The sequence below is a fragment of the Podarcis erhardii genome (genome assembly GCF_964252035.2).
Source record: "Podarcis erhardii genome assembly, chromosome: 2".
Classification (NCBI taxonomy): Eukaryota; Metazoa; Chordata; class Lepidosauria; order Squamata; family Lacertidae; genus Podarcis; species Podarcis erhardii.
The window spans coordinates 81,922,303-82,056,987 of record NC_138498.1 but is presented as its reverse complement, the minus strand read 5'-3'; the positions used below and the strand labels follow the sequence as shown (position 1 = coordinate 82,056,987).

General features: G+C 43.4%; 2 protein-coding genes across 4 annotated transcripts; one reads left to right on the top strand and one right to left on the bottom strand.

The window, feature by feature from the left end:
* Window positions 1–16,679: 16,679 nt before the first annotated feature.
* BICD2 (BICD cargo adaptor 2) lies at window positions 16,680–106,604 on the top strand. Of its 3 annotated transcripts, none has more exons than XM_081848862.1 (8): window positions 16,681–17,348; window positions 75,661–75,873; window positions 94,920–95,072; window positions 95,420–95,872; window positions 96,474–97,493; window positions 97,792–97,943; window positions 100,496–100,661; window positions 104,271–106,604. In XM_081848862.1, exons 1-8 carry the CDS (start codon window positions 17,109–17,111, stop codon window positions 104,274–104,276), a joined length of 2,403 nt encoding a protein of 800 aa, XP_081704988.1. In that variant the 5' UTR covers window positions 16,681–17,108; the 3' UTR covers window positions 104,277–106,604. The 3 variants fall into 3 exon arrangements, with proteins under 3 accessions (XP_081704986.1, XP_081704988.1, XP_081704987.1); XM_081848861.1 differs by having other exon boundaries at window positions 16,682–17,348; window positions 100,496–100,706; XM_081848860.1 differs by having other exon boundaries at window positions 16,680–17,348; window positions 100,496–106,604.
* On the bottom strand, window positions 105,749–120,414 carry LOC309334531 (uncharacterized protein). Its single transcript, XM_081848914.1, has 5 exons — window positions 120,372–120,414; window positions 115,653–115,760; window positions 111,973–112,047; window positions 110,056–110,163; window positions 105,749–108,360 (listed from the first exon to the last, which is right to left on the bottom strand). Exons 2-5 carry the CDS (start codon window positions 115,655–115,657, stop codon window positions 108,048–108,050), a joined length of 501 nt encoding a protein of 166 aa, XP_081705040.1. The 5' UTR covers window positions 115,658–115,760; window positions 120,372–120,414; the 3' UTR covers window positions 105,749–108,047.
* Window positions 120,415–134,685: the final 14,271 nt, after the last annotated feature.

Genomic DNA, 134,685 nt, shown 5'->3' with positions numbered 1-134,685 from the left:
GATGTTACCTTATTTAATTCATATTATTAATCACGCATAATCCTCATAGCTGTCAAGCGTCCCTTATTTGGAGGGACAGTCCCTTATCCCAGTGCCATGTCCCGCTGCTGTCCCTTATTGATGGATGTCCCTTAAATTTCCCGGGTTTCAAAGGAAGCAGCTCCTCTCCCTCCCTGCCTGCCGGCCAGGGAGGAGGGAGGCTCCAACTGTGTTGCTTGGCTGCCCGGCCCGCACTCCCTCCCTCTGGCCTCCTCTCACCAGCCTTGGCCCCCGGGAACCCCTCCTCGCCGGGACTGGCGGGAGCCTCAGGCCCTTCTGCCACCATCCTCCTCGCGGCCACCAAACTGAGCTTCTCTGCCTGGGGCCTCCCCTCTGCCCGTCACTGTCGCTCCCGCTCCCACTAGGCCTTACTGCGACTGTGCCACCGAAGGACCCGAATGAGATGGGCAGCCTGGCGCAGCCTATGAATTGATGAGGAGCCTTGAGAGGAGAGCGAGGGCAACCATAGAGAAAGCAATTCAGAGAGAGGAGGAAGAGGAGGAGGCGAAGGCACGGGTAGGTGTTCCAAGGGCTACAAGGGAAGGACCACAAGCGCTTCTCCCATAGATTTGTAGTGGTAGACTAGCATAGATGGTCTGATCTGTGGGTTTACTTTGGGCGCTATTTCCCCCCCTCCTCCCGCCCCACCTGATGGAATTGAGAGCTGCAGATGGAGCACGAGAGAAAAGATACAGAACTGCAGCAGCATCTTCGTAGCTTGGACTTCATTTTGTGCAAAAAGTGGTTGCTGCTTGTAGTTATTTAATTGCAGTGTTTCATCGGCTGGTGTCTTGAGCAGCAACCTCTGGAAACGAAGGGCTAAAAACCGGCGCTGCTCTCCAAAATTATCTGGTCCCTTTTAACTGGTTGACTAAAATCCCTTATTTTGGCTGCTGGTCCCTTATTTTCAAATCTGTAAATTGACAGCTATGATAATCCTGCCAAGATACTGATACATACTGTTAGCATGCCTTTACCTGCTTTTACTAAATTCCATAATTAGCATTAATCAGCAGAGTCAAAACTTGTCAGCCCAAAATGTAAGTAGCTGCATATTCCTTGGACTAACATGAAGCAAAAAGAAAGTTTACCAGATAATGACTAGATGAAGAGATTATACATTTGCATTGCACTTTATAAAAGATCTTGAAAGCGATAGTAATCAAATTATGCATTTTCTTCAAAGCCTGGAAGAAATACTTTAGACTGTTTATTCTAGGAAGGAAACATGTGGCTATAGCTGTACAACAACGCACTCTTCCTCCTTTAAAAATAAAATAAAAATAAAATGGGTTTTATCCAGTGATGCCTGTGTGCTAACAGAAAACACTGTTGTGCAAGCTGCAATGGTGATTTTTTGTGAGTCCTCCTACAAAAGGTTGCAGAAACACTCAAATTACATTATTGAGTCCCTGAGGAAAATTTCCACTGAAACACGTTTTTTTTAATCATTTTCTTAAAATTCTCCTTATATTTTTCCATACTATTTAAGAAGTGGGATGGGGCCCCTCCAGTCTCAAAAACTCCTATCAGCCCAAGCTAGCTTGGGCAATGGTCAGGGATTATGGGAGTTATCATCTCTGGAAAAAGAGGGAAGGTTTAAAAAGAAGAGAAAGATTAAACATGTATGTAGAGTATAACCAGGTGCTGAGTACAAGCATCCCTTCCTCTCAGCTTCTCAGAGGCATCTGACCTGTTGCTGTTGATAACAGGATGCGGGACTCGGCAGATCTTGGTAGTAGCGGACCAAGACATTTTGCTGCCAGAGGCAGAGCATCAAATAGCACCAGGGGCGTAGGGGCGGGCGAGCGGAGCGGTGCTTTGCCCCAGGTGTCATACCTAAGGGGGGGTGATGACATTGCCTCCCATGGATTGCTGATGCAACAATCCTCCCAGGGGGTGGGGCGATCCACCCCCTGGGAGGATCTCCCTGCCCTTATATGCACTGTTCCGGGTGCACGACTGCCTGGCTCCGCCACTGAATAGCACCTTCCCCCACAAGTGAAAGTGGATAGTACCCAAGTCCCCTAGAGGCACTAGCAGTCATAAAAAAGATGCAACAACTAACAACTTGCTCTCCTTTCATGACACCCAAAGGCGGATGCTTGAGGTGGCCATCTTGCTTTGCCTAATGGAACGGCTGGCCCTGCTGGAGTTCGAACTGATCTACTAATAAGTTCCTGCACCTTTATATTCTAAACCTCACTTAACAAAAACTGATAGATTTTGAATCAGTCTGGGTATATGTGGACATATTGCAAATGCAAGTCTTGGGCTACAGGGAACCAGGCAGAGGGCCTTCTCGGTAGTGGCACCCGCCCTGTGGAACGCCCTCCCATCAGATGTCAAAGCGATAAACAAATACGTGACATTCAGAAGACATCTTAAGGCAGCCCTGTTCAGGGAAGTTTTTAATGTGTGATATTTTAGTGCATTTTTGGTTTCTATGGAAGCCGCCCAGAGTGGCTGGAGAAACCCAGCCAGATGGGTGGGGTACAAATAAATTATTATTATTGTTGTTGTTGTTGTTGTCGTCGTTATAAAGGTATATCTTGAAGCTGCACCCCATCCCAGAATAGGTTCAGTCATGCAAAGGGCATTGTGCGTCATAGATGTGTTTTTAAGTAATAGACGAGAGCCGGCTCATTTTTCTGCTCTTACCAGCACAACATGCATGTTTTCACTTAATGGTAATCATCACCTTGACTGTGAGCGTCTTTTGTGTAGTACAATGGACCATAATTTCCATACAGTTTGCTGTCATTAGCAGAGACATATTCTGCACTTCCAGGCAGAAATACTCTTTCTGGGAATGCCGTAAATCTGAAGGACAGCAGCTTGTGGCGATATGGTTATGGCAAACAGGGAGTATGAAACAGAGAACTGGATTTGTGTGTGTGTAGTTTTCATATGAGCACCGTGGAATGTGTTCTACTCCTTTGCTACAGAGCAATATTCTTACCTCTTAAGTAAAAAGGAATTTCTTCTTACTCATGACGTATCTATACACACCTCTTTTTTAACATTTAAGAAATGTGTATTTGTTTGCCAGTTTAGTATTTGTTTTGTACATTTACCGTATATCCCACCTGTTTATAAAATGACACTCTAAGTGGGCATTAACAACCATGTACCTTAAAAAAAAAATGTTTTCAGTCTTGTGTCCTGTTATGTACTGAAATTCTCACCCTGGGCCAGCAGGGGGATACTGTAGATAGTTTTCACTCAGGACCACATATGCAAATAAGGGATTGAAAGTGATGTTCAGTGATTGGATAGTTACAGAAAGTTGTTACAGTTGCATTGTACTGGAGCTCTATATAAGCAGGCTGGCTGTACCCTTCAGTTCAGTTCAGTTCTGGCCTGTGAATAAACAAGAGCTGTTTGAAGAATCGCAGTGTCGTCTGATATGTTCACCCACAACTTAACATGTCCAATCCACATTGTCTCAGTGTTGTGCTTTTGATAGCCCTTAAAAACACACACACACAATACTTTGCAATATTTTCTACCTGAAATAATGAGCTGTTTACTTCAAACAGGACATCACAGACATTGCATGGAAAGTTGTGAGGTAGGGGTGTGGGTGTGTCAGTACACACATGTGTGCAATGGACATCTAATTGCAGTGTGCAGTATGTATTTATTTATATAATGGGAACTTAAGTCATACAGTTTGTGTCGTAATTAGTGGTCAGTGATACTAGTCCAAACCTTCATTCCAGGATCATTTTGCGAACATTTTGTTTTAGTTCTTTTCTTTGAGGGATTTTGTTTCCCATGCCAGATTTTTTAAATGTGATTTTTGTCAGTTGTATACTCTCCTGCTAATTCAGCTTCTGCCTAGAAACACAGTTAAAATTGTTGAATAGTAGAGGGGGCAGGCACCTACACTATATTCCACTGTTAATATGATTTATTCTTTTTTTTGTTTGTTTTAAGATTTAAAAAATTATTTGGGGGCTGAGCATTCTCTCACTATATGTCTCCTGTGCAGAAGTTCACATCTTCTCTCATTTTTGTAAGCTGTGTCTCTCTGTGTGTCTCTTGTTAGTGGGAAGAAGAAGAAGAAGAGGAGGAGGAAGAGGTGATTATTAAAATAATTCAAAATCCCAGAGTTCAGTTGCCCGTAGAACTTAAAAATGAATACTTTAAGAGTAACTCTTGCTTTTCATATCACATTCTCAGCCCACTTCAAGTCAATCCCAGGAAGGGGCATAATGGGTCAAGAAAGTCTGCCTGGTGTCTGCCTGGCTTCTCAGACCTGACCCAAGGTTTAGAACTTTCCAGAGGCAGGTCTGTCTGTGTAGACCTCTCCACACAGCAGCTTTCTGTGCAAGTTTGGACCTGGATCATGTTGGGTTCTGCATGTGATGCACACAATTCACACATGAAGTGAGCTCTAGTTACAGTTAAGTTGATGTTTCTGGTAAGAGCCAAGGGATGATTAATGCGAGCACGGAAGCGAGTGATTCTGGAAACAGTAGCGGACAAAAGGAAAAGAACCATTTGAAAAATTGTAGGCAGGAAGAGAACTGGAGACAAAAGGATTCCAAAGATAACGTAGGCTATATATATTTGCTTCACACGCACAGCAGTAGACTCTACAGTCTGAATAAAACTAATGAACGCAAGAAAAACTCAGTCGTGCTGTTAACAACTTATTCATTTCTCTTCCATTTTCCTTTTTCACTCTCATGCGCTGTCTATCTCCAGGTGATTTTTTAAAGCTTTCCTTTCACTCAGAAAGGAGCCCTTGAAATCTGCAACTATTTGCTGGTGAGTTTTGAGCTGTCAATGGCATGTAAAATACTACAGGAAAATACATCAGTCAGCCATCAGGAGCAATGTACTCTCCCAATGAAAATACCTATGTCTTTTCTTGAAATCCTCCAGCCGGGAGCCTTGAGCCTATGAAGTTTTCTGCTGTACATTTCTCCTTCTGCATCAGCTGCTGAATAAAATCTCCCATGGCTTCTGAGGAACAATTCTGCTTATTATTTATAATTTTAAAAATAACAACAGCATACTTTCCTTTCCCTTCCTTCCTTCCCTCCCTACCCTATTGTGTCTGTCAAGTTTATATTATGAGCCTGTGGGCAAGGAATAGACTTTGTAAAATAAATTGTGTGCAGCACCTAGTAATTATTGGTGACTGAATAAATAAGATTATGATGGTGGTGAGGATGGTGCTAAAGGCAAGGTGGAAGGTCTGTGGCCCAGTGGTAGAGCTCATGCTTTACATACAAGAGGTCCCAGGTTTAATCCACCCTTAATTCCTTCTAACTTTAAACTTGTTAGGGAGTGTTATCAGTTTGAAGTCCATGAGATAGAACACTGGACCATTTTTGGAAAGGAGTTAAAAATATGTGCTAATATCTGAAATACAGCAGGGCACTGAAAGTTAGATGCTTTCGTTGTCTGTTAAAAATGCATTTATTCACCCAGGCATTTCCTGGCCACTGATACTCAGCTGTAGATATTTCTCTGTATTTGGATATTGTTGTCTTGTTTTAATGTAGTCTTACTGTATTTATTTATTTTTTACATTGAAAGGAGTCACAAAGCATGCTGGTCAGCAAATCACCCACAGTTCCAAGTCTGAGGTAACTCTTCATTAGCAAAACCAGGACCTCCACAGACTGGGTTAAGTTTCAGGCCTAATAAGCTCATTCCCTGTGGGTCATCCTCCATGAAATCAGTTGCTGAAAGTCCCTGCCTCTCCACAGCTGTCTAAGTCACTTCCTCTCCAGGGCATTTCCCAAGCAATCGGAGACTGCACCTGCATACAGTTTGTCTCTGCTCTGTCAATTTCAGCCCTCTTCTGGTTCTGGGAGATGGGAGGGGGAGCTTGTCGCAGCAGGAGGGGGAGACACCCGTGACTCTGCACCAGCCTGACTCATCTCTGTCTCTTGGCCTCCCTCCCTCCTTCCATCCTCCTGCTTTAGCTTCTGCTTCCAATTCTGGACTTCTCTCTGCCACAGACTCTCCCAGCTCACTAAGCCTTGTTACCTCTACAGCTCGTGACACCACCTCTTCCCAGTCTTCTCCCTCTGACCACTCATCATTGTCCCACCACCACTCCCTAGGCTCTGAGCCTCCTTCCCTTGATGGTTCCCCCAGCTAGTTCCTCCCACTATTTTTCTGCATCCACCCAGAGCATGGCAATAGGGTACACCACCTTGGAATTTTATTTTTAAAAAGTAAACATCATTTGAAAGTAATTTTGAATAAGTAAATGTCAGATTAGATGTAGCTTTATACTGATCTATTTTGTTACCACACTTGGAATACCACGTACAGTTCTGGTTCCTGGGAGCTCAAAAGAATGAAATCAGACTGGGTGTGCATAGTTTAGCAAAAGAACCTTTCTAATTAATAGGATGACCTCTACTAATTCTGCCTTAATCTGATCAAGAAAGCTAGCAGTAGGAAACAGTCTCCCTTTAAACAGCTGGAGCAAAACCAAGACAGTATCTGTTTCACGCCTCCTCCAAGCACCATACAGGTTCATAGGCACCAAATAATTTCAGCCAGGAAGGCCCATTGGAATGCAAGGTTTGTACAAGGTGGAGGTCTGCTTTAAAGCTGCAATCTAAGTAAACCCCACTGAATGCAATAGGACTGACTTCTGAATAGGCATGGTTAGGCTTGCACTGCCACCCAGGAATGATTAATCCCTGTGGTGTGTGATGAGCAAATGTGTATCAGTAACCTCATGGGGGCTTGGAATATAAACCATACATTTAAAGCACTCTGACACCACTTTAATAGCTATGATGAATCCTGGGAACTGCAGTTTGTGAAGGGTGCTGCAAAAACTAGGTCTTTGGAGTCAGCACACATCACATGCTACAGTTCCCAAATTCAGATGTGATGCTAGTATCCAGATATTAGTTCAATTCTGAATTTGAAGCTTTTCAAAATAATTCTTAGAGAGCGATAATTTTCAGAAATAAATAATCTCGTACAGTTTCTCTCTCCACTAAAAGTCAGAGGCAATACAAAGTAACCAATGCAAGGGAAGAAAATAAATACATAAATGAAGATTAGGAGCGGGATTTGGAAGGAAGGATAATTACCAGTCCCTGAGTGGTGCCTTAGCAGGCTTTAAACAAAGGGGCTGTGTGTTGCTCTAGGTGAACAGCTGAAGATTAAATATTTCCCTCCTCCTACACACAACCATTCCTGCCTTGCCTGGATTTGTAGTTTCTTGCTGAGTGAGCACACCCAGTATCCAGTTTGCAATACACACTGGCAGATGGCATGCCAGACATCCCAGAATTTGGGCTCTGCTCATCTGCCCCCCTGTGTCTCTCCCCTCTGCAATGAGCCAAGACAAAGCTGTCAGCGAAAGATAGGCAGTCCCCCTCCCCTCCCCATTTAGAGCTACTTTCTTGAAATTCAGTCAAACCAGTCTGCTTGGATTTTGGATTAAAATAACTTAATTCTCTGTCTGCTGCTATTTCAGCTTTTTTCTCTTTTTTTTCTTCTTTTTTAGACACACATCCCATTTCTAGTACATATTGTTATATCTGTATTTACATACCACATTTCCCACAATTAATACATGGTGTTCAACAGAGGAAAGCAAATTGCTCTGTTTATTTATGGCATTCATAGACAACATTAATACATGGATTAGCACACATAAAATTATAATGTTACAATGTAACATTGTAATATAAATAGTACCACCAGTACAATGCAATACTGTATTAACAAATGTCTTTTTATATTGGGAACCAGTGTGGGGCATTGATTAGAATGTTGTACTAGGACATAGGAGGTTAGGGTTCAAATAATTCCCACTCAGCCATGAAGCTCAGTGCAATCCTATATGAATCTAGTCAAAAGTAACTCCCATTGAGTTCAGTTGTGCTTACTCGCAGGTAAGTGGGTGGAGCTTTGCAGCCTAAGAGTGTGAAATATAGGGTTGCCACCCATCCCTAGAAAAACATGATCAGCCTTTTTTAAGGAGATCAGCCAAAGTTGTTGGGCTTTTTTGGGGAACATTTTGGTGGCAGCAGGAGTGGGGTGAACAGTGAGAGAGGCGGTTTGCATAACCTGGGGGGGGGGAGAGTTTTTGTGTGGGCAGAGGCAGGTGGGTTGAAAACAGAGACTCTGAGTCAAAGAGCAGGAGAGAGGGGGTTTGCAGGGCCTTCTCAACCTGTCCTGTATTTTGCTTGACCTGTCCTGTCGTTTATTTTGCCTGACAAAAGGTGGCAATCTAGTGAAATGTCACTTTGGCAGCCTTCCACCCCCCGACCCCCCAAAATCCTACCGTTGCAACAAACTAACTGAACAACTTTAGGCAAGCCACATTTATTTATTATCTTCCTCAGCCTTCATCATATGCAATGCAAAAATAGTTCTACCAACAAAGGCTGTTGGAAGGCCTGATGATATAATGCACACAAACTCTGAATACAGTGGTACCTTGGGTTAAGAACTTAATTCATTCTGGACATCCGTTCTTAACCTGAAACAGTTCTTAACCTGAGGTACCACTTTAGCTAATGGGGCCTCCTGCTGCTGCCGCGCGATTTCTGTTCTCATCCTGAAGCAAAGTTCTTAACCCGAGGTACTATTTTTGGGTTAGCAGAGTCTGTAAGCTGAAGCGTCTGTAACCTGAGGTACCACTGTATTTGAAATACACAATACAAATGATGCTAAGCATGATTGTGTCTCTCATCATGACTTCCATAATGTAGTCAGTAGGTTAAAAGGGAAAAGTGGGCGGATTGCAGAGGCCAGCCATTTCCTGCCTAGCAGAGACAGAATTCCCAAAAGCAGTGTTAAGATAATTATGCCTTGATGCAGGTGTGGTGGTCCTGGACTCATGCCAGTCTGGACATAACAGTCATTACAAGCTTTTATTATGCTAATCACATAGCCTCATCCTCCCGCACGAGCTCTGTCCTTGGCAATCTGCCATTTCTGAAAAGCAACCAGATGTGCCTGTGAAATAGAGGCTCCTGCTTGCTGCTGAACATTGTCTGTCATGTTTTGGGATGATAGTGCTATCAAAAGAGATTTTGGAAGGCAAATGCATATGTGAAAACACACAGATTCACTGATCATCCATAGCAAAAAAACGTTTTGTTCACATATGGAAATTCATCTTCTCTGTTCTATGGAGGTTGGCTGGCTCTGATGTATGGATGGTTCTATAGCTTTCTGGGATGCGGGTGGCGCTGTGGGTAAAACCTCAGTGCCTAGGACTTGCCGATCGTATGGTTGGCGGTTCGAATCCCCGCGGCGGGGTGAGCTCCCGTCGTTCGGTCCCAGCTCCTGCCCACCTAGCAGTTCGAAAGCACTCTTAAGTGCAAGTAGATAAATAGGTATCACTTTATAATAATAATAATAATAATAATAATAATAATAATAATAATAAATTTTATTTATATCCCGCCCTCCCCAGCTGAAGCCGGGCTCAGGGCGGCTAACAACAATAAAAAAGTACAAAAGTACAGCACAAACAACACTCTAAAATCATTCATTATAAAATTAATTAAATTCAAGCCACTGGCCACCATTGGGCCAGAGCTCTGCGAAGATTGCCGAGGGAGGGAGTCAGGCTGTGCCCTGGCCAAAGGCCTGGCGGAACAGCTCTGTCTTGCAGGCCCTGCGGAAAGATGTCAAGTCCCGCAGGGCCCTAGTCTCTTGTGACAGAGTGCTCCTGCCCACCTAGCAGTTCGAAAGCACTCTTAAGTGCAAGTAGATAAATAGGCACCGCTTTATAGTGGGAAGGTAAACGGCGTTTCCGTGTGCAGCGCTGGGGCCGGCTCACCAGCTGCAGCTTCGTCACGCTGGCCACATGACCCGGAAGTGTCGTCGGACGGCGCCGGCTCACGGCCTCTAGAGCGAGATGAGTACGCAACCCTAGAGTCGGACACGACTGGCCCGTACGGGCAGGGGTACCTTTACCTTTACCTATAGCTTTCTGAAGTATAGTACCATACTGCTTAGTGCTCCAATACTCTGCATAAATGTTTCTTGCTTACTTGCCTGACTGGTTGCACCTCAGTGGGCATTCAGTGTGCTCATGCTGTTTACAGGGTTCATAGGAAATCAATCAATATTTTGCATACCAAAATATTCTGCGAATTTTCTGGAAAGGCTTCTCTCCATAGGACTTTGGATCCTGGTTAACAAATAATAGATATAGATATATATATATGTCCAGTAGCACCTTAGAGACCAACTAAGTTTGTTCTTGGTATAAACTTTCATGTGCATGCACACTTCTTCAGACCAACGTCAGACCAACACAGCTACCTACCTAAATCTAGAACAATGGAGAAATTGTTCACATTAAAGTCCGAACATCTGAATTATTGGAGAAAATAGAAGCAATACCTTGCATTTCAGAGAACATCTTGGGCTGTGTGTCCTGGAAGGCCTGCTCCCTGCCTTGCAGGCCTTTTACCTGCTAAATACATGTTGGAATAGGCATGGAGCAGGGAGAAAGAGGCATACTTAAAAGTTATTATACTCAGTAGCCTGTAAACAAGGGCTATTTTCAGAAAGGCACAATAAAAAAATTGACATCTGCTGGTGTAACAAAACGTGGGGCTTTTGATGCCCAGAGCAATGAATGTCATTACTTTTCTTCTGTCACATGGCAGAGCTTCTTATGTTAATTTGCTTAATGCAGCTTCTGAGAATACTCGGAAGTTCTTTGTGTGCATGTACTGAATGGGTGGAAGATGCTGTGAAACATTTTCTTCCTCAGCCTTTTCAAATAAAGCTGTGGTTCTTTCTGAACTAAATGAAGAGAGGCTGGAGTAGAGGCTGTGAGGCAGAGGGAAGAACATGAAAGGAGAGAGAAAATAGATCAAAACATGATTGTCTCCACCGAATTTAGGAATGTTAGTAAATGGATGCCTCTTCAGTGCTTTGTTGGAACTGGGAATTTGGTTTCAACCACAGGCACTGCTCGCTCTTTCAAAGCCCTTGTTTGGATGCAACCCGAAGGGGAGATTTATTGCCTGGCTTGTCCCTGCATGAATGCACAAGTCAGGAGTCAGAATGCAATGTACCCATGGCTGTGCCAATGCAACATGGAAAAACATGATGTTGTTTCCAGAGTTGCAGGCATATATGCCCCTGTTTTGGTGCAAGTAAGGCTTAATTTGTGCCAAGGCTACTGACACAGCTCTTCATTGAGTGACAGGCAACAGCGCTGGTACATGATAAGGTAAAGGTACCCCTGCCCGTATGGGCCAGTCTTGACAGACTCTAGGGTTGTGCGCTCATCTCACTCTAGAGGCCGGGAGCCAGCACTGTCCGCAGACACTTCCGGGTCACATGGCCAGCGTGACGAAGCTGCTCCGGCGAACTGGCACCAGAGCAGCACACGGAACGCTGTTTACCTTCCCGCTATAAAGCGGTCCCTATTTATCTACTTGCACCCAGGGGTGCTTTTGAACTGCTAGGTTGGCAGGCGCTGGGACCGAGCAACGGGAGCGCACCCCGCCGCGGAGATTCGAACCACCGACCATGCGATCGGCAAGTCCTAGGCGCTGCGGTTTAACCCACAGCGCCACCCGCGTATCATGGTACATGATACATCCATACAAAAGATGACAGTCAGCACAGAGTCTTTTGTTGTACCACCAAGAAGCTGAACCCAGCTGGGTAATGCAGCTGTGGCTAGCTGTGTACTTGATGGCTTCCAGTGAATTCTATGGGACAAGATAATCAGCTTCAATGTAGGGCAGGTGAGAAGGGGCAGAAGCCACCTCTTACCACAGAGATTGAAGTGGCTAGAGGGAGGTGCCTGAAGCATTCCTTAGCTTTCCACAATTGTGACTTACTGCACCTTAGTATGGGACACGGGTGGCACTGTGGGTTAAACCACAGAGCCTAGGACTTGCCAATCAGAAGGTCGGCGGTTCAAATCCCTGCAACGGGGTGAGCTCCCGTTCCTCTGTCCCTGCTCCTGCCAATCTAGCAGTTCGAAAGCATGTCAAAGTACAAGTAGATAAATAGGTACCACTCTGGCGGGAAGGTAAACGGCGTTTCCATGCGCTGCTCTGGTTTGCCAGAAGCGGCTTAGTCATGCTGGCCACATGACCCAGAAGCTGTATGCCGGCTCCCTCGGCCAAAAAGAGAGATGAGCGCCACAACTCTAGAGTCGGCCATGACTGGACCTAATGGTCAGGGGTCCCTTTACCTTTTCCTTTACACCTTAGTATATTTCCTACTTGACTCATCAGCTCGAGAGTTACCATGCTGCAGTTTACACAGGCTCCTTTAAGCTATTTGTTTTCAGTTAGAGGCAGTCAGGGGATCACCTTTACAGCTGCTTATCAACACAACAAATTTCAACCATGGTATTTCAACGTCTAATCATAAAGTGCTGGATTTGTTATAAATTTATGCTTTAATAAAGCCCGCTTTGGGGTATAAAACTGCAGCTGTAATCTCTGCAGCATATTTACTGCAGGGAAAGTAGGCTAGGTCCCAGATTGCTCACGAAACTTGAACGTGTCCCCCTTGACAGTAATGTTCTCTCTCTTTCTCTCTCCTACAATGTAGCTTCACTGAGTCAGTGGGACATGAAGAGTTTAAACTGCAGATTAGAATCCAGACGATTCAGGGAAACAGGAAGGAAGCAGAAGATGCAGCAGATAGGCATGGCTGCTGGTGGTGAGGGTACCAACTTGCAGAGGTAGCTCTTCTGTTGATCTTTTGTCTTTTGGCTCCTTAGAGTTCTCAGGTGGGTTCTTGATGGCTTCCAGTGAATTCTATGGGACAAGATAATCAGCTTCAATGCGGGGCAGGTGAGAAGGGGCAGAACCCATCTTGTACTAAGGAGACGGCCTCTGCGATCATGGTGCCCTGCTTATGGAATGTCCTAGTCTTTTAGGTGCTAGGTGAAGAAACCTTCTTGGTTTCCCAGACCTTTTAATGACAATCTATAGGGTGCTTTAGTTTTGGGATCATTCCCTCTTCCTAGGTTTTATGCTGAGTTTAGCTGCACTTGAAGCTTTTTTCCTCATGGGCTTTTTGCTTATTTATTTTTGTTTCAGTATTTTTTTGTGAATTGTATTGTACTGTCTCTGTAAGCTGCTCAGAAAACATGGTTGCATGGGCAGTATCCAAATAAAAGAAGAACAACATTATTTGGTGTAGTGTGGTGCTCAGAGTGTTGGAGGAGGAGCTGGGAAATCAGCATTCAGATTCCTTGGACCAGTCACCATCTCTCACTCTAACCAACTTCACAGGGTTGTTGTGAGGTTAAAACAGGGAGGGGGAGAACCATGAGCTCCTTGGATGGAAAGTGGGGTGTAAATGCAAAAATAAATTCTGCAGCATTGCATGCTTCTTGTTGCTCACTTCCATTAAGCTCATGAGACGTTAAAACGAAAGCCATTAAGAGTATAATTCATTCCTGGGCACATGGACCTAACATGAACAGATGGAATACTGAACTGAATACATGCTAGAGTGTCCAAGGACATGTGAGAATTTTCATGTTTGAGCCAATTAACAAAGAAGAATGAGGGCTGAAGAGAAAGAAAACAAACGTTCATTAGCTCCATCAGAACGGATTACGTCAAACCATTAATATTTTGCTTTCAGGCAAGTTTTATAACAAAGCAGCAAAGGAGGGTGTTGCCTCCGCTTTTTTTCACATGATAAATCCAGCCTCGCTATATGCACCATGTGAATTACTGAGTTTGCATAAAAATCCATAATAAAAAAATTAACCAGGATTCCACGTGATTCTGCTGATAAACTTGTGCTGATGAGTCCCTTTATTAAAAGGGCGATGTTTTATATGTGCCAAAGAGGATTAAAATAATTGAAAGGAGGATGATTAAAGCATTTTATAAAGCCCCTGGCAGTAGGTGGGGCAAATGATGAGTGATCTAATTTTCAGGTGTGTTCAGAATGGATAATTGTTTTTTTTTTTTCTTTTGTTTTGGTTGGCACTTTTCTGTTCACTGCCCATTATTCCTGATGAGAAGAAAAATGGTGAGTTGCATTTGCTTCAGTAAATTATTTTGCCAGTTCAATGCCCATTCATGCTGTTTGGAGAGGTAAGAACATTAGAATAGCCCCAACAGATCTGACCAGTTGCCCATGTACTTTTGTTATGTTGTAGTTTTGCAAAAAAAAAAAATTATGCTGTAAGCTGCTTTGAGCATGGTTTGAACTGTGGAAAGGCTGCATACATACAAATGTATGTATGTATGTAGTCCAGTGGCCAACCATATGCCCATGGGAAGGCAGGAACTAAATTCAACAGCACTCTCCCCTCTTGTGGTTTCCAGTAACTGGTATTGAGAAGCATACTGCTTTTGACAGTATGCTTTATCCAATTTTATACCAAAGCCATCCAAGTTGGTGGCCATTGCTACCTCGTGGGAATGAATTCCAAAAATCCTGTTGGAGTTCTTCACAATCTTTTTAGCGGTTTCACTATCCTGGTGTTGTAAGCAAACCTAGCCTCCTTACCACTGACCCCTAACTCTAGAACATTTATGAACAAGTTAAAAAGCATCATCAGGGAACCTTACTTCCTATGTTCCTCCACTGGCAGAATAGCTCCTATGTTCCTACTCCCTGCTTCCTGTTCTTTAACAAGTTACCAATCCTCTTATGAAGACCTGTCTTCTTATCCCACGGTGAGGGACTTTGTCAAACAATATTTGAAAGTCTAAGAATACAATACATGCCAAGTAGCACTTGGAAAGGCAGTGAGCAGAATATAGGGTTTTGTGGGAAACACTGATTAAAAGCTCTGTTCCTCTGTGAGGCCCACTGGGTTGCCAAGAGCTTTCTCACTCAGCCTGACCCCTCTCACAAAGTTTTTGTGGGGTTGCAATGCTGCTGCTCCAAGCTTCTTGGAGGGAATTTGGGATACAACTGACAAATAACTTTACTCCCACAGATCTGACATCAGCACCAGTTTTATGATAGAAAAGTTTATGTATTTATTTATATTAAAAACCTATAAGCCACTCCATATCAATGTGGTGTACAATCCCCCCCCAAAGCAAGTATAATAATAATATACTATGACCAAAACATCATTAGCAGATAACTTTTTTTTTCCATTCAAAAAAACTCATGGGTAATTTGAAAGGTCTTATGTGTAAACCAGAGCCTAGGACTTGCTGATCAGAAGGTCGGCGGTTAGAATCCCCGTGACGGGGTGAGCTCCCGTTGTTCGGTCCCAGCTCTTGCCAACCTAGCAGTCCGAAAGCACGTCAAAGTGCAAGTAGATAAATAGGTACCGCTCCGGCGGGAAGGTAAATGGCGTTTCTGTGCGCTGCTCTGGTTTCTGCTGGCCCGGAAGCTGTCTGCAGACAAACGTCAGCTCCCTCGGCCAGTAAAGCGAGATGAGTGCCGCAACCCCAGAGTCCTTCGCAAGAGTAGATTGCTGGAGTCACTGAGGTTGCTTTTTCTTCTTTTTACTAAAGTGGAGGGGTGGTGGTGCACAAGCCAACATTATGGAGCTGTGGGAAAGCCTGACAGCCCCTGCCACCTCCATTTCCTCAGAATGCCTCTGGCCCCCAGTGTAGTGCGATGCCAATGTGATTATGCCATTTACTTCCATTTGGCCTGATGTAGCAGAACCCAGAGGCATTCTTGGGGAAATGAAGGCCGCAAGCTGCTGCCACCTCTCCTGGTGGGATGGTTTGCATCATTTCACAATGCCAAGCTGAGCTCTGCCTCCCCAGCAAAAATGTTGAAAAGGGGAAGCCTGTCCTGTCCCAGCTGCCTGATAAACTGGGGGTGGGGGAAGGAAGGCAGGATATCATGGTGTGGCTAGGGAGGGGAGTCCAGGAGGCACCTTGCTCAGGGCCCAATTAAATCCAGGCTTCAGCCCTGCCCAGGGGTGGAGTGAGGCATTTTTGCACCTGAATCCCACTGCCACCCCTGAAATGGTGTGTTGGGGGGGGCATGAGCCTTTGCAAATGCTTCAAGGAAAAGTGCTTGCAAAGCCTTGCCAGGGGACAAACTCCACCAGGGCATCCAGAATGGAAACTCAGTGAGAGAGGGTGTTCCAGACAGCTTTGGCACTGGCCTCTCTGTCCCTAGGGGCAGTGGGAGAGCAGCGGCAAAGCGGAACGCCAGAATACCTTCCTCTCACCGGGTTTCCCTCTTGCCAAGCTTCTCTGGCTACGCGGGAAGCTGCCTCTTGTGTTACAGTTGCCTGAGACAACTGCTTCACCCTGCCTCATTTGTGGGCAGCTCTGGCCCTGCCGCCTAGCTCTGGCCCAGCTATGCTCTGCAACCGGGCTAGGCAAAAAGCCCACGGGCAACGCCCGTAGGATTTCAGTGTGATTGTGCCATGAACAATGCCGGTAGCCACTGTGGGGAAGGAAGGAAGGATGTCTAAATAGAAGACAGTATGTATTTGCTGCAAGACAAGAGGCCATCCGCCAGCAATGTAGCCCAAACGCCAGGCAGTTCTGGGCACGGCCTGCAGGAGGCAGCGCTCAAGCGGCTTCCAGCGCAGCCGATGACGAACAACAGCGCTCGCTGCCAGGTTCTTCCCCTTCTCCAAGAATTCCTTCAAGAGGGCAGGGCCAGGCTTCCATCTGGGGCTCTCCTCCCTATGCATTGTGGGACTCGTAGTCTTTGGGGCCTAGCGATCGGCTCGGCCTCGGTGGAGCCGGGACTACAAGCCCTACAATGCCTCGGGGCGACTGACTGGCCGTTCCTTTTGAATGATTTCACTGCGGTTTCCCCACATTCCCTAAGCTAGACGAGCAGCAGCAGCAGCAGCAGGAGGAGGAGGGCGCAGGAATCATGGTGTAAAGGAGCCGCCGGTTCACTGGCGCGGGGGACCAGGGGCGCAAGGAGCCTGCCCGTTTCATGGCAGCCAGGACTAGGGGCGCTGGAGAAGAGGGGGGCATGGCAGCTCGGGGGGTCGCCTGGTCTTAAAGGCTGCAGGGAGCGAGCGGGGCGGCGTTGCTGCTGCTGCCGCCGCCGCCGGATCCATCCTGCTGCTCTCGCGCTCTGCCGCCTTTCCTCCCTTCTCCTCACTCCCGTCTGGAGCCGCACCAGCCCCCCGCACTCTGAGCAGCCTCGCCCCCGCCAAGATGTCTCTGGCCGTCGAAGAAGAGGACTACGCCAAGCTGGTGATGGAGTCGGGGCCCGAGTGGCTCCGCACCGAGATCAAGCGGCTCTTCCAGGAGCTGGGCGAAACCACCCGCGAGAAGATCCAGGCTGCCGAGTACGGGCTGGCGGTGCTGGAGGAGAAGCAGCAGCTCAAGCAGCAGTATGAGGAGCTGGAGCTGGAGTACGAGACCATCCGCACCGAGATGGAGCAGCTGAAGGAGGTGAGGGCGGCGCTTTCTTCATTTTGCGGGGGGCGTGCGGCAGCAACAGCTGCGGCGGCGGCGGCGGCGGATCTAATGGGCTTTAGCGGGCGCGAGGAGGCGGTGCGCGATGCAGGGGAGAGGGGGGCTGTGCTGAACGCCGGCTGCTTTTTGCAGGAATAAATATAGCAGGCAGGCAGGCAGGCAGCATGGGCTAATGGTTAGCTCACAATCGAGACTCCAGCGCACAAGGCTCCCCTGCCTGCCTGCCTGCCTGCCTGCCTGCCTGCCTGCCTGCTAGCTTGTGGAGACGTGTGCATTCTGTGGATTAACGTTTTCAGGGGGCGGTGGTGGGTGTTACGGGGAGCGCGCGCGCGCCTAGGCGTGAAGGCTTCCCGAGCAGCCCCGTTCCCACGATCGCAAAGGCCAGCTGGGCCTGGCTCGCCAGTGCGTGCCGGGCGCGTGGCGAATGCAGCGCCTTGCAAACCCTCCCCCTGGCTTGGGAAGCTCTGCGGGTGCGCAGCTCTCCGCGCAAGGCAGCCTCGCCTTTTGGATTCGCCCAGCTCGCGGGAGGCGCACCAGCCTTCTCTCTCTCCGGCCCCCGCGATGCAGTGTCACGGAAAGAAGCCGATCCAGAACCTTTGGCCCTCCCCTTTTGCTGGCGTCACGCCTTGCAGCCCCCTTAAAGGGGCAGCTCGGCAATGTCTGCGCCTCTCTAATGCACCGTGTCCTTCCCGTGACATCTGCCGTATCTTCTTGCACTGCCGTGAAATGTGCCGGACAGAGGATACTATGAGATTAATACTCTTGGGCTCGGGTGACATCTGTCCACCAGAGACCGTCGTTTTCTCTCCTTCCCGCCCCTTGCAGGGATCTCTCGTGCCTGCCTTCTTGGTGAAGATTCCCTGTCTCCTTCTGCCATATAATGGGAGGGAACCTAGGATAGGCCTCTGCCAGACCTGGAGGGAATTAAATTATTTCTGCCCACGTCAACTGGCTGATGTAGAGTTTTGATGTTTTGGAAGCATGAATAACGATATTGCTTGACATTTGTGCAGAAACGAATCTGAATCTTAAATGGCTCAGTTAAGAGTTCATTAGATAAGTTTTCTTTGCTCAGAGGTTGTAACGTTAATATTTGAATAATTAATATTAGGCCTATTGCATGTGCCAGCATAAACTGATCAGAGATCACTGAGTAAATTCAGAAGGCGCCAGAAAGCCTGCTATCTTGATTGCTTGGGCACTTCGAGAATCAGCCTACAATTTTGAAATACTGTTTGGCTCTGTGCAAGCCTGGCCCCTAAGAATCTGAAATATTGTTTTTCTAGTGCTGGCCCATTGTATGCTTCTAGTTATATAATACATGCTTTTTACTAAATGTCTGTTTCACAGACGCAGTTAAGGCCTCTCGTGCAGCTCCTTGCCTCTCCACTGTTCTCAGTTCATTTTTGTAATCGCAAACTGTAATGGAAGAGTGGGTGCCTATGGGTTATAGTGTTTTGTGTGTAGTTTTATTAGGTGCTAGGTTTTCAACTCCGGGACATCAGTTGTTTAACTTTTTAGTTGTGCTTTGACATTTTTTGTGCGACCAAATGTAGTTCTTCCTCCCATCCTGTTGGGGACACTGTGGTTGGGGCTGATGAATAAAAGTAGCTTCATTTTTCTCTGTTCCACTCAACAACATGATAGGAAGGAGGAAAGATTAGGGGAAAGACTGCAAAGATTCATATTGGGATGGCATGATACACAAATTCTGACTGTTTTCTTTGTCATCTCAGTTGTGTGGAGTGGTGAATCAGGAAGGGGGAGACTTATCTCTTGGATGTGGTTTGGAAGTGGCCAACTAGAAAAAACTTAGAGGGGTGTATTTGAGGGATTCAGAGAACAGACCTTTTTGCTCTGGCACAACATGCTTTCAGTAAGTTAGTTGTGCTTTGACATTTTTTGTGCGACCAAATGTAGTTCTTCCTCCTTGCTAGGTATCAGTTGGGCCCTGTGCCAATGGCGACCACATGGAGATCTCTGGATGCCAAGTTAGCGACTGACATTTCTATCTGGCTGGCTCCTCCAGCTTTCTTGAGAAGATAAGCAGAAGGGATTGTTTATTACATTTTTTATCCCACCTTTTCATCCAAGGAATACATGGTTCTCCCCCTTCTCATTTAATCTCTACAACAACCCTCTGAGGTACGTTAGGAGGCTGTGACTGGCCCATGTGAGCTTCATGAGTGGGGATTTGAACCCTGATCTTCCAGGCTCTAGTCTGATACTGTAACCACTACACCACACTGGCTTCCTAGAGTATTTCTGCTGTGGGACAGCTCAGTAAATTAAGTAGGTAAATAAATATGGGAAAATCAAAATGTCCCTTAGAGAAGGTTCTGAAATATTTTCCTTGAAGCTTGAATTCGTTTCTTCTGAATTGTTTTATTTGATGTTTTAATATGTTGTCAACCACTTTGATATACAGTGGTACCTCGGGATGTGAACGGGATCTATTCTGGAGCCCCGTTTGCATCCTGAATAGAACGTAAGATGTGATGGCGCGTCGGTGCGTGCGCGGGTCATGTTTTGCCACTTCCACGCATGCATGTGACGTCATTTTAAGTGTCTGCGCATGCGCTCCGTTACTTCCGGGTTGCCGCGGAGCGCAACCTGAAAGCGCTCAACCTGAAGCACATTCAACCCGAGGTATGACTATTGGTATAGAAAGGAAATGAATGACAACAACAATAACAACATCATATTTCACTGGAAAAGAAAGGTACCTACACATTCAATTGTGGTGACTGTGACCCAGTTTTAAAGTGCCATTTGGTGTTTAGCTTATATATCTGAGTTTCTAACACTGGTACCAGCTGAGAGCCATAGAAACCTTGAAACTCTTCTCACCAACTTCATGCTGCCACTAAATGCATTTTAGTGGCGGACAGACAGTGCTGATTTTGAATGGGAGCAATGCTGAACCCCCATTGGTGGTGGCCACCTACAGTCTTGATTTACCCTAACGTGCAATGCTCCTGCTGATGTGGCAGCAGAAAAAAAACACCCCGCTCTATGCTTGTGGTCATGTGGCCCCATACCAAAGATTCCCTGAAATCTGGCAGTAGTGAGGGCAGCAATGCAGGGCCAACTTAAATGTCTCCTTAAGAGAGCAAAATTAGTGTTGATTTAATTAGATACTGCAAATCCCTGTGCTGATGCAGTTTCGTAATGAAACCTGATTTATAGCAATGTGCTTAATATTGTCCACATTAATTAAAGCAGGGTGTCTTTCAGGACGCATTTAAAGCTGTACATGTTTTCAAATATTTTTACATTGCTGGAAATGCATGTCTGTGGACTCATGGGTATGTCTGGAAATGCTAATATAGAATCATGGGGAAAGTTATTATACAGGGAATGCGTTTGTATGTGTCAAAACAGTTTAATCTCTCTTTGCTCTCTGTTCTCCACCCCTTCTATTCTGTACCTTGTGCTAATGGAGCATCTGCATCCATTAACATGAGCACAGATGTGAGGACTTTTTGTGGCTTGATAGGAGGAGGGGAAGAGGTATTTCAGTGATCAAAGCATAGGAATACAGCATCCCTTTCTTAGCTCTTTGCCCTTTCATCTGACTACTAGAACTGGAATATGTTACACAAAAATAAGCAGATTATAAGCACATGCTCTCAATTTGCATGATTGACAGAATTCAGTTTTTGTTTGTGCAGCATTTTTAAAAACCTGAAGTATATACAGTACACAGTATTGGACTGATTGTCTATGGGCTGATATAGGGAAAATTATAGTACTTTAGACCTTTATGATGTTATGGAGGAATCTGGATCTCATTAGAGATTGACTAAATCTTTAACAGATGTGTGCTGAATAGACTTTTGGGGTGGGTGGGAGGAAACCTATTTAATGGCCATGCCCCCCACCCCCAAACCTTTTTTGTGTGTGTAAGTTTACATAGAATATTTTTAGTCTTATATCTTTACACAGAGGTAAGTTTGCCTGATCATAGTGGGGATTGATAAGCTACAGTTCTGTGCTGTGTATTCAGGTTGCTCCACAGGAATGTTGGCTGTAGAAGTTGCAAATATTCCACCATAGAAGTTGCTGAGGGTATGAGGTAGAGAACCTTATTCACTTTGGTTTCCAAACTCAACCTGAATGACAGTATTTAGGTTGTCCTCACAACACATGGCATGGTGATGTAGTCATACAGTGAAATCTGATCACTCTGTCCTCATTTTCACACAATGCTAAGTGAAACCATGGTTTACCACAAACATGCAGCCTCTTGGAGAGAAGATCACAGACACTTTGCTCCTCCCTCATTGTTCTGATGCTGCACTAAGTCATGGTTTGGCTTAGCATGTCATCTGAACCCAAGCTCATGGTTTAACTCTCTCTAACAATCCATGAGCTGTAAAACAATGGACAAGCTTGTGGTTGTTTTGGAGAGTTCTAAACCACAAACCTAGGTTCAGGCTATAAACCAAACCATGCTTAGTTCAGCACAGCACAACAGCAGAATGTCTGGAGGAGGAGCAAAACACAGTCACAGTCTCCTCCAGAAGCCGGAATGGTTGCTTGTTTATGCTAAGCCATGGTTTGGTTTAGTATTATGTGAGAACCAGACCTCTGAAGGCATCAATACCCTACACTGAAAACTGATGGCTGTGGAACTTCTGTAGGATGGAGCCAATATAATTAGGAGTATCCCTTCTTTTTTAAAAAGAAAAAGTGGGTCCTGCAGCCATTCATCTCAGCATTTTTTGTAGAAACAAGCAGACCATTTATGGAGATTGTCAGATCCAATAACTCTGCTAATTTGAGATTGTCATACAAATCAGGTTCTTCAGACTTTGGCAGCCAAGTACATTTTAAAAAGAAGTACAGGGTCATTAAACAAAATGAAGCAGACCTTTTGTGAAGACATCCATGTTAGTTTTGTTATTCTATCTATTTATTATGCTCCAGCATGAGTGTCATTGCTTATGTGGCCAAGAAAGTACCACCCACGCACAAGATGGGGGAGGGGGTTTATCAGCAGGCTTGGAGAAGTACTAAATTTTTAAAGAAGAAAACTTAGGATGGGAATCCCCACCCCAACTCCAACAGTCAGTGACTATAGTATGCTGACTGAATGTTGAGGGAGGAAAAACAGAAAACCCAGTGAGAGAAGGAATGGAGAATTGTGGATGAGGGCCTGGCTGACTAGCACAGTGAACAGGATCACTCCACGCTGCAACACTTTGTTGTTCTCATCCACTTACATAATAATGCTTATGCTGAAATGATCATTGACCTTACTAGGGATGGAAGCATCTGTCCATTCTGGTTGCCTCCATTTCTCATTTTTCCAGTCTTAAAATCAATTCTCTTCATTTATTTATTTAAATCATTAGTTGCCCTTTTTTACAAAAGCAACTCAAAGCCACTTGCAACAATAATCAAATGACATTCAGGTTAAAAGCCAAATCAAATAAAACAGAAAAATCTAAAATACATCTATATTTTTAGAAAGCAGGATTGAAACATCCCACCCACTAAAAGACGTCATGGATAGTTAAAAGCCAAAGGTCTGTTGGGAAACAAAGTATGTTTGTGTGATGCCTAAAAATATGTAAGAATGGTACCAGGTGAGCCTCTATGGGGAGAGCATTCCACAAGTGGGGAGACTGAAAATACCCGTTCTTGTGTTGTCTCCCTCCAGAACTCGTATGGAGGGGGCACACGGAGAACAGCCTAGATTCTGGTCAGGGTTGGTGAGGAGGTCTTTGAAGTCTTGGGCTCCTGAGCTGCATAAGGCTTTATAGTTAAAACCAGTACGTTGAATTGGGCTCAGAAACTCATTGGTAGCCAGTGCAATCTGGCCAAGATTGGTGTTTTGTGCTTTGACTATCTTGTCTCAGTGAACAACCTGGCCACTGAATTCTGGGCCAACTGTAATTTACAAACAATCTTCAAAGGCAGCCCCACATATAACTCATTGCAGTAATTTAACCTAGAGGTTACCAGAGTGTTGACAACAGAAGTTAGGCTATCCCTGTCCAGAAAGGAGCCAGAGTTGATGAAAAGCCTGCCATGCCACTTAAGACTCAAGCAACAGTGATGGATCCAGAAGTCCTCCCATGTATCTGCTCTTTCAGAAGTAGTGTAACCACATCAAGAATAGGCCACCTCCCATCCATCTGGTCTAGGGAACCAGACACTAACAGTGTCTCATTTTTATCTGGATTGAGCTTCAGTATACTGACACACATCCATTTCATTACCAAAGCAAGACATTGGTCCAGCTCATCCACTGCCACTCCTGTAGACGTAAAGGAGAAGCAGAGCTGTGCATCATCAGCATATTGTTGACAATGTACTCAGAGACTTCAGATGATCCCAGCCAGCATTTTCATGTAGATGTTAAACAACATCACATGTTCTTTTAATTAATATTTTCATTTTTGTGCATGCTTTCCCTTAATATATGCATTTTTGTAAACCTCAGTTGGAGAACTTCATCACAAAATATGACTGAGTATAGAAGGATAGCTGTGTTTCAGAAAGAGCGAATTTGATAGATTTGGCTTTAAATGTGTACTGAATCAAATTCCTCCTCTATTCCATGTCCTCATGTTATTTAATGGTTGAAAGGTAGGTCTGTACAGTGGTACCTCCGGTTACAAACTTAATTCGTTCCAGAGGTCCGTTCTTAACCTGAAACCGTTCTTAACATGAGGCACGCTTTCGCTAATAGGGCCTCCTGCTGCCGCCGTGCGACTTCCACTCACATCCCAGAGCAAAGTTCGCAACCAGGAGCATATACTTCCGGGTTAGCGAAGCTCGTTACCCAAAGCGTACGTAAGGAGGACTGTACGTAACCCGAGGTTCCACTGTAATGTAATTTCTTTCTTTCTTTCTTTGTCTCTCTCTTTGCCTCTGCTTTACATCCTGAAATTTTATGTGCCCTCATCCAGTTATTAGTAGAGATGGAAACATCCTGTGAAAATGTGTATTATTTCCTCTGAGGAAGAAAATATGTAGCTAGAACTTGTACAGTCATCACGTTCTCTTTGTACAGGGTAAAAAATTTCTGCAGCTAGTGGCTTAACTAGATCCATGTGCACATTCCCCGACATTAGGTTTAACGGAATCTATACCCTATCTTAGAGACTTTTGACAGCACAGACCATCTGTTTTGCCATGTGCATGCTGGGCTAGGTTTGCATGCAAAAACATGTTTGGTGCAGAAGCTTGCTACAGTGCATGAAGATCTGTAAATGGCGTCCATCACTTCCATGGAGGAATGATAAAGTGTGAAATGCTTCCAGCTAGCTTTTAGGTGAATCATCTTACTTCCAGAGCCGTTCTCGAGATAAGATAATTCTGTGCTTATCCTCATCTGATCTTTGTAGAAGGACTGCCTCTATTTCCACACAAAGAATCTCTCACTTACTTGTGGAAATGTATTCTTCAATTGATGTAGTTTCTCATTTTTCTCACTTAAAGGGATTCTGCTTTAGATTCAGGAATTTTTTGCTTACCTCATCTTATAATTAGCAGCAATGCGAATATTGTGTGAAACAAAACGTAACATTTGCAGGAAAAATGTCAGGTGTGGACTTGCTGTCTAATAAGATTTGACTCATTTGCCATATTGATTTGTTTGGATAAAAGGAAAAGGTAAAGATACCCTTGACCGTTAGGTCTAGTCGCGGACTACTTTGGGGTTGCAGCACTCATCTCGCTCTACAGGCCGAGGAGCCGGCATTTGTCTGCAGACAGCTTCCGGGTTATGTGGCCAGCATGACTAAGCCGCTTCTGGTGAACCAGAGCAGCACACGGAAACGCTGTTTACCTTCCCGCCGGAGTGGTACCTATTTATCTACTTTCACTTTGATGTGCTTTCGAACTGCTAGGTTGGCAGGAGCAGGGACCAAGCAATGGGCGCTCACCCTGTCGCGGGGATTCGAACCGCCAACCTTCTGATCAGCCAGCCCTAGGCTCTGTGGTTTAGACCACAGTGCCACCCGCGTCCAGATCCAAATTCTGCGCTTTAAATGCCCCCAACCCATTTTCTGTGAATGTAAATTGCAAAACAGGAGAACAAGTAGGCATTTGCAATAAATGTTGAACTAGATTGGCAGAGAGCAAGGAAGAAAGAAGATATTATTGGGGGGGGGGACAGTTAGGGCCAGCAGTGGAGTTGGGAGCACTGGAGAGGTTCTGCAAGACCCATGTGCTATTTTTCCTGATAAGTGAACGTTTGTCCTAGCCTCTTCTGTCCTTGATTCTTTGGGTGGGATTCCACTAAGTTGTTGCGTGCATGGTGTGAGGTCCACTCATGCAACCCTAAGTCTGCTCTGGCTGGTTGGTGGAACCTCTAGAACAAGTTTAGGGGCACACAGTGGGGAGAGGGGAAAAAAGTTTTGTTGCATGAGTGGAACCTCGTTCTGCACTTACTAGAGCTATGTGGTACTCCCCTCTTTAGCCTGTGCCTTGTTGGTACAACCATGAAAGTTAGTAACACTAAGAGCAACCAAGTAAATCCAGGATTTAGCTGCACCTTTTAACCTTTGCTTTTGGTTGGAGGGAAAAAAGCATCCAGTCCAGTGTGAGATAGCTACATACAAAACAGGGTTACTTCTCTGAGGTTTTGCAAGAGTCAACTTTGACTTGAAAGAGGGATTGTATGCAGAGCCTAATCATCTGCAGTCTTGACAATTCATTTGGTGGGGACTGGGGGCAGCAAAGGCTTACAATCCCCGACTTCAAAAGAGGTTATCACCTTTGCCTAGGGCTTTGATCTGTATTAAGTGATGTCTGCAAGATTTATAGCTTGCTGGAAACTGAAACTGAAACTGGTTCCTCCTGTTTGGAACTGCTTTCTGATTAGCCAGTGGTGAGGCCAGTGGATGTAATCCTCATGATTTGACTCCTTAGCTCTCACAGACCTGATAATACTTTGAATTATTTATTTCTCTAATACAAGGGATATGCAATAGGAAGACATACATATATATGAGATTGAGTGGTTGCCTTAAAAGATGAGGCTAGAGCCTTTTAAAGCTTTTGCAGAAATGACCTATTGCTAATTCAAAACCCACATTCCTCTTTACATTTGAGGTGGTTATTGGGAAAAGGCGAGGATAAAGAGCTCATCGTGGCTAAATATTTTTAGGTTTGCTGATTTTAGTGTGGGGGCGTGGGGGGGAGAGAATAAGCCATTTTCATTCCAGCTGGCCGCATAGCAAAGAACTTCATGTTCAGCAAAATGATGTGATAAAAAGCTTTCTTAAGTTAAGGAAAGTACAAATTTGTTTTTTAATGCTCTGCTGTGTAACAAACATGTGAGACCAAATACCTCTGTTGTAGAAAGCAACCCCTTTTAAGGAAAATGATTCTAGACTAGCTCAATAGTTTACTAAAAGCCAAAGTCTTGGTTCATGTGTTGGGCAGGAAATCCAGGTAGCTCCCCTTAAGCTTAGATCATGTCCAAAGGGTCTTAAGTGGTGTATGGTGACTGTGGAAGGGGACTAGCTGGTGGTGGCACCCAGCTTGCAGTGTTGCCTCATGCTGTGTTAGGCATTAGTGCCTAGACTGGAGTGTTTGGTGCCATGCCAATAGTTTTCCCCTCCCTCCCTGGCCCAACTTTTATCTTTTTTAACCAACAGTAAATTTGTTGGTTCTGTTTTCGATCTTATTTAATGCTGGCGCTGTTTTTCTGTTGCTGATGTTCCACTGGATTGTATTTTATGTGAATCATGTTAATCTTAGTTTGTTCCTAGAATTTATTTGCAAGCTGTTTTTGAAAATCTTTAAAATTGTAAGGCAGGGTTGTATTTTATTGCAAGCACATGCTGAATGTGGCATGGGGCCCAATCCACCAGGGATTTTGTTTGTTTCAGCTCTTGAAAAGCTGTTGTTTATTCCATTTAGGGCACAATCTAATTCTCCTGAGCAAACCTGTGGGCTGGATCTGTCAGTCTCCTCCTCTTCTGTATGAAGTGCCTGCCTCATTTTGGCAAACAAATAAAAATATTTCTGTGTCCCCCCCCCCCAATAATAAAGAACAGTAGAGAGGCTGAGGCAAACTGATACGTTTTTATTTTCTAAAAACTTTGTTTACAATAGAAGGAGCTGATTTGCTTCACGTATTCCAGTTTTTCTTGCGCAGGATGTCTAGAAGAACCAGTTAGCCTGCATATTGTGGACATTTTCTTTTATTTATGCACAGGTAGCATTCTCTTAGGCTGCAATCCTATACCCACTTATCTGGAGCTAAGCTGTATTGAATTCAGTTAGACTTATCTTCTGAGTATATAGGATTCTGCAGTTAAATGTGTAAAATAAGAATGTTTTTGGCCTTTCTCTGCCCCTATCCACTTTGCCCTTTTACTCTACATACAGTGGGGTCAGTTGCTCAGAGCCTGGACTGGATGATGGAGAGTCGCCAAGAAGCAGAATGGTTTCTTGGAAGAGAATTGTTATTGCAACCTGAGCATAACCAAGAAGAAATATCAAGAAGCCCCAAATAATTTTGCAGATGACCTGAAACTGAGCTTTAAGACCCAACTTTTTTACTCATCCCCAATGTGTTGGGATACTCTCACCAGCATCTGCACAACTTGCCCTAGACACTCTGCTCGTTTTTTTGATATGACCCACCTAATTGGAGACTGGAAAACTGTGTTGTCTGAAACAACTTTGTGTCTTAAAGTGACTATGCCTTTAATATTTATTGAACACATTTATACCAAGGTGCTAGACATTACAATAAAGCAATCCAATGCAAAACAAAAAATGGAGTATGCAATTAATACGATCCAGTAAAAGCAACCTATGACAATTACTGTAAAGTAACTGGGAATCATTCAACTGGATTTGGAGGCCATGGAAAGTTTAAATAATTAGATGATGTTTTGAAGAGCAATTAGAAGCTCATTACAGTACGTGTCTGCTGTCTTTCAGTGGGAAGTTTATTTCATAGGCTGGGGACCACCATGCGAAAGGCCATCCACCCCAGGTGTAGATTATCTGAAATAACACTTTCTCCCATATAGACCTTCCTGTACATGTAAGATTTTCAGGGGAAACCCCATTAGTTATGCAACGGCTTGCAGAGGTTCATTTTGTGGCAGCTTGGAGGACAGCCTTCTCCATGTCCATGTTGGCCCGTAGTCTGTAGAGGGAACTCATCTCCGAAATACACCAAGCACCAGCTGTGGTGAGCTTGCATTTGCTCTATTCACTCACTATTTACTCATTGTTTACCTGATCAGTACACAAAGCCTTAAAACCTTGTCCTGGGTGCAGATTGGCACCCAGGCCAGTGCCAACCTTTGCTTTCAGGCATATCGCACAATAGCTGAATTTCCCTGAAAGCCTGTATTTGAAGGCTGACATTTTTGTGAGCTCATAGAATCATAGAGTTGGAAGAGACCACAAGGGCCACCGAGTCCAACCCCCTGCCAAGCAGGAAACACCATCAGAGCACTACTGACATATGGTTGTCAAGCCTCTGCTTAAAGACCTCCAAAGAAGGAGACTCCACCACACTCCTTGGCAGCAAATTCCACTGTCGAACAGCTCTTACTGTTCTTCCTAATGTTCTTCTAACAGTTCTTCCTAATGTTTAGGTGGAATCTTCTTTCTTGTAGTTTGAATCTTGTAGAGCTGAATCCATGTGATGTGAAAATAGCCTCCTTCTGAGCAGTGGGCGGCAAGGAGCAGCTGGGGGCGGGGTGCAGTGAATAGCTTCACCATTTTCTGTTCCCATTCTACTGTATGTGAGGTTATGACTAATCGGTTACACTGCAGGGGCATAAGGCGACTTCCAGTGGGTGATTCATTCTCCAGGCATTTGTCTGGGCTCTCTCTCTCTGTTTTTCTCTGCCTCTCCACTCCTGGCAGAATGCAGAGATGTATTTGTTCAGAGTCGGTAGCTGAGCAACAGGGAAGAATATAGCATGGATTTGGAATATGATCTATGAAAACTTTAACACAAGGAAGGGACACAAATAAACTTTGGCATCTAAGTAATTCTCACAGCGAAGAACAAAAAAGAAAGAATTAGACTCTGACTGGATCCTTGGTAGCGAGAAACTGCCGATCTTGCAAGAAATAAACAGGCTGATGTGGGAGGAGAATTCCACCCCACCCCCAGGACATTATTCCTGCCAGCTATTTTGTTTTTATTTATTTATTGCAGACTTTTTTTTTGCCATAGGCTGATTCATTGAATTTGAACTTTGCTAGTAGGAAAGTGGGGCAGGGGAGAATAAAATGATGTCTACGTTTCCTTGGGGCATAATTAAATCAATACGCCCATGCTAGTTGTGGTAGCTTGCTGTATGAGATTATAATTCTTTATCGGGGGTGGGGTGGGGATGTTTAAAAATAGAAAATAAAATAAAATGCATTGTTAGATAATGGCTAGGGGAAAGTTTCCATGTAATCGTGTATATACTGTTTTAAACGAGCCCTTCCTTTACCTTCATGTTGCATTGGTATAAACAAGAACAGTCGTACCTTGGAAGTCAAACTGAATCTTTTCCTGAAGTCCGTTCGACTTCCAAAACATTCGAAAACCAAATTGCGGCCTCTGATTGGCTGCAGGAAGCTCTTGCAGCCAATCAGAAGCTGCGGAATCCCCGTCAGATGTTCGGGTTCCAAAAGAACGTTCGCAAACCGGAGCAATCACTTCCGGGCTTGCGGTGTTTGGGGGCCAAAACGTCTGAGTTCCAGGGCATTTGACAACCAAACTCTAGTCCCCTTCCTTGGCCGAGCGTCCAAACAGGAGACCCCTCCTTAACCTACACTGGACATTTGTTGGCACCCCTTCTATGGAGGATGGAAGCAAGGAGAGGAAAGGGACGTGTCTAACTTCCCCACCCCACCCCAATTTCAAGACTCCCTGGTCTGGCAGTTTGAAAATGGATCTGAACAACCTTCTCACTTGCCTGCTGCTGCTGTTCCTGGGTGCAAGCCATGCTACCACCGATGAAGCCCCCAGCACACCCCTTTTCTCCTCTCCTTCCCCTCTCCCCACCACCTGGTCCTCCAGGCCACAAACATCCCCCGAATCCACGCAAGGTCCCACATCAGACGCCACTGACGCGACATCTTCGCCCAAACCTTCTCTGACGCAGCAGGACCAGGACCACAAGGAGCCCTCGGTCTCCAGCCCACAGACAGAGAAACCCAGACTTCCCCAAGAGAAGATGGAGGCTGCTCCTTTCAAGTTTCCTGAGGTTGACATCGAGGAGTCTGGCGGAAGTCAGCAATGGGAGACTGCAGCTCAGGGAGTGGCGATTATGCTGATGAAACCCAAAGGGCAACTGTCAGCTGGGGAAGCCCACACCGCAGCTAGCCACGCCATGGGGCTGTTTCTTGCTGGCTGCGGCCTGCTGCTCTGCCTCTTCATCGGGGTCTATTGTGCCTACAGTCAAGGATCCAAGAAAGAGCCCTTTTCCCACCATCGCTTGTATGAGGACGGATTTGATGACCCTGCCCTCTTCCTGGACAGCCCAAAGGATTACGACTGGTTCTTCTATGAGACTGACGGTTACGTCTACCCAACGGCCTCCCAAGCCCAGCCTCAGCCAGTCCAGACCCTCTCGATCCAAGCTCTCAAGCAACCCCCCTCTGCTCTCGATGGGTCGCCAGGGAAACTGGCGTCTTCCGAGGCAGGGCAGGACTCCAAGCAGACCCAAGCCAGCGCTGTGAAGCTGGAGTGCCTGTCCCCAGCCAACCTGCGCACTGGGAACTTCATCTGAGGCTCTGGACCCTTTCCAGAAAAAAATATGGGCTACGTGCAAATCCCTCTCCCCACTCCTGCAGACTGAATTCTCTAGGCCAGGGTTAGGCAGAAGGTAGGACAGCCTATTTACTGATAGGCTGCTGCTGGAGAATTTGCGGTAGATTGGCTCCTCAAAAAAGTAATGAGAAAAAATCCACCCCTTTCCCAAATATAGATTTTTTTTTTTAGAAGTCCTGATCTGTAGAAATGCAGATGCTGTTTGGAATTTTTGATACATTCTTCCCCTCCATCTCCACCCCACATCCCAAGTCACCACTTTGTTCCTTGCTCTGATTGGTGGAGCTCAGCTTCCCAGTAAAAGCAAACACAAAGCAGATCTTGCAATCCTGACGTTTGCCCACATGTGCTATAGAGCACAGCCTATCTCCAGGTGCCCCCACTTTTGGAAGTGAGGTAGGCATTCTCACAGTAGTGGATCCTCGTCTGCATAGCTGGTTTTTAATGCTGCCAGTTCTATTTCATTGCATTTTTTTAAAAATTATGTGATACGTGTTTTTAATGCAAGGTGTTGTAAGTCAATTTGAGAATATGTATGGAAAGGTGGACAACCAAAGTATGACTTTTATATTTTTACTGCAGTTTTCTGAATAACTAGAATAAGCAAAGTTCACTTAGCTGAAGTGAATTTTTATTTTAAAAAATGATTGTATAATCTGAGGCAGGGGTGGAACAATGCCTCTATAGGCCTTAGGATTCTCCCCAGACTATGCTTGCCACCCTTCCAAGCAATTTTCATTGCTTTGCTGGGTCGAATATGTCCTTCAACTTTGACAATGCCTCTTGCTTGCCTCAACGGAGGTTACAGAGATGTGTGTGCACCTTCCGCTTTCGTATGGCTGGAATGTAGCTTCCTGTACAAAAGGTGAGAATCACATCCTTTGCTCTGGCCGCTCTTGAGGTGTTGCCTATAAAGGAATGCAGCCCTTGGACTGAGGAGAGGTTCCCTGCCTTTGTGGAGATCTGGCTGCAGAATACTTGCAGGCATGATGTACCTGTGCTTGTTTACTGAGTTCCCTGAGACTTGCTCCCTAGTCAATAAGTTCAGGATTGCAGCCATACTCCCATTTTCTGCTTGTGTGTTCCTGGTGGATTATGCAAACTGTTTGAACCAGCAGATAGGAACATAGGAAGCTGCCTTATACTCTAGCTCAGTTCTGCCTACTCTGACTGGCAGCAGTTCTCCAGGATTTCAGGCAGGGGTCTCTGCCTTCCCTACCTGGAGATTAAACCTGGGATCTTCTGCATGCAAGACAGATGCTGTGCATTAAACTACATGGCCCTTTCCTGATGCTGGAGTGGCTCTTGGCAAACAATAGTAGATGTTACCTGCACTGTGGTGTTAAATCCTCTGGCAGCTATGAAATGCCTTAATATATTGTTGACTGATACATGTATGCTTTAACAGTGGTTTTGTTTTAATATGTTGTTGTTTTTATGCCCTGGGGCTCAACAAAGAAGCTTAATTAACTTTGAGGCTATATAATAATAATTAACCACCATTACGTAACTGGCAGTGGCAGCAACTGACAAGCCTGTGCCTAAAAGAGTTTGCAGTCTTAGGGTTAGAGTGGCGGTGAAGGACTGAACATATTTGGAAAGGAGGAATGTGAGCACAAGGCAAGAAATTGGGCATAGAGAACCTGCACACCCACCCACCCATCCCGCAGATGTAAGACTCCCAACCCCAGTCTAGGGGTGATTTTCTAGACCTACTACACTGTTTCATCCCTACAGAACAACCATACTTCAAGAAGGCCTTCGAATTTCAGGAAATATAGGTGGCATTAAATGCTCAGGAAAGAGGAAGCCATACCCATGTCTAGCATGTGGCTCTTGGGGGATTGACGAGCCCTTTGAACCTGAAAAATGGTCAGCCACTTCTGATGTTAACAAGGGGTTAGCTTGCAATAGTGCAGTTTGTAAGCAGTGGGAACTGGGATAGGACTAATGTTTCAAAGCTGAGTGTGAACTCTGGCTAAACCTTTGGTATAGATGGGAACATCAGTGCAGGCAGTGTGGCTCTCACCTCCCACAGAATTCAAAAGAAGAAGGAAAAAAGGCATTGTGCTCCAATTACCCACAAAATCAAGAGACTTAATGGGAGCACAGACTCTGAAATCTAATGACTTGGATGGATAGATTTTGGCAAATGCAGTATTCTGCCCCAGCACTTTTTGCATTCACTAAGCAAGATCACCATGCTTTCATCTGTTTTTCACAAAATGCTACTTTATTTTTCAGGATCAGCTTTAGTCTGCTGTTAAAGCAGAAGCTGGTTCGTCATATGGCCCTCCCCATGTTTCCCCTCTGCATTTCGAATCATTTAGCAATGTTTTATGGACAGGAAATAGGAACTTCTGGTTCATACACACAGCTGGTTTAAATAAATCTCAAACCAAAGGGAACATGTGGAACTCCCCCACCCCCAGATTGTATCCAAGGGATCTCTACAAACTCAGATCAGAACTTGTGTAGTTCCAATGGAGTGTTTGTTAAGACTACAATCTTTGTAAGGGGCATTTTAAAGACTTTTAGTCCAACTTTCAGCTTGTTAAAGTGACCAAATAAAGGGCTTCCAAATCAATGCAATGTCCTGAATTTAATCTGAATCTGTTGCTTTTATACAATTACAATATGCTAGCGAAAGAGAATTTAACCATAATCCACAGCGATATGGTATGCAAATATTTCTGGACGTTTTAAATATTATTTTATTTTTCATTGTATTGCTTCAGCATTTTGGCATTTGCCACCCTAAACCTCTTTGGGTGGAAGGGTGGAAGAGAACTTTTAATAATAATAATAATAATAATAATAATAATAATAATAATAATAATAATAGATCAAACAGGGCATTCTTAAGCCTTAAAATGGGGTTACTTAATTAAGCAGCCCCCTTATGCTGGTGAGATTGTAAGGGACGAGGAACATATTGGCATATGTGGTAGGGATGTAACTATGTACACAAGTTCTGGAAGCAGGTTGTAATGGAATTTGGTATTATTGTTGGCATGCAGGTCACCCTAGATGCTAAGCCATGTATCCTATACCTTTTTGTTGCTGCCAGTGAAGTCTTACTTTGCAACAATTAATTCTATATCTGTTATTGCTGCTCATCTTGTGATCTCTCACGGTGGAAAGACGCACCTTGTTACAGTATCTATGGATGTATGGTTTTAAAAATTCATGTTTATTGCCATTTCTGAAAACTGACTCATAAAATACGTGCTGCCAGGGGTGTTGCGCGAGCCCTCCAACTTTGCTTCTGCTTGAGAGCCAAACAGTCTCATGGTCGTCAAATTCACACTAAATATGAGTTTATTTGCCAACAGTCATGAATATTTGGTATGTTTGGTACAGATATGAACCACTATGTAATTTATTTTATGCCAGTCATTCTTTTTATGCTTTCTATGCTTATTAGGCTTATTATTTTATTATCTTGTGATTTTATTTTTTCTGTTTTTATGACTGCTTTTAAGTACAGATGGGGTGAACCTACAGCATAAGCAGCTGGCCACAGTCAACCTTTGGGAATGTTATTCTCTATTAGGTAGAACTTTTAAAAGAAGGGCTGGTTCTGTGATGTTTTTATTGTATCAAGCTGTACATGTTTATATATATATATATATATATATATATATACCGTCTTTTTTCGCCCTATAGGGTGCACCGGCCCATGGGCGCACTTATCTTTTTTGGGGGGGGGGGAAATAAAGAAAAAAAATCCCCCCCCTGCGCCCCAAAGAGCAAAGAAGCCATGACAGCGAGCGGGATGGATCCCGCTCGCTGTCTTGGCTTCGTTTTTAGCCTTGGGTCTGGGGGTCTGGGAGCGAAGGCGAGGTTGCGCTGAACCTCACCATCGCTCCTGGAGCTTGCGGGATAGCTTCAGCGAAAGCCTGCATTCGCCCCATAGGACGCACACACATTTCCCCTTCATTTTTGGAGGGGAAAAGTGCGTCCTATAGGGTGAAAAATACGGTATATTTTAATTCTATTGCTTAATTTATTAGAGTTAAAAAACAACAGCCGAGGATGGGTTTTTTCTTAGTAAAAACTGCCCCATTAAGTTCCAGCTCAATCTCAGAATAAGGCCTGGAAACAATTGCATGGGTATGATAACAGGGCCTTAGTGGCATGGCAAGACTTACAAATTTCTCATAGCTGCGCAGAGAGAGTAGTTTTGCATATAAAGAGCTCCAAGCATCAGTCCAAACACAAACAAGGAATTCTGGACAGGCCACGAGAGGAACAAACCAAAACCAAAACCTAGCAGCCCCAAATCAGTTTGATAATCCACATATTCTTTTCCTTGAAGTACATCTCTGGTATGTTTCCTAAGCAACACAAGGGACATCAGGGATCAGAAATGGCCCATGCAGTTTAGAATCCTGGAGGCAAAGAAGGCTGTGAGAGTCCCTGTGTCCTAGCAGCTACTGTTTATTTGCATTTAAATCATGCACGTCTTCCAAGGTGGGGGAGTGTTACCATTCCCATATTGCAGATATGGGACTGAGGCAGAGCTCATGGCTGTGATGAGGTCTGACCAGCAGATTGCCTGTTTCAGAGCTTATACTCTTAGGCATTGCCCTCGTCCTCAACTCAATAAGCTTCATGTTAGGAATTACATATTGGCAATACATGATCCTGAAAGGTATCATGGGCTTCAGAGGTTGTTTTACTGACTTATCAAAGGAGTGCAGTTTGTATTTCAGTAGGTAGTGATTCAACAACCACACTAGAGATGTAATAGTTCCTTTCTGTAAATGTGTTGTTGTTTTTTAATGTTATGTTTCTGGGGTTGAGACCATAGCTTATAGCTGGAGCTCATACTTTGCATTCAAGAATTCCAACGTTCAGCCACTGGCATCTCCAGTTAGGAAGTAGGGATTGATTGGAAATATAACTGCTAGGCAAGGTAGGCAGCACTGGCCTAGATAGACAAATATGCCTGAGTTTGGACAATTGCACCCAAGCTTTCCAGTCTGAGATATAAATGAGCTTTGTTACCCACACATACATACACTAGAGTGACTAGTGGGGTGCCACAGGGTTCTGTCTTGCGCCCGGTCTTATTCAACATCTTTATCAACGACTTGGATGTTGGACTCAAGGGCATCCTGATCAAATTTGCAGATGACACCAAACTGGGAGGGGTGGCTAACACCCCAGAGGACAGGATCACACTTCAAAATGACCTTGACAGATTAGAGAACTGGGCCAAAACAAACAAGATGAATTTTAACAGGGAGAAATGTAAAGTATTGCACTTGGGCAAAAAAAATGAGAGGCACAAATACAAGATGGGTGACACCTGGCTTGAGAGCAGTACATGTGAAAAGGATCTAGGAGTCTTGGTTGACCACAAACTTGACATGAGCCAACAGTGTGACGCGGCAGCTAAAAAAGCCAATGCAATTCTGGGCTGCATCAATAGGAGTATAGCATCTAGATCAAGGGAAGTAATAGTGCCACTGTATTCTGCTCTGGTCAGACCTCACCTGGAGTACTGTGTCCAGTTCTGGGCACCACAGTTCAAGAAGGACACTGACAAACTGGAACGTGTCCAGAGGAGGGCAACCAAAATGGTCAAAGGCCTGGAAACGATGCCTTATGAGGAACGGCTAAGGGAGCTGGGCATGTTTAGCCTGGAGAAGAGGAGGTTAAGGGGTGATATGATAGCCATGTTCAAATATATAAAAGGATGTCACAGAGGAGGGAGAAAGGTTGTTTTCTGCTGCTCCAGAGAAGCGGACACGGAGCAATGGATCCAAACTACAAGAAAGAAGATTCCACCTAAACATTAGGAAGAACTTCCTGACAGTAAGAGCTGTTTGACAGTGGAATTTGCTGCCAAGGAGTGTGGTGGAGTCTCCTTCTTTGGAGGTCTTTAAGCAGAGACTTGACAGCCATATGTCAGGAGTGCTCTGATGGTGTTTCCTGCTTGGCAGGGGGTTGGACTCGATGGCCCTTGTGGTCTCTTCCAACTCTATGATTCTATGATCTCCTTCTGTCCTCTCTTTGTGGGAGTTAGTCATTATATCCAGAAGTCTCCAATTAGCCATAGTTTCCCATTTTGTCTGAATTAGGAAACTGTGGTTAGCAGGTTTGGAACAGGCCAGGCTGATGGTTTTAAGATTCTGGCTTGTTCTGAATCTGTTAACCATAGTTTCCTAGTTCAGACAAATGAAAAGCTGCAGTTAATTGGAGAATTGTTGGTTTAATTACTGCATGACACACAGAGAAGAGGCTGCATGTGACGGCACAAAGCTGTGGTTCCTATCTTGGCTTATTAAGTCAAGATGTGATTGTCCAAACCAGGCCATTGTCTGACCTGTTATAAGGCAGCTGACTCTGTTCCAGAGCATCATATTGGGCAATACTGTGTGTATCAGCTGGGCAGAAACACTTAATGTGGCCTCCTCCGAATTGTCGCTCTTGGTAAATACGTTCTTAATCAAGGAAGAGCCTTGATTCATATAAACTAGGACACATGCCCACTTCACTGGGAACAGAGGGCTAGATTCTAATGTTCTCTATCTGTGTTAACATACTTTTGCTATGAAGTCAATGACTGTGCGAAGGATGTTCTTTCCCCTCATTAAATTTGCAAGAGTGCAAATTAGAGGAAAGTGATTTTGGTGCATGCACGGCTCAGTTCTGGGGTTTAATCTGAGATTTCAGCCTGTTAGCTGAGCTTTGTTCAGAGATTATAATATTTAGAGTGATGGAATATGCAAGGAGAGGCGTGTGTGCTTGGCAGTTGCGAGAGCCCTCATTCAGAGCAGAACATGAATCAAGAATTGCATAAACTGTGCTCCCTAATTCCCTAAACCAAAGTCTATTAGATCAGCTCTGGTGTGTGGAAATTCCTCCCCCATACCCACTTTGCATCTGAGGAACAGTGCAGGCAATTAAACCCTGAGTGGATGGGCTTAGCTAATTTAATGTGACCTTGATGTGAACTACATTAAGAAATCTCTTTGGAGCACAACATGAAACCTAATCATTTTAAAAGCATCTGTCCCCGTGACACACAACTGGAAGAGGATGTCACTTTAAATTCTATGGGATGCTGCTGGGGCACATGATTATACAAATTACTGGGAGTGTTACAGCTGGGGAAATAACTGCTTATTTGTTTGGGATTGTTGTTTTGTTGCTGTTTTGGCAAAATTCCTAGGATTGTGAGCTCACCCGTTAGATGTGGATTCGCATTGAATTTTCTTTTGTCTTTAGCACATTATGTGTGGGTGGGGCTGGGGGAATGATAATGCAAACCATAACAGTTTGTATGTAAGAGAGTTACTTTGTATTTTGAAACCACCCCCCCCCCTGCATAATTACATTTCATAGGGCTGTAAATTAGCGTTTTTTTGTAGCCTTTGGGGGAGGATGCATGAGAATAAAATCCCTTTGGAGAGGGGCAGTGTAAAAGCAAATAGTATTTGGCAGTTTTTATCCAAATTTCAAGGGGAATCAACCTACTGAAATGGCTGGTGACTTTCATTTAATTTTAAAGTAGTAATTGAATACTTCTTACTATTGAGAGCAGAATGGAACAAAGATAATATATTGAAGGCTCAGAAGAATGCAGAATGTATGTTTTTTTAATGCAGTTTTCTGTGTCTGCATGGGAACATTCAGTCACTGCACTTACACTTCTGCTTACCATAAAAAATATATATGCTGTTTTCCGCTGTTTTTCAGAGGGGCAAAGCAGCTATCATTGAGGGCTTGGGCTTGGGATATTTCACTGCCATTGATGACCAAGGTAGACATTATGTGAGAGATCCATGATCAGGATCTCCTGTGAGTTAGGAGATCCAAGTTGTTGGTTTGAAGACCGGAGAAGTGCAACTATTTGAGCCTCCCCCACCCCTTTCTCAATCCAAACTAAATGTGTTGGCTCTAAGTGGAGAAAACTTAAAGGTACAAAGCTAAGTGAGGCTGCTAATGAGAGAGAGAGAGAGAGAGAGAGAGAGAGAGAGAGAGAGAGAGAGAGAGAGAGATATCAATGATTCCTTGTAACATCACAAATTCCCTGTAGCACATGGGTAGGTAAACTAAAGCCCAGTGGCCGGATCTGGCCCAGTCTCCTTCTAAATCCTAAAAAGCGTGTTTTTACATGAGTAGAATGTGTCCTTTTATTTAAAATGCATCTCTGGGTTATTTGTGGGGCCTCCCTGGTGTTTTTACATGAGTAGAATGTGTGCTTTTATTTAAAATGCATCTTTGGGTTATTTGTGTGGCATAGGAATTTATTCATTACCCCCCCCCCAAAAAAAAATATAGTCTGGCCTCCCACAAGGTCTGAGGGACAGTGGACTGGCCCCCTGCTGAAAAAGTTTGCTGACCCCTGCTGTAGCATGTCTAGTTTGGCCTAGGGACCGTAACTCCCATTCCAGTGGGTTGATACTAAGAGGGAGAGTCCATAGCTGTTCTTATATTGCTCTCCTATTTAAGGGGGGGGGGGATATGCAACTGTGTAATCTTTGGGTGATGAAGCAATCTGCCACATGGAATTTAGACAATAATGTAATTGTGCTAATAAGCTTTCCAGCTGCTTGTGTTAACCCAAACATAGTTAGCTGTATACATTCTTTGTATCTTCCCACACGTAATTAGCTGAATAAAAATAGCTGGGGAGTGTGTGATAATGGTAGGAGATAGAAGAGCTGAATCTGCCTGCAGGGAAAGTCTTTCCATTCATTGTAAGGCAGCCTTGCAAATTAGGCTGCCGTCCAAATCCTGCTTACCTGGGAGTAAGCCCTGCTGAACTTGAATTTGCTTCCGCATATGCTTAGGAGTGCAGTCTTAGTCTACAGTAATCACTGGCTTCAGATATTTGCATTCCTGCATTTAACATGTGGCCTAGCAGAAAGAAGAAAGCCATCTTTCCTTGCATATAGAAATCTGGAGTTGATTCTCTCTGGCCACAGGTGAGCTGCTTTTTGCACACCTGTTCTTAGTCTGATGTGTTTCATAGAATCATAGAATCATAGAGTTGGAAGAGACCACAAGGGCCATCGAGTCCAACCCCCTGCCAAGCAGGAAACACTATCAGAGCACTCCTGACATAAGGTTGTCAAGCCTCTGCTTAAAGACCTCCAAAGAAGGAGACTCCACCACACTCCTTGGCAGCAAATTCCACTGTCGAACAGCTCTTACTGTCAGGAAGTTCTTCCTAATGTTTAGGTGGAATCTTTTTTCTTGTAGTTTGGAACCATTGCTCCGTGTCCGCTTCTCTGGAGCAGCAGAAAACAACCTTTCTCCCTCCTCTATGTGACATCCTTTTATATATTTGAACATGGCTATCATATCACCCCTTAACCTCCTCTTCTCCAGGCTAAACATGCCCAGCTCCCTTAGCCGTTCCTCATAAGGCATTGTTTCCAGGCCTTTGACCATTTTGGTTGCCCTCCTCTGGACACGTTCCAGTTTGTCAGTGTCCTTCTTGAACTGTGGTGCCCAGAACTGGACACAGTACTCCAGGTGAGGTCTGACCAGAGCAGAATACAGTGGCACTATTACTTCCCTTGATCTAGATGCTATACTCCTATTGATGCAGCCCAGAATTGCATTGGCTTTTTTAGCTGCCGCGTCACACTGTTGGCTCATGTCAAGTTTGTGGTCAACCAAGACTCCTAGATCCTTTTCACATGTACTGCTCTCAAGCCAGGTGTCATCCATCTTGTATTTGTGCCTCTCAATTTTTTTGCCCAAGTGCAATACTTTACATTTCTCCCAGTTAAAATTCATCTTGTTTGTTTTGGCCCAGTTATCTAATCTGTCAAGGTCGTTTTGAAGTGTGATCCTGTCCTCTGGGGTGTTAGCCACCCCTCCCAGTTTGGTGTCATCTGCAAATTTGATCAGGATGCCCCTGAGTCCATCATCCAAGTCGTTGATAAAGATGTTGAATAAGACTGGGCGCAAGACAGAACCCTGTGGCACCCCACTAGTCACTCTTCTCCAGGATGAAGAGGAACCATTGATGAGCACCCTTTGGGTTCGGTCAGTCAGCCAGTTACAAATCCACTGAGTGGTAGCATAGTCAAGTCCGCATTTTACCACCTTCTTTACAAGAATATCATGGGGCACCTTGTCAAATGCCTTGCTGAAATCAAGGTAGGCTACATCCACTGCGTTCCCTTCATCTACCAGGCTTGTAATTCTGTCAAAAAACGAGATCAGGTTAGTCTGACATGACTTATTTTTCAGAAATCCATGCTGACTATTGGTGATCACAGTATTCCTTTCTAGGTGCTCACAGACTGTTTGCTTAATGATCTGCTCCAGAATCTTCCCTGGTATTGATGTCAGACTGACTGGGCGGTAATTATTTGGGTCCTCTCTTTCCCCCTTTTTGAAAATAGGGACAACATTTGCCCTCCTCCAGTCTGCCAGGACTTCGCCTGTTCTCCAGGAATTCTCAAAGATGACTGCCAGTGGTTCTGAGATCACATCTGCCAGTTCTTTTAATACTCTTGGATGCAGTTGATCTGGCCCTGGAGACTTGAATACATCTAAACTAGCCAAGTATTCTTGTACTATCATCTTAGTTATTCTGGGCTGTGTTTCCTCTGCTGAATCATTTGCTCCAAATTCTTCAGGTCGGGCATTGTTTTCTTTATTGGAGAAGACTGAGGCAAAGAAGGCATTGAGGAGTTCAGCCCTTTCTGTGTCCCCTGTTTGCATTTCACCATCTTCTCCTCTGAGTGACCCCACTGTTTCTTTGTTCTTCCTTTTGCTACGAACATACCCATAAAAGCCTTTTTTTGTTGCTTTTAACCTCTCTAGCAAGCCTAAGTTCATTCTGTGCTTTAGCTTTTCTGACTTTGTGTCTACACGTGCTGGCTATTTGTTTGCATTCCTCTTTGGTGGTTTCCCCCCTTTTCCATTTTTTGTACACATCCTTTTTTAATCTTAACTCAGTTAAAAGTTCTTTAGATAGCCACCCTGGCTTCTTTAGGCACCTTCCATGTTTCCGTCTCATTGGTATTGCCTGAAGTAGTGCTTTTACTATCTCCCTCTTAACAAACTCCCAGCCATCATGAACTCCCTTTCCTTTTAGTATTACTGTCCATGGGATCTCACCCAGCACTTCCCTAAGTTTTATGAAGTCGGCTTTCTTAAAGTCAAGAAATTGAGTCCTAGTATGCTTGGCTGCTCCTTTCCGCTGTATAGTAAACTTCAGAAGAGCATGATCACTCGCGCCTAATGATCCTTCCACTTCTACCCCACTAACCAGGTCATCAACATTGGTTAGGACCAGATCTAAAATGGCTGTTCCTCTTGTTGCTTCTCCCACTTTCTGGACAACGAAGTTGTCTGCAAGGCCAGTGAGGAATCTGTTTGACCTTATGCTCTTGGCTGAGTTTGACATCCAGCAAATATCCGGGTAATTGAAGTCCCCCATTACTACTATCTCCCTTCCTTTTGCATGCTTGGCCATCTGTTCCAGGAAGGCATCATCTATGTCCTCCGTTTGGCTTGAGGATCTATAGTAAACTCCCACAATGAGGTCACTGTTATTCTTCTCTCCCTTAATTTTGACCCAGATGCTCTCACTTTGGCTTTGAGGTTCTAAATCTTGGATCTCTTCACAGGTATACACATCCCTGACATATAACGCCACTCCTCCTCCTTTCTTATCTGGTCTGTTTCTCTGAAATAGATTGTATCCCTCCATTATTACATTCCAGTCGTGGGACTTATCCCACCAGGTTTCAGTGATGCCTATTATGTCATATTTAGTTTGCTGTACCAAGAGCTCAAGCTCATCTTGTTTATTACCCATGCTTTGCGCATTAGTGTACAGACATTGAAGTCCATTAATCATTCCCCCGTGTCTCTTATTTAAGGATTTTTTCCTCCCACCACTAGGTCTGCGTGCTGTTTGCTCCATTTGGTCTATGACATTTGTATGATCATCTTCATCAATTGATAGACTCCTACCTTCAGGAGCACTGTCTCCCTCCCCCACATTAGTCAGTTTAAAGCCCTCCTGATGAGGTTTCTGAGATTTTTGGCAAAAACATTCCTCCCAACCGTTGTGAGGTGCAGCCCATCGCTTGCCAGAAGTCCATCTTCCAGAAACTGCAGTCCATGATCTAAGAATCTAAACCGTTCCTGTTTACACCATTTGCGAAGCCAGCTGTTCACTTCTACTATTTTTCCCTCTCTCCCTGGGCCACGTCATTCAACTGGGAGGACAGATGAGATGAGATGACAATTTGTGCATTTAATTGCTTCAATTTCCTGCCCAGAGCCTCATAGTCTCTTTTGATCTTCTGGAGGCTATTGCTTGCAGTGTCATTGGTTCCCACCAAGAGGAAGGGATATTTGTCAGTGGGTTTTATGATTCCTTGCAGTCGTTCAGTTACATCTTGGATCTTAGCCCCGGGGAGACAGCACACTTTCCGAGACATCTTGTCAGGCCCACAGATCACTGCTTCTGTTCCCCTCAGTAGGGAATCCCCTATCACCACTACACGCCTCCTCTTAGGTTTGGTCGGGGTTCTTCCGTGATCTGTCCGTTCCAAGGTCGCCTGCACATTCCCTGAGGACTGACTTTGCTGCTCGTCTTCATATACCTGATCGACTGTAATGAGGGACAGATCCTCAAATGGAGTCTGCTCTTCGTCTTCCATGCTACAGGAGAGGACCTCAAAGCGATTGTGTATTTCTAAACAATCAGAGTGAACCCTGGGCCTCCTACTTCTTTGAGTCACGTTTCTCCATATATCTGGCTCCTCTGTTGGTGAACTAGCCTCCTTCTCAGGGGAGTCCCCTGTCTCCTCCTTGGTGGAGACAGTGTGCTCTGTTGCTTCCAAGAAGAGCTCCAGCTCTCTAATTCTTTGGAGCGTAGCTACACGTTCCTCCAGTTGCTGGACTTTGTCTTTTAAGAGGGCAATCAACATGCAATTGCTGCAGGTAAAGCTGCCTGCAACCTTTGGCAAGATGGCAAACATTGCGCAGGAACCGCAGGCAACTGCAGCTGTTCCCTCGCTCTCCATCTTGAGAACGTGTCATTGGGGGTGGCTACAGCGGTCCTCCATCATAAGAAGCGTGCAGACAGGACAAATAACTCCCCCCCAAAAAACCCTAGGTCTCCCCCAACAAACGTTTGAGACTAGCTCCCCTAAATCTAAAAGATGGATCAAACTGCGCGCGCCGCTAGGTGCGCGCCGCTGCCCTGCAAGCTCTGATAAGCTCCTCCCACAGCTAATCACCCGCCTCAACAGAAACCCTGCCCCATCTGACCTTTGCACAGGGAGAGCAGCTAATCAGCCACAAAGAAACACACACACCAGAAAACCCTTTTTGCTCCTTCTTCAGCTGCTGCCCTGCAAGCTCTCAAGTTTCCATATTTGCATTGCTGTTTGGTGCCATCAGTGAAGCAATAGAAGACAGGTCCCTGTCCTTAGGAGCATACCATCTAAAATTCAGTGTGGGGGAGAGAGGAGGAAACAGGGAAGTTAGCTTAAGCTTTGCTGCGGGGTGTGTTATCAGAGGGTGTGGGAACTAGCGGGTCTTGTGCCAAAGGCTTCATGGAAGAGATGGATTTTGAGGAGGTGTGGCATCCCTTAGGAGGTCTAGAAGGCAAACAAGAGAAGCGAGAGGAGGTTATAAGAGCAGAAAAGGAAGACAGAATTAGTGTGGTACCTTAAATTCTACTTGAACGTGACACCTGTAATTGAAACCCTTACATTACTACTCATAAGTATGTTGAGGAGTATAAGTCTAAACATGGAAAAATACTGATTTGTGGGTTTTGCTTCTCACTGGGGATCCCTACAGTTCTATGATTCTGTGATTCTACGAAGTAATAGAGTTGATGTTTACATGTTATGAAATGCCTCCCTGACCTTGCATTGTCTCTTATTTATTTGAGGAAAAACTATAAAAGACTGGGAATATTCCTCCTAGCCATTCTTATTATTCTGAACAGTGTTTGGTCTTGTCCATATGTTCACGTCAGTAACAATTAATCACCTTGAAATGTGCAAAGGATCTCCAAAAGGGTTGTCTGTGGACAGGATTTGTGGGTTGCTACGAAACTCTGAGGGTGATGAAAGGTTGTGTGTGTGGCCACTGTTGGTGCTTCTGCAAGTTGCGAAACTAGCCTACAGCCATTGACCAACAGAAAATCGTTAGAATCTGCAACTACATACATGTGAACACCACATTTCCCTGCTATTCCTAACTGGCAGGTTGACAAATCCCAAATTGTCTGTTATGTGAGATTTGTAGTGAAATGGAAGAATTGTACAACATTTAATTGTCTTCCAAAATATTCTATAGCAGTCTTGCAAGTTCAGCTAGAAAAGATACTAGCCTGCAAGGGAGACGCAGAGATCTAAACAGAGACAATTGTCTGTGGCGCCACACCCCTTTTACTTGTATTTCTTTTTGATTCAGATTTGTTATGGCCAGTGGCTAGTACAATAAAGTTATTTGGATTGGGTTGGATACTAGCCTGCAACCAATTTTACTAGACTGCTTGTCCATACATACAGATACAAGTCATTTGCAGTACATAAGTGTCCACTCTCCTCCAGTTTGCTTTCTGGAGCCATTTCTTGTAAAATGTCCAAAGGTAAAGGACCCCTCTGGATGGTTAAGTCCAGTCAAAGGCGACTATGGGGTGTGGCGCTCATCTCACTCTCAGGCCGATGGAGCCAGCATTTGTCCGCAGACAGCTTTCCGGGTCATGTGGCCAGTTTGACTAAACCGCTTCTGGCGCAACGGGACACCGTGATGGAAGCCAGAGCACACGGAAACACTGTTTACCTTACCGCCATAGCAGTACCTATTTTCCTCCTTGCACTGGTATGCTTTTGAACTGCTAGGTTGGCAGGAGCTGGGACAGAGCAACGGGAGCTCACCCCATCACGTGGATTTGAACTGCCGACCTTCCAATCAGCAAGCCCAAGACATTCAGTGGTTTTAGACCACTGCGCCACCCTCTCCCCGCACTTCTTGTAACAGGTATGCAGGTGGGTGGCTATAAAACAAGCCTGTTTCAGGGTGTCCTTAATTGGCTCAGTGAGAAACCCACACATAAAACAAATTGTGTACTGGTTGCTTTGTATTTGCACAAGCATCTATGGTAGTTCATTTTGCAATTGTTTTTGCTTTGTTTAACCTTGCATGGCCAGATGCTCTGAGATACAAATGGATTATAACTGATCTGAACAAAATGTGGCTTCGTTTTTCTTTTTCTTTTTAAGACTGGCAGTAAGTCTGCTAGCATAAAAATTGGTCTGGTGTTGCCTCTGACCTTCCCATTGTTGTGACTTGCAGAAACATAGCGAAGTATTTGTTCTTTTCTTTCTTTCTTTTTCCTGCCAGTGTGCTGGACTGCAGCTGGAGTCTGTGTTGTAGAATCTCCTTTTCCTCTAGTATGTCTCTGGCAAAGCTGTCATAATAGAATATGGGATTCTTAGCAAGGATTGGAGAAGATACATTGACCCTTCAGCCTCGTCTGCTTATTTTGCTGTAGAGTGGTTCTTTATCCCTCTTGTTTCACACCATTTCGGTCATATGGCCCCAGCCACATGAAGTCATGGGATACTGTTAAGTCTTGCATTGTGTTTTAAGTGTACTTCATAAAGGAATGCCCTTTTCCACATTCTGTTTTCATTGTTCCTTCTTGCAATGGGGGTCAGCCATTGCCTGTGGCGGCTCACTCTCATTCCCTTTTGCCTCTGGCTTCAGGACTTGCTGAGTGGAGCCACGCTGTCTTAGTTTTGTCATTGCTTTTGTGGGTACTGTACATAATGTTAGCTTTTGTTTGTCAGATACGGGCCTTGCACTTCAGTAAGCACTGAAAGCTTCCATTCACTCAAAGGCATGGAAGGCAATCCAGTGTTTGGGTGATTTCCCTCCCCCCACTGCATTATAGCACTGCTGAAAGGAGTTGGAGAGCTTTCCATTTGGTGGCGAAGCTTGCCTGAAGAGGCCCAAAGCTAATTGTTTGTCTGTTTAACGAAGACTCCCTCTTTGTTAGCAGCAATCAAAATTCTCAAGCCTTCCCGTTGTTGTAAGGTAGCTTGGCCTTCCTGTACGCACATTGCGAACTGCCCTTATAACACTGGACTGCCCAGGATAGTAATAATCGAAATTCTACGTCATTTTTATGGCGTCATTCCGAGGCTGTTGCAGAAATGCTCCGGTGCTTCTGTGGCTTTAAAGACACAATCTGCAAATTGATGGGAATAATCGGAAGGGAGGCAATGTTGTGAGGCAATGTCTTCACTTGTGAGGTGAAACAGAAATGTGTTTATTGCAAATGAAAAGCTTTCCCTTCTCGACACCATTCCATGACGTTATTGGTGCACAGTGCGCTGAAAAAAAGGGCTGTCATTGTATCTGCAATTGCTGTAATAACTCTTGTGCTACCTATAGCTTTCCCCCCTCATATTCCATCTCTGACTGCAGAGTTTCACTCTTCTGCAGGCACAAAGCAATGTTTCCACATAATAGAATTTTCCCTAGTTGTCTGCTTTCAGTCTCCATTTTATATTTTTCTGTTGCCTTTTGGGGATCTGCAGCTGTGATTTGTTCCTCATTGTGATTTGACACCCCTAGAGCCTTTGAAAGGGGCGGGGCTGTGTATAAATGTATTTCTATTGTTACACTTTGCATGGGAAAAAGTGACTTTGTTTTGTTCCTCCTTACACTTGAGGAACAATGGGTCTTGACTTAAAAGTGCTGCAGAATCCTTTATGGATTGCCTTTAAAAGACACACATGCTGGCCTGAGGTGTGTTTTCTTCCCATACTATATAGAGAACAAGTTAAGTTCAGATGTATACTCAGGAAGCTGCCCTTTCCCCCACTGGATCTACAGTGGTGCCTCGCAAGACGAAAAGAATCTGTTCCGCAATTCTCTTCGTCTAGCGGTTTTTTCGTCTTGCGAAGCAAGCCCATTGATGGCTTAGCGGATTAGCGCTATTAGAGGCTTAGCGGCTTTTAGCGGCTTATCAGCTTAGCGGATCAGCTGATAAGCGGCTTAGCGGCTTAGAAAAAGGGGGGGGAGGAAAAAAAAGTCTGAAAAACTCGCAAGACATTTCGTCTTGCGAAGCAAGCCCATAGAGAAATTCGTTTTGCGAAGCGCCTCCAAAACGGAAAACCCTTTCATCTAGCGGGTTTTTCGTCTTGCGAGGCGTTCGTCTTGCGGGGCACCACTGTACCAGAAATTCTCACTCAATGTTGTGTGTCTCTTCTGAGGCAAATACAGTGGTACCTCGGGTTACAGACACTTCATGGTACAGACGCTTCAGGTTACAGACTCCGCTAACCCAGAAAGAGTACCTCAGGTTAAAAACTTTACCTCAGGATGAGAACAGAAATCGCGCAGCGGAAGTGGGAGACCCCATTAGCTAAAGTGGTACCGCAGGTTAAGAACAGTTTCAGGTTAAGAACGGACCTCCAGAACGAATTAAGATCTTAACCCAAGGTACCACTGTACATTGCCAGCTTTGCTACTGAAATGACGGGATGGAACCTCCTGGGGCTTCTGTACATGGAGTATGTATCGCTCTACCACTGAGTGATGGCCCTGCCCTAGTGATTTTTTTCCTGCTCCTTCTCTGTATTACTAGTGGGCACTGGCTGTGGTGATGTGGCAAATCTTGCTGTGTGACAAATGGAATAAATACAAGAGAGAGACATTACACATACTTCTGTAAATCAAGAAAATCTTTAATAAAAATACAAAAAAAGCAACAACAAACCTCTGGTTCACGCAGATGAGTGTTGCTATAGTTGCAAGGGTGGATCTCATAATGAGAAAAGCCAGCATGTGAGAAGAACTTTCAGCTAGCCACTTCTCTGATGCAAAATGAGAATGTATCCTTGATATACTCCCAGTGAGCTAGGTTCAAGAGTTTGACTTGCCAGTCGGCCACTTAAGGGGGGGGGGGACACAGCTGCCAGTGTGGTTTAGCAGTTGGAGTGTTGGACTAGGACCCAGGAGACCAGGGTTCAAACTCTCACTGTGCCATGAAGCTCCACTGGATGATGTTGGGTCAGTCACTGCCTGTCAGCATAATCTAGCCCACAGGGTTGTAGTGGGGGTTATATGAGGAGGAGGGGGAACCATGTACACCATCTTGAACTCCTTGGAGAAAAATATGGATTACAAATGTGATAAATGATTAGGACCTTTGCTCTCTGCAGAAGTGATTTTTTGTATATAGCTGTTCCTTTAACTTAAGAGACTTTGCTCGTGCGTGTGTGTGTGTGTGTGTGTGTGTGTGTGTGCATGTTGCCAAATATCAGTGCTGTTTCATGTCTCTAATTTTGAAAGTTTGTGTAGAAGTGGTGTTTAGGCCTGATAACAATGCCTTGCTGCTTATGGGTGGCCCCCAAGTGCTGCTGAGCATGCCCCAAAACGACACACACTGCTAAAGGGGCCATGTTAAAATTCAAGCGCAGCTACGATTTAGAAGCCACAGCGTCCGATTCATTTCCATCTTTACAAGGCCCTAGAACAGAGATTTGATTCAAATCAGGTATTTTTCTGTTTGACGACAGTGTTTGCCACTGCGGTATGTGGAAATCCATTGTCTGCTATCCCTTGCTTTTACTGAGTGAAAATCCTGCTATGTTTAGTTCCAGTAAGGCATCTGCTTTGTTTTGCTTTCTTTTCTCTTACACCTCAAGCCTCCAGCAGCCTGGGAGTTGTTCCCTGTACAATTTGACAACTTCTCGTGTGTGTGTGTGTGTGTGTGTGTGTCTGTCTGTCTGTCTGTCTGTCTTCTCCCCCCACTTTTCCCTTGATTTGCATGCTGATGAATGAGTGGTTTGTGCCTGAAGTGAAATGGGGATGTATATGCAAAACAGCCAGCAGCTGTTCCTAAAGAATCCGAGTTTATTTTCCTCCCTGTGGTGTGTGTCTCCTTGCCTTGTGGACAAGGACTCCATGCTGAATGAGAAATTCAAGTTCTGATAGCAAGAGAGGCTTTATGGATATAGTTCACTCAGTTACTCTTCTTTCCTGGCTCTGTAGTTTAGCCAGCACACAAAGATTCGCTGGATAATAGCTCTTCATTGTTGCTGCTGCCTGCCAGCTTCTGTTGCAATTAAGGGGTAATCTTTTCTAAATGGTGCTAAATTAAGCTTAAATCCCTCTCTCATGCCACATTAAGAGGATGAATCCCTGGTTTTCTAAAAAGAGCTTATTGTTTCGGACAGTGACCAATCCAGTAGTACAACAGTGGTCTTCAATAACTTGTGGTAGAATTCTCAAAACACACACACACACATACACACACACACACTAATTCAAGGAAGAATTGCATAGGCAGTCACAGTCAAAAGACTCCACTATCACAAGAGAAATATCTCATTTGTGTCTTGTTTTCAAACTTGGGGGAGGGTAGTTTCTATACAATGATCAACTTGCTATTTAGAATAATAAACTTATCTTCTTGGGTGACATAGATGTGAACTTCTGTGTAATACATGCCTCATCACGTCTAATTTTAACTGAGGGGTTCATTTACCTCGTTCATTTGTAAATGTTGACGACTTGTAGCGTTTGCTGTGTATAGTGTCCTTGGGTGGTATGTAGCTAAGTTTTACTCAGAATAGACTCATTGAAACTAATGACTGTGACTAAATTAGGTCCAGGAATTTCAGTAGGTTTGCTCTGAGCAAAGCTTAGTTGAATACCACGAATCCTTGCCATCTTGCTCAAAGCTCATCTGGCCACCCCTCTTGGTCAGTCTGCTGGAATCCACTCCCTCTTACCTGTGGATGAGTGATAATGGTGGTGGTGGTGGGGTCTTGGTCAACCCTAAGTTGGCCTGCGAACCTACTTACTTTTCCTAATGGCACATACAGTGGTAAATGGGAGAGCGGTTACATTAAGGATTGGTCAGTAAATGAATGGTCACCTTGTTGGTTAGGAATAAAGCTGCTAGCAGTGGCGTAGCGTGGGGGGTGCAGGGGGGGCCGGGCGCAACATCTGGGGTTAGGGCAAATCCACGGGTTAGGGGGCGCAAATCCACGGGTTAGGGGGCGCAAATCCACGGGTTAGGGGGCGCAAATTACTTGCCTTGCCCCGGGTGCTGACAACCCACGCTACGCCACTGGCTGCTAGTGTACAATTTCTGTGCACTTTGATTTGTTCTAATGGATATGACACACAAGCAGCTAATCTCAACCAAGGCTAATAATATTTTATTTGGACGCATTTTGACAAGTTCCAAAAGAAGGCAACTGGACTACTGTTCCTAATGCAAGTCTGAAGGCCCCTGCCATTCAAGTATTGCAGCGTTAATGTTGCTAATGTTTGAGCCAGAACTGTTTTAGGATAGGCTCCAGTTGGCAGCAGAAACAGCCTTTCCAAACTGCTGAGCATTCATCAAGGGTAGTTAATGTAGTACCCTCCAGTTGTTGGACTACAACTCCCATCACCCCTAACCACTGATCATGCTGACTGAGGCTGCTGGGAGTTGTAGTGCAACACCTGCAGGCCGCTATGTTGGCTAGGTATACACAAATGAGATATTGTAGTGAGCAGAAAAGGAGGGACGCTTGGAAAAGTGCCCCATTGGCAATGTGAGGGTGCTATGAAAGGATCAGCTTACAGAGTACTTGTAATGCAGATCCAGGGAGCGTCACTTAGTCTCAACAGACGTTGTGATATTGTTATGTAGCAAAATCAGATTGGAAATTGTGATCGCATCCTTTCCAATGCATGGTCTTTGATTTATTGTGATCTCTTTCCAGAAACGAGAAGTCCTGGTTTTCAAAAAACAAAAAAAAAAGCAACACACACATACACACACACACACACACACACACACACACACACACACACACACTTGTGCCAAATCAACTGCCAGTTTGGTGGAGCACAGCCAGAACAAATTTTAATTGAGAGGGGAATATTTCAACAACACCCGGCATCAACACACACTACTCTCCTACAGACAAGGGAGAACATTGGCTCAGCTTTGCTACTACAAAGCAAAATACGGTTAATGCTGGGAAGCGAGGTGGAATTACAATGGAAAAGGGGCATGAGCATAGCCAGGATTTATTTTAGAGGGGAGGCAGGCTTTATGTGTATGAGGGGGGTGGGCAGAACCGAGAGATCTGTGATGCTTTTGGTCAGTTAAGTATTTCTGTTTATTTACTTGATTCAGGGGGGCAGCTGTTCCCTTGACCCCCCCCACGACTACACCCATGAAGAGGGGAGAAGCATGGTGGATGGGATGCATTTCTGAGATTGGCTTCCAAGTTGCAGAATGTAGTTTACAGGGAGCTGTCTTATGGTTGTACCCGCCAAAATTATTGGATACTGACACAGAAACTCTCTGGACACTCAGCATTCAGATATAGATAATATCAAGCTGTCTTTCGGTCTTAATTTTTAGCATTTACGAGTTATGCAGCTATATCTTGATAACACTTACTGTCTGGCCTAACTGGAAAATAAAATGCTTTCTGAGACGGTGGCAGGAGGTGTGTTGGAATCAATAACCCCCGGGCTGTGTTTGTGTGTGTGTGTAATCGGTCTAGTGCTCCTATAGTCAATTAAAACAAAATAGACACAGGCTTTTTATTAGATGTGCAGACCAGCAGGCAATGAGGTCCTTGGCTGAATGCTGGGGGTCCTGGGTAAATTTAATTATAAGAAGTTTTCAATTAGTTGCTGCCATCTGTGACAAAAACCTAGTTGAACTGCTTGTAGCTGGAGATAATACATTAGCAATCTCTCACCAATATGCTCTGCAGCCCATTCTGAAGAACCAACTTGAAAGCCTGGCGTGCCAACAACTATGCATCAGATTTAGGTCACGGTTGCAGTAGGGCAGCATGTTGTTAAGTAGCTTAGGCGAAAAAGGTAGCTTTTGATTTACTACTGTTTATAAAAACATGGGCTAATACTGCTGAGCAAGAAGTACAGAAGCAAACTAATGAGCATGGACATTGTTTAACTTTCTTTTATTTCCCTAGGACGGTATAGCTCTGCTTTAGTGCTGCCTGCCTGCAATAATGGAAAATAAATTGTTTTTTTTTTAAAGGGTTTTTAAAAAAGAGAAACAAAGGAGATCTGAAGCCACTCTTTTGAAAGTGAGCCCCATTCCTGGTGCTAGTTATGGTTAATACTATACTTGTAGAGTGACACAAATGAGGGGTAATGCAAACCATGGTTTATCTCCCCCTATAAGCCAGTGATTGAAACCATGGTTTGAAGTGATTTTGCAAGCTGTGGTCAGAAGGGATCCTCGTTTGCCTCTTGCAACTTTGCATCAGTACACGTAAAAGAGAGGGGAATTGTTCCGAAGACGGAATAAATTAAGTGGAGGGGAGGGGAATAAGTGTGCCCCAAATTAGTTTCTGTTTTGCAAAGCATCATTTGTAAGGATCCAATGTTTTGTCTGTACTAGGTTGTAGTCTGATTTAAATTAGGGAGCCCTTTTAAGTACACCATTGACATGAAAGCATTGTGTTAGTGTTGCACAAGTGCAGAAAATTTTAGAATCTTACTATAGATGGCAAATACCCATGCATGCTACAGAAAGATAGGGAACAATGTCCATTGTATCTGGAATGAATGTAACATTACATGTAGTACTTAATGGTGTCCAGCAAATAATAGAATGGAAAGTCATACACACTAGCAAAGGTGCAGAATTCCTCCTCTAGGCTTGTGGAACATGAGGATTTGATACCTTAGCTCCATTATCTTGGAGAGCATGCCTGCAAATGCTACTAAATCTGATTTTAAGCTCTGCTCATGTTATTTGACTTGATGGCTTCCTGTAGGGAACGACTTCCAAAGTAGGCAATAAAACAATATTTACTCACAGATGACTGCAATAAGGAGTTTATTTTTAGCCACCTTCACCACAGAAAAAAAAAAAACAATAATCAGGTTTAGATAAGGCTTTTAAAACTTGGACTGTTTCCCTTGGTCCATTTTCCATTTATGTTTTTGTAACTGATTCCACCCCACCCCCCACCCCAATGAGTGATAATCCTAAACAATTATTTATACACTGTCTAAAATCCTAATTCTGTGGGGCAGGTCTGATTTGATTTCAAGATTGGTCTGTTTTTCAGTGGCCTTATATTCAGTGCCATATATTTTGTGTATGTCTTTATAATTTGGATATTCTATCAGTAAAGCTTTGAGTCTCCAAGTATCTTAATCAGTTCGTTGTTACTGAAGGTTGTCAGTGTCACACAAATTATGTGACTCTTTTATGGCCATGTACCTTCCAGGAAACTGACCGAGCATGTGCCGGGTAATTGCATATAACACATAACTGTGGCAGATGTATTGGGACTGGCCAATGTCATACAACAGGACGTAAGGTCATTGCTACCTGGACCATATGGTTGCTCTGCATATTCCAGTGTATCCAAGACTGCAGCTGCCTTGCTTTTGGTGTATGCTCTGCCACTGCTTATGACTGTATTTTGTACACAGGCAAGGGATAAGTGGCCACTCTAGAATGAAGTACACTGGAAACATAATCCAGCACAAATTAGCTTTTCTTAACGATGATGAGGATGATGACAATAATAATAAAACATTATAATTAATTTATTAATAATTTATTAATTAACTTCTACACAACCATCTCAAGGCAATGTACAATTAAAATAGCAAAAAATATTTAAAAACATTTAAAAAACATCAGATACACGTAAAACTCAAATCAATATAAAAAGCAGATACTCATGGCAAGGACCCATTTATCCAGCTGGGAAAGTCTATCAGAACAAATTTTTCTTTAACCATTTCTGGAAAGTGCCTTCCCTGCTGAAGACATTCCCACAGTGGAATTGCATTCACGAATTTGTGGGAACCTTAAGTTGTTTGAAATCTTCCAGTTGTGAAGATGATCCTAGACATAATGAGTTGGTGGCTGTTTCTGATCCTTTCTGGCATGGACAAAAATATATTGGGAGCATGAGGGCCAGACCCTGTGGAAAATTTGGGCACATAGCTGCCCTATCCTGCTTCCTGCTCTGTGCTGCTCAGCTATGTCAAGAGTTGCCTTCTTTTTTGCTGGGTTAACTGCTTGACCCAATGTTCAATATTTTCAGCTCACATCTGAAAGTTTGTATTTCCCTTTTTTTGAGCAGCTTCGCCGTTTCGTAGCAAGAATAAGTAAAGCAACACACTTTAATATCTTGAGGTTAATTCAAGTTGTGCCATACTGCTACATTGTCTGATATTTTGCTCTGCAGTTGAAGCTTCCTCTGAGCAAAATCTGTCCATTGTGCTCATTGAAAACTATGTAGCAGCTTTGATTACCATTTTCCTGTGTGCAGAGAGAGCACAGTTTAGGTATTATTCATAGAAGATGACTTCACTGTTGCATCAGCACTGCCTTCAAACCCTGGCAAAAAGCACTTTTGTGTTTACAGAAGCCAAATAGCATCAAATTAGGGCAGTGAAAGAGAAGCTGCGTTTATTGCGACTTCTTATGCTAAGGCCTCACAGGAAGCTCACAGATCTTGTTTCTTAAATGCAAAGGTGATCTGAGAACTGCCTCCTTATCAAACATCTACAGAAGTTTATACCAGGGTGGGCATCTGTGCAATGTAAGAAGCTGTTGGGACTGATGGTAAAAACATTCCTTTTTAATATACAAACTGATCTTTTGAAAGAAAGAAAAAACCCTACATTGCTGAATATCAGCCTTGTGCTATAAAAATTCCAACTCCCAAGCAATTAGAAGGGTAATAGCAGCAGGGCATCTTCTCCACAGCAGGTGAATAGTTTTGCTGAACTGTAATAACTTCAAAATTGCATACCAGGCTTTCTGACCTGAATCATTAGTCTCTGTTCTAAGAGCATGACAGACCTCTTGTTCAGCAGATGTAGCTTTTAAAAAAATAATTAGCATCACCTTTGATAGCTGCGTTGTGCCATTGCCTTGTTTTAAAGCCTGGTTTAGCCTGCAAAATGGATCCCTGTTCTTCAGCTAACTGTAAAGCTAAGTCTGGAAAACAGGAACTTGGTTCTATTTTTAAACACAGTGCAGGCCACTTGCTGTTGTTTTTGGACAGGTACCAAAATATGGCAGTTCCCACTGGCACAATGATATTAGAAAGAGCTGAAATGGGCACCACAGTTCAAGAAGGACACTGACAAACTGGAACGTGTCCAGAGGAGGGCAACCAAAATGGTCAAAGGCCTGGAAACGATGCCTTATGAGGAACGGCTAAGGGAGCTGGGCATGTTTAGCCTGGAGAAGAGGAGGTTAAGGGGTGATATGATAGCCATGTTCAAATATGTAAAAGGATGTCACATAGAGGAGGGAGAAAGGTTGTTTTCTGCTGCTCCAGAGAAGCGGACACGGAGCAATGGTTCCAAACTACAAGAAAGAAGATTCCACCTAAACATTAGGGAGAACTTCCTGACAGTAAGAGCTGTTCAACAGTGGAATTTGCTGCCAAGGAGTGTGGTGGAGTCTCCTTCTTTGGAGGTCTTTAAGCAGAGGCTTGACAACCATATGTCAGGAGTGCTCTGATGGTGTTTCCAGCTTGGCAGGGGGTTGGACTTGATGGCCCTTGTGGTCTCTTCCAACTCTATGATTCTATGATTCTATGAAATGTTGAGACACTGAAACATTTAGATGTGAATGGGAGGTAAGAATTTCAGTTCAGGTTATTGTGTGGTTTCACCTGCTGGACTTCAGGTTTGATGCTTCTCTCCCCCCCCCCATTACCTTGCCTTTTACTGTGCTCCAGGCTCCCTTTTTATGTCTCCATCATTGCCAGACATTAATATCTAGTACATATAGCCCTCCGTAGTTAAGATTGCTCAACCTTTTTCCTGGCTGCATATGAAAGGCAAGGCAGAACATCCTTATCTGTCCTCTACAATACTGTGCAGATAGACCAACATCAGTTGTATGGGACTGAATAGAATAAGAATCTGTGGAGGCAGCCAATAGGATTTTCAAAGGTAGTTCATTAAAGAAAAGGGAAAGAACTTGGCCAGCTGTAGAAAAGGGTACAGAGAGAGTCTATATGTTAATGCTGGAAAGTAGTCTCTGCATTCTCCTGTTACAGATAGGTAGCCGTGTTGGTCTGCCATAGTCAAAACAAATGTGTATCTGTGTATCTGAAGAAGTGTGCATGCACACGAAAGCTCATACCTAGAACTAACTTAGTTGGTCTTTAAGGTGCTACTGGAAGGAATTTTTTTATTTTGTTCTGCATTCTCCTGTTAGGCATAAAATGGCTGACATTTCTCTTTTCCTGTCCAACATTGTTCTGTATTTCCCCATAACCCTTCCTATTGTTGTTCCATATCATTAATAAATCTTTTTGACTAGCGATTTTGTGTGTGGTTATTGCACAAAGCACCGAGATCATCTGAGGAAATCTGGGATGTCTACATTTTCATAGATATTTCCGAAGGCTCTGTGTTTGGAACACGAGCAATTTCCTTTTGGAGAAGCAAGGTTGATAAAGACCCCGTTGGGGGCCTACTTGTGCGACTTTTTCTTGCCTCACCCGAAAGCCAGGATTCTGACCTCAGCTGCCTCAAGGGTGGCATCGCATGTGCTAGCAATGGGACCAACCAGGACATCAAGCATGAGAGGGATGCATGAGGCTTGCAGTAACAGACATGGGTTTCCGAACCTACTTGGATAAAGAGACAATCTGCGTCAGAACAGAATAGCCAAAGGCCTATCTAGTCTGACTCCAGCACCCTGTTCTCATAGTGGCCAACCAGATACCTATGCGAAACCTGCAAGCAGGACCTGACAGCATTTTGCTCTCCTGCAGTTTCTAGCAACTGGTGTTCAGAATGATTTCCTTGGTTTTCCCCTGTTGGTTTTCCCCTGCAAAAACCATTTTTGACATGACAGCTTAAAAATAGCCATCTGCTATTAAGTAATGTCATATGATCCTATGATTTCCTTCTGCTTGCATGGTAAAAAAAAAAAAAATCTAAAGGAGTCCTCCTGGGCAAAAATCAGGACATATGAAAGAAACTACTCCTTCCTGTTTTCCATTTTGTAACTAAATGTTGGCACTGCTTATTCCTTGGAGACCTCTGACCAAATATATCTCCAGAGAGAATTATCCATTTTGTTTTGTTTTGTTTGGAATGACCTTGACTCGCCATTGACCAGTGACATCACCATCAGGAAGGCTTTGTAATGCAGGCTGCAAGTTCCTTCACACAGATGCTCTAGATATTAGTAGCATTTAAATGGATTGCTTTTTAGTCATGTTTCTCAGCCTCCCAGTCAGTTTGGCACCAGTATAGGATGTCTGTGGCACCTGGAGCCTGCCTGTGGCATGAAATGGAAGCTGGCAAAATGCCTCCAGAAGGGGGAGGCTGGATGGGAAGAAGTAAGAAAGCATTTGCAGGATCAGAGCAGCCAGGGAAACGAAGCAAAGAGGTCACAGGCTGAAGCCAGGTAGGGGAGAGTAGTTGAAGGAAGAGCTGAAGACCGAAAAAGGAAGAAGACAGCGAAGGGACAGAAGGAGAACTGAAAAAGAGAACTGTCACAGGCCAGCATTAGGGATGTGGGGTGGGAAGAGAGAAGAGTGAATAGACAAAAATGCAGAGAGCAGAGGTGCAAGAGAACATGGCTGGAGCAGTGTCAGTTGGGGATTGACACTCATACCCAGTACAGAAGAGAGCTGGGCTGGGGGGCAGGTGATATCCAAGGGGGTTGTGGAGCTGGGGAGGGGCTTAAGTACAGAGAGTATTGCTTAGTTTGCTGGCACATTATGATGGTTCAGAAAAACAGACTTGTGGGGGGTGGGACAGGACATTATCAGTCAGATGGGCAGGGGTATAAGTAATAAATTATTATTATTAACATTTCCCAAAAAAACTTCAAAATTGCTATTCAGTGCAGCCTTTACCATCCCTTTAATTCCGCTGCCCCTGCTTCTGAAAGAACAAAAAAACTTTAATTACAGACAGCAGAATTATTTGGGGAATTTTTCTCCTCCTCTGCAACTATTTTGCTATGTTCTCTGAAGATCTCTGGCTGCCAGTCTGTTTTTAAGCCACTTAAAAACAGCTCAAGCAGCTGTTGATTTAGCAGTTTACTCCCAAGCAATCTTTGAGCTTCCCAGGATAGCATTTTTTTCATTGTGAGTAATGTGGTTGTGGGCAGCCAGTCAGTCCTGTCGAAGGGCCATCAAGATGATTTCCTTCCCTTCAACCTCTCTCCTGCCTCTTCCGGCCTCCTGAGAGCAGGGCATAAGGAGGCACCATGGCTTGCAGCGGGAAAAAAAGGAGCTGAAAAGATGCCACGCTAAATGCCCAAGTGTGTTTTGGCATGGAGGGCTCACTTGGCATGTGTGTGACAAGGATCTCATTTCCAAGGCTGTGAATAACGATTACAGCCTCAACTGTGTGTAACAAAACCAAATTGCCACTCCAGTGGGGCAAACAGTGTTTGATTTCCTGTTTCCTGGTCAAAAGAGTTCACTTTGTTCAAAGAGTAAAAAATAAATGCTGACAAATGAAGCACCCTCCTTGCTGTGACTAATGTCCCTTGGCTCTTGATGCCATGTAATTAATCGTAGGATCACATAATTTCTCACTTTGGGGAATGTGGCTGATTTATGCAGTGTTTGTAAAACGTTTCAAACACAGAAGTGAGGCCTAACATTGAAGCTTGCACTAAGTTTTTGGGGGGACAGCTCTATGCAAGCAATCTGTATGTGCCTGAAAAAGCAGCAAAATATCCACTGGCACCTTAAAAGACTTAACACCTGCGAGACTAGGCATCCAGTGTGGTGTAGTGGTTAGTGTGTAGTACTAGGACCTGGGAAACCAGGGTTCGAATCCTCACTTTGTTGTGAAACTCACTGGGTGACATTGGACTAACCATGGCCTCTAAGCTTAACCTACCTCACAGGGTTTGTTCTGGGGATTAAATGAGGAGGGAGAGGACCATGCACACCATGTTGAGCTCCTTGCAATAAGTAGTACATTTAATATAGCATAAATCATGGGTAGGCAAACTAAGGCCTGGAGGCCAGATCTGGGGCCCAATTGCCTTCTCAATCTGGCCCGCGGACAGTCTGGGAATCAGCGTGTTTTACATGAGCAGAATGTGTGCTTTTATTTAAAATGCATCTCTGGGTTATTTCTGGGGCATAGGAATTCATTTCCCCCAAAAAAATATACTCTGGCCCCCCGCAAGGTCTGAGGGACAGTGGACCGGCCCCCTGCTGGAAAAGTTTGCTGACCCCTGAATGTACTCCAGCTTAAGGCTACCCTCTAGCAAATTTGCCTGACTAGTTTGCAAGAGAAATAAGACCACCCAGTCAAAAGAATGAAGAGAATCACACTGGTATTGGGGAAACCATCTCAATAACTGAAACTGACAACACACCAGAAGATGATTCCAACCAGTTTGAACAGCAGCAACAACAGAAACTTTCTTAAAAAACCAATAAGGATGGTGACAGGGAGTTCTGTAACTTGGGTGCCATCGCTGAGGCCCCATCTACAGCAGACATTTAAAGCAGTATCATACCACTTTATGTGGTCCTGGGTACTGCAGTTTGTTAAGAGTGCTGAGAGTGCTTAGGACTCACCCCCATTTCCCTCAAAAAGCTACAGTTCCCAGAAGAGGGCTTGTTTGTTAAACCACTCTGGAAGTTGTCCCTCTGTGAGGGAAACAGGAGTTTCAGAACCCTTAACAATCCACAGTTCCCTGGGTTCTCTTGGGGAAGGCATGACCTTTTAAAGTGATATGATAAAGCTTCAAATGCATACTGGAGATGGGCCCTGAGAGAAGGCTTTGGATCTCAAAAGCAATGGTGGGAGCACTGTCAGCTGAGGGACCTCAGATTTCAAAATTCAAACGCTTGCTCAAATGACTGTTCAATAATCCAACCAGAACTGCAGAACTACATTTAATAATTACAGGGTTGGTTAGAGGAAGGGAGGGTAAGGGTAGGACATACATTACTTTGCGTGATGATGGACACAGGTTATACTTTGCTATCATGTGGAAGCTGGTTTAAGTTACTCCCATGTGCAAGTTGTTCTAGTGTAGGAAACCATTTGCCAGCAGCAGATCATCCTGAGGTCAAGGCAGTTTTCTGTATGCCAATGGAGCTATGTTTATTTGGGGCATTTGCTGTGGTGCTTAGGAATTCTCTATATATGTACCTTTGAAGCTTAAAGGTAAAGGGACCCCTGACCATTAGGTCCAGTCGCGGACGACTCTAGGGTTGCAGTGCTCATCTCGCTTTACTGACCGTGGGAGCCGGTGTACAGCTTCCAGGTCATGTGGCCAGCATGACTAAGCCACTTCTGGCAAAATCAGAGCAGCGCACAGAAACACAGTTTACCTTCCTGCCGGAGCGTTACCTATTTATCTACTTGCACTTTGACATGCTTTCAAACTGCTAGGTTGGCAGGAGCTGGGACCGAGCAACGGGAGCTCACCCCGTTGCGGGGATTCGAACTGCCAACCTTCTGATCGGCAAGCCCTTGGCTCTGTGGTTTAACCCACAATGACACCGCGTCCCTCACAGGTCAAACTAGCTGTGACATGGGTTGATTTTTAGGGTTTCCTCTTTGTGGTGGTTTTTAATTACCTTTTTCAGAAGTGCTCTAGTAAATGTTCAAGTGTTGGGTTGGGGGCTTTTTAAAAAAACAAAACAAAAACCTTGAAAATATTGGCTGTGGCTGAATTCTTACTGCCTTTCACAACCCAAAGATGTTCTCTTTTCATTCTGGTCACCTAGAATTTGTGAAGTTTCTTATACATGCACATCTAATATAGCCCTTTCGGAAATGGAGCAGAGAGCAAGACCATGCCCCCCCCCCCCCCGGATCTTGTTTGGATTCTAGAAGACGAAAATGAAACTGAGGCTCAACAGGGACAGTTTAATGTGCTAATATTCCTTAGTGCCCATTTCTGAATCCAGCTAATAAGGGTCATGTTTTTGGATTGCTGGATTCCTTTCTTATTCTTTCCCCTTAAAGAAGACGTTCGCTCAAGGCCTATTCACTTAACAAGGGCAATGGGGAGCTCCTCTCAATAAGACTGCTTTATTTTTAATGCTTCGTCCCGCTTTCTGCACCAGCACTTTCTCTTGGGGTGCTTCTTTCCTTGACTGAATTACAATAAATGCCTTTTAGCGGCATATATTGTAATCACGTGTCCATGCCCGTTAGCTTCCAAACACAGCATTATTGTCAAGGGGGGGTGCTGTACATGGTAATGTAAATGTAATGGGGAGAATCCAGCCTGCCTTGAAACGCGCCTTGTGAATGGGCGAAAGCAGCAATTAATGTCTCAGTGTTGGTTCATCTGTTGAGTACAATTAGCTTCATCTATCAGCCTTTCACTTCAGAGAAAAGGGCAGTGTGGCATTTATTAAAGGACGGCCTTGTTCTGCTTGACATTTCAGAGCCACATGTCACTGGGTGTCTCAGCTGGAGGAATGGGTGAGACTGCGGGACGCAGCAATGTATTTGTGGGACTTGGATTGAAACTGGCAGTGCCTTGGAGATGTGGAAGCGAATGTAGACCCTCTGCTTTAGAAGGGGCTCCCAAGTGTGAATGCTTTCCCTCTTTTTTGCTTTCTAGGAAAAAGTTGCTAGACAGACATCTCGCCCCCTCCCTACCACCCAGCAGAGCGCTCCATGGGCTATTAGTGATGCCCCTTCTCACACTTCCAGCAGAAGTGTTTAATTGGAGCCTGCTGTGAGGAGAGCTCTGATTCCAGGAGGCCTGCAGTGTGATAAAGGTTACATCATTTCACTGCCACTGTGGATTGTGATAACATGTTAAGCTCTTTTTACCCCCTCCTCCTCCTCTACACACACACACACACACACACACCTTTATCTTCTTTATGATGACACACACAGGGAAGGAGGGTGACATAGGATAGCGCTGTTGCTTTTCAGTGCAGCAGATATTTCGGATGGTGCAGCCTCCATCAGGTGGGGCAATTTGGGGTGGTTCATACAAATGCATTGTGTTAAAATGGAAAATTTGCAGACAAGCGGAAGTGGTGTTTGCGATAGCTTCTTGAGGGAGTTGGGGGAGGTCGCAGCAAAGTCATAGAGCATTTGCTTTGCATGCAGAATCTGCGATGTTCATTGGCAACCTAGATCTTCTTCAGTTGCCTAAGCATGCCTCATGGAAGACACACTCTCTCTCTTTCTCGGTGTGGGAGGAAAAGTGCTTGGCTCTGCAAATTAGGAAGAAGTAGGGTAAACTACTACTTATTATTATTATTTATTTATTAGGGTAAACCTAATAAATGTTTTATTAGGCTCTTAAGTGCATACATGGTGTTATTTTGGCACTGCTTAGATTACTAGTGGCATTGGGTTCAGTTGCTGGGGACATAGACAGCATCCTCATCGTTAATTCCTGGATTACCTTCCAGGCTTTCCCCCTGGGCATTTTCTGTGGATTTACTTCCCTGTTCTCATGCTGTCTGAGAGTGTATCTACGCCTACACTTAAATCCACATGCTTTACAGGAGATCACAAAAAAAAGAGAGAAAGAAAAGCAGGCGGGTTTTCTCCAAGCTTTTCCTGTGGAACCAGCACCTTCTCTCATTGAATACAAAGTTTTACTGTTTCTGCATAAGCTAGCAGTTCTTTGCACATAAAGGGAAAACAAGACACTTGAGCACAATGCCTGTGGCACCTAATACACTAACATATTCAAATACAGATTCTCCAGTCATGTAGGTGGAATCCTAAGGGCTTTTTGATACACAGTACAGCTGCAAACTTGGATTCAAGACCAATTGCACCCTTGGAGGGCTGCACTCTGATGAACATACCTGTCAATGACAAGTATAAAAAGGCCCTAATATAGATGTATTTTTGTTGATGAACTGATAGCCCTGATATTGAATGATTGGAATGTGATATTGATCATCCTCTAGGTGGTATAATCTGGAGTGAGAAACCTCAGGCCAAATGCAGTCTTCCAGATCTCTCTATTTAATCCTCAGGACTCTTCCTCTGGCTCCGCCCCTTCTCAGGCTACAGCCCTCACCAGTCTTGCTCCATGCCCTCCTCAAGTAGTACTGCATCCTGGAACTACAATGATTAGTAATAGTAATAGTAATTTATTATTTATACCCTGCCCATCTGGCTGGGTTTCCCCAGCCACTCTGGGTGGCTTCCAACAAAATATTAAAATACAATAGTCCTCTGACACAAAACCCCACATATATTAAGTAAAATAGAAACATCGCCACCCAACCCAACCCCACTCACCTTTCCCCCCTCCACCTCTTTCCCCCTTTTCTTCCTAATGTCTCAACAAATGAAACTGATCTGTAAAAAATGTTACTTGAAAAAAAAAGAGAGAGAGAGAGACATACTTTTGTAAACATGAGAAAAGCCTGCTGGATCAGGCCAGTGTCTCTTCTAGTCCAGCTTCCTGTTGTCACAGTGGCCAACTAGATGCCTATGGGAAGCCCCCAAACAGGACTTGAACACAACAGCCAGCACACAGGACTTGACTAATGCTCAGCATTTCAGGAATTGTATACACATGTGTGCAGAAGTAATCCTCATTCAGTTTAATCCCGTGCACACCTTTTTTTGAGATGAAGCTTCCACATTTAGCACAGTGGGGTCTTCTTTGAGTAAGCATGATTCCTGCTTTATCCTTGTACCATTTTGTAATCAGAAAAAAAAACTTTAAATGAACTTACTTTTTTAAAGAAAACCAACACCACCGTATTCTGATAATTTTTGCTGAGGAGGAATGTTTGGATGTGAGTTTTCAGCTGGAGGTACCGAGTGATTAGAATATGCATATGCAGGGCGTACACTAAAGCCTGATTTAACAGCTTGAGATGATTCTTCTTCTGGATGTTACTGTGCCATCCCCAGATTAGTCTTCAGTTTATAGAGATTCGTGTCATCGCCATGCTGCTGACCAGTGTTTGACCCCATAGCTATATCATCCTCTTTATACATGAACCTCAATCCTTATGTTCTTTTGAGAGGGTTACAGCAAGGTTTCAAAGAATCACGCTCGCTGGAAACAAATATGTAAATGTCAGAATTGGCTAGAATTATTATTCTCCTGGGGTAACTGCTTCCTAATTACTTAATTATTGGGGCGGGTGCATAAGAAGGGGGAGGGGAGAGGGAACGGAACAATTTTTTTAAAAACCTGTTATAATAATCCCAAACTGAAGACATGAATCTGAACTCAAATTAATTTCGGATCTGGATTTGGGCTGGGGGAATGACCTTCATATTTTTAATCTATTTCTGGGATTCACTCAAATCCTGATCTTGCCAAGATTACAATTTATATTTTCCGATAGGCTTGAAATTTGTATTTTAACCAATTAAACTGCATTGCAATGGCAAGCCTGAAAGCTTACCAAGAACAAAGGGTTAAAGACTAAGGGTGATATTCAACTGAGTTTGTGGTGAGATGGGGCTAGGTTTATGTCTTTGTGTCACAGTTCCTAGGGCAGCGGCTATTTATTTTTATTTTATTTTTTGCGAGGGGAGGGGTTAGTTGCGCTGCAGGATAGTAACGCTGAATAATTTCGGAACTCTTGCCCTGTAACGCTGCAGGCCTGCTTGGCTTGAGTTGTCTGGTTTATTAACCTTAACAAATCATGTGGAGGCTGCTATGAATTATGCAGGACAGCCTGACCCATTTGCTGGCAAATCTGTTTGCAGGGCAAAGCAGGTCACGTGCGGTCTGTGGGATTGCATTGGCAAATAAAAGCTTTCTAGCCTCAGAGGTGCTCAGTGCACCCTTTGCCTTAACAGTACATCTATTGTTCAGCCATTAGGAAGTAATTGTTTTTTTTGGGGGGGGGAGCGAGGGGAATGCTGGAAATATGCCATGCCAGAATTCTGTAAAGCCTTCCAGGTGTGATCTGGTCAGGTGACATGTCTGCCATCAAGCAGTGGCTTAAAAAAGGCCTGGTTTTTGTGTCAGTGTAGCTGCTTAGAACAAGAGAAATTGCTCTGGAGAGAGGGCGGGTGGCGGAGGGAACTAGGATGGGATTCTTCTGCTTGCTATTCATTTATGGGTACATTGTATACATTTTGGCAAAGGGCAGTATCCTGACAAATCGGATCAGGATCGTGTATGCCAGGAAGAGAGAAAGCACTGCCAATACATCTCACGCAAAGCCTAAGTATTCTGTCATTTATGTATAATGTAGCCTGCAAATTTTAAGTCAGTGCAGTCACAAGTACTGTCCGAGATAGTTTAGGGAGATGGAGGGGCCTGGAATGAGTGCACCAGACCATCTGTCTCCTAGGGTCTCCACATGTGTAAGGGGGCAGGGAGGAATTACTGCAGCTCTGTGCATTCATTGTAAAACAAAACGTGTATGTGTATGTCTGTCTCCATCTCCCCCAGCACCCTCTGTGCAACAGTGGCGGAAGATCACCCTGTGCTAACTACAATGAAAGGCGGCGTTATTTCTTTATGGATTCTTTGAATAAAATGGATGTGTCTTGAGTTCTTTGGCCTCTAATTATTGCACTAATAAGTGGAACGGGATGGCTCAGGAGACTGACTGTTCTTTCAAGCCAGATCCGTTTGCCTTTAGTCAGCTGGGACCAAAAGCAATTACTTGTTGATGGATGGCTAGTGGCCCATGTGTGCACATTCAATGGCTTCGGGGAAGTTGCTTGCAGACAGATGTCCGCACTGCAACAAACTCTGGGGATTACATTCAGCCGCAGTCTGACCGTCTGGGGCTGGCTGTATTTGGGTCTGGAGCATTGCCAGAAAAGCACAGCAAGCCCAAGTGACCTAATGATACGGCCTCTTCTTTTCCAATGCATTGTACAATCAGAAAACCCGGGAATCCCATTTCCCACACCACACCCCTTCAATACTTTGTATATAAAACATTAATAAAGTTTAACCAGAAAGTAATGTTACATTATAATATATTTGTGCCAGGAGCATTGGAAATAGGTTCCTTGTATACATCCTGCCTCTTGAAGCTCCAAGTAGGACTGGATAGGACATTTGAGATACACTCAGTACGAGGAATTCAGAGAACACTTGTTTCTGTTCTCTATTCTTCTGTCTCTACCTCCAATTTATTTTCTACCATGCTGTCTTCCATTCTTTCTTCTCATTCCCTCTGTCTCTTCTCATGGTTGGCATTTTCTCCGTAATCCTGCATCATGTTTCTGTTTCAAGCTGGTTCCAACCTGAAGTTGTATAGGCAGTTGGTGTGTATAGCAAAGTACAGTGGTACCTCGAGTTACAAACACTCCGCTAACCCGGAAGTAGTACCTCGGGTTAAGAAATTAGCCCCAGGATGAGAACAGAAATTGTGCAGTGGTGGTGTGGCAGCAGCGGGAGGCCCTATTAGCTAAAGTGGTGCCTCAGGTTAAGAACAGTTTCAGGTTAAGAACGGACCTCCAGAATGAATTAAGTTCTTAACCAGAGGTACCACTGTACAGGTACATTTCCCAGGTGTGTTCTTCATTAGCTTGCCATAGGGAGCTTCAGAATGGCAGTGGTGGATCAAGGGTAGGTATATGGCCTCACATTCTATGAAGCTCATGCTGTGGTGATGCCATTTTATGAACTTCACTGCACATTCACTGTGTAACCACTTAGAGTGGCATATAAATACAATGAAATACAGATAAATAAAGAATGCAGACATGGCGAGGCTAGCCTTTTGCCCTTTGTTTAGTGCTCTCAGCCATTTTAGAGAACTTTAAAAATTATTCTGGATTTTTTTGGGGGGTGGGGAACGAGCAGCTTAGAGGGAAACATTCAGAAAACATTGAGCGCAGAAAGTCCTTCTGTATAATTGCAACGTCGTGTCTGCTTTATGTCAGAGGCGTTGTTGCCTGACTGCATGAATAAAAGTAAGTCAGCTTCAGACTTAAAAGGTGTGGCTGCTCTTTGCCTCCTGGTGACATTAGTTAAAGAGACACATGATGTGACCATCAGTGCAGTCAGCACTTCTCTGCCCTAAGATGGGGAAATTCTGACGTATTGTGCATCAGCTTTGTCTGATGTAATCTGGAGTGGCAGGAAAGGGATGTGATTTGGCTGTGGTTACACCTTTCAGGTAACATCCAGTTTGGCCCACATATATATAGTGTATTATTTATTTGGAAGATTTATATCCCATCCTTTAATCCAGATGATCCTCAAAGTGGTTTTCACAGGATCTGTAATAATACACACACCCCAAACCCATATAGCTCAACAGCCCTCCTTTTCCTAGTCAACAGATGGGGTCAGAGTGTGCCTCTCTTCAACTCTGCAGTGCAAGGGGAGCTTGTAGTTAAAGCTGAGTTTCTTTTGACACGGGAGAAGGCAGCAAACGCTCTGCTGCAGGTCTTTTCTTCCTGGCTGATGGATAGGGAAAGGGTAGTCTTCCCTTGCTGCGATGCTCTTCCTGGGAGGCAGGGGGTGCAACCACTGGAAAACCTTGTTCCCCTGGCTTAGCCCAGAATGTGCGTCTTTCTGTTCTGCAGATCCACAGCAATTTATTTATGCCTTAAGAACTATTACCTCCCATGCCTTAGTTATTCAAATATCTTTATGATCTACATTCACAGTGTCACCTCCGTCAGCTTGTATAATGAACTCTGAATGTTCATTATATGCCTCCATGTGTTGAGGAACTGATTGCTAATTGTATTTATTTAATAAATATCAGAGACAGCTCCCACTTTTTTGCAAGGTGGGCATTCTCCTTTAATTTGTAAAATCCACTTCTCTTCTTATTTAATGCCCTGGATTTTTTAAAATGAATATATTGATGGGGGAAGCAACGAAGGGGAGTAGAAACAGATTCAAAATGCCAGCAATGATATTACCAGATCAAGAGATAGGCAGTGTCATCTTCTTAGTGTGCTACTCTGAGTTTAATCTGTGAATTATTTTTCCCTCCTGACACGCAGCATAATAGAGACGATAAATTTGCATATTGCTAGCTCCACCTGACTACTAGTCCTGTCAAGAAACACATCAATAATGATGCACAAGGTCACAGCAGGATGCATAAAGTATTCCTAATCAGGCCATAATTGCTGTGCTGGAAAACTTATTAAAATAATATAGTAGGAGGTATGCAAATTGCTTACTCCCCCCCAAACCCCTCCCTACTAAACACCAGCTACTAAAATGTTCTTTAATTGCTATACTGTTTTTTATCATGTTGCCTATACACAGTATTTAAGTTTGTGTTGGCCTCCCCATGGTTCTTGCAGATGAATAACCAGCGGTTCCAAATTGGCAACTTATTTTGTTTGCAAAGTTAATTTTGCTCGCTTGAAAACACACCTTAGCATTTAAAATATTTCATCCTAATAATAATAATATAATAATAATAATTTATTTTTTATACCCCGCCCATCTGGCTGGGCCTCCCCAGCCACTCTGGGCGGCTTCCATAGAAACAAAAAATACATTAAAATATCACACGTTAAAAACTTCCCTGATGTCTTCCCTTAAGATGTCTTCTGAATGTCAGGTACAGTGGTGCCTCGCAAGACGAAAATAATCCGTTCCGCGAGTCTCTTCGTCTAGCGGTTTTTTCGTCTTGCAAAGCATCCCTATTAGCGGATTAGCGCTATTAGCGGCTTAGCGGCTTAGCGCTATTAGCGGCTTAGAAAAGGGGGGGGGAGGGAAAAAACTCGTAAGACTCGCAAGACGTTTTCGTCTTGCGAAGCAAGCCCATAGGGAAATTCGTCTTGCGAAGCGCCTCGAAAAATGGAAAACCCTTTCGTCTAGCGGGTTTTTCATCTTGCGAGGCATTCGTCTTGCGGGGCACCACTGTAGTTGTTTGTCGCTTTGACATCTGCTGGCACCTAAGGCTCCACTGGTATGGTTAAAATTACAATGGCAGCAGAACTGCTTGCTCAGCAGGTGTAAGAGAATCACAGGCAGCTTTTGAACAGAGAGATCAAAACTGGGCATCAGCACTTGCCCCCTCATGGTGTGAAAATGCATCTGTGGTAGCAGCACCCCAAAACTACCATTGTTTTGTATAGATGGTATAATCAAGTGTCCCCCATCACCACAATTGTACTAGGCTTGTACTAGGCTACATTTCAGAATATTCTCCTCTGGTCAGATCAGTGTGTGTGTGTGTGTGTGTGTGTGTGTGTGTTTGTGTGTATAGGGGACTAGAGGATGAGCTGCGCAGTTGGCTGCCTGGCCATTTTATCGCCTGCCTCAGTTCTAGAACTGATGGATGCACAGTTCACTGTTGAGATGCAGAAGATCAAAACAGGGCATAATGTGTGTATGACTAGAGTCTTTTTCAAGCATTAATTTTCACGCTGAGGCCAAGCAAGGTGAAAGGGGCTATGAGCTGTGTATGGGCATGGTGTCTCCCTTAGCAATCAGCCCTTTAAAATCAAGGGAGAAGTCATAACCCGCAGGGAAGGCTGCAGAAGTTAATGCTTAACATAGTAATAGTGGCAGTGGGGACAGGAGCAAGGCAGTGCTACTTTGGGGGTGAAGCCAAATACATGACCCCACAGCCATTTTCACCCTGCTTGTCTTCTACATGCAGGTAGTGTGTAAAGAGGCCTTAGGGGAGGCAGACTTTTGGTATGCAGTGATTTCTGGAAGACCCCTGCAGAGTACAAACAGCATAATGGCAAACTGATTAGAGGGCTTCTGTTCTAGTAAGCAGTGCATAACTTTTGTAAAATAAAATAATAAAAGAAAGAATTGATGGTTAACTTAGTTCTAGCTATAAAAAAACCTGAGCATGTGGGAAGGCATTTGGTCTGAACGAAAGATGTGCATCTGTGGCCATTGGCCTTATGAAGCTTTTGATATGCAAGCTCACAAGTTGGGAGTTTCGGAGCAATGGGAATGTTTTTTGTTTACACCTGCCCTGTGTGCAGCAGCGCAGACCTTTTAAAAAATGACATAAATCTACATGTTCAACTTGTTGTGTGCTCTTGCATGTGCAGTTTAACAGAATCATATTGTGTGACGAACAGTTACCTTTGTGGCACAGGAAACAAGAGGTGTCAAAATCCATAATAGCTTCATGGGGGAAATATCGACTGTGTAACCTGAGATCAATTTTGCACTTTATTCAAACGTTCAGAAATGTCAATAAAAAAATTAACGGTTGGGGTTTTATGTTTTGTTTTTGCCTTGTTTCTTTAATTGCAAGGAGAAATGTTGAGGTGGCTGTACAGCAAATTCATTTGAAAGGAAGAATGCCTTGCTGAAAGGTCTGAGAGTGTAAACTGCCATGGCAACAATTCTTTACAAGTTCAAATGGGTCGATAGGAATGAGAAAAGAAAGTCCTTATGATAAGCATCTGATTTATGAGCTTAAAAGGAAAGGCAAAGGTTCAGTCAGCATGATATCTTAAGAACTGAGACCCCAGGTGCCACCGTGGGAGGCAGAAATCCTTTATATTGTATATCTATAACAAAACCAGACCTTTTCATAAAATGCGTTGGATTTGGAAGCAGTCTCTCCCTCCCCCCCCCAAATATAGCTAGCATTTCACGAATTTGAAGAGGCCCAACACCCAGGAAAAGGCATGCTGCAAAGACCTTAAAAATAAAAACAGCCAGTTGTGTAATAACAAATGCAAATTGTGTGTGTGTGTGTGTGTGTGTCTAATAGTGGGTTTTAACTCATATACCTCAATAATAGGAAGGTGCATAGTATTTGCATGTGTGCATCCATACACTTAAGTGTGTGTGTGTGTGTGTGTGTGTGTGTGTGTGTGTGTTGTAAGGTAAAGGTAAAGGGACCCCTGACCATTAGGTCCAGTTGTGGCTGACTCTGGGGTTGCGGCGCTCATCTCGCTTTATTGGCCGAGGGAGCAGGCGTACAGCTTCCGGGTTATGTGGCCAGCATGACTAAGCCGCTTCTGGCGAACTGGAACAGCGCACGGAAACGCCATTTACCTTCCCGCTGGAGCGGTACCTATTTATCTACTTGCACTTTGATGTGCTTTTGAACTGCTAGGTTGGCAGGAGCAGGGACCGAGCAACGGGAGCTCACCCCGTTGCGGGGATTCAAACTGACGACCTTCTGATCGGCAAGTCCTAGGCTCTTTGGTTTAACCCACAGCGCCACCCACGTCCCAGGCGGGTGTGTGTTGTACTAAGCAAAAAATATTGTCATTTCAAAAGTCTTTTATGGCAAAGTACCGTATTTTTCGCCCTATACGACGCACCGGCCCATAGGATGCACCTAGTTTTTTTTTATCCCCCCCCCCCCCCAGCCACGGCTTCAGCACGCTCCGGGCAGCAGGCTGCTATCCGCAGCCTAGGGAGCCCTGCGGGAACTCCCGCGGGCTCCCCAGGCTTGCTGATAGCTTCCTGAAGCCTGAAGAGCAAGAGGGGTCGGTGCGCACCGACCCCTCTCACTCTCCAAGCTTCAGCGAAAGCCTGCATTCGCCCCATAGGACGCACACAGATTTCCCCTTCATTTTTGGAGGGGGAAAAGTGCATCCTATAGGGTGAAAAATACGGTACTTACCGTATAGGGAAGCGGGTGGCACTGTGGGTTAAACCACAGAGCCTAGGACTTGCCGATCAGAAGGTCATCGGTTTGAATCCCCGTGACGGGGTTAGCTCCCATTGCTCGGTCCCTGCTCCTGCCAACCTAGCAGTTCGAAAGCATGTCAAAGTGCAAGTAGATAAATAGGTACCACTCTGGCAGGAAGGTAAACGGCGTTTCCATGCGCTGCTGTGGTTCGCCAGAAGCGGCTTAGTCATGCTGGCCACATAACCTGGAAGCTGTATGCCGGCTCCCTCAGCCAGTAAAGCGAGATGAGTGCCGCAACCCCAGTCGGTCATGACTGGACCTAATGGTCAGGGGTTCCTTTACCTTTTACTTACCGTATATATCAAGGACTTGTTCAAGAAGTACTTTTGCTTCCTCAACAAAAGCTGAAAATTTGCAAGCTTCATCCACTTTGGGAATGTTCCTGTGCCTATAAATTTCATTTGCTTCTGATGAAAAGAGGTAAAGTTACACAGATTTTAGATTACCCATAAGGGCGAATAGGAAACATAGCTTTATGCAGAGTGACCTGGAACACAAATTGAAGATTGACTCAGAAACAGGTAAAAAAAGTCCCGATACAGATAACAATTTACAATGTGATTGATTTTGATATTAGAAATTGATTTGCATGTTGAGGGGGGATTATAAGTTTTTGTTAACTTTGCCACACTTTTTTGTAGATTCTTATTTCAGTTATATTGGTTTGCTAACACCCTAACATACATAGAGATCTCAGTCATTTTAAGCTTCTGTGTGCAGTTGAAACTCATTTTACAGTAACTTGCACAGATGGCATGTTACTTTCTGTCTGAAATGTGACGCTTTTTAATTTCCCTAAGGACTGTTGTGTGAACCTGGCCAGAATTTCCTCAATGGGTTTTTGTCTCTGGTTTCTCTAATTTGCTTATCTGAAATCAGATTCAATCTGATAGGAGCAATGAGTGGGTGGCTTGCATACAAGATGGCACAGACATGTTCAATCATATGCTTCAGTCCTGTTTGTTCAATAATTACCGTATCAGCGAATGCTTCCTATCTAATATGCTGAAGTAATGAAATTCTGAGGCCTACTTCTTGCATGTAGGAAATAAATTTCCTCCTGTGATGACAGATACGGTCTGAATGGCTAGGACATAAATGGCCAATGGAAAACTTGATAGATCATTAAACAGGGAGCAGTGTTTGGAGAAGGAGGAGAGATCCTGGGTTGCCCTTGACCAGGTTGAAAATGCAGCATTCGTACCAGCAATCTTTATATGAAATGAAAGAAAGAACTGGCATGTTGAACATACCAATTCACTCAAAAGACTCAAATCTATCTTGGAAGCCAGTAGTTGCAAAGACATATTGTAGTTCAAAGACAGCATTCATTTCAGCTCTTACACATCAGTCCATCTGTCAGGTGGATCCCGACGAGAATATGGCTCCTTAAAATGGTGGGACAATTTGCCTTTATAAATACAGTGGTACCTTGGGTTGCAGACGCTTCAGGTTACATTTGCTTCAGTTTACAGACTCCGCTAACCCAGAAATAGTGCTTCAGGTTAAGAACTTTGCTTCAGGATGAGAACAGAAATCATGCTCCGGCGGCATGGCAGCAGCGGGAGGCCCCATTAGCTAAAGTGGTGCTTCAGGTTAAGAACAGTTTCAGGTTAAGAACGGACCTCCGGAACGAATTAAGTACATAACCAGAGGTACCACTGTATATTAAAATTATTTGAGCTCTCTGAAGAACTAATTGCAGGTGTCTGATAACACACAAAGAGGTAAATTGAAACACATCTTGGAGCAGATTCCAACTTGGTCATGGGGAGAAAAATAGCTTGTTAGCAATGAAGTTGTAAAAGAAAAAAAAAATCCCAACAAATTTACAGTAGTAAATGTGAACAGTATGTATAGATTTGGTTTAACAATAAGAGTTCCTAATCATTATACATCTATAGTAAAAATAATTGCTGTTGGTAATGGGGCAGGACTCTTTGAGCAACTAGAATTTTAAGAACTGTTTTGCATATTAATCATAGGATTCTTTGATCACCAGCTATGTGCTTTATGCGTGGCCAGTATGCTTCAATGTGTACTTTAGGTTTCTGGTGGGTGGCCACCCATGTATCACAGCCCAATGTTTTTCATGTTAGCCTTTTGATTGGTGTTCTTCAGAGCAACTGAGCCAATTTATTTGAAGTATATTAAGGTAATCTAGGGAAGCTTCTAGTTCAAAATAAGTGCTGGGCTGCATGAAATAGAGGGAAATGATGGATGAGAGAGCCCGAGGAAATTACCTCAGAAAGTAGCATTGTGGCTTGTTCTAAAATGACACCAACTCATATATTTTAATGTTACTGAAGAAAATAGGGCTGTTCAGACCAGGAGATATATGCATGTAGACCCTCCTCATGCAGAAATCTCCACTCAATTTATGGTTTTGGTATATGGCCCTTAGTGCATTTCTGTGCCTCATCCTCAGATCTGTAAAATGGGAATTATAGTGATCCAGCTGACAGGGATGTTGTGATGATTTCACAAGTGTTCACACTTGATTGTTTTAAACAATTATGTACTTGACTTACAAGGTTGCCATTTTGAAAAATGGGAGTTCTCTTTAGCACAAATACAAATCCTCACCTCACAACAAGGAGATAATCGTGTTAGAAAAGGAAAAGAGCACAATGTTATATCCAACCAGGTTGTCCCCTTACTGCAAGGATTCCTACCTGTGCAAGAAGACCTCTTCTTTTCCCTCTGCATGCTCCCCCAATCTGTTTTGGGGTTCACCAACCATCTGGAGAAGAGTTGGGGCATGCAGGGGTGCATGAGGAGGGGAGTGGAAAGGAAAAGGGACGGCTTCACTGGTTACAACTCAAATACCCCATAATGTGTGAAATACAGCAAGTATTTATGTTTCTGTCCATTAACGGGTTTGGGGAGACTGATGTGCTCTTCAGCTTCTTAACCAGGGTATACTCAATGCACAATAAACATTCATGTTGCTAAAATTATTCATTAAAGAGCTTTCTGATTTTCCCCCCAGGCTTTTGGTCAGGCTCACACCAACCACAAGAAAGTAGCAGCAGATGGAGAGAGCAGGGAAGAAACCTTGATTCAAGAGTCCGCCACAAAGGAAGAGTACTACATGAAGAAAGTCATGGAACTGCAGACAGAGCTAAAGCAGCTGAGGAATGTCCTTGCCAACACCCAGTCTGAAAATGAACGCTTGAATTCTGTTGCTCAGGAACTGAGAGAGGTGAGAGTTATTGGCCCATCATGCCTAAAGTGCAAAAGCTCTGAGGCTGTCTTGTTATATTCCCCTGGAAAGCCATGCCTATTTATGTTTCTGATAGACTCTTCTTAAATTAGGCATGCTGGGGACTTTCAAAGGCATTTCTCTATCTTCCATTCAGTTCAGCAGGGCCCACGAAGTCGCTCCTCAAACTATATCTGTCCATATACATAAAAACGTAAGGCTGTTGACACGTTGCTGTTTGCAACTGCAGTGTGAGGTACAGCAGGCAAGTGGCCAAGCCAGAAGCACAGTTGGCAGGTGGCCCAAGTGAACTGTTTAAGTTGCTCTGTGAAGTGCCTCCTTTCTCTTTTAAAAGGGGTTGGGGCAAGCTGTGAGGGGATCTGCAATGGGGTGGGTGTGGTGTGAAAAGAGGGGATTTGGTCAGATGTGACGGAAGGGCAGATAGCAAAGGGGTAGGTGTGGTTGGAGAGCAGAGCAAGTAGGGGAGCAGGCCCTAGTTAAAATCTAAATGTTAAAACCATGTCACATTAAAACAAATAGTTTTAAGGTTTCCTAAAACCTGCATACAAGTAGCAGTAAGCTAAAAGTAGTAATTAGATGGCCATCCTACATGCCTGGAGGAGCAACAACAAAACTTAATTTATCTTTAATATGAAAGGATGTTGGATTATTGGGGGTTTTTTGTTTTGTTTTATTTATGAGCTTCATTTGTTGTTTTTGAGGTTAGCCTGCTGTGAACCCTTCTAGAGAACATAGTTGACTAGGCAGTATCCTAGAGGTGGGAGCTGTGACCTACAGCACCTTTGTTCTTTTTTATAATTAATTTATAATTAATTTTTATTGATTTTTCAGTTACTTATTCATATACATCTTCCATTATTTTCCATATATATAATATAAGTCAAAATACATACAATAATCCCGTATCTTCCCCAGTGACTTCCCACCACCTCATTACAGCTTCTTTTATTCCCTCCCTCCCTCTCTCATCTACTCTTGTTATTCTTGTTTCTTCTTTATTACATCATATATCTTATCTAACTATTATTTTATTTTTCAAATTTTAATTTAAACATATCAATGATTTTATTTGAGGACAACATTTCTCTAGATATTCCTTTACACATTCCCACTCTTTTTGTATTTTTTGTTTTTGGTGATTCCCAATTGCCACTTTGTTCTTGTGTCCTCTCTGAACGTTATGCTGTTCGCCATATTGAGGAAGCATTAACCACATTAAATGGGAAGAAGCTCTTTTGATGGGGCTATGGATTACATGTTGTATCAAAGTATAAAGTTTTGTTATGTAAATGCTTATTTGCAGATATCTGGCTCTGATTCTCTCTCTGTGTGTACATAGATATAGATTGTTAAAGCTATGGCAAAAAATAGATTTTACTTCTTTAACATGCTTTACAAACATAATTTATGTTTGGTCGATTTTCGTTTTCTCTTATGTCCCTCCCCGTCTCATTTTTTTCTGGTGAAATGAGGCATTAAATGTAGAAATGGGAACATGTTGGTTCGCGCCCCCCCCCCAAGTTGTGTATCATCTGCAAAGTTGACTGCTTCAGTTTCCATCTCTTGGAAACAGTGTGAAACAAAAGTATCAGGTTATTTTAAACTTTGTATATATCTGCTTGAACTGGTATGAAAGTTGCAGATTTCATAAGCGTTCCTACTTCATCCTCCTCCTGCAACATATTGAGCGGTTTAATCTTGGTTGTTTTAGTTGAGGGAAAGCGAGAAGAAGCACCGTAGCAGGGAATGCAAGTTTTATTTGAAGCTTTTGGTTGTATGAGATTGTGCGGCAAAAAGTGCTGAAAACAAGTGGGGCTGATCTTTAGGGAGCTGTTGACACTGCGTGAAGCTGTCTTACTTCATCAACACAGCATATGAGGACAAGCTGCAGACGAGATATCTGTGTAATGCAGAACAGAAGTCTCTCCATGGCAGGAATGAGTAAGATCAGTTAGAGTAGTTTCTGTTTCACTGGCTGGAATCCCCCAGAAGTGTGGAGGGGGAAATGAAGGAAGATTGGGGAAGGGAGCTCTGCTCTCGGTGGTATGCTTTGCATACAGAAAAGTCCTAGGTTCAGTCCCTGGCATTCTGAGGTAGGCTTGGAGATGACTCTTGCTACCAGTCAGTATAGATGTGTTGCCCCAGTCTTGGACACATATGTATGCAAATATGTAGTGCCCCCCCCCCATTTTTTAAAACAAAAAATAATAATATAAGTCTAGGCTGTGCCTCATATCTTTGATAATGCTATGGCAAAAACCTCCATTCCTTCAAAAGATAATGTTCAAGCAAATGTGGTACAGCTAGGATACGATTGGAGGCAGACAGAATGGCTCAGTAGTAGTAGTAGTAGTAGTAGTAGTAGTAGTAGTAGTAGTTATTTATCTTTTGTACCCCACACATCTGACTTGGTTGCCCCAGCCACTCTGGGCTTCTTCCATTTCCCTTAATTGTTCCCTGCTGCCTCATGATTCTATATGGCAATAATATTTGCTTTTGCCTTTTTGTCAAATTCTAACAGGAAAAGCCACTTTTCCTGCTCTGTGGAGCCTTTTTGTGGAAAAAGTCAAAGAGTTTAGTAAGCAGATGGTGGGGAAATCAACCTGTTTGCTGTAGCACTGAAGTGCAGTCTTTCAGGAAGAAGCTTGATGGTCCATTTTGCAGAGTAAGGAGACTAAGGCCCTGATCCTTAACTGCTGGAGTGGGTTAGGGTTTAGTAGCTTCGTAATTCATGGTAGAAGGCACGGTAGCATAAGCACAACTGCTGGAAGTGTGCCTGCTTGCAGAAGTTGGCATGGAATCTCAAAATGAGGTGGAGCAGGCTGTCTATAGATTTGCCTGATTTCAAGCTGATCCAGTTGACAGACAGGGGCCTGGGCCTCTGCTATGCCAGCCTGGTACTGGTTCAGCAGAAAATACCCAGAAATCTGCTCTCCATCACATCCAGCACCTCCCTTGACCAATGCAGGTGTCAAGGCTTAGGATTCGATGGTGGAGCCAGTGTTTGCCTATTATGGTTCTCTGGCCATGGTTCCCCAGCCAGAGCTAGGACTGCTCTGCTCGGTTTCAGAGCAATACAAGTCTGAGCAAGAGGAACCTGAGTTAAAAGGAACCACTAAACCAACATCAATCAGAGAGCATCATTTGCTCATTGCTTCTCTTCCTTTAACATGTCAGAACGCTTTTCTATGACTGACGGTTGCTAAGCGGGTAACTTAGCCATAAGAATAGCTCTTCTGGATCAGACCAAAGATCTGTCTATTTAGTTCAGTTTCACGTTGCCTACAGCAGCTAATCAGATTCTTTTGGAGCAGAGGCAAGAAGAGCCTTCTCCCAGTATCCAGAGGCAGAACTCACAACTGTGCACATCACAACTCAGCCACTGTAAACCTTAGACCTTGGGCATGGTTGCTTCAGTGCTTTTTTGTCACAGTTCTGCGGGGCCCTAAATACTAGGGCACAGTCATTCCTGGTTGAGTTGCACATGTTCTGTGACATGGCATGTGCTAAAGTTTGTGTGTGTGTGTGTGTGAGAGAGAGAGAGAGAGAGAGAGAATGCTTTTTTAAGACAGCTGCCTGTTTTTTGTATGCATCTTCAAACCATTGTAATGATTGAAACAGATTCTTACTCCCGTGCACAGAAACTATCTGCCTATTTCTTAAGGCATTATGATCTTTTGAGACATACTATCCAAAAGAAATCACTGCAGTTTTCTTGGAAAACTGTTTAGCCAGTTTTCTAGTTTGTTCTTGTTAAAGCTTGTGGATACAACATGCGTGTGGTGTTGCCATGAGCTAGCTCAGCCTCTGCCTCCTGGAGATTCTCTTGAGACTACTATGTACCACTAATTCCCCCATGTCATCTTTTGGGAAAGGTCCATCGTATAGTGACAGACTCATGGTTTGCATGCAAAAGACCCCAGTTTCAGCCCCTTGAAAGGGTTTGGAAAGGACTCTTGTCTGAAGCCCTCGAGAGCCTCTGCCACTCAGCATTAAAAATACTGTACTAGATTAAGGAATGATCCGGCTCTGTATAAGGCAGATTCCTATATTCCAATGGGCACATGTAATAAACACAACATGAGATTGCTGCTCTCTAAGGTGAGCCATGTGGTTTTGTAGGTGTGTGTGTGTGTGTGCCAATCTGAGCTGTTCCATTTTTAGAATGGAGTGAAAAACCAAATACTTATGCAGTTTATACAATTGATGTGCTTTTAAGTCAAATAAACTCACCAGCCTCTCCTAATCTGTGGCTAAACCATCTTTAGAAAAAAAAAAACCACCAGCCCTCAGTTCATCCAGAGATATTGGGGAGGTACAAGCAATTTCCATTTCTTTTTAAAAACCATAAAAGTGGCAATTTTTCTGAAGCTGCCTTTGAAGAAAGTTCCTTTGGTACCTTCTGTCTGCATTATGGCTCATCTTGGCTAGGCGGAGCAGCATAAATAAACCACATGTTAATCTTCAAAATGGAGTTTTCTGATTATAATGATTTCAGTACAGCCCACTCTCTCCCCCCCCCCCCCACTTTTCAATCATGGTTTACATTAGCAATCAGGCTTTTATTCAATAAAACTGTCCCGGAGCTATAAATTCACCTAAAGCTATAAAAATCCATTTGGTTATTTACAGAGAGCAGACCAGCCCTTTCCCTTCTCCCAGATAAAGAACTTTAGGGGTGAGTGAAAGAAGGTAGGCAGAATGAATGAATGGTGCGTGTACTGGGGAATTAATCCAAAGCTGAGTGTTCTCCTTCCTAGTCATTAATTTCGTGCCGCTGCAGCATGAACGAGCTTTCTAGACTGTCTTCCTTCTTCAAACTGGGATTCCTATGGTTTTTGTTTGACTGCAGCAGCCAGTTTGAACACATTAGAAGACTTCAGATGTTGGTCATCTGCCATTAGTCTGTTCCCATGACATGTGAAGGCTAGAAGGAAGAGTTGTGCTGGTTGTGGTTTCCTTTGGTTAAGGTTTCCTTTGTTTTTTAAATGCTCGGGGTTGGCCGTTTTGAACCCTGCTTTGCTTTGCTTTGCAGGACAAACAAACAAGCTCTTTCAAGCTGTTTCTCTGCTCCCGCTCCCCAAGTCCACTTGCTTCCTGTTGTCATGCAGCAGTTTTAACCCAGAGTTTATGGCACAAATTATCCTCCGCAGTCCTACAGTCAGTGGTCATGTCGTCCACCTGTCTCTCCCCCCCCCCATGTATGGGGAAGCATCACTGTCCTTTGTGCTTAGCTCTTGCTCCCTTGACCTTTCTCCCTACGTTTGCCCTTCAGATGTTCATGAGCAGTCTTCAGATGTACATGGGGAGAGGATTGTGCTCTTTCATATAAGGTGGAGTTAAATATTTTCCCCTTTAAAAACTGCAAAATTCCCAGCAGGGTTCCCCGCACCCTGAGAGCTTACAGCCTTTAATTTCACCTTTAAAAAATACAAATGGAACACAAGAAATGTATGGCTGGGGGAAAGAGAATGAAGAAATCTTGGGTCCCGGTCTATTCATCCAGATTTGTCTGACTGTATATAGGATTTCTCCCCCACTGGCTCTTTTATGTCCCCCATTCAACCAGTGTTATTTTCATCAAGTGTTTATTTTTAGGTGCCAGCTCTGTCACCATAGTAGCCAGCTAAGCTTGTTGTTAGGCCCCATCTGCCTACATTGGCTCTGTCTGGTGCTCTTTTCTATATACACAGTAGCCTAATTGTTCCATATCTCCAAGTTCCCATAAGCACCTGCCTTAACATCATTACTGAGGGCAGAGTATTCCTAAAGTCAGGGGCACACTTCTATTCCCCAGTGGGATTTATAGCTAAAATGCTGATTAGTCCTTTGTGTGTTGTTATCCTCTCGTCTCTCAGAAACTGTTATACTAGTGTGTTTTTGTGTGTGTGTGTTTTTAAGGACAGGACAAAACTTACTTTCCCAGCTATGGCATTTCCAAAGCTTGCACTATGAGCCAAGCCTAAGTCATATGTTCTAAGCAGAAGAACTTGCCTTACAAATACCGTATTTTTCCATGTATAAAACTAGGCTTTTTCCCTAAAAAAGAATGTCAAAAATTTGGGGGTGCCTTATACACAGATACATCTCCCTCCATTTTCTTAAATCGGAGTCCCTCAAAATAGGGGGCATCTTATACATGGGGGCGTCTTATAGACGGAAAAATACGGTAGTTCTTATTTTAAAAGAAGCAGACTAAATGGAAAGCCTCTTTACATGTATTAATGTGGGTATTCTTAAGGAATAGTCTGCATAGTGGGATGGTTGGTTCATGAATACTGGCCTATTAAATGAGTGATAGGTATGTATGCATTATAAAAAAAAGGATATTGTCCCTGCTTTGTTAATGTTACCAGAGTGTTGTCCAAGCTGAAAAACATGACTGAAAGGGCATGAACAAATCTGACTCACTCCCCTGATAGTTCAGAATAAAAGCCCAGACTTGTTGTAATTGCAGCACAGCAAGATGAGGTATAAGATGCAAATGAATCATATGTGCAGAGTTGACAGGATTGATCTCACTCCCTGTTCCAAAGATGCTATCGAAAGAAAACGGACTATTGTTTTGTTATTGTTGTTGTTGTTTTAAAAAAGAGCAAGCAAGAATAGAAGTGAACAAGATAATAAATGCTGTAGCATGGTGCAAGAGGTGTTTGGCAGCTAACACAAAAAGAGAGGAAAATAGTTCAGGAAGCTGTCATGAAAGTGCACATGCAATGTAAGAACAAAGGAAAGGGTAGACTACCAGATAGAAGGGTGGGGGACAGCCCTACAGCTAAATATGAAAAACGCATTAAGCCCCATGCACAATTTTGGTCACATACAGTTCTGTTAGACTTTAATTGACTGTTTATATTCATTGCTTTTAGTTGTACTTATTCTGTGAGCTGCCTTGGTTCTTGAACTGGGAGAAAGGTGAGTTATAAATAAAATAAATTCAACACGCACAATGAATTTCACAACTCATATCCAACATAAATATTAGAATTTAAACCCCATTGCTTTTCATAATAGGCATTGGTGACTTGTTCTGACAGGAGCCATACAAAGCAGAAACTTGTTGGCATCTGTTTGTCTCAATAGACAATGGAGTGCACCTCCAGGGGTGAAGTCAAACTGCTGCGTTAGCAGCACTGAAGTGACCTCCCTGGAGTGCAAGCCTTGGCTGTGTGTATTATGGAGTCTGTGTGTATTGAGAGTCTCATGGACTGCAAGAAGATCAAACGTATCCATTCTTAAGGAAATCAGCCCTGAGTGCTCACTGGAAGGACAGATCATGAAGTTGAGGCTCCAATACTTTGGCCACCTCATGAGAAGAGAAGACACCCTGGAAAAGACCCTGATGTTGGGAAAGATGGAGGGCACAAGGAGAAGGGGATGACAGAGGATGAAATGGTTGGACAGTGTTCTCGAAGCTACCAACATGAGTCTGACCAAACTGCGGGAGGCAGTGGAAGACAGGAGTGCCTGGCGTGCTCTGGTCCATGGGGTCACGAAGAGTCGGACACAACTAAACGACTAAACAACAACAACAGCGAAAACCCCTACTAATTGTGCTGCTTAAATGCCTACGTAATATAAAGCTTGCCTGTAGATGAATCACACTTTCAACATAAACAATTGCAAGCTTTGTTCAAGTATAGTGGTACCTCAGGTTACAGACGCTTCAGGTTACAGACTCCGCTAACCCAGAAATAGTACCTCGAGTTAAGAACTTTGCTTCAGGATGAGAACAGAAATTGCGTGGCGGCAGCGGCAGGCCCCATTAACTAAAGTGGTGCTTCAGGTTGAGAACGGTTTCAGGTTAAGAACGGACCTCCAGAAAGAATAAAGTTCTTAACCCGAGGTACCACTGTATGTTAGGGCATGTACAGTTGAAACACCCATTATTATATAATCAGTGTGAACAGGACCCAGTATCATGCTCTTCTTTCCTAGGTCTGTCACCTTGCCTTCACTCAGCCTTCCCTAAATGGGTTCCTTCCTGTTTTTTTTGGACTACAAATTCCATAATCCCCAGCAAGCCTGATCAGTGGTCAAGGATGATGAGAGCTGTAATCCAGCAACACCTGAAGGGTCCCATGTTGGAGAAGTGAAGCATTACATAGGTGGAAAGGTTAACCACAGCTGAGCAACCAGGGTTTCAGTTGAACTAGGTTTTGAAATCAGGGTTACCAGGTTATTTTGAAGTGTAGCTAAATTGGAACCCTGCTTTGCCTAAGCAGATCCTATGTTTGTTTCATGCGACGAAGGGGTTTATAATAGGTTAAGTACCTCCCTTGAAAACTACTTGTCCTGTGAATTGGCTCTTAGTGAACATGAAAAAGAAGTAGGTGGGAATGAGATTATGCAAGACGGATATATTGCATGTCTGGAATATGTTTGTGATATGGCAGGAGATGATAGTACTTCATTAAATGCCCACTAAAATAAAGTCATCTGAAAGGACACTCAGGCTTTAGCAACAGCAGCCAAGCTAAATGTGGGGTGGTAGCAAAACGAGAAAATTGGTTGGGGAGAAGAAAGACAGGGATCATGTAACACTATTGTGCGTGCGAAGAGGTGCATTCCCAGGAAGCAAAATGGACCTAAATCCACCCTCTTTGAAATTTCTTCCTACTGGATGGGTCCGGTAGTGCAGCAGGCAGATAGTTGTGTATGTGACATTCATGTGCAGTACACAGTTTGCCTCAACATCTGTTAAATTTCTACCTGCATATCTGGTGGGGAATGTTTATTGGGTGCTCAGGATTTCTTAGGTCACAAAGGGAAGGCCTTCTCTCCCTGCTGCCAAAATTGCTCAGTGATTTAGTTCTCTTGTTGCCTTGACGGGACACTTTGTCACTGGGGCTAAGATGCTGCATCAGCTAGAACTCCCCACCCACCTTGTTTGTGGAGTGGGGCTCTCTCACTAGGTGATTAGATTTTCTAAATTATAATCCTGTAATTCAGGTATTCCATGAAATTGTTTTTGGATTTAAACCCTTTGTGGTTGTTTTACACATTGTGGTATCATGTTACACTCTGTTATACCCTGTTAATAAACAGCCATTCAGATTTTATTTGAGAAATTTAATCGCCCATCCCTCAAATGGCAGACAGGCTGGGGGACCAACTACAGGTAACAACTGATTAAACACACATTCAGATGATGTGCAATTGCACACACGTGCATGATGCTGGACCTGGAAATACCCTGAAAACGTTACTAAACACACCACTAAAAGGACAGAAGGGGGGGCATCACCGGGCAGGGCACTCTTTTACACGTTCTGCCGACCTGCGGGGAGGGGCCAGGAATGCAACCCCAATGGTTGTCGATGGTATTTAGTGTAGTGGGAGATACTAATTGCTTTATTATTGCTATTGTTTTGTTATTGGTATTGTTATTATTTTGCCAATAAATATTTGTTTAAAAAATGCATTCTTTGGCTGTGCCTCTTTGACAAAACTGATGGCATGCCATACCTTCCCTCCTTCCTTAAGAAAAGGTTTAGTGCACAATCTTCAAAGCATAGAACATAGATATATTGCACAGTGAAGTTATAGGTGCATTTCAACTAAATTTGCCTGGCAGCACTCGTACAGTGTTCAAATATTGTCTAGAAGGCACCCTCCCTCCCTCCCACCCCTCCCTCACCACCCTCTATTGCCAATGTATGCTTATCAAAGCTATTCATAAAACACAGATTAGATAGAAGCTTTGTGTCCCCAAGGAACTCACCATATCAAATTGGGTCTGCGGGACTTGTCGCCCTTGCCCTGCATAGTGACCAAATTAGGAAGATCAGCATATGGTTTCTTCTTTGCTTCCCCCCCTCAAATGCTTTGACTTTAAGGCACTTCGAAGAACTGCAGGATAAATAGGCAGAGCCCCTGCATTTTCTTTTGTTCGTTGCAGGAAAATTCAGATGTAGAGAATGGTGGGACTCCAGCCCCACTGCTGGGCGCTCCCTCAGCATACTGTGGGTTGTAGCAGATGGCAGCTGTTGGGTTTCTCACCTTTTATCTTTATCAAAGCTGATTTTAAACTGACAGTTTTTCTTTCTTTTGCTCCCCCTCTACAATAATTATAAGAATTTTCTATTTCACTCAATGAGAATCTATCATTTATCATTTGTAGCCCTTTTGAGAGCCCATAATGGGAAAAAAGCATTCCAAAGATGATGAATTGTCATGGAAATGCGCTTGGTTTGTTTTGCATATTATTTAAGGAGGCATCTGTTCCTGATTTGCTTTATTGATGTTGTGCATTGATATACTTGAAAGAAAGATATTATAAAGCAGAACATATCTTTTAAAGGTGACAGTGTAGAAAGTCTTGGCATCTAACAGAAATCTGGAGATACAAACTGATTTTGAAGTGTACAACGTTTTCAGGAAACTTTGGTTTTATCAGGGCAGACACAATTTAATGTTTCTATTTTATATACTTAATGAATAAATCCATTCCCCAAGTGTATTCAAGTTCTTTATCCTGACTGTACTCTATTATTTGAGAACTCATACCATGCCCGACTGAAGATCATTTAACTTTTAATTAAACCATTATGTCGTCAAAAGCCACATCCTGATTTTTTTTGGGGGGGAGGGGGTCTGTGTGTTTTTAGATGTAGCTTACCTTGACTTTTATTTTGACCTTCAGTCTGCTAAAGAATAAGCTGTATACCCACCCCAAAAGAGCCACAATTAGGCTGTTTCAAAATAATGTTTGTTAGTGTGGGGGTGAGGAACAGATTTCAGGGTACAGAATATCAGAAGCAAATGAGAAACAGCAAACAACTGAGTGTAGATGCTCCAATATGTTTAATAGTACTTGACACACAGCAATACTTCACATAATGTTAATAACATTTCTAGTAGTTTTAATTATTGAATTGATTTAAAAGTCCTGAATTCCAGATCCTGAAAAGGTTTGCTGTAGAAGAAGCGTGTCAAAATGTAAAGCAAACTGCTTCCCTCCTCAGCCCAAGGTTATCCTTATTAATTTTGTCCCAGTCTCATATTGAATTATCCCTACAGATTCATGCAGTAGATGAACCTAAATCTAGAATTTACTAGACCAGGGATGGGGAAACTGTCACCTTTCAGGTGCTGTTGTACTACAACTCCCATAATCCCTGACCTTTGCCTTTGTTGGCTAGGGTTAATGGGAGCAGGAGTACAACATCACCTGGAAGGCCACATTCCCCTGCCCAAACACACAATTTCCTCTTGTTTTTGAAGGTGGCACCCTAGGCTAGTAATACATTTCTAAAGATTTTTCTCCTTTAAAGTTGTGGCTCAATTAATCTCAACACTAAGTACATCACAGTTTTAGTAGTTTTATTTACACATTCTCCTTCTAACTTTACCCTTTCCATCCTCCTTTTTTGTTCTCTAAAGCACTTCATGATTTACTACCATGACTGGGGCACAACAGAATATTCTACTATTATTTTATAAAAGTCTGCTTTCCAAAATGCAACTGTGCATAAAAAATAAATCAATTAAAAAACCAGACACTCAGCAGTTTTACAAAGGTTTTGCCTCAAACAACTTCATAAATGTAACAGATATTTAAATATTTATTCGCACAGCTGAGTTTATGAATCCCAAACATCCTTTTCCTGCCCTGCTTTTCACAAAAAGATTCTGTAAGATGGGCATGCTTGAAGAAATAGGATTTTATTCTACTTTTTCAACAAAGAGATGTTGGTGACTTTTTTCTCTCTTCAGAATTCAGGATCTTGCTAGAAACTTAGCCAGTCTATGCATGAGTACCATGGCTCAAGGTGTGTTCTTTATTTGCACACAAGTTAATTGGAACTGTTAAATCACAGTGTTTTAGAGGCCTTTCTTCAGATATTGCATCACAGTGCTTGTGACGACCCTTCTCACTTCCTTCAGTTAAAAAAGAAGGGGGGAGTATGTGAAGCCCAGTCATTCCTACATTTCAGACTGAGAATAATGTCACAGATAGGCATGACAAGTGCACACAATGCACTACGTGGGGAGTTCCAAAGTACAGGTGCTACTAGCACACTAAAAATTCTGACAGCTTGAAAATGCTGGCGAGAGTTGCAGTCCTAACTACCTGGAGGGCACCAGATGGAGAAGGCTGGACTAGAATAACTAACTGCATCTCTTCTTCTTCTTCAGTGCCCTAACTACATTCAGTTTTCTATTGACTCTCCTTTGTTTTTGTTTTTCCAAATGACCCAGAAGTAGTCTCACAAACATGATAGACCCTGCCAGTTTTAATTCATATTAGTGGTGTTGACATCCTTTAGATTGCTCACCACAGTTGCAGCCATAGCTGAGACTCCTAAATTTGGAGGCATTCCTCCCCCCTTCGTTCTGGATATGGGATCCAAGGATCAGGCATAAGCTTGACTAATCCTCTCTACAAATGATCAATGAATCCATCAGTCGAATCTGAATATATTCCTATGCAGACAGTAAACCTAAAATTAAAAGTATATTTGGAAAGCTGGCATATTACTACCGTTATTTGTCCTGCCATTTCTGCATAGTATTATTTTCCTGGGAGGGTGGGGAGGGAAGGAAAAGATGCTAGAAAATATCATTGCTTTCCATTAAATAAAAATGTAACATTTGTTATGAAGAAACCTGTTCAGTTTCCCCACAAATGATGCCTTTCAGCTGCTGTACAATTTGGAGAAACAAATGGGGAGAGATATACCCAAACGAAATACCTATTTTGCAGATATGTCAAAAATGAAAAGGTTCTGTTAGCCCTGCTGCTTTAACCGAATTTAAAATGTCACACTAGTGTGAGAACTGGGTGATTATATTATGTGGAACAATATCCATTTCTCTTATCTACGAAACTTCTAGTGAGCTGACACCTGAGCTGGGCAAAATCAAGGGCATGAGAGGGCAGAATTAGTTAACTATTGGAGCACCATACTGCAGTCCCAACCTTCTTCTGCCTTTATGTTCTCACCTTTCTACACCATAGAACAATTATGTCCCATCTTTGGAAGTCCCTTTGTCATGCCTTGTTGTGTGTGGCATTCTTGCTTTTTTGTTTTGTTTTGTTTTTCAGGCAATGGTCCACCGCTCTTTGCTTCTTTCAAAGGTGGGGAGACCTGCTGCCCCCCTAAGTTACTGGGCTCCCACCAACCCTAGCCAGCATGGCCAACAGGGATAAGGGGAATTGTAGTCCAGGAATCTCTAGAGGACCACAGGTTCACTCCTCCTGCTTTATTGTGTTGCTGCACACATCTGTCACAATATGGGTTAGGCAGGCGTGTGACACAGCCCTAGGCAGTCCACCAAGCCCTTTGTTCCAGCTCCTTCTCCTGTTCAATCTCGTCTTGCAGTGAAGAGGAGCAGAGAGCTAAAGGAAGATGCTAGATCCAGCCACCGTATCCAACAGTGTTGGCAGGGCCTCCGCTTCCTGCAACCACTGCCAATTAGGTTGGGTGGCAGCTAGAAGTTTGTTTCCTTTCTAAAGGACAACCAATTTCAACTTGCCGTAACAACATGACATGCTCATTGAGCCATACTGATGTCACTACTGTCTGTACGCTTTGTCTGTCACTGAAGACAGGGTGGCTGCTTGATGGCTTAACACTGACTCAGATCCCAATAGGTGTGCCTCACGGTTGTCCCATGATTGAGGCAGGCAGAAAAACTTGGGAAAGGACTAGAACAGCCAGATATTGTGTCAAAGATTGCTATTTTTTTTGTAACGTTACATCCCCATATGTTAGGTTGCCTCCACTCTGTGAGATCCTGTGTTAGGGAAGAAGCACATCGTCCTGGAAGTGTCACAAGCATTTAAGCTGTGAATTGTTGCAAACAGGGTTGGAAATGGAATCCTTGATCTTGCAAGTCACAATTGCCTTCCCTTCCCCAAACCTAGCAACTTAATTTTAGGCTCAGGAAGTAGATAGCAGATGATCCCCAGCCCAGCTGTAGGGTTTTCCCCTTGGCAGGAATGAAAAACAGAGTGTCAGGGTCCTGCCTTGCTTCACTGACAAGGAAAGAGACTCTGCCAGGGCTTGGGGCTGGCCACTGCTTTCACTTAGCTCAAGGTAAGCCATAGGGTTTTTGCAAATGTTCACTTGCAATGATGATAAAAGTTTGACTTCTGGGGTGAGCGATAAGCGATACGATGCCCCGAATTCCTAATTATCTCTTAACGTTCATTCATAAATCTAAAATGTATAACTAGCAGTCACATGCACAAATAGCTAGTTGACAATGTAACACCTTGTTAAGATGTGTCTTATCTCAAAGAGACCCTTTCCCTTTATTTCGTTATTGTTTTAGTGCAGTGTTTGGGAGACGTTTTCAGATCTTACCCACTTCCCCTCTTTAGTGCATTAATTCCTGCCAAACACTCTCTGCTGCAAAAGATCCTTTAATACCTTTTCCACTGTTTTGACTTTGAAATGTTATCTGGGTGGTGAAATATTTGTTGGTCTCGGCTCCAAACTACTTCCCCACCCCCTTTGTATGAGATAAAATCGATTTCTGGACTTTTTGCACACAGGACATTAATGAGACATGGCAGCTGGTAGGCTCTGAAAGCCTGAAAGCAAGATTGGTAGCAACATGCAACATTGCCATGAACCAGCCGGTGCTGTAAGATGAACGCTGTGCTCCATCTGACTCCAAAAGGGACAGGCAGATCTGGTCACTCAAGAGTTTGTGACATTCGTTGCCCAAGAGGTGGCCCATATTCTAAATTTAGAATCTAAATGAAGACCAAACAGCACAGTGAAATAAGTAAAGATTTCTTTTTTTTTTTTTTAATTATTGGTTTGAAATCATTTGGCTTTTCTTATCTTGGACAGTCCTCTTGGGAAATGTCAGTTTGGAATCTATTTATTTGTCTTACCAAAGCAATCTATAATGACTCTGTTTTTGAAAAGTAATGTCCATGAGCAGCTCCCTCTGTTCCGAATAAATTGCCTTGTGCTTTAACTTGCCATCAAGGCCTGAGATTTAGTTGCTAGCTGGAAATTGCAAGAAGTGTGCAGTTAGCTTTCTATGGGTGGATTTAAGGTATATTTCTGTTAACTCTTGGAGTGATAAGTCTTGATTTCATTTATGTCACCAAAACGTTGAATATTGTGAGAATGCAATTCCTCGCCCAGTAACACAACCAGATGTAAATGAATAGAAATTCACCAGCACAATTACAACAATCATTGCCTGAAGTCTGTGTGTGTGTGTGTGTGTGTGTGTGTTAGAGCACTTCTTCCTACTTAACATGTTATTTGCATCTTATACATAATGTGTCATGTGTCTTAGGTAAGCAGAAACACTTTGCCAATAATGTACCTTGTACAGTGGTGCCCCGCAAGACGAACGCCTTGCAAGACGGAAAACCCGCTAGACGAAAGGGTTTTCCGTTTTGGAGACGCTTCGCTAAACGAATTTCTCTATGGGGTTGCTTCGCAAGACGAAAAAATCTTGCGAGTTCCCGCGTTCCCCCCCCCTGCTTTTTTTCCGCCCTTTCCCTAAGCGCTAAGCCGCTTATAAGCTGTTCCGCTGATAAGCCGCTTCTCAGCTGATTGCTAAAAGCCGCTAAACCGCTAATAGCGCTAATCCGCTAAGCTGTCAATGGGCTTGCTTCGCAAGACGAAAAAACCGCTAGATGAAGAGAATCGCGGAACGGATTAATTTCGTCTTGCGAGGCACCACTGTACTTGGAAATTTCAACAAGGTCTTGGCTCACTTACTTTTGCTCCTTTAAAGTTTCTTGGCATGCAGTAAATTACACAGGGCACCATTTTCAAGATGGCGAAAACATTTATGTTAATTCCCTTCCTCACTCCAGAAATATCCGGATGTTTTAAAATTGTGATCCATCTATGCAAAATAGTCTTTCCTGGAACAACTGCAACAGGAAATTTACAGTTTGATATATTCATGGAGGAAAAAGAGATGTGTAGTTTTATTTTGAGTCTTCCAGAAATGTTATCTAAAATCACATATGAACCTCTGTTTGGATTGAAAACATTTACTAAGCTTTTAGGCTTAGTTGTAATGGAAAACTTTAAATAAACCAGAGAGCAGAAAAGCAGGAGAGGGAGTGATTAAACAGCTGTAAAAATGTGTAGAAATAAAACAGCAGCTGTGTAGGAAAACATGATATTTTTAATTTCTGATGTTTGCTGGGAAAAGCTCTTATGGGAAGCAGTCATTTCTAATTCTTAAATTAATATGTAATATCAATGTAGCAAAAGGTTCTTCCAATCTCTTCAGTGAACACCTTTGAGACAGCCGAAGGCTGGCACGGTCTTACTGGGTCACTAGTTCTCATACCAGTAACAGGCAGCAGAAATGGGGGCAGGGAACGCAAACTGCGGCCTCCTCAGAGACATTCAGCTGCCTCTGGCCTTTCTGAGATGGAAGCCAGCTGTTCTTCCTTCTTCCATTACTAGACACACCACATGGAGACTGGTTTCACTATTTCTTAACCCTTTCTCCAAGCCCTCTTGAACAAAAACAATCTTGTTGCCGCAAGCCTTCTTCCCACGAAATTTACAGAGGCGTTACCCCACTAGATGACTGATAAGAAGTGGAAGGGATATGTGGAACTTCTCAACCACCCAGCAGCAATGAAATCCACCTCATCCCTTTTGCTGCCACTGCCTCCCAGACTCCACTTCCATGGAAAGTTTTTACTCACACCAGGAATAAAGTAGAGCACCTTTTACCGGGATAAGCAAGCACAGAAACAATTATTAAACTAAAACAAGTAAAGTTAATATGATGCGATTTGCTTAGAGAACAACACATTTTTAATGTGCAGTTTAAAAGCAAACAGTTAATCAAACTGCAAAACATAAAGGTAGCTGGGCTTTCTTGTGAGAAAGGTTTCGGTAACGATATTAGGGCAATACCTTTATTAGGCAAACCAAGAGTAGGGGTTTAGGTCGTTAGGTGCAAACCTGTAATTTCTTTTGAATGGATATAGATTGTAAAAAAAGTTTATCATAAGAAACTTGTAAACATATGGATTGTCAAAAGTTTATTACAAAAAAAGGACAATAAAAAAAGAAGTGCTAGTATTTTGGAACAGGGATCCACTAGAGCTGAGTGCCGTTCCTTGATTTTACTTCAGATTTGCTGGTCTGTGGCCATTCTGGCTTTGAGTGATGTGTGCACTGTGGTTTTGCACAGCCTTCTACATTCTTGCTGGCTGCTCTGCTCAACGTTCCCCATTGAGCACTGTTGTCTCCCAGGACTCTGCATACCCACCTGGATGGTGTGAACACTTTTTCCTGGCCGCCTCCTCCTGCTCCTCTTTTTAACTGCAAAGTGATGCCAGGCAATGTACAAAGCATCTACAGCTGTGCTAGAGCTACATCATGGCCCTTGGTCAGCAGTGGGGAATGTCTGGCCTGCAGCCTTATTTCAGCCCTTCAGCCCTTTGCTTTTGGCCAGTGAGGCTGCTTTTAGCTAACCATGGTCACCTGTGTAGCCTTCACTTTTGGAGCAGCCCACTGGGTAGGAATGTGTCTCTTGGACTAAAGAGGTTGCCCCATAGAGGTTAAAGTGTGGAATTCTCATTTTCAGTCTTTCTCTACCTTACATTTTAGATCTCTTCCAGGTACGCCTTGAATGAGGCTCTGTATGTTGTTACATAGCTCCGAAAGATGGGTTGTACTCTTTTCATTGACTGTATCTGTTGTAGGCGCAGTGAAGAAATTTGTTTGTTTTGCATTTGAAAGCGCCCTGACCTCATTTGCCAGTCATGGACTTAAATGTCGATCAGAATGCAACCATCAGTCATATCTCATACTTCTCTGAAATTTACAGTGTAGTTTCAAAACCTTCAAACAAAAATGCACATACCCAGGGAAGATGCATGGAAATGCCATTTAAAAACGTGTATTTTAGGGGTAGCATGCATAAGATGTATTAAAACTGAGTACTGTTTAAATGTGATTTTTTTTAAAATCCGCGGAGCGAGGATGGAACAGGCCTGTGATCGAGCACATGTGAAACTGATAACAGAACAGAAACAAACTGATCCACCCTTAATATATTGTATGACTACGTGGTCAGCCCTCAGCTGTGCAAGTTGTGCTGCTCTATTTTCTTCTCCTGTGGGACCAGTATGACTGACTTGCATGGTTTAATCCCAGCCTGAGTGACAGCTATTGTTAGCTTTATTGGATTTGTTGCTCACGTTATTCGGCTTCTGTCCTAAACAACAAAAGGCTTTAGGTCAGATTACGCTATTACCACAAACATGATTTCTTTGTAACCCTTCCTTTCTTACAAGTATCATTTTAACAATTGTGCTGTGTTACTTACCAAGGCTGTCAAAACACACATACATACAGAATATGATGCAGGGGGCAGATGGGGAATGGAAGTCATATTTTAGGGCTGCAATCTGGGTATGTTGCAACTCACCAGTTGAAGACTTGTGGTCCACAACTTTCATTTTTGCCTCTTCTCCCTACGCTCCACCCTCCCAAATTGATGAGAACATTTAACAAACAATTTACATAAATCATGGATTCATAGGAGCGTCACAGGTCTATTGGCTTTCTTCTCTGTACTTAAATTGTATCTGACAGATGCTCCTTTACTCCACATTTTAAACCTCAAGAGAAAGCGACTGCACATTTTCTCTGGTCAATTTTGTTCTCTTTAATAAATAAGGAACAAGAGCCATGCTTGCTTTTAAAAGCACTAGTTAGCATCCATCCTGATTCTACTAGGTCATGTTGTCTCCTCTTTAAAGCAGCCTTTTAGAATGTTTAATGGCCACTTTAAAGAAATTGCTAAATGCGGACATACAGTTTTTAGATTAGCACTTGAAGCATATGGCCTTTTGAAAGGATGCTCCTTTAAAAAAAATAAATCAATTTCTACCCCTTAGGGGCTTATACCCTTTATGGTGCTTCCTTTTCTGGGCAAGGGGAATGAGGAAGACGCATGGTTATTTTGTGAAACATCTGATGATTGATTACAATCTTTGAGAGCGTAAGTTTTTGTGGCAGAAGCAAATTGTAGTCAAGTATTGTTATTATTGCCTGTTGCAGATAAATCAGAACGTGGAACTCCAGAGGGGTCGCTTGCGAGACGACATAAAGGAGTACAAATTCCGAGAAGCCCGTTTGCTGCAAGATTACACTGAGCTCGAGGAGGAGAACATCTGCCTTCAGAAGCAAGTGTCAGTCCTGAAGCAGAACCAGGTGGGTATTGAAATGGCCATATCTTGTTCTCGGGGGGGGGGGAGGGTGCTCAGATTCAGATTCAGTTGTGCTTGTGGAAAGCTTGTAGCTCTTCTCTGATGCCTCAGATTTCAGCCCTCTGAACCCCATGACTAAGAGCAGATGAAGTTTGGGGGCAGCAGTGCTTACCTGAGCCTCCGATAGCAGGATTTGTGCTGCCTAACAAGAGGGAGAGAGGCAAGGTGGCCACATTGGCTCTGCCGGTGCATTTGCTGCATAGTGCTGATCCTTGTGTCCCCCTCTTCCTACTAGTAAGCAACGGTGAGCGTTTCCTGCTTTGCATTTTAGTGATACTTTCTGTGTCCTAGGTGGAATTTGAAGGGCTGAAACATGAAATCAAGAGGCTTGAAGAAGTTACCGAGTTCCTCAACAGCCAGCTGGAAGATGCCATAAGGTTAAAAGAGATATCTGAGCGCCAGCTTGAGGAGGCCTTGGAGACCTTGAAGACCGAACGAGAGCAGAAGAACAACCTTCGGAAGGAGCTATCTCATTATATGAACATCAATGATTCCATGTACACGAGCCATTTGAACTTCTCTCTGGATGGGCTGAAGTTCAGCGATGAGACCACGGAGCCCAATAATGATGAAATTGTGAACGGCTTTGAGCAGAACTGCCTGAGTAAAATCAACAATGGCAATAATAAGGCATCGACGCCGAAGAAAAGCGAGAGCTTCCCTCCAGCGCCTAGTCTTGTGTCTGATCTCTTGAGTGAGTTGAATATATCTGAAATCCAGAAGCTGAAACAGCAGCTTATGCAGGTAAATCCTTGCTAACTGTGGCTGGAATTTGATTGTTCCGTCAGCGCAAGCATTTCTTATCGCCTGATGGAATGCTTTCTCCTCTTCTAGGCACTGTACTGGGGGTTACGCTGACCTGATTGGGGTGTGTGCAGGGCAATGAAAAGGGGGGAAGCCCTTTTGTACTAGTGAAACTTCCCACGGTGCAGCTATTTAGTTGAATCTGGCCCTATGTATCTGAAAATTAAGTATTTATCAAAAGCCATTTATGAACAAAGTGGTTCTTGATATTATTATTATTACCAATAGGTTCAATATCATAGCTTGTTCTGAAACTGGTACCCATGGTACTACTGTTAATTGAAGACTTCCTGGTTTGGTTGCTCACACCATGAAGGAAGTTTAAAGGGGTTGTGTGTACACAGGATAATAGAATTGTAGGGTTGGAAGGGACCCTAAGGGTCATCTTGTACAACTGGCTGTTTGTAACTAGTACTGGAGGTGCTGGAAGTTGAACCCAGGAATTTTATATACGCAAAGAATGAGCCATGTATCCTTTATGGCAGATGTTATAGTAGATGCACTTTCAGAAAGGGTAAACATTGCTTTTCATTCATTGTAGATGGAAAGAGAAAAAATGAATTTGTTGTCTACACTCCAAGAGTTTCAAAAGCAGCTGGAGAACACCCGAGGGGCTCTGTCTGAGCAGAATGAGAAGGTAGTCAGGCTCACCGAGAACCTCAGTGCCATGAAAAAGCTCCAGGTCAGCAAGGAGCGCCAGTCAGCTCTTGACAACGAAAAGGAGCGAGATAGCCACGAAGATGGAGATTATTATGAGGTTGACATCAATGGCCCAGAGATTCTGGAATGCAAGTACAAAGTGGCTGTGGCAGAGATTAGTGACTTAAAAGATGAGCTCAAAGGCCTAAAAGCCAAATATGAAGAGTGTGAATCCAAATACGAAGAGGAGAAGAGCAGGTATGAGACCGAATCTCAAGCTCTGACTGAAAAGATTACTTCATTGGAAAAATCTAGCAGGCAAGATAGAGAGCAGGTAGTTAGACTGGAGAAGGAACTCAAGAAAGTAAGTGATGTTGCTGGAGAAACACAGGGAAGCCTCAGCGTAGCTCAGGATGAGTTGGTCTCCTTCAGCGAGGAGTTAGCCAACTTGTACCATCATGTCTGCATGTGCAACAATGAAACTCCAAACCGGGTCATGCTGGATTACTACAAAGAGGGCAAAGGAGGCCGTACCAGTCCAGAGGGCAAAGGCCGCAAATCGCCCATCCTGCTCTCTAAAGGCTTGTTGTCCATAGACTTAGGAAAATCAGAAAGTGGGAGTGGGGACAGCAGTCCTTCGCCAGTGTCGTCTCTCCCGTCCCCAGTATCTGATCCCCGGAAGGAGCCCATGAACATTTACAACCTGATTGCCATAATCCGCGACCAGATCAAGCATCTGCAACAAGCGGTTGACAGAACGACAGAGTTGTCTCGGCAGCGGGTGACCACCCAGGAACTCGGGCCGGTAGTAGACAAAGACAAAGAGGCTCTAATGGAGGAAATCCTGAAGCTGAAATCTCTGCTAAGCACCAAGAGGGAGCAGATAGCAACTCTGAGGACTGTCCTGAAGGCTAACAAACAGGTAAGCGGTCCTGTAATTTTACACAGCTTATGTTGTCAACAAAAGGGATTCATTAGACAAATGTTGATATGCATCCATCCATGTAAATAATATTTTTAATAGTCTCTTCACACGTGCACAATACACTCAGGTAGACGACTACCTTAGGGTACTTGTTGACGATTCTGTGTTCAGATCCTGGTAAAGGTTCCAAACAGGTGTGGAACTCTGGTGTTCTTGGATGTTCTCCGTTTCTTAATTCTTTATAATCCCATTAACTGTGACTATTTTCTTTTGCTGTTTTCGGTCAACTTTTAAGACAGCAGAAGTTGCTCTGGCCAACTTGAAAAGCAAGTATGAAAATGAAAAGGCCATGGTTACGGAGACCATGATGAAGCTGCGTAATGAGCTGAAGGCTTTAAAAGAAGATGCTGCTACCTTCTCTTCTCTGAGGGCCATGTTTGCTACCAGGTAAAATACATTGAAACGTCAGCAGAAGTTGGTAACGGGGGGAGCAAATAGAACTTGCTACAGTCCCAATGTACCCTGGGAAATGGACCGATACAAGTTTCCTCAGTGGCTGTGTTTGGTGGTAGCACCGTGAACCATAGTCAGATGAATTAGCTTGTGCTCCTTCACTCCTTGAGCAGAGTAACAAACCACAGAACTGGTAGCTTAGCTTTATATCCAAAGCAGCACTCATGGTTTGTTCCCCCCCCCCCAAAAAAAAGTAGCTTCCCAGTCATGGTTGGTTTGGTAGAAGCAAACTGTCAGAGCTGGTTTGAACACCACATGAAGTCAACTGCTCCATGGTTTGTTTTCCCCACTCAAGGAAGGGAAGAGTGAAGCAGGGAGGGCTTGAGCTTAATGCATAAGCACTTAGCTTGTGCACAAGGTAATCTACCTACTCCATGGTTTATTATGGCAAGAGTCACATCTCAACATGGCCAATGAAGTGTGTGTGTGTGTGAGAAAGAGAGAGAGAGAAATTATATTGCACACTAATGATGCAAATCTATACTAGAGAGTAAGTCCCATTAAACACAATGACATCCAAGTTCACGTGCATAAGATCGTGCTGCTAAATACACATTTTTTTCTGATTTTACACAAAAGTAAGGCCTTCAAAAATGTTACACTTGCTCAGCCTGCAACACACACACACACAGAATCCCAGCAGTTGAATTTGTGTCTTTTTTACCATAGGAAAGCAAGAAAGTTCTAGTCCAACAATGGCAGTCATGTGTGTGCACATGTCCATGTGTGCACATGGGATACCTAGCTTAAATAGCACTGGAAGTCATGCACAGCAATCTGTAAGCAATCCAGCACCAGAAGGCACAACATCTCTTTCCTAGCTGTTATGTTAGAGCTGCCTTTATGCTTACATAAAATGAATTAGGGATGCCTTCCAGCAAGGAAAAAGCAATAAATTGAAATTATGGTGTCCTGAACTAACATATGAGAATGAGTAATGCAGAGCTACAGTATAGCTGTGGTTTTAAAATATCACAATAGTTCTGAATGCATGCCTAGGCTCTGAGGGGAAGGGCGCTCAGTGGTCGAGCATTTCTCTTGCAAGCAGAAGGTCCCAGGTTCAGTCCCTGGCATCTGCAGATAGGGCTGGGCGAGGCTCTTGCCTGAAGTCCTGGAGAGCAGCTGCCAGTCAGTGTAGACAATACTGAGCTAGGTGGACCAAAAGTCTGACTCAGTATAAGGCAGCTTCATCTGCTCCTGTGTAACAGAAACCAGTATGATGCCTGAACTACAGCTCAGGGTATACTGATAAAAATACAAACACATTTCAGTAGTGGAATTATAAGGTGTGTAGTAACATTCAGAGTGGAATTGCCTTAGTATCTGGATGTTCATAATATATATTTTGTTTGAATGAAGAAGTTTCTGAATTGCATTAAATTATGGACAGCACTTAACCTAGTTTACTAGCGTGAAATAAATAAATAAAATCCCAAGGGGTTTTTTGTTTTTGAAACAATGAAAATGTCACAAAGGTGTGAGCAAACTTCCATGTTCTCCAGAACTATTCAGATGTTATGTCAAGCAGGGTGTAGAAGAATCTAGGCATGATCTTGTTGCCCCCAAAGTCTGCAGTTAAAGCCATCTTAACATGGAACAGGATTAGGAGTCTTGCTAGGTGAAAGACAGATTGCAGAATGCACCCAGGACTACTGGAGCTAAGAAGCAAAAACCGGAAAGCTCAGCTGGTTAGAGCATGGTGCTGATAACAAGAAGGTTGCAGGTTCGATCCCCATATGGGACAGCTGCATATTCTTGCATTGCAGGGGGTTGGACTAGATGTTCCTCAGGGACCCTTCCAGCTCTACAACTCTGATTCTATCATTCCCCATTGCTGAAAATGTAAAATCACATACTTTATTCAGTTCTGTCTCCAGCCTTAAGAAAAAACCCTCAGGCCTTTGTGAAGCAGAGAGCAGAAGAGAAGGGAAAGATGGTGTTCTTTTATATTAGCAATGCTGGAGATTTATATGAGGTGCCTAACCATATACAGAGTCAACAGATGCCGACTTGGTAATATTACCTATTGGTTGAAGGATATGTAACTCCTCAAATTACTGTGTGTGTTTGGGGGTTCACTTGCTAAAAGCACATGTCAACATCAAAATCTTGTGCTCTCTATGAAAACCTTGCATCTCATAGCCTTTGGGACACAGCAGTCTTGGAACTGATTAATCTTGATTACTTCTGTAAGTCATGAAAGCCATATGCTTCCATAATAGGTAAAACATGTAAGCCAGGAACTCGTGGATCTCAGTTATAGCAACCTTCTCAAGCTGAAAGATCTATTTTGCCCCTTCAGAGTCCCTAGAAGCTGCTGCAGCTGAGATCAGTGTGCTCTCTTGACATGTAAGTGCCTGCTATCTGTACGAGTAGCCTGTCCTTTGTGAGTCCAAAGAATGTGTCTGAAAGTTAATACGTGAACCAACTCTTGGATGCTGGTAGCAAAAAAGCCATGCTGCTTTAAAAGTTCTTTCTCATTGCAGGTGTGACGAGTACGTCACCCAGCTGGATGAAATGCAACGCCAGCTTGCCGCGGCCGAAGACGAAAAGAAGACGCTGAACTCCTTGCTCCGAATGGCCATCCAGCAAAAGCTGGCTTTGACCCAGCGCCTTGAGCATCTTGAGCTGGACCATGAGCAGTCCAAAAGGGTGCGCACAAAATCTGCTTCCAAAGCCAAGAGTAGTAACCCCAGTGTAAGTCACATACGGTCATGCGGAGACAGATCCGAAGGATCTGTTCTTAATAACCAGGTGTTTTGCAGCGAGAAGTATAAGATCTATTGCGATTAAGAAGGCAAAAGAGAGAGAGAGGGGCCGTAAATATGCATCTGATGTTTGTGCTGTTTGAATGTCAGCATAAATCCCCACTATATTAATGTTGCGGTGGTGCGTGGCTTTGTACTAGTATGTTGTTAAACCATGTAATACAGGTTGTATTATAGTGGTCTTAACTGTAACTGATTCACAAGCATGGGGAGGGGGGATGCTGTTAACAAGCTAATGATGGGAAAGCACTTGGCTGTTTCCAGAAGGAGCGACTTTGGTTTTGCTGTTTATCGGTAAGTGTTAAAGGTGCAGGCCAGGTGTACGACGCCTGGCGTTACTAACTGTAGCTTGTCTAGCGCAGATGTGATCCTTTCTAAGCAGTTTTTCAAACAATGGAGATAATTTCATTGGCAAGAGCCATCTCCTTGTTTAATACGCCTGCAAAGTGGTGAAATGCAGTGCTTAAAAATTAGATGTGTAATGTTGGGTGTAAAGAAATCTGTGTTTTGAACCAGAAATGAATCTAAATTAAATCTGCTGTAGCAGGTAGTTGCTTTCATTATTACCACTTAGCAAAAGCCAAAAAAAGCTTTCTTATAAGCTGTTAAGAGCTAGGACAACCTAGTAGGAAGGATGCCTTCTGAAATTCCTGGGTTTCCTTCCTTGCTTCGCTTCAGAGGGTTAACCTGTTGAAAATTGCACAATTTAAAAAAAGAGAGAGAGAGAGAGAGAGGAGATTCTGGAACGCAACTTTACACTAAAAGAAAGCAAAATTAGGATCTCAATGTTTCAGAACAGTTATGTTGTGGGACAATACCATATACTACAAAGATTTCTGTAGTATCATGTTGTTGTTGCTTCTGGCAGTGTAATTTGCCAGGAAGAAGGTGCATTACATATTGGGCACCGTCCAGCCAAAGTTAGTCTAACTTTAAATCTCCTTGATTTTCATTGAGAAAGTTAAACAAGTGTTTAACTCTCTTTTGTTTCAATCAATGAGATTTTAAAGCACGTAAGGTCATGCTCATTATTACTATATCTGCACCGTATACGTGTACAGAATTAATAGGAGTGTGTTCTAGTATTGTCAAGTTGCAATGCATTTCTCCTTAACTGTCAGTATTAAGGCTTAATAGGATAGTATTACAGAGCTCTGTCTTTTGTTCAAGCAAAAAAGAAAAAAAAGATGAAATAAAATTGCATTTTTAATGCAAGCACACATTTCACAGGGCTCTACATTCTAGGCACAGGAAATAAAAAAATAACCAGTTTATTCTTGTTTTTACATAATTATGAAGTAGGTTAGTAAATGCATATTCATCTATAAAAAAGATGATTTGTCCATTATTGAACTTTTAAGGGGCCTTTTTGGCCACTTAATTTCAATAAGTTTGATAATATTTGTTTTTTTTAAAAAAGTGTACTTCATAATTGGTGCCTATAGAAATTGTAATGATACAAGACTGGGAGTGGGGAATGATGCTTTTTAAATTGTGATAAATTTAAGGAGCACAACAAGGCACATTTTTGTAAAGAAAAAGAAACAAAACAATTCAAAAGTGCCTAGCCTCAAACTTTATTTTAATGTAAAGCCCTGTTCATTTTGTACTCTTTTCAAATAACTTTGTATGCTTAGAATACTACTAAGAAGTAATGCAGGACAGCACAGCTGCGTCTGCTGACCGTAGTAACATTCCCCTCCTCCCAAAGCCATGCTAATAATAACAGTAATCTTGGTGTTGTTACTGCCTCATCTTACATTATTCTTTCTAGATGATTAGCAGCTTGCTTCCTCTGTATTGCCGCTCTGCCTATAAAGTAGTTAGGAGATATAGCAGTGTTACTGTAACGTAATAAGGGGAGTGTTCCCTGTTTTCCTGGCAGAAGGAAGCAGAGTGGTGCTTGGATCCTTCAAGAGATTAGGAACAAAAACAAATTGCAAAAAATTGCAAGGAGGGAAAAAAAATAAACAGAGAATCTGGCAGCTAGAAATCACACAATTGACATTATATCTGCTGATGTATAAACAATTCTTAATGATCCAGTTTTAATGTATTGTTGAAGAATCAGCAAACACAATATTTTTTAAAAAAATTGGTGTCAGAACAGCAAGCCTCATACACCTCACTTTATTACTACATTTGCAGAAAACACAGCCTATTCTCCTGATTTTGAGCTTTAATAGCAGGCTTTGATATTTTTAGAAGCAGAACACCTTTTAGCAAATGTTCAGTCCTGCTTTTCTCCTCTTTGATGCACAATAATCCAAAAGGCCTTTTGAACCCACCCCTTTTGAAACAAAATGCCTTGGGAATAACTAGGCATTTAGAATATGGAACTATTTTGCTCCATTAGCAGCAGTGGTTGCTATTGCTTTCGCATTGATGGGGAGCTGATAATAACCTTTCTAAATATATCCTTTTCTCTGGTGGTGCTTGTAACACAAGAATACTCAGGTGGGGGGTGGGGGGCAGAAAAGGAAGTTTTATGGAATCGATAGCATTGGCAAGTTTTCAAGTTCACTGAAATGAAATAGGGAAGTCTCAGTGTTTGTGAGATGGTGACAGTGTCTATCAGTGTCTGTTCATGTTGCTCAAGACAGCATATTTACAGTTTTCAGCTGGCTTACTAACAATTTCCATGGTGATCTCTATGGCTGTTTTACGACCACAAAGGCTTTGCACCCTTTTACGTCTGGAGTATTCAGAGTCGCTGTGCCTAGCTAGCAGACTTGCGTTCCGGAGCAGCCCAGAAGCACTCTGACATTTGTCAGTTTGCTGTGCCCGGATTGGTTTTAAACTTGCTAGGAAGAGGAACTCTGAATAATCCCCATGTCATTTTCTTCTTCTTGTGTGTAAGCTTTGATAAAAGATGTTTGGGACAGACTTTCACCCGTTGTGCTACCGGCTTCCTCAGACTAACTCCTGCTAAATCAGTGTCTGGGTTTTTTGTTTTTAAAAAATGCTCTTATTTTTTGCTCTTGTTGAGTTGGGATACAGCATGGAAAACATACTAAGCCATCACCTACCTCTACAAAGCAGGACTTTTCTCTTGGATGACTTCCTGTTCTGTTCATTGGCTGGCATGATACACTGACTGAGCTGCATGTTTCCGGAGGGGCTGCGCTATGCTTCATTGATAAGTTCTCTCGCGTACTCACCGCTGCCTACTTACTGCTTGAGTAGCATATTGATTCAGGACTTGTAAGGAACTTTTCTTCCTGCACAGCTTTTGCTAACAGTTTGCGTCAGAGCATTGTTCCAGATGCTTGAAAAGCACACCTGAGCTGCATCGACTGCTTTACCTTAGAAGACTAACAGGTTCCCCTCAGCTGACTAATGTGCGATGGAGCTCTTGCAGCACACCCCTGTGTGTATTTGAAGTTTTCCGTTCTTGAGTTGAAGAATAATGACCAGGGTTTTTTCTTTTCTTTTTTTCATTTCTAATGTTTTTTTGTGTTCTTTTTCTTTCCCCCCACTTTCCACTTTCCAGCTGTAGAGTAGCTCCCGGAGAAGCCTATTGAAACTGTGCAACTTCGTATCTTAGCCTGTGTCGTTGTGGTTAGAAGTGGCGGTAGCCTGTTGCACAAAGAATGGAAACCATTGACCATGAACCTCTCTTTCCCTCCCCCCCTAAAAAAGGCAAAAACCACATAATTTTTAATATGCAACGTGCATTGTTGGGTATTCTTCCCCCTCGCTTTCAACCATCTTTTTTTATTTTTGGCATATTATGTCTGGATACAAACAAACAAAGCTTTATCCTTTTAAGTGCTGCTGCAGGAAGAAAACTTACAAATGCTGAAGAAACCTACTTCATCATCTGATAATTGCCATGGTAGCTTATTATGGCCTATTAGAAAGGTTCACATGGGTATTATTATTATTATTATTTTGTAACTGTCATTATAGAGCATTCATGTAAAACAACAACAACCAACAATGGTCTGATTGTTTAAACCTGTGCACTTTTAATATTTTGCTATTTACTTTAACGTCTTTTTATTCTTTTTTTTGTAGAAGAGTTTATATGAAAAGGGGGGGTGGGGAAAATCCAGTGACTTATGCGCATAGTCTCTCTCCATTTTGGACTTGTGCTTGCTGTTTTCCCATCCGCATGTGGCAGAGTTTTATACGATATTGTTTTGCTCTACGCTGTGTTTAGAAAAGAACTTCCAACACAAGCCAAGAGTTCTGCTAAACTGTATATGTGCTGTGCACCAGCAGCTTTTTTCTTTCTTTCTTTCTTATAAAATGTTAAGCTTTATCTGTTTTAAATTACTGATTTTTAACTGCCATGTTAATTGAGAAATCCAGGGTATTCAAATTCTGGGGTTTTTTCATATTGTATTATTATTCTTAGGAATAGTTCAATGTAACAAGAAGAAAACTTGACTTTGCTCTGGTTAAAACAGTTATAGGCACTTGAAAAGAAATATTAGTGTTACCTATAAATTCCAGAATGTCTGGGTTTTAGGAAAATCTTAATGGTGTATGATTGGTTAACAGAATTTTATACAACTATTATACCACTTAAATTCCAAATTGGAATTGTTTTTGTTACTACTTTGTTTTATTGTGCCAAATTGTGGTACATTTTAGAAAGACAAATTCTAAAGTTGTCAGTGCTAGGGTGTTCTATTTCAGCGCCTTTTTGTGATTTAATTGTTGCCAGTAGTGCCTTTCATAATTTTAAAGGGAGAAGCCTAGGCTAGCTTAGTCTTTTCGAAAAGAAAGGAACCACGGCTTTGGAACCTAGTCACGATGTGGAGCAATAAGTGCAAACTCCCCTGCCGCACATAATTTTTTTTTTTTAATGGGTAGACCTACTATAGAGATGATATATGCGCAAATTGTAAAAAATTCTGTTAGTCAATGATACTTCATCATGCAAATTCAGGGGCATAGAAGAAAAGAACAAGCAGACAACTATTAAAAGACGACGAAGAAGAAAAGAAACACCCCAAAATATACTTTGCGAACCAAACGAACTTTATTGAACAAAATAAGAAGCAAGATGTATTAACACATTTGTGGTTGCAGTACAGAGGTTGTTTTGGGAATATTGGTGTTCTGGTAGCTTTGTATGGTGGTGGATCAGTTAACCATAGTATTGTTTGCAAATGTGGAGGAGAAGAAGAACAATGCATTTAATATTTTTTTCTCTTGCATGTTGTATCTAATCCATGGTGATTTCAGGAAACAGAAACGGAGATGTGCATCAACAAAGATGGACCTACTGGTGCTATTTGTTGAGGGTAACTTTGAATGATCAAATTTGGTACTTTTCAGGGGAGGAGAAACCACCTTCCTTTAAAGAGAAAAAAAGAGTAGAAATTGTAATAATAAATGACGTGGGGAAAAGATTTCTGTTTGCTGGAAGAAACTTTATTATTCCTAGAGGTGGGGACATATATTTTCATCTTTTTTTTTGGTTACAGTATTGATTCATAAGTGGTATGATTACATTTTAAAATTACATCTCTATGTGGGTATTTATTTGAAATGTCAAAGTACTGTATTATGTTTTTACGTGCATTATCTTTTAGTGGTGGATTGGTCTTCGTTTCATTGTCATATGCATGTACTCTTGCCAAGTAACCTTTACACAGACTTGGGGGGAAAGGAAGCTAATATAATTGCTTAAAAGGAAGACGTGAAACTGATTAAGGTACAGCTCTTGTGTTAATTTGATAATTTTAGGAGGTGTAGAAGAGAAAAACAAATTAATTCCAAATTAATCCAAAAAGAGTGCATGTTGTGTAGGAAAGCAATCTACCTGTGTAAAGGTAGTCATATTGGCAGTATCAATAAAGGAGAAAGAAGAGTTTCTGGCTGGTTTGTTTTTGAATTGCACCACTTTTGTTTGCTGAAGTATTTCTACACCTATTAACAGTATTAATGTACGAAGTCCTGACACATGTAGGCATGAGTCAGTCAAAGTTAATCACTTTTGAATCCCTTTTATTTCAATGGGAGAGGTTGAAACGTGTGTGTATAACACTCCCATTGAAATTAACGAGACTTAGAATGGCTTCCATCCTGCTTTTAGATGTACATCCAGGACTGGCACAAGACATTTTGAGGCCTGAAGCGAAGGACATGATGGTGCCCCCGCAAGGCACATACAGAAACCAATTGGACTGACAGTTGAGCTTTATTCCAGTACTGGTGAAAGGCCAGTGTTTTCCACTGCACTTGAGGGCAGCCGGCTAGCATAGGGGGTACAACACAGGCCACATGGCACTCACAGCTCCGGCCACTCCCCGCACCTCATCATCTGCCGCCTGAGGCAGCTGGCTCACTCTGCCTCATCATAGGGCTAGCTCTGTGCACACCAATGATTCTTGAAGTGGGCTCATGCTGCTCTTCGGATCTTTAATGAAGATGATTGCATGCTACCGACAGAGCAGCATTTCCTTCAAATACCTTGCTCAGCAATGATCGAACAGAGAACCAATATTGGTGTACTTGCTCTCCAGAGCCAGCAATAGCCACACCTGTTGAAAGGGGAGGAGCTTGAAACTCTTCAGAACATGTCAAATTTTGTTTACTCAAAGCAGGATATGCTCGTTGGCTGGTATCCATTCATTCAACCGAGATTATTCATGGCCAAATGTTAGGCAATACTTGCATGAGATATGGTAATTGGTTCCAGGAATCAACTAGGTAAGTAGAGTCTCCTGTCTGTGGGTGGCACATGTTTGGATTATCTGTGGCTTGCACTTCTGAGATGCCCCTGCTACCACAATGAAACTCTCATTACTCAGAGCAAAAGCAAACCACACACATAGTTTGGGAGCGTATAGAAAGTATCGGCTGAACCAAGCTTCTTGATAACAGATCTTTATTGTTGATCCAATATAACTTGTATAAAAAAACAAGCCTTTCTGCTTTTGGATATGGAACAGAAAAGTTATATGGATTTATTCCAGAAGCCGTGATAGCAAATCTAAATCAATGTAGCTGTTAATAAAATAGTACATTAGGAGAAACATTTAGTCCACATCAAAAACAATACCTATTTATCTTGGCACACATTTTCTCTTTCCCTTTCTTATGTTGAATTGGGTGTTTCAGGTTTACATGAAGCAAAAGGAAGGGTGTCATCAGTAATAACACTATTAAGGGTTTGATTTTAGATGCAGGTCTGATTATTGTTGTTCAACAAGGGCTTACAAGCTTGCATCTTTGCAAAGGGTAGAACTTCCGCCTGACAGATGTTGCTCTGCTTAATCTCAGGGCAAGGAACCTTCTATTAACCTAACGCTTACTCCCACCTGTCATGAACAATCAACAATTTAATGCTGAGTGCTTGTTGCCTGCCTATAGTGACGCTCTTCACAGACAGAAAAAATAATCGAATTATAGTGTAGACATTTGTTATGAGAGCAAGACTGAGTTTAAAAGAACTAGGTGACTGATCTGTTGAGCTGCTGAATTCCATCACTGTTTTGTTAACTTCGGGGAATGCTGGAATTATTTGCCTTCCTGGCATGCCACATTGTGGAAGAATATGGATTTTCTGTAGCCCACGTTCCTGACTCTGAAAGGGAGATGGCAGCAGTGATGCATTCTCTTGCCTAGGAGGATGTAAAAAGTGAATTCATTTTGGCAGTAAGTGCAACAGTGCCTAGATATAAAGGAACCAGCACTCATGGGCACCATTTCTACCCAGAAACAATGCACCCAGCTACCATGACATCACAAAAGTGATAAAAGCCATAGGTTGGGCTGTGCCACAAAGTTCTAGTTAAGCACATCCTTTGAACATACTGGACAACCTTCATTGCTTTGTATCTACAATCTGCAACCAGCCCTGTACTATTTCCCTAGTACATTTGCACATAATATTAGGCATAGATGATATTAAATTAGATGCACAGTTAATATTAGAACTTCTTAGTGTGGTGGGTGGGGAACAATCTGAAGCTAGCAAAGAATGCAGAGGGTCTCGGCCTCCCTTCCACTTGTGCAGCCTTCCAACACTCATTTTCAAATATCTCCAAATATGGAACACCATTTCTGTCTGAAGTGACTGATAGACAGGTGAGAGGGCAGTTCTGCAGAGCAGCAAACCAAATACCTTGTCGCTGAAAGAGGAAACTAATAAAAAGGAGAAAGAAAACACATCAAGTGGAAGACAGCCACCTTTGTGCGTTCATTTATGTCAGAAACATTTTCACTGTATTATTTATTATAAGCTGCTTTGAAGCTTCATGAGATAAGTGGAGTAAAAATAGGCAGTATGACGCCATGTTTTGCAGCCACACTGTCTTGTTTATTGTCTTTTCTTAGATATGCTGTGACTACATTGTCCTTGAAGGATAGTTCTCAACCCGTCCAACACAGGTAGCGGAACTAGCAATCTGCGGCACTAGAATCAGACCACCACCATAATCCTTTCCAATGCCAAATGTGGTGGTCCAGTGGAGATAGACTTAAAAAATGTGTTAAAAGGCAGGGGCAAAATGGATTGACAGACAAAGATTCATCCTTTGGGATGTTTTAAAACTGCCACACGATTTGAGAGTGATTTCCCCCTGCTCTTGTTTCCATCTGAAATCTTGGCACTCCATTTTCTTTTACTTCTAATTCCACATAAATCCCTATTACTAGGGTATTTTATCTGGCATTGTAGAGTGCTTCACATTTTGCTATCTGCAGTTCTCACAACAACCATATACTGTAAAGAAAATCATAAATTTGGAGATATTGCAGATTGTGGGGTGGGCTTTCTAAAAATAGGGTCTGCGGCTTTGGAGTCTGGCTTGCAAAAATTAAGCTACCCAGTGCTGCTTTTTTTTTTAGGAAAAGGTGCTGGAACTCACCATGAACTCCCTTGAATGGCAATGGTGCCCACCTGAGAAGTGCCGGAACTGAGTTCTGGTGAGCTCCATCTAAAAAGCCCTGAAGCAACATAAAACAATTGTTTCAGCTGGGCTGCAGGTTGAGAGTCCATGGCTTGGAGACAGAGCACATACCTTGCATTGCAATGGTGTTGGGTTCACTTCCTGTCATCTCCAGCTAAAGCAGTAGTGGGAGAACCTTAGGCCTGGGGCTGGATGGAGCCTGAGCAGGCCCCTCTGGCCCTCAGGGCTAGCCATGTCGTGTACCTCTCAGACCACTCACCTTCCTGGTGCTGCTCTATTCCCTATCCAATGCTTTTACCTGGCCCTTGAACTAAGCTAATGCCTCTTGTTTGCCTGGGTAGAAGAAGACACAGCTAGCTGGACTGTAGCCTGCTGTACAATAGTAAGAGCTGCCTCCCTGCTCACCTTTGCCTTTGGTTCCTGCTCACTGTTGACATGTGGTCCACATGGCTTCTAGTTCCCCAGGAGGAATGTGTCCCGTCGCTGAAAGTCAGAAGACCCCAGGTTGCAGAGCTGGAAAAGAGCCAAGCCAGAGCCACTGCCAGTAGTAATTACAAAATGCAATAAACAAATTATATGGTTGTAAGACATCTTCACCCAAGGTTATTTATTTTGTTTTTAAATCATATTGACAGATATGCTTATTCATGAAAGAGATTAATTGCGTTTTTCTCTCCTCAAAAGAAAAAGGCACCTCAGGTTGTATAAAACTCATAAACAGGAAAACAAAACCTTCACAACTAAATCTTCAAAAATAATTTTGCATGCGCATGTATGTCCTCCATACTGCACAGAGTGCATTATTATCCCTCAATGTCCTTGTGTCATAAACCTACCAGCACTAACATTGCAACAATTCAGGCATTGCTAGCAGTTTATTCCTGTTAGCCTAGACAAGTGTCATTATCACCTTCTGCAAATTTATTGGCTATTCTGGGCAGTTTGACAGAACCACTTCCTGACATCTCCTCTTTCTGCAACTGCTATTTATCACAACCAATGACAGCAGGGCTATCTATACAGGGAATGTGATACCTGGAGCCTCTTTCTCCTCTAGGTTTTCCTTCCTGTGTATCTTGTTTGCTTCTTACTCAGATGTCACATCTGGCTTGCTTTTTCTAAGATATTTTTAGGTGAAAAGTGGAGCGAGTGTCTCTGTGAATGAATTACTGTACATGTTTTTCATTTTATACAGGGAGCCATAAACACGGGAGTCAGCTTCCTCTATTTGATTCACTATTGGGTATGGATGTTAAAAAATTAAATTCCCTGTTGATTGACTATTTGTTAAAACCATGTATATAGCACTTTTCATTTCAAAAAGTACAAAGCTGTTCAAAAACAAAGCAACAACAAAATAATATAAGAATAAAAAACAGCTCAGTAAAACAAAGTTTAGTAGTCAAGCTCACACCATTGTTTCCCAGCCTAGACTCATATTTGAGTAAGTGGGAATAAAAGGACTATTATTATGACTGACTGACTGACTGACTGATTGATTGATTGATTGATTTTGTATACTGCCCTTCATCTGAAGATCAGGGGGTGGTTCATAACATAGAACCCAAAATACATAATAAAACAAGAAAAAAACAATAACCCCCATCCCACAAACACATTTAAAAGGGCATAGAATGTTGATCAGCCAAAGTCCTGGTTAAAGAAAAACATTTTCACCTGGCACCTAAAGATATGTAATGAAGGCGCTGGTGAACCTCTCTGTGGAGAGAAATTACAAGTGGGAAGCCACCACAGAAAAGGCCTGTTCTCATGTTGCCACCCTCCAGACCTCTCACAGTGGAGGGTCCAAGTCGGTTCATATGGGAAGAGATGGTCCTTGAGGAATTGTGGTCCTAAGCCATTTAAGGCTTTATAGGTCAAAACCTCACTTTGAATTGAGCCTGGAAACTAATTGAAAGCCAGTGCAGTTGGGCCAGGATCCCTGTAATATGCTCATACCGCCTTGCCCTGATGAACAACCTAGCCACTGAATTCTGCACTAGCTAAAGTTTCTGAATCATCTTCAGAGGATGCCCAATGTATAACATGTTGCTGTAATCTAACCTAGAGGTTACCAGAGCATAGATGACAGAAGTTAAACTATGTCTGTCCAGATAGGGGTGTAGCTGAGCCACCAGCTGAAACTGATGGAAGGCACTCTGCGCCACCGAAGCCACCTGAGCCTCAAACAACAGCAGAGGATACAGAAGTACCCTTGAGCTATGTACCCACTCCTTCAGAGTGAGTGGAACCCCTCAAGAGCAGGCAACCTGCCACCCATCCAGTCTAGGGAAACACCTACTAACAGTACCTCAATCTTACCTGGATTCAGTTTGTTCCCTCTCATCCAGTACATTACCGAGGCAAGACAACAGTACAGCACATCCACTGCCACACCTGCAGATGAAAAGGAGAAGTAGAGCTGCTCTTATCAAACTTGGGACTATTTTTATTTCATTTTTTTTTTAAAAAAAATTATATATCCTCCTTCATGGAAAACTCCAGGTGGTTTACAACAATTAAATAAAAACCATACTGTATAAGAACACACCCACCCCACCAGAAAATCCACAGTAACAAAATTAAAATACTGTGAGCTAGGTAATTACAGCAGCGAATGTTTAGAAAACACAGAACACTACAATATTCACCATGTCTACTCAGAAGTTAGTCAGATTGCAGCCCTGTTCTTCAGCAAGCACCTAAAACCAGTCAACGTTTGTGCTTGCCTAACATCTAGTGCAGGTAGGGGATCTGAATGCAATTATAAATAGACTATCAGGAGGTGTGCTTTTCTACTCACTGCCCTCGGACAATTATTCTCAAGTAACCTTTCTCTGCTTTACTCTGTCTTTTACAAAGCATACTGAGTACATGGATGACAAATGTTTGGCCCTTGAATTCAGGATTGTAATGATGTAGCATTTAGCAGGGGGATCCTTTCTTCTGTTTCTAAATGTATTTATTCTAAAGATCTCAGAGTAGCTACTGATTAAATGACCATATACAATAAAAACAGGGGAAAATACATGAACTCCATATACCCAACTTTTAAGTTGTGTGGCAGTGATATCTCAAAGTTAGGCATCAAAAGCTTGAGTAATCAGCCGCACTTGGACCTGGTGTCTAATTATCAACAGAGGTGTCAAGAGGGCAGAAGTGCTGCAGCTGAGAATAGTTGCTCACAAGTCCCTGAGTAAGAAGGGACTTCACCCACAGATCTTAACTCCTGGGTAGGAACACACAGAACCCAACAGAACAGGGACTAGAACATCAATAGTAGCACCATGTGGCTGGAGGGAGAAGAACAGGACCGAGAGTTGAGGACAACACATAGAACACTTTGCATGGAAGCAAGGTTATCAAGGAACACACCTCCCTGTATCAGGGGGCAAAGAACAAAAATAATATCTGAATTACGTGCCAGCCAGGAGTGTGGTACCAATCTGGAAGCAGGCATAATACAGATTTTAGTTGCAAATGAGGGGGATCATTCAGAACCAAGGAAGGAGACGACTTGGATGATGGACTCAAGGGCATCCTGATCAAATTTGCAGATGACACCAAACTGGGAGGGGTGGCTAACACCCCAGAGGACAGGATCACACTTCAAAACGACCTTGACAGATTAGAGAACTGGGCCAAAACAAACAAGATGAATTTTAACAGGGAGAAATGTAAAGTATTGCACTTGGGCAAAAAAAAATGAGAGGCACAAATACAAGATGGGTGACACCTGGCTTGAGAGCAGTACATGTGAAAAGGATCTAGGAGTCTTGGTTGACCACAAACTTGACATGAGCCAACAGTGTGACGCGGCAGCTAAAAAAGCCAATGCAATTCTGGGCTGCATCAATAGGAGTATAGCATCTAGATCAAGGGAAATAATAGTGCCACTGTATTCTGCTCTGGTCAGACCTCACCTGGAGTACTGTGTCCAGTTCTGGGCACCACAGTTCAAGAAGGACACTGACAAACTGGAACGTGTCCAGAGGAGGGCAACCAAAATGGTCAAAGGCCTGGAGACGATGCCTTATGAGGAACGGCTAAGGGAGCTGGGCATGTTTAGCCTGGAGAAGAGGAGGTTAAGGGGTGATATGATAGCCATGTTCAAATATATAAAAGGATGTCACATAGAGGAGGGAGAAAGGTTGTTTTCTGCTGCTCCAGAGAAGCGGACACGGAGCAATGGTTCCAAACTACAAGAAAGAAGATTCCACCTAAACATTAGGAAGAACTTCCTGACAGTAAGAGCTGTTCGACAGTGGAATTTGCTGCCAAGGAGTGTGGTGGAGTCTCCTTCTTTGGAGGTCTTTAAGCAGAGGCTTGACAACCTTATGTCAGGAGTGCTCTGATGGTGTTTCCTGCTTGGCAGGGGGTTGGACTCGATGGCCCTTGTGGTCTCTTCCAACTCTATGATTCTATGAGACACAGAAGGGCCAAAATGCAACAACTGAGCTCAGCAGCACACAATACCTTGAGTGCTGGTGTTGCTAATGCAAGTAAGTAATAACACTTTTACTTAGCAGGACTTCAGGACCTGGTTTGTCGTTTTTCTCCACTGCAGCCCTACCTGTATTGAGAAAAGCTGCCCTGGTTAGGTTACGGCCTCCTGCTGCTATGGCTTAATGGCACAGGATTACTATTGGAAAGAAGGGGGCGAACAGCTACTTAACTGTGGATGGCTCTCTTCCATGCAGAAACTGCTAGGTACTTTCTAATACTAGCGAGGAATTCAAGGAAACATTCCTATGCAATGAATTAAAGAATTAAAAATAATTAGAAGACATGCTACAAAGGGACCACTAGATGGTAGTACTGCACAAAATAGTCTTACAACAATCAATGCAAGTAGATGGAGGTGTCAAGCAGCTGTATTAAATTCCCTTCTATTTGGAGCACTTGACTCCTCACTGCACCCTCATCCTTCACTGTGTCTCAGGAGAAATGTTTCCTTTGCAAAAAAAAAAAAAAGGGGGGGAGTTTTTATTTGTGTATGGTTTTTTTCAATAGGACCATGCGATCTTCTCAGATACACATCTTTCTTAAACTGGTAATACCTGGAATTTTGGTTTTTTAAGGGTGAGGCATTTTTTCCAAGCATGGACCCTTGCATGCATCTAAACAAATATATGTTGGTTCCACAATGTATTATTTAAGTTCTGGGCCACAGCTCTTCATGTGTTGTTTTCAATTTAAACTTGCTTTTGTGTAATGTTCACTAGATGTTAGCCAGCAGAATTCTCTGGAGAAGGGAGCACCCTCTGAAAGAGACTGGTGTGTGTTTGTGTGTGTGTCTTGGGAAGGTGCTTGGGGGAAGAGAAGGAGGAGAAGTCTTGCTGCATGAGCAGAAATCCATTTAGGTGATATTGGATATTATTCCCCAATGTATTTATAGAGTGTACAATCCAAGGAAGAAAGTATAGTGGTACCTCGGGTTACCTACGCTTCAGGTTACATACCCTTCAGGTTACAGACTCCGCTATCCCAGAAATAGTACCTCAGGTTAAGAACTTTGCTTCAGGATGAGAACAGAAATCGTGCTCCAGCGGTGCGGCGGCAGCAGGAGGCCCATTAGCTAAAGTGGTACTTCAGGTTAAGAACAGTTTCAGGTTAAGAACGGATCTCGGGAATGAATTAAGTACTTAACCCGAGGTACCACTGTATGTATTTTCTGCGGCCTACAGTAGTTACCCTGCTTCTGTGAGTTGCTATAAATATTGGCAAGCTAACAAATACTGTATCTGGCATCATTTATGCCTTTCTTAAATTATATAAAATCTCTGGATATCATGCGTGTGTGCTGCTTGCCTCCTGGGTGTGGAAAATCAGTTGATGAACTAGAGCTGGACTTCAAAGCTTCTGCTTTCCAGTGGTAAGCCTACAAAGGAACTCTGCTTCATCTGCCCAACTTTTCTTATTTTATTTAAATATGTTAATCCGATACAGCAAACAAACAGAAGGCCTGTAAAAAGTTCTTCATTGCTACAGTGTGGGCTCACCTCATAAATCCTTTATACCTTGTATACAATATTTAAGGGAGGGATCATCAACTGGAGGTTCCAGGCCAAATCTGGCCATATGAGAAGCTTTGCCTCCTTCCCTGTTACCTGGAGTTAAAGAAAAGAAAAGAAATTGGCAGCTATACGAACAGAACTCGATGCAAGTCTATGAACTCTGTCCTCCTATAGTAGCCATCCAGAAAAAACTAGCTACTGACCACAGTTGTGTGTTTTTTAAAGATGTTTACACTGAAACCTAAACATTTTTACTAGAGTGTAAAAAAGCTGAAGCTAAAGCTAAAGGACCCCTGGATGGTTAAAAAGGTAAAGGTAAAGGTACCCCTGCCCATACGGGCCAGTCGTGTCCGACTCTAGGGTTGTGCGCCCATCTCACTTAAGAGGCCGGGGGCCAGCACTGTCCGGAGACACTTCCGGGTCACGTAGCCAGCGTGACGAAGCTGCTCTGACAAGCCGGCACCAGCGCAGCACACGGAAACGCCGTTTACCTTCCCGCTATAAAGCGGTACCTATTTATCTACTTGCACTTAGGAGTGCTTTCAAACTGCTAGGTTGACAGGAGCTGGGACCGAAAGACGGGAGCTCACCCCGCCGCGGGGATTCGAACCGCCGACCATGCGATCGGCAAGCCCTAGGCGCTGAGGTTTTACCCACAGCGCCACCCGCGTCCCTCCCTGGATGGTTAGGTCTAGTCAAAGGCGACTATGGGGTTGTGGCGCTCATTTTGCTTTCAGGCCGAGGGAGACTACGTTTGTCCACAGACAGCTTTCCATGTCATGTGGCCAGCATGACTAAACCGCTTCTGGTGCAACAGAACACTGTGACAGAAACCAGAGTGCACGGAAATGCCATTTACCTTCCCGCCGCAGTGGTACCTATTTATCTACTCACACAGGTGTGCTTTCGAACTGCTAGGTTGGCAGGAGCTGGGACAGAGCACCCTGTCACAGGGATTTGAATCACCAACTTTCTGATTGGCAAGCCTGAGAGGCTCAGTCAGAATGCTTAGGGTTGTACTGTTATTACTGTTATTTCAGCGATGAGGGATGGTTATCAGCATGAAATTATAGCATCACAATGTGTGAGCTAGTGCTGTGCGTAATTGGCAAGGATGAGGAGACCTCATCTGTATTTTTCTCTTCTTGATCTCAGTAGTTCAGCAGGAAGGCATCACCAGCTGCCATCTATATTGGTCATCGCTCTAATCTAAATTATATTTGTGTGACCACCTGCCATTGGCCTTGAAGCAGCCAATTGCTTGGCTCGCCACTGTCACTCTGAAGAGCAGAGGCAGCAGATGTGATAGATGATCAAATATTTGCTTTGATGGTAAATAAGAGGGTGGAGGAGACAGCAAGGACTGCATATACAAGAATGGTTAGCATTGTCTAGGTGTGCTTAAACAAATAAATGTCAAAGTGGTTTGTTAACAACAGAAGTGCAGTAAACAAGAGTATTTTCATGACAAAGAGGTCTCTCATGCCATTTTTGAGAAAGCATGATATCTTAGAGAATGCATTGTCCTGTATCCATCTGCCTACATATTAACATCAGAGGAAGATAACTTTCCTGGTGGTTGCTGGAGAGGTGAGTAGTGGAGGACAACAACAATTTCTCCATGCATGCCTCTAAAGAGAGGGAATTCTAGAGTTAGGGAGCAATCTCACACCCCACCAACATGTGCAAGACTTGCCAGCAAGACTGCAAGCTGCTCAGAGTAGCAGGGAAAGTTCCCCTCCTCTGGGGAGGCCTGGACAGCACTTGTCTGAGGCCTTCTGAAGCCCTGAAAAGCACACCCTGTATGTTCTTATACATTACTCTGAAGCATAGATGTGCGCATGAGGTGTGTCAGCCACACTCTAATGCTCAGGCAGCCCCCCCCTTTGTTTAATGGGGAGGGGGGATTAAGGGAAGCAGAGGGTTGCAGGAAAAATAAAAAGGCTGGAACAGATCTGCAGCTTCTGCCTGCATCTGTCTCTGGTGATTGGCTCCAGAAGCAGCAATAATGGAGGAAGAGGAAGTTCCTCCTCTGCAGGATTCATTCCAGCCTTTTTCTTCTGCCTGTGCCTGTCACTGTCTCGTGACTCTGTCTCCACTGGAGCTTTGCTGGCCACCTTTTGCAGAGAGGTCCATGGGAGTGAGGGGCTGCTTGTGTGGTGTGCAAACAAGGAGAAAGAGGAGTCACCCAGCCCTTGGCCATCCCGATCTGTCCTGCTCTGGTCAACTTGGCACAGATCTTCTTCTCTGTGGGAAAAATCTCTCTTTTTCGGATTCTTGACCACTTTTGTTGAGGTCGTTATGTTGACTTTTTGCCTCTGTGCCTCTTCCTTGTCCTTATTTATTTGCCTTGTTGTTTCCCATACCACCACTCCCTTCTTCCTTCGTTGAAATAAATAATCAATAAAAATATATGGGTGCACACCCCAATGCTCTTAAGGAATAATGTCTAAAGGCAACACCCTGTTCATATTCCAGTGATATAAATCTTACTAATGTATGCCACTAGCCTGGCTGTGAGTGCTCCAGTAAGGAAGAAAAGTACTCCCCCTGCTGGTCTCCTAATGGGTCTAAGCCTGATACTATACAGCAGTGGTTTTCAACCAGTGTGCTGTGGCACCCTGGGGTGCCTTGAATGATGGTCAGGGGTGCAACACTGGCCTCTGTCCCTCTTTCCTTCCCTCCCTTCTCTGATGCCCTCTCATGTCTCTGTCTCCCAAAGGCTTGCATAGCTGTTTGTTGCAGCAGCCCTGGCTACAAGCTCTGCAGGCAAGTGGTGCCTCTGGGGTTGGCCAGGGGGTGCTTCCCAGGCCCCTGTGGGGCATTGTGAGGGGGCACCTCTCTTTGGGCAAGGGGGGGCAGCCCAGAGACCAGGGGTGGCAGCTGTGGCTGCCCAGGGGAGAGGAGAAGAGGCTGAGGGAACACTCCACAACGGACTGTGTTTGAAAAGCAGCTCTGCAGGCAAGGGGTGACACAACTAGGTTCCTGAGCTTCACAGGGATGCTGCACAAAGAATGTAGTTGGTCAAGGGAGCTGTGGACTCAAAAAGGTTGAAAACCTGCTATCCAGCAATGAGTTTTGCAGTAACAGCAACAATGTCAGTGGGACCACAGTGTGTGAAGTGACTAGACTATTGAATTTAAATATGAAGCCTGCCATGTGACCTAAGGCTAATTGACTGCTTTCTATGCCTAATTTACCTCAGGAAGTCATTGTGAGATTCAAACAGTGCTTGGAGCTTTTATTCTCTTTGAGTATTGTATACACCCTTACACACACACACAATCGGTTGCATACACAAGAAGAGCCACGAGCAAGTTCCTTGAAATGGGCTATTTGTGAAGGGCATCATCAGAAGTATTAACTTATGGCAAAGAACAACATTATTAACACAAAAAACCTGCTCAAGTCAGCTGTTTCCTGAAAACAAAATAAAAACAAAACAATAATATTTTACAAACAAACCAGAGCATTTGAGTGCTTTACAGATCAAAATGTTTAGGTAATTTTGAGACGTTGCCACTTGCTGTTTGAAGTAAAGACATAATACTTGTGCTAAGGACAAACATCCCTATTAGGCTGAAATCCCATTGCATTGAATGGGACTGAATCAGAATAAGCCATCTATTGGATCAGGCTGCACACAGCAACAGAGCCTTAACTGTCCTGTTATTTTTCTGTTATGTTTGAACTGTGGCAGCAGTTCAAACAAGTGCACCCTACTGATCTAGTTGCATGTGCTCGTGTACCCTTGGAGCTTGTGCACAGGTGAGCTGCTCCATGAATTCCAATAAAGGTAGCCAAGACATATGTGTGAATTGTGGACATGTGAACCATCTCTCTGCATTTAAATGAATAGGACAGCTTTGTGGGCAGAGAACTGTGTGTGTTGCTTGATCCAGGGGACCTGTGTTTATCTCCTTCTTACCCAGGAAGTCTTAATAGCAAGAAGTTGCTGTAGTATTTTTTCCAGCCTATTCCTCTAGCCCCAGCCATATCTGTTTCCTGAGCTATAGACTGCTTGACAATGAGTTATTATAAACTTGCACTCTAAATCCATTTCTTAGTATACATTTCAGTTTTCTGTATCCAGAATAACATCGTAGAGTTTGACGTAAGTGTAACTGTGCTTCCCATTTGTGGCATAATTGTAATTCACTGCTTTGCTGTTTGTTTACATGTGATAGGATCTCAGCCCAAAGAACTTCAGTAGCAAAGTTCATAAATATTCAGGGTACAACAATTTTAATTCATCTTCATGAGAAAAATTCTTGTTTAAGGAAGTGGGCTCTAATTTAAAATCCTGCCATTTATAAATAGGGAGCTGTTGCACAAAGGAAGCACTTTGTACATTCAGTAGAGTATCATATGATGGCAAAAGCACATGAGGGTCACCCTAAGGATTACCTCATACAGCAGTGAATGAAACACATATCTCTTAAATGAAAATTGTGTCAGGAGAAACTATCTACTTTCAGATGTTGTGGTTTATAGTCTCTGATGACTCATAAAATGCAGAGGAATTTATATGTATAGATTTATTTATCATGAGCATATTTTGGGAATCTTCAGTAATGTGAAAAGCACACCACCAGGAAGAACAGAACTGTGCACAAAATGTTTTCCTTCTGGATCAATATCAATGCATTATGGTCAGCAAAAATGAATGATTATATAAATTCAAGTTGAACCGATCCTCCTTACCCCTTGTGTGTTGCTGCTCTTGTGGTGTAAGGAGACAATGAAGAAAAGCTCCACGTTAAAATATTTCATTTTGCACTGGAGACTGAAAAATAAAATCTGAACTAAAGCAGCTATCCTCATTTACTGGAAATACTGTGTTTACAATGATAACCTCAAATCAAGTATTGCATACCACAGATTCTATTATCTCCAGCTCTAATTGCGAGATGGGAAGTACCAGGAAATGTCTCACTTAACTCAGTGACAAAACATGATTAGGACTGAGCTGTTTGTCAAATCATTGCTGAAGAAGTGGAAAATCATAAGAGAAACTTGTAACGCCTACCTGCATGAAATGTACTCCAAAAAATGGTCAACATGACAGATGTGGAATCCTAATACACAGGAAGTACCATGAAGTGTAGTTTTTAAAGGGTATTTTGACACCGCTTACTAATAAAATATATAGTTGGTGTTGTACATGAATGCTTAAGTCCTTTTCCCCTATAGTAATAACACTGCCTCTCCGTGATTATTTGCATTTTCATTAGCTGCCAGAGACTACGATTTATTAAGTATAACCTAAATTTTTAGTCATTCTGGCAGGTTCTCTTTTCTGATGTGATTTGTAATGTCAACTCTACTGCAGAATATTAGATGGCAGCAATGAGTAATAGATGAGCCTTACATTTTGCCTTGGGAGGCAAATAAAATTCAAACCACATTAGTTAAGGAGCACTGGAGCTGAACTCCTCCCCCTCCTCCCCCAGGTTTGGTAGTGTTTCCTGGGGCAGCTTAAAGGAAACCACAAGCACTGAAAGATCATCAACCCTGTTCTTTCATCAATGAGATACATAAGCCTCGTTTTAATTCCACACTGGCTTTCCAGAATTAATGGTATTGCCACACTGATAAGCATCCCCTCCTCCTCTCCAAGTAACCAAACACAGGAAATACACTTTTGGCCTGATCCTACAAAGCTGTTATGTCATTCCCATATGTATAAGCACAGGGCTCCCCCGCCCCCAGCTGGAACTTGCCAGAACTCAGTTCTGCCACCTCTCAGGTGGGTGCCCACTGCCATTGTAAAAAAAACAACCAAGGGTGGCATTCATAGTGAGTTCTGGCACCTCTTTTTCTTGAAAAATAGCACCGTATAAGCATTTGCTCATAAAAAACAGCAGATATCATGGCAAAATAATGCACCTTCCTTGTTGCTCTGTTCCCATGATAAAGGTAAAGGTAAAGGAAACCCTGACCATTAGGTCCAGTCGTGACCGATTCTGGGGTTGCGGCGCTCATCTCACTTTGTTGGCCGAGGGAGCCGGCATACAGCTTCCGGGTCATGTGGCCAGCATGACTAAGCCGCTTCTGGCGAACCAGAGCAGCGCACAGAAACACCGTTTACCTTCCTGCAGGAGCGGTACCTATCTATCTACTTGCACTTTGACGTGCTTTCAAACTGCTAGGTTGGCAGGAGCAGGGACCGAGAACGGGAGCTCACCCCGTCACGGGGATTCAAACCGCCAACCTTCTGATCGGCAAGTCCTAGGCTCTGTGGTTTAACCCACAGCGCCACCCATGTCCCTGTTCCCATGATACCCAACCTTAAATCCCAACACTAGCTTTCTGTCCACTCCTGGATCCTTGTCCTTACCTTCAAAGCCAGGGTCCTCCCCACACCATCTTACTACTCTTATGACCCAAACCACACTTTCTTGTCACCTTTAGTCCTCCAGCTCTGCCACTTGACCATCTGCTCCCTCAAAGGACTCCCCCCCCCCTTTTGTTGTTATGCTTGTAACAACCTATGTCTTGTAACCTGAACTGCAACCCTTTTTGGCCGAAGAAGCAGGGTAAAAAAAAGAGCTTTAAACAAACAAACAAACAAACAAACAAACAAACAAACAAACGTGTTTATCCAACCCAACATGTCTCTCTGTAATCTGGCACATAATTTTAATCTAATTAATTGCTACAAGTTTCTCCATTATCATCCTGACACTATTAAAGGCAAGAAGGCACCCCTTAAAAAATGGAAGTCTTGTCCAAATGAGAACAAAAGAGAAGACAAACTTTGGCAAAAGGAATGCAAGCAGACAAGAAGGAATACATAAGAAAAATTCAAGGAGTGCATTGCTAAAAACAAAAAAGATAAGCATAAAAAACCCATTCAGGGATAAGCATAAAAAAGCATTCAGAGTCAAATCTAATGTAGCAAAAGCAAACAACTGGCCGGCTGATTGCTTAGTCTCTTTTAACTCTACAGATTTCAGAAATAGAATTTTACAAGCTAGTAACAAGAAGAAATTTCAATTGGAAGGAAATGATATTATCGTCCACAAGATCATTCCAAATCGGCTGATAAAAAAGAGAGAAGCTTATAGACCTCTGGCCGAGGAACTAAAGGCAAAGGCAGTGGACTATAGGTGGGAGTACCCGGAAGGCATCTCTTTTTTCTTTAAAGGGAAACATAGAAAGTGCTTGTCGGCATTAGATGCGGACAAGTTCTGGAGAAAGTACTGGAAAGACCTCGGAGGAAAAAGGCAATTGTTGGGAGAATCAGAGGATATTGAACAAACAGTTGAGAGTTAGGAGACATATCTAAGAAGGGAATTTATCAAATGTATACTGACACCTTCAATGTGTAATTTTTTATTTTTTATTATTTTTTTTTAACCCATTGACATATCATAAGAAATAAAGTATGGATTATAAATTTATTACTTGGAACATAAATGGTTTAAATGAAAAATCAAAAAGGAACAAGGTGGAACATATTCTGGTTAAGCAAAAATATGATCTAATCTGTCTGCAAGAAACTCATGTAGCGGAAAAACATAAAAGAGTATTAATAAATAAGAGACTGGGGCTTGAGTTTATTGCATCAAGTAAAGAAAAAAAGAGAGGGGTGGTAATTTATGTAAAACCTCAGCTGGAGCCAAAACTGCTTTACAATGATGAAAAAGGTCGAACAGTGATTATAGAAGTTAAGATCAATAATGAAAAAGTGATAGTTATTGGAATCTATGCACCAAATGAAAGAAAATCCGAATTCTATCAATTCCTGGAAGAAAAAGTCATAGAATATTTAGGGGAAAAATTATATTATTAGGAGATTTTAATGGAGTAGTCAATCGAAACATGGACAGGACAATAAAGAAAAAAGAAAAGAGGCAGAACAAACTCCCAACTACATTTTTCCAATTAATAGAACTCCTGAATTTGTTTGACGCTTGGAGGTTTAAGAACCCAACAGAGAAAGAATTTACACATTACTCAGAGCCACATAAATCAGCGGGACGAATCGACGCGATCTGGACAACAAAGGATTTATTAATTAATATTACAAAAGCAGAAATCCACCCAAGGACAATTTCTGATCACAGCACGGTCTGGGTTAATTTTAAAGGAAAAGAAGAAAAGGTTAAAAGGTGGCAACTTAATGAGAGTATGCTAAACGATGAAAAAATTGTACAGAAGGCCAAGCAAATCTTAGAAGAATATTTTAAGTTTAATTTAAATCAAGGAGTAGATCTAGAGATGGTTTGGGACGCGGGTAAAGCCGTCATAAGAGGCTTCTTTATACAACAAAACGCATTCCAAAGGAAAATAAAGGAGAAGAAGAAAATGGAGATCTGGGAGGAAATTAGAAAAAAGGAAAGGATCCTTTTCCAAAAACCAGATGATGAACTAATTAAGCAAAGTATAAAAATTTTACAGACGCAATTCTCCATGATAATAAATGAAGAGATAGAATGGAAGATAAAATGGTTGAGACATAGAAATTTTGAGTTTGCAAATAAACCTGGTAAACTTCTGGCCTGGCAATTAAAGAATAAAAAGGAAGATAGAATTATCAATAAAATTAAAATTGAAGACAAATGGATTCAAGAACCGAAGGAAATTAGTAAAAACTTTGCTAGTTTTTTCGGGAAACTATATAAAGAAGGTCCAGAGACTCTAGAAAAAATAATTGATTATTTGGGCAAAAATAAACTACCAATAATACCTAAGGAAAAAACTGAAATCTTGAACTCACCAATAACAGCTATGGAGGTGCAACAAGCTATACAGAGATCAAAATTAGGAAAGACACCGGGCCCAGATGGTCTTCCAGCTAATTACTATAAAAAGTTAGAACAAGCATTATTTCTTCCCATGAAAGACCTAATGAATAATATTCTGGCAAATGGAAAATTTCCGAAAACCTGGAAGGACAGCTTTATTACTCTTATCCATAAGCAGGGAACAGATGCCTCAAACATGGCCAATTACAGACCCATTGCACTGCTAAATACCGATTACAAGATATTCGCAGACATTCTTGCAAATAGATTAAAAATGGTGCTGAAAGAGATAATTCATAAAGATCAAACCGGTGGCCTTTAAGAACCATATTGTCAGGAAAGCAGTGTTCAATGTCTGGACAAAATATAAAGACTTATTGGAGAATAAAACTCCAAGGTGGCTTTCACCTCTGGAAGCTAAGGCCCGAAAAAGACCCAATATGGAGGCCAAATGGCCAAAATATTGGGAAATACTGGAAAAAGATGGAGACAATTGGAAATTGCAGAGTTTGGAGAAAATGAAGGATAAGGTGCGAGACTGGTTACATTACGCTCAGATTAAAGAAGTTTTTAAAAATGACAAAAAGTTAGGGTTCCAGGTGGAGAAATCGAAGTTAGAAACAGAATTGTTAGAACCAAAGACTAAGGTACTATCTAGAATGTATAACTTGCTGTTAAAATGGAATACACAAGACGAAATGGTTAAATCGGCTATGATAAAGTGGGCGCAGGACATTGGGCATAACATTATGTTTGAGGATTGGGAAAGGTTGTGGACCATTGGGCTGAACTTCACCGCATGTAATGCTCTGAAGGAAAATATAATGAAAATGATATATAGATGGTACATGACCCCAGTCAAACTTGCCAAAATATACCATTCGTCTGATAATAAATGTTGGAAATGTAAAGAAAATGAAGGAACATTCTTTCACCTCTGGTGGACATGCCCTAAGGTGAAGGCCTTCTGGGAAATGATATATAATGAGCTGAAAAAGGTATTTAAGTATACCTTCACTAAGAAACCAGAGGCTTTCCTCCTGGGTATTGTCGGCCAGAAGGTGCTAAAGAAGGACCGAACATTCTTTATGTACGCAACAACGGCAGCAAGGATACTCATCGCAAAAAACTGGAAAACTCAAGATCTACCCACACTGGAAGAGTGGCAGATGCAGCTGATGGACTATATGCAACTGGCCGAGATGACTGGCAGAATCCGAGACCTGGGAGAAGAGAAGATGGAGGAAGACTGGAAGAAAAAATATTGTAATTTGGCTGAATGTTAAGAAGGATGCTCGATTATAAAAAATCGGCCACCACTAAATTAGAATTAAAATTTGATGATAAGTGAGATCAAAGAAAATATAAATTTTTTTGGAAGAATTGCTAGATCATATTTGAATGACTGGACATGAGATTTGTAAACAAGTTGATAATTTGTTTGGAAAAAACTTTTAACGATGTAAATGGGAGCGGGAGACGTGAGGGAGTCCAAAGAAGTGATGAAACTATGTTTGTGACAGAAGTAAGATTGTTTATTATTTGTGCATTTATATTTAAAAACTTTAATAAATATTTTTTTAAAAAAAACACACACAAAAAGACATAAAGATCAAACCGGATTTGTTCCCGGACGATTTATGCAATCCAATATTAGATGTGTGATTAATGTATTAGAATATTTGGATATTAAAATTGATAAACCAGCAGCTATTATGTTGGTAGACGCTGAAAAAGCTTTTGATAACGTGTCCTGGAAGTTCATGAAAAAATTAATGGAAGAAATCGGACTGGGATAAAATATTTGTAAAGGAATAAACGCCATCTATTCGGAACAATATGCAAAATTGATCATCAACGGAAGAATTACTGAGGAGTGCAAAATAAACAAGGGAACCAGACAGGGCTGCCCACTGTCTCCACTGATATTTATCTTGGTGATGGAAGTCTTGAACAATCAGATAAGAAGGGATCAGCTTGTTAAAGGCATCACTCTGGGACACAAAACATATAAAATTAAAGCTTTCGCGGACGATCTACTTGTTATGACTGAAAACCCTAAAGAAAGTCTGAAAAGAGTGCTGGAACTGATTAAAGAATTTGGAGAAGTGGCAGGCTTTTAAGCTGAATATAACAAAAACAAAAATGCTTGTTAAAAATGTAACCACAGAAGAAAAGGATGACTTAGAAAAAATATTGGGCCTGAAAATCTCTTCAAAAGCGAAATACTTGGGTATTTGGATCACCCCCAAGAACATAAACTTATTTCAGGATAATTACACCAAAACTTGGCTAGAGATTAGAAAAAACATGGTAACCTGGAGTAAACTAAAATTAACATTTCTGGGTAGGATTTCCATTATAAAGATGAATGTGCTTCCAAAATTAATCTTTTTATTTCAAATGATTCCGATACTGGGTGAAGCAGGTTGTCTCAAGATATGGCAAAGAGAAATTTCCAAATTTCTGTGGGAAGGGAAGAAACCTAGGATTAAACACCTGATCTTAATAGACATAAAAGAGAGAGGAGGCTTTTCCCTACCCGATTTAAAACTTTATTACGAGGCAGCCTGTTTCACCTGGCTAAAAGATTGGTGCACGTTGCAGGATCCGGACCTCCTGGACCTGGAAGGTTTTGACAATCGTTGGGGATGGCACGCCTATCTAATATATGGAAAAGCGAAAATTCATAAGAATTTTACCAACCATATAATAAGAAAGTCACTCTTTGCTGTATGGGAAAAATATAAAGACCTGATGGTGCCTAAAGTCCCGTGGTGGACTTCTCCAGTAGAAGCCATAGCAGTAAAACGGAAAAATACTCGGGAAAGCTGGCCAACATATAAAATACTTTTTAAAAATGAAGATAACCAAATAAAATTAAAAAAAAATTGAGGAAATAAGAGAACACATTTCAGACTGGTTCCAATACCATCAGTTATTTGAAAAATTTAAATCTGACAAACAAAAGGGGTTCTCAGTAGATATTTCCCGATTCGAATCAGATATTGTAAATTCTAAAAGAAAAACTCTGTCCAAAACTTACCGACTCCTCCTTGACTGGACAGTCAAGGAGGAGGAGGTAACAGTGGCAATGGTGAGGTGGTCCCAGGATTTTGGCCATTCAATAACCATGGCCCAATGGGAAAATTTATGGAAGATCAATTGGAAATTCACAAACTGTTACACGATTAGACAGAACTTTCAAAAAATGCAACATCGATGGTATCTAACACCATGGAAACTTTCAAAAATGTATAAAAATGTGTCAAGTAATTGTTGGAGATGCGAAGACTCAGGAACATTCTACCATATGTGGTGGACATGTAGGAAAATACAGGTATTCTGGGAGAGTATACATGCAGAACTGCAAAAAATGCTAAAAATCTCTTTCAATAAAAAACCAGAGGCCTACCTCCTGGGAATAACAGATTTGGATATTCCACAAAAGAGGAAGGGTATCTTTTTATATGCGACGGCGGCAGCAAGAGTTTTGATCGCAGCAAAATGGAAGAGTAATGAAATCCCCTCTATACAAGATTGGATCCAAAAGCTGACAGAATATGCCGAATTAGATGGTTTATCAGAAAAGATAAAGAATAAATCAAAACAGGAATTTGTTTCTAAATGGGAGGTTTTCAAAGAATATCTGAAAAACAAATATAGTAGTTTAAATTCTGTTGCAGCATTCGAGGAACTTCAGTAATAGCTACTAGGTAGATAGAAGAAATTAGATTTAGTGAGAATAAGTTTAATTATGAAAAAAAATGTGTATTGGCAGTAAGTAACATGAAATTGAAATATGGAATAGATGGGAAGTTGGGTCTTTAGTGTTAAGACCAATAGATGTTTTATTGTTTGCCAAGAAAATTATGTGGCTATGGTTATTTTTGTAATTTGTGTGTAATTTGGTATTTGTGTTTTTTTGTGTGTGTTTTTTTCTTGTTGTATAAATAAATAAATAATTTTTTTTTTTAAAAAAACCCACTTTAATTACATTAGTAGGCAGCAAGAGACTGGCGAGGGAGGTGGCGGAATGCTTGGATGACAATAATAATAATAATAATTTATTATTTATACCCCGCCCATCCGGCTGAGTTTCCCCAGCCACTCTGGGCGGCTCCCAATCAGTATTAAAAACAACACAGCATTACATATTAAAAACATCCCTGAACAGGGCTGCCTTAAGATGTCTTCTGAACGTCAGGTAATTCTTTATCTCTTTGACATCTGATGGGAGGGCGTTCCACAGGGCGGGCGCCACTACCGAGAAGGCCCTCTGTCTGGTTCCCTGTAACCTCACTTCTCGCAATGAGGGAACCGCCAGAAGGCCCTCGGCGCTGGATCTCAGTGTCCGGGCTGAACGATGGGGGTGGAGACGCTCCTTCAGGTATACAGGACCGAGGCCGTTTAGGGCTTTAAAGGTCAGCACCAACACTTTGAATTGTGCTCGGAAACGTACTGGGAGCCAATGCAGATCTCTCAGAACCGGTGTTATGTGGTCCCGGCGGCCACTCCCAGTCACCAGTCTAGCTGCCGCATTCTGGATTAATTGCAGTTTCCGGGTCACCTTCAAAGGTAGCCCCACGTAGAGCGCATTGCAGTAGTCCAAGCGTGAGATAACTAGAGCATGCACCACTCTGGCGAGACAGTCCGCGGGGAGGTAGGGTCTTAGCCTGCGTACCAGGTGGAGCTGGTAGACAGCTGCCCTGGACACAGAGTTAATCTGCGCCTCCATGGACAGCTGTGAGTCCAAAATGACTCCCAGGCTGCGCACCTGGTCCTTCAGGGGCACAGTTACCCCATTCAGGACCAGGGAATCCTCCACACCTGCCCGCCTCCTGTCCCCCAAAAACAGTACTTCTGTCTTGTCAGGATTCAACCTCAATCTGTTAGCCGCCATCCAACCTCCAACCGCCTCCAGGCACTCACACAGGACCTTCACCGCCTTCACTGGTTCTGATTTAAAGGAGAGGTAGAGCTGGGTGTCATCTGCATACTGATGAACACCCAGTCCAAACCCCCTGATGATCTCTCCCAGCGGCTTCATATAGATATTAAAAAGCATGGGGGAGAGGACAGAACCCTGAGGCACCCCACAAGTGAGAGCCCAGGGGTCTGAACATTCATCCCCCACCACCACCTTCTGGACACGGCCCAGGAGGAAGGAGCGGAACCACTGTATAACAGTGCCCCCAGCTCCCAGCCCCTCTAGACGGTCCAGAAGGATGTTATGGTCGATGGTGTCAAAGGCCGCTGAGAGATCCAGCAGAACTAGGAAACAGCTCTCACCTTTGTCCCTAGCCCGCCGGAGATCATCAACCAGCGCGACCAAGGCAGTTTCAGTCCCATGGTGAGGCCTGAATCCCGATTGGAAGGGATCCAAATGGTCCGTTTCCTCCAGGCGTGCTTGGAGTTGTTCAGCAACCACCCGCTCAATCACCTTGCCCAAGAATGGCAGATTTGAGACTGGGCGATAGTTGGCCAAATTGGCCGGGTCTAAAGATGTTTTTTTAAGAAGCGGTTTAATGACCGCCTCTTTCAGCGGGTCTGGGAAGGCTCCCTCATGGAGGGAAGCGTTCACCACCCCGCAAAGCCCATCGCCCAGCCCTTCCCGGCTCGCTTTTATCAGCCAGGATGGGCAAGGATCAAGGAGACAGGTGGTCGGTTTCACTCGTCCAAGCAGCCTGTCCACATCCTCGGAGGTAACAGATTGGAATTGATCCCATGTAACAGGACCAGACAGAACTCTAGCACTCTCCCGCCCTGGCCCTGCTCCCACGGTGGAGTCTACCTCCTTCTGAATCTGAGCGATTTTATCTGCAAAAAACTTTGCAAAAGCATTGCAGGAGATCTTGGGGTCCCTACCAGGCCCCGTTGGTACAGGTGGTTCTGATAGATTGCGAACCACCTGAAAAAGTCTCCTGCTGCTGTTTTCTGCAGATGCAATGGAGGCGGTGAAGAAGGCCCTCTTCGCCGTCGCCATTGCCACTTGGTAGGCTCGACGTTGAGCTCTAACCCGTGTCCGGTCTGATTCAGAATGAGTTTTCCGCCACCGGCGCTCTAGCCGTCTCAACGATTGTTTCATCACCCTCAGCTCCGGGGAAAACCACGGGGCTGTCCGGGCTCCATGCAATCGGAGAGGGCGCTTCGGAGCCAGACAGTCAATAGCCCTGGTTAACTCCGCATTCCAGCGGGCCACCAGGGAATCAGCTGAAAGGCCATCAACTTGGGATAGAGCATCCCCTACCACTCTCTGGAAGCCAATTGGATCCATTAAGTGGCAGGGGCGGACCATCCGAATCGGTCCCACCTCCCTGCGGAGGGGAAGGGTTGCGGAGAAGTCCAGTTGCACCAGGAAGTGATCTGACCATGGCACTTCTTTTGTTTCACTTTTAGTTAATGTCAGATCACCAGCATCCGTAGAGGTAAACACCAAGTCTAAGGCATGTCCGTGGCTATGAGTTGGGCCAGACTTATTCAGGGACAGCCCCATGGAGGCCATGCTTTCCACGAAGTCCCGAGCGGCCCCTTGTAAGGTCGTGTCGGCATGGATGTTAAAATCCCCCAGGACAACCAGGCTAGGTGTCTCCAGGAGCATATCCGCCACGACCTGAAGCAGCTCGGGCAGGGAATCCTTGGTGCAGCGGGGAGGTCGGTACACCAGTAGGAATCCTGTACTGCCCCTATTGCCCAACTTCCAGAACATGCACTCAGAAAACTGGGTCTTCCCAATAGGACGCCTGGTGCAGACTAATGACTTCCTAAAAATCACTGCAACCCCCCCTCCCAAGCCCACATGACCTGGGTTGCTGTGCGTAAGAGAAACCTGGTGGGCAAGCAGCGGCAAGGGCAGGCCCATCTGCTTCATCCAACCAAGTCTCTGTTACACATGCCAGATCAAATCCTCCATCCATGATCAAGTCATGGATGGCAGTGGTCTTATGAATCATTGACCTGGCATTGCACAGCAACACTTTCAGGTCATGTGGGTATCCCTTGCTGATTCTAGTATCCATCCGGTCAGGACCAGACCCGGAGGCAGGAATAGTCCTCAGACAACGACTAAACCTGCCTCCTCTGTAATGACATGGTCTGGTCTTAGCGTAACTCCTCCTCCTACCCGTGATCACTGAGATCGGTTGTCCCAGTGCATTCCCCCCTGTGGAACATGCCCCAGCCATTTTGTGGGCTGGGGCCCACTCCCCGGCAGCCCTGACCCCTCCCCCTAAGAACAAAATAACAACTTATACAAACAAACAAAACTAATAAAACAATACAAACAAAAAATGTAAAAATTACAAGATCATCAAAAAAAAAAAAAAATTCCCCAAACCCAACCAAACATCCATCCCACCCCCACCCCCCACATACAAAAAATCCAAAAGAAATTTTTTTAAAAACATTTTAAAAACACTCTGTGCCCCTCCTGCAGTAACACTGTCCTAGTGAGGCCTGTCAGGCCCCGCCCTGGGCCAGATGGTAAGTGGCAGGAAGGAGCAGGGCCCTCAGGCACTCACTCAGGGGAGTCCTCCTGGGCAGCAGGCAGCAAGCAGCAAGCAGTCCTTATGAGGCTTCAGGCCCCGCCCCAGGCCAGATGGTAAGTGGCAAGAGCAGGGCCCTCAAGCACTCACTCAGGGGAGTCCTCCTGGGCAGCAGGCAGCAAGCAGCACGCAGTCCTTGTGAGGCTTCAGGCCCCGCCCCAGGCCAGATGGTAAGTGGCAAGAGCAGGGCCCTCAGGCACTCACTCAGGGGAGTCCTCCTGGGCAGCAGGCAGCAAGCAGCACGCAGTCCTTATGAGGCTTCAGGCCCCGCCCCAGGCCAGATGGTAAGTGGCAAGAGCAGGGCCCTCAAGCACTCACTCAGGGGAGTCCTCCTGGGCAGCAGGCAGCAAGCAGCACGCAGTCCTTGTGAGGCTTCAGGCCCCGCCCCAGGCCAGATGGTAAGTGGCAAGAGCAGGGCCCTCAGGCACTCACTCAGGGGAGTCCTCCTGGGCAGCAGGCAGCAAGCACCAAGCAGTCCTTGTGAGGCTTCAGGCCCCGCCCCAGGCCAGATGGTAAGTGGCAAGAGCAGGGCCCTCAGGCACTCACTCAGGGGAGTCCTCCTGGGCAGCAGGCAGCAAGCAGCACACAGTCCTTATGAGGCCTGTCAGGCCCCACCCCAGGCCAGATGGTAAGTGGCAAGAGCAGGGCCCTCAAGCACTCACTCAGGGGAGTCCTCCTGGGCAGCAGGCAGCAAGCACCAAGCAGTCCTTATGAGGCTTCAGGCCCCGCCCCGGGCCAGATGGTAAGTGGCAAGAGCAGGACCCTCAAGCACTCACTCAGGGGAGTCCTCCTGGGCAGCAGGCAGCAAGCAGCACACAGTCCTTATGAGGCTTCAGGCCCCGCCCCAGGCCAGATGGTAAGTGGCAAGAGCAGGGCCCTCCAGCACTCACTCAGGGGAGTCCTCCTGGGCAGCAGGCAGCAAGCACCAAGCAGTCCTTATGAGGCTTCAGGTCCCGCCCCAGGCCAGATGGTAAGTGGCAAGAGCAGGACCCTCAGGCACTCACTCAGGGGAGTCCTCCTGGGCAAGGGAGTCAAAGGTGATACAAGTGTGACACAAGCGTGAGAAATGTGGGTTCAAGTGCTATGGGTCACATCCAACCTATACATTTAAAGCACTTGGCTACCCCCAAAGAATCCAGTTCCCAGAACCCTTCACTACAGTTCCCAGGACTCTTTGCAGTGAGTCATGTGCTTTAAAAGTATGGTATGGTGCGGATGTGATCCCGTTGTTTAGGATCAGATATCCCTCTTTCTTTTCTAGTACAGATATACACTAGGATGCCAGAGCAAGACAATTTGAGGAAGCAAAGTGATGGCCAGGACTACTTTAGGGGAGCAAGTACTTAAATCCATGTTCGATTAATAGAATTGTAGAGTTGGAAGGGACCCTGAGGGTCATCTAGGTGAAGTCTACCCACATATAAAAAAAATTTCTGAAAATGCTTTTTTTAAAAAGTGTTTTTAAAAATACATTGAATTTTCTATAAAGCTCACCATCTCCATCTTATGTCACATTGTATATTGCACTTAAAACACACTTAAAATGTTTTATATGCAGCTGTATAGCTGAGTCTAGTCTAATCCACTGCAATGCAAGTATCACAAGACACAGTCTCCCATCCAATTTGAAACCATACTGGACACTGCTTGGCTTTGCAAATGTGCTAGCAGTTTCATTGCTGCCAGTTGTATGTACATACCTTAACGTACTGTGACTGAAAGCTAGGAACTTAAAAGTGGTAGTGGGAAATACTTTTCAGGGTGCATCTAGTACCCATCAGCACCATCACCAAGGCACAGAGATGTCACGGAGCACCTCCTGGGCCGATGCCTCCTCATGTCAGAAGGTAGGGTTGCCCATACGTCGGCAGCAGTGTCCGGGTGGAAATCGATAAAATGTCCAGGAAAAATCGGATGTATGTCAGCCCATGCCAGCAGTGCTGTTGTTCAATAAAAATAGCTCAACAACTTTCCTGCTCAGATTTTCACTGTTTGAAATATGGCATCCCTACAGAAAGCGATGGCCAGTTCAATCTTCAGTCAATGCTGCTTATTCGAGTGGCGCCTCTTGCTCAGCTGATGTATTTATGTTGTTAGGGCATTGACTATTTACATATTAAGTTGTATTCAAATGAACTAATGTGCATTGTTTAAGTGCTTCTTGTTCTGGGATTGTGCAGACAATGATGAGCACATTCGAATACAGTCATACCTCGGGTTGAAGTAGCTTCGGGATAAGTATTTGTGGGTTGCGCGCTGTGGCAACCTGGAAGTAACGGAGCGCGTTACTTCCTGGTTTCGCCGCTTGCACATGCGCAAACGGTCAAAAGGACGTCACGTGCATGCGCAGAAGCAGCAAATTGCGACCCGCTGGTTGCGTTCGCTTCTGGATGCGAACAGGGCTCCGGAACGGATCCCGTTTGCATCCAGAGGTACCACTGTAAATAAGTAAACAATATAAAATAATGATTGGTCTGGCTCTGCCCAGGGCACCCATTCCTCAAATATTTGCCAGCTGTTATCACTTTGCTTCAACTCTCATAGGCAGGCATCTTGGCAGAAGACCTGGCAGTAAGACTCCCTCCCCCAGGTTACTCCAAGAGTGCGGAACACTGAAGAATATTTCTTGTTTTATCTTAAAAGAACAACAGTCTTACCACAAGACCCTTGTTGCTTTTGCTGCACCAGGCTTCGGAGGGGCTACTCTTTGCCCTCCAACAA

What these genes read in the sequence shown, in the direction of transcription:
- LOC309334531 (XM_081848914.1), bottom strand. An exon ending in AGGGAACAAACTGAATCCAG is followed by an intron (nt 110,164 to 111,972) that starts GTAAGATTGAGG and finishes GCTCTTTTCCAG; the next exon opens with CTCTGCAACCTGGGGTCTTC. An exon ending in AGCAGGAACCAAAGGCAAAG is followed by an intron (nt 108,361 to 110,055) that starts GTGAGCAGGGAG and finishes ACATCCTCCTAG; the next exon opens with GCAAGAGAATGCATCACTGC.
- BICD2 (XM_081848860.1), top strand. Translation starts at nt 17,109, where the DNA reads ATGTCTCTGGCCGTCGAAGAAGAGGACTACGCCAAGCTGGTGATGGAG. An exon ending in TTGCTCAGGAACTGAGAGAG is followed by an intron (nt 75,874 to 94,919) that starts GTGAGAGTTATT and finishes TGCCTGTTGCAG; the next exon opens with ATAAATCAGAACGTGGAACT. An exon ending in TGAAACAGCAGCTTATGCAG is followed by an intron (nt 95,873 to 96,473) that starts GTAAATCCTTGC and finishes CATTCATTGTAG; the next exon opens with ATGGAAAGAGAAAAAATGAA.